The sequence below is a fragment of the Euprymna scolopes genome, chromosome 27 (assembly GCF_053919585.1).
Source record: "Euprymna scolopes isolate OS-2025 chromosome 27, ASM5391958v1, whole genome shotgun sequence".
Lineage (NCBI taxonomy): Eukaryota > Metazoa > Mollusca > Cephalopoda > Sepiida > Sepiolidae > Euprymna > Euprymna scolopes.
In genome coordinates this window covers 63,314,351-63,458,529 of record NC_136508.1, presented here as the reverse complement: position 1 = coordinate 63,458,529, position 144,179 = coordinate 63,314,351, and the positions used below count along the sequence as shown (strand labels likewise).

Sequence of the window (144,179 nt, the reverse complement as noted above, 5' to 3'; positions counted from 1 at the left end):
TTATTTTAATATACTTTCATAGAAATGTTTCTGTTATGTCACAAAAAACTTTTCTTTAAATCACAAGTGCCATGCTCATACATTAATTCCATAGCTAATATAACATACTGACCCAACGGGTCATGGGTAGTCTAGTATATGTGTGTGTATGTATGTATGTATATATATATATATATATATATATATATATATAATTTTATTTATACAAACATTAATGGCTACATATGTGCATACATGTTTCTGTAATCACCTCACCGTTTTTATGACTCCCAGGTTGCATTCTAACGAAATAGGAAAATGTATTTGGTGGAAATATCACTTTCGACGGTAATTCTTGGCCTGAAGACGTAATCCCCCAACGTGGGTGATTACAGAAACATGTATGCACATATGTAGCCATTAATGTTTGTATAAATAAAATTAATATACCTGCTCTGTTCACTCATTGAGCACTATTTTGGTAGACACATGTTGTTTCATTGGATGTACTTCTAGGAAACTAAACTCTACTGGCTATATATATATATATATATATATATATATATATATATATATATATATATATAAGTTCGATAACATTTGACTTATAATATACCACAGCTCAACTTTTGTTTCTTTGATCCAGTATTTCCCAAGAGTATTCAATATTTAACAATAGTTTTCCCATTTATTTAGAACTTACATTTTTATTTGTGTAACTGATTTTCATTTGTTCTCAATATTATATATTAGCACCAAAATTTCCTAAATGGCAGCGTGTAACAGCATTTTATCATTGGAATTAACAATTCAAATGACACTGCTTTTACACGCTGGCCTCTATGTTCGAACTGACTATTTGGAAAAAAAATATTTCCACATTTTTTTTATTTTTTATTTTTTATTTTTATTTTATTTTTTTTTTTTTTAAATAAAAATTTTGATTCTTGGCCAGAATTCCTCTTATATTAAAAAAAAAAAACAAAGAAAAAAAATTTTTTTTAAATATTTCCACATTTTTTTAATTTTTTTTTTTTTTTTTTTTTTTTTAAATAAAAATTTTGATTCTTGGCCAGAATTCCTCTTATATTAAAAAAAGATTTTTTAAAATATTTCCACATTTTTTTTAATTTTTTTTTTTTTTCTTTTTTTTTAAATAAAAATTTTGATTCTTGGCCAGAATTCCTCTTATATTAAAAAAAACAAAAAAAAATCTGTATGTACATACCCATGACAAAACAAAAATATCATAAATTCAAAAATATCATAAATTGATCAAGTAGTTGTAGATTTATAAAGAATATCATTTTTAAATGCACAATGGAAATTCATAGGCATAGTTTTAATTATCTCCCTTTGTTTCAAAATGGTGCATGAGATAGTCACTCCTGTTATTCATAAAATTTGATATTTTTATTTAAAAATAAAATTACTGGCTAACTATATATGATTTTTGGAATATATTGTTTATGCAAGGATAGTTAGATCAGACCTTTTTTTTTTTTTTTTTTTTTTTCATATAGGCGGAAATTCTGGGCAAGAACCAAAATATTTATTTTATGTTTGTTCATTTATTTACATTTTCTTTTTGACAGATTCACTTTTTGCAACGATGGCTGCGTGTGATACTAATATTTGTTATGGAAGAAGGCAAATATAAAATGGTTGCTGATTTGAAGAAAATCTCTTTGAGATAAAAGAATCCAATGCCAAAAAGATTACCTGAAACACTCAAACTTTTTTTTTTTTTTTTTTTTTTTTTTTATAATTTTATTTAAAGGCCTGTTCTAAGATTTGATTTCCACCTCATAATGTCGATTTCTTGCAAAGTTTGTGGAGAAGAATTTAAAACCAATGTTTTGTTGATCCGACATCGTAGGTACCAAAGCCGAAGATGTGAAGAATTTAAAATCCAGAATAATTGCCTGTCAGGAAGTTTGATCGCTTACTTGAGTAAGAATTCAGTCTTCACAGACATAAAATGCTCCAGGTGTGCAAAAACGTTTTTCAATCGCAAACACCTGTTAGTTCATATGCGTATGCACACGAAACTAACGCCTTACAAATGCAGCTTTTGTTTGAAAACCTTCATCTTGATGCTCCATCTTTATTACCATTTAGATTCGCATCGCGGAGAGGAAAGCAACGGAATTAAATGCATGAAATGTCGGAGTAAATTACAAGAATTATTAAAAAAGTTAAATCTCAATGGTTCAACCATTAGCACGTTCCGTTGCTGGTTCTGCAACAAGAGACGGTTTTCTAACGTTGTGCAGTTGATGCTTCATCTGCGGACGACCCACCGTCTGCAGATGTCCATGTGCTCTGATTGTGGCAGTAGGTCTATCACTTTTCAAGATATCATTTCGTATTTGAAGAGCCATTCTGCTTTAACACAGCCAAAAGATAAGCAGTATTATCCGGCTGTCACAAATGGTGCCAGGAAACATCAGTGCGAAAGTTGTGGACGGTCCTTCGAGAAAATTCACCTCCTAGAAATCCATCTTTTGTCACACATCTCCGATCCATTGTTTTGCTGTCGGAACTGCCAGGAAGTCTTTCGAAACGGCCAACTGTACGTGATACATATTAAGAAATGTCTTCAAAAGAAGACGCTTCCGTCATCTGCAAAGTTTTTTGCCAATCACTTCACAGCGACGGGCGACGAGGCTTTTGATTGTCCTTACTGTACGCTTTGTTTCGCATCATCTTCTCAGCTTCAATCTCATTTACCGTTCCATGTAAGCGTTAAAGATTCCAGATCGGACACCGAATCTGCTGACGAGGATTTCATTGTGGAGGATCAAAGTGAAACCGAAATGAATCCCGACCACGTGCGAACTTTTATTTGTTCAAACTGCAAACAAGCATTCAAGAAAAATGAAGATCTTACAGTTCATGTTAAGACTGGCTGTGCCCATATTTATAGCTGCCGGCTTTGCTGTAAAATTTTCGGCTGTCTATCTGATCTTGAAAATCATACAAGAAATTATCACTGCTTAGCTTTTGGCCAAGAATTACATGAACGAGCCCCACCTTCCTCAAAGCTGTTTAATCGGAATGGTCAATGTTATGAATCTTTTGTGAACAATGTTAGCAGCAGTGCTAGTACAAAACTTCCTGTTTCTGATGGAGGTTTATCTTCTGGAATTGGTAAAAACAGAATCTCTAATAACAATTGTAGCCCTGGATATTTTGATTCTCTAAGGGATCCCGAATGTTGTGAAAACGGTAATGATTTCAAGAGCCAGTCGGAAGAACACTTTCTTTGTGATATTTGTGGTGAAGTGCTTTCTGATTTGGTTGATTTTGAAGATCACCTGAATCAGCACAATCCTCAAGAATTTTGTGACCAAATCTACACAATGAATTCTTCAAGACAACCGGATATCAACCAGAGTCAGCCGTCCTGGATGATGTTTCATTCACCTGAGAACCTGTCGTCTCCTTACTTTATGCCTAATAATACCAGGATAGACAATAACTTTTCTTCTGGACCGGATATGAATCCATACTTTGCCAGAACGGAAAATATGAATTCAATGTCACACCATATCGGTTTCCCTTTCTCTCAACACATCAATAATGTCACGGTTCCAACGTTTTCTACTGCTAATGGCGTTCCTTTCATTCCAACTGTTAATGAGTTAAAAAGCTGTCCGTATCCTGAATCTGTACCGCCTGGGTTCGCCTTCCCTTTGCAGAATGGTAGAGGTAACTTCTTTCCGGCTCCAAATTTGGCTAACCGATGTTCCACACCTAATTTGTCTTACGAGGATTGTAGAGATAATAACTTGATGTCCGACAACAACAGATTAAATGCATTTTATTCTATACCACCACAGGGAAATTTCTCGCTGGCTAACATGAAAGATAGAAATAACAATCTTGAGAGAAATGTTCCCATCTCACCTATTATTAGCGAAAAAACGAATGCTTTTTTTCCTAGATTTACTCCACCTCAGAATAATGAGAATCTTGGAATGGTTTCTCAAAAAACAAATACCAATATTTCTCATTCTACATCGGACTATGAACTTCAAACTTCTTTTACCCTCGAAAGAGAGAATTTTGTCTCTGACCCCTCCACAAGAAACGGGACCGGTTTGGATAATGACATAACCTCTTTTCCAGTTTCGTTTTCAGAGTCAAAAGGCTCAGTCTTAACAAGTACAAAGCAAAATGATTTGACGGAATGTAATCCGCTTGTTTCATTGCAAAGAAATTCTAACCCGACTGAAACTCAAGGTGTTGGATATCCATCTATGAATGAACTCGTCAATTTGCCAAATTTACAAGGTCAACATTTACCAGAAATGAAACCTTTGAACCTGTGTCAAACTAATCTAGAAACTGGAAAATTTTACAACTATTCCAGTGATCAGGATTTGAAAGGTTTCAATTACCGGCAATCGCCATTAACCAATATTCCCATGACTATACAAACACCATACCCTGCTCCAAACTTCTGGGAAGAAGCTAAGTTTTCTTTTGACTTTAATTTTGAGGAAAATCCATGTCTGTCCAGCGAGAACGAAAGTGTAACCAAGTGCAAGTCAGATGCTCAAATGGAAAGTGTGCAATCTCCGTTATGGGTTGAACCGAATTATAATATAAATTTGAAACGGTTCCAAGATTCATCCTCTGGTCAGGTAGATGACAAAATTGTTAATGTTAAAACTAATTCAACATCTTATCTAGAGGATCAGTATGGCAAAGCAGATTCCTTGTATGACAGTAAAAATAATACTAGAAATTGAATTTTTTTTTTTTTTTTTTAAATTGAAAAAATACTTTTCTAATTCTGTTAACAATTGTTACAATAGAATTGATGACATGTGATAGTGTTGACAATTTTAAGAATTCTCAGGATTCTATAGAAGTAAACATTTTTTTTTTTTCAACCAAATTGGAGAAATCATTAAATTATTTTTTACACCAAATTGGAGAAATCATTAAATTATTTTTTCAACCAAATTGGAGAAATGACTAAATTATTTTTTCAACCAAATTGGAGAAATCACTAAATTATTTTTTCAACCAAATTGGAGAAATGACTAAATTATTTTTTCAACCAAATTGGAGAAATCACTAAATTATTTTTTCAACCAAATTGGAGAAATCACTAAATTATTTTTTCAACCAAATTGGAGAAATGACTAAATTATTTTTTCAACCAAATTGGAGAAATGACTAAATTATTTTTTCAACCAAATTGGAGAAATGACTAAATTATTTTTTCAACCAAATTGGAGAAATGACTAAATTATTTTTTCAACCAAATTGGAGAAATGACTAAATTATTTTTTCAACCAAATTGGAGAAATGACTAAATTATTTTTTCAACCAAATTGGAGAAATGACTAAATTATTTTTTCAACCAAATTGGAGAAATGACTAAATTATTTTTTCAACCAAATTGGAGAAATGACTAAATTATTTTTTCAACCAAATTGGAGAAATGACTAAATTATTTTTTCAACCAAATTGGAGAAATGACTAAATTATTTTTTCAACCAAATTGGAGAAATGACTAAATTATTTTTTCAACCAAATTGGAGAAATCATTAAATTATTTTTTCAACCAAATTGGAGAAATCATTAAAAAATTGGTGTTTGTGCGATTCCTTTTTTATATTTTTACCAAAACCACATTTTTGAAATTGTGTTGACAATGGTAATGCTAGCGATGACAACATCTGTGATTAGAGTTAACAATCCTAAGAATACTCAAGATCTTACAGAAACTGTGAACATCTTGATATAAAATCAAAAATTTTTTTCACTCAATTTGAAGAAATTGTGATAGTTCTTGATGTTGAACTTAGTTTAAAGTCAGGTGGGTTACAAAATCATTAAAAATTAGAATTCCAGAGGATCATGGTGGCAATATAGATTCTTGATATGACAGTCGAAATAACACCAGAAATTGGATTTTCGTGTTTTTTTTTTTAATACTGAAACTATATTTTTCTAATTCTGTTAACAATCACTATGGTAGCAAAGACAGTGTTAACGATTCAAAGAATTGCCAGGATCCTATAGAACCTGGTGCTATCAGGATATAAAATATTTTTTTTTTCTCAACCAAACTGAAGAAATCATTAAAATTCTTGGTATGTATATGATTTATCAAACATACATTTTTGAAGAAATTATTCTGTGATACAAAATGGGCTTAATCTATGACAGTTTTTGGACTAAAGTCTTGAAAAATTCCAACAGAAGAATTTACAAGAATATTTTTTGAACTTTCAAGTTTTTTTTTGTTTTTTTTTTTTCAATCTTGATGCTTGCTCAAATCTATTGTCTTTATAAAATTTAAAAAGTGCATATTTTGGCAGCAATGTTTTTGTGATAAAAACTTAATTTATGATAAAGATATTTTTTTCAAACTTATTTTCTTTTTTCTTTAATACTGCTTTTTATATTTATTATGGAACCAATTCTCTATTGATTATATTGTACCCAAGTAGTGATTTCAAAAGTTCTTAAAAAAAAAAAAAAAAAAAAAAAAAAAGACTTGGGTGCCATCAGCTAGAATCGAAACCAAAACATTTAAATTGACTTACGCCTTCCAATTTTTCAATTTTGACTCCTTAGCAATTATTTTTACCAATCAAATTAAAGATCAAACTAATTCTTTTTACTTTAATAATCTATACTAGCAGGGACACCCAACATAGCTCGGTTATAAAATACACATAAATATATTTTAATTCATGCAGATTTTTTATATTGTTATAGTCAATTTTCTATCGATTCCTGTATATCAAAGTTGTGATTCCAAAAGTAAAGATATATCCATATGACTTGGGTGTATCAGCTTTAACTGAAACCAAAACTTATGAAGAATTCTTTAACATTATTCATTAAAAGAAATGGAAGGGTATAACAATTAAACGACACTCATTTGGAAGAAAAAAAGATAAGCGTGACACACAAAATAACACATGCTATCTTATTAATATATATACATATCTATAAAAGTGAGAATGTGTGTTAGTGATGGGACGATTTCAATATTTTTCCCCGATTCCGATACAATTACCAATTCCGCATTAAATTCCTGATTCCAATGCCATTACCAATTCTGATTTTTCAGATATCTCTAAATATTTAACTATAAAGTTGCTGTTTGTCCCAATTACCGTAAAAAACACGTATTAAATATGCACATATTTTCTCAAATGTAAAAATACACTTGTGAGGGGTTTATAGATTTTAGCGTTACTGGTAGTTTAAAATCAAATATTTCTCTCATTATTACTACAAGCAGTGGGAGGTTTTGTTTTAAACATAATCAAATAGACACTTAAAAGAATCGTTTGGCATCGAAAAATATGCCCAATTTTCCAATTCTAATACCCTAAAAAGTTCTGATATCGATTAATAGTCCCAACACTAGTATGTGTGTGAGGACAACTCTCAACCTATATACTCAACAAATTTTTTGATCTACAGACTTGAAATTTGGTGTATAGAATATTCAGACATGTGGAGAACATTTTAATTGGTTTTCATCTGGAATTAAGGGCTACTAAGGGGTCAAAATTGTGGGTCATTGGATTTTTATGTTTGCCAACTGTTTCATAAGTGCGCATGTGTAAATTGCTCACATGACAAATTCCTTATATTAAAAATAAGTAGGTTTGACAACACATTTTAAAGATTGTGTCAAGCTGGCCTAATGGCTATTGTACTTGACTCACTGTCTTTAGGTTTTGGTTTCGATCTTAGCTCAAGTATTGTTTTTTCTCACAAGAAGTGAACTGGTAATTGTCTGTATTTTTGAGATGAGGTGTTTTCATTGATTGAGATTGTCGGACTGACCTCCTCATCTTGGTTGTTACAGTCACAACGCTTCGGCCGTGACTGTAACAACCAAGATGAGGAGGTCAGTCCGACAATCTCAATCAAAGAAGTGAACTGTTTAAAAAAATATAATACTTGCATGCGTGTTTCTGTTTCTGTATGAATTGAATTATAATTATGCATATTTTATGACTGGGCAACGTGAGGCAGTCTGCTAGTAAACCAATAAAATAAAAAAATAAAAAAAAAGCTCAAATTAGACGTAACGTATACGACGATTTCTAACCAACTTGAGATTGAAAAGACAAAAAAAAAAAAACTTGATAAATGGGTGCCTCACAAATTGAACGACAACCAAAAGAAACGCCATTATGAAGCATCACCTTCCCTTCTTTTACGCAATAACAGCGACCCGTTTCTCAACCACGAACAAACACAATTTGATAATAGGGCAAAAATTTTGTTAAAAGTTTTCAAGTTGTATTTTTTTATAAAACCAACTTAAAAGCCCATCTAATCGACATGAGCAACTAATATTTGTAGAATATGTCTGAGTTTGTGTTTTTCCTTTTTATTTTTTTTATACTTGCCTCTTCCCCCCCCCCCTCAGGAGCTGCCAATGTGAGAGATGACAACACAGCTAGAAGAGGCGGCCATGGAAAACAATGTTGGGGTTGGTGATGTTGCACATAGTCTTGCATCACAACTTGAAAGTCAGATTATCTTGGATCTTGTAGGTCTTGAATTGAAAGCCATGTTTAATTTCACAGGAGTTTACGATGGGTAGCTATTCTGGACAATTCCAAAATAGCTACCCATCGTAAACTCTTCTGAAATTAAACAGATGAAGAATTCTTGTTGGGTAGCTGTTCTGTATAACTCGGACTTCATAATTTTGCAGACAAAAAGCAAAAGATCTTTCTCTATTTGACACGAAAAAATCCTGTGCTAAAAGATTCAATATTTTTATGGAGCAATTCTGGTTTCTGATTGGTTGCTAGCACAATGTGGCTGAATTTTATTGGTCAATTCCTATCGCCAGTGTCTACAAGTAGAACCTTCCAACGTTCAGTGATCATATGCTTTTAATATATCAAAGCTATTGGAGCAGTAGGTGTGGCTAAAGCCAATACTTCAACTAAACCGTAGGATTGTGGATTATAAATATGGAAACTAGTTTAGAAGCTGTAGACAAACTGTGATACTATCAATATCCTCCCACAAAGTGTTAGCATTGCATATGGAGGGGAACAAATTAGAGAAACAAAGTAAATAAGGAAAAGGCAAGAATCGGACCCAGTAATCAGAAATTAAAAAAAAAATTACAATCCTAAGAATGTGGAGCAATTGTCCATTGTGTTTAGAAATAAATAAATAAATATATTATGTCAAAGTTTAGAGAATGAACAATTCAATTTAGGAATTTTCTTTGTGTTGCCGAAAGGTGTGTTGGAGACATATGTACTATGTAAATCCATGTGAGGAGAGCACATGTTTGAGCACGTTTCTGGTGTCACAAAGAAAGATTTACAATATATTCAGAAGTCGAGTAATGGTTAGAGAGTAGCGAGAGATTAAGTCTGAGAGAAGTCAGTTGAGTTGACAGTTAGCCGAACCCTTTTGGAAGCGACCAGAAAGGGAAGAAAGACAAGGCATTCGAATCCCTGATTATCTCGCCCAGCTGGCATGAACAAAGATCATGTTATTGGTAAGTTTTTGTTTGTTATCATTCAACCTGAAAGGTAATGTGATTTTGTGATTCGTCTTTACATATCCCCGACAAACCTGCTTAGCAACAAAATCTCACCCTTTCACTGTTGACGTCCCTAAATGCCAGAAAGCTTTCTATTCTGATAGTTTCTTCCTTTGAACAGCTAGACTTTGGAATTCCCTTCCTGCTTCCCTGGCTGTACTGATATGCAGGAATTTAAATGTAACATAAACAAATATCTTAATCTTTGAAAGTACAATTTGGCAGTAAATCTGTTGAATAAATTTATATTCTTTCTACAAATTGAACGAGACAATTTTTATTTATATAATCATTTTTATTTTTAAGGGATTGCTATTTATCATGCTCCAAATGCGGTCAGTTGAGAGATGAAGAGAATTGATGGGATGCGCAAAATCTGAATAATTGTAAGGACAATTCATGTTTACATTAGATATGCAAAAGATCATGTTGTAATCTGAAAAGCAGTCCTGTGATAATGTGTTCCACAAACAGGAAGATGTATTCCTTAAATGCTATTGCTGTTGGACATTTTCCCATTTTGATAGAACAAAGTGGTGGGCTGCTGTTCACAATGGTGTCCATGAATATAAAATATATATATATATATATTTGTGGACTGTTGTCCTCGTCTTCTACAGTTGTTTCATGACAATCTGTGAATACGTAAGTAAAGGTGGAATGACAAGTAAGCTGATGAATTTTTTTTTTTTTGTGATAGCAATTTATCGTAGCAAGCCGCATGGTAAAACAAACACACTGACACAGAAACACGCAAGAGAAATTATAATCAGAAGGAGAGTTGGGAAGAATATAAACAGGAGGGAGAGGAAATAAAAATTCTTGTAAAATGTTTTTTTCGGCATAAGGAGAAAGGTAAAGAGAAGAAATAAATTGTTGTAGGTAGTGTTTATGCCGTAAAATGTTTTTTTTTTTTTTTGCATAAAGAGAAATGTAAAATGCGAGCAAGAGAGGAAATGAAAACTGTAGATAGTGTTGGCGCCATGAAATGATTTTTTTCTTTGGCATAAAAAGAAATACACCTTGCTCCTTCAGGCTGCAATCTCGCATACACCTTGCTCCTTTGGTCTGCAACCTCATCTGCACCTGGTCCCCTACCGACCGTCTGTTCCTTAACCCCTATGCTCTGAGTGTCATCTGAACCTTAACACTGATCCTATGTTCTCAGTGTCATCCGTACTTTAACACTGACCTCACGTTCTCAGTGTCCATCGACCATTCCAGATCACCCTGACTGCCAGACCCAGCGAGCAACCCTAAACCACGCTATGTCTAGAGTACCTGTTCCAGACCTCTAGACCTTAGCCTCCAGTGACGTGCAACCTTCCGGATAACCAGCATCCAGATCATACAATTTTTCGCTTCCTTTGCAAATAAAAAGACGAAACCAAACAACCTGTGTCTGTCATTCTTCTTTGCCGTTTTGCTGTTTACTTTTTGCCCGTGCCTACCTTTGGTTCAGAGGAATTTCTGCAATCAAAATATTATATATGGAGATAATTTTAAGTGTAATCAAAAGTTCAATTTTTAAATATATATATATATACTAGCACGGGTGCCCGGCATTGCTCGGGTGTTTGGAGGTGTATGCTGTGCAAAAAAAGCAAAAAAACAAAAAAAAATGGTTAATTTTTTAAAACTTTGACCCCTATTATGACCCCTTAAAATTTATAGTTTCGGGCTCAAATCACTTTATTAGATCCAGGTTCAAGGAACCTATATCTAAAATTTCAAGTGTCTAGACCCAAAATTGTCGGAGGAGTTTGGTAGAGTTCTTAAAGGTCAAATCGTTGAAATTTGACCCCTTAACAGCCAAATTTCTGGCTGACACCCATCACATCGATTTTCCTAAATCTCAATACCCGGTATTTCAAATTTCGAGTCTATAGACTAAAAATTGACAGTTATTGCGTAGGGAAATGTACACAGACAGACAGACAGACACGTTCACTTTTATAGATATATAGATATGTTTTGTTTTTTTTTCATAAAAAACAAGTTTAATAAATAAATATACAGAGAAATACAATTTTGTTCAGGATTCAATGAAATATCTACATTCGTTAATTTTTTTTTTTTTTTACTTACATTTACAGAGATGCAACATTGTGGCGATGGGACAGGGGTGGAACTTAATTGACAAAGTGGGACCTATTAGATTGGAGACTTTTTTGTTGTCTTTTGTAAGGCAACCATTTTATCGTTCCACTTTGTAAACATATGGATAGTTCACATTTTCACGATCCTGATTGTCTTTCAACTTTAGCATCAACTATAGATATAATGACTCATTTGAATCATTTAAATTTATTACTTCAGTGTAAAACTCATCTTATGAATGAGATGTTATAATCATATTCTTGGCTTTGAAAAAAAAATTCTAGTAGCAATATCAATTTGGAGACCCTCTCAATTAATAAAAATTACCAAATTTTCCATAACACCACTGCCTATGCATTTATATACAAATTATTCCAACAATGTTTCCAATTGAATATTTTTGACTACTATATTCATCTGTTGTTTATATAAATTATCTTTATGCATATTAAACATTTGCGATTAAATGTGACTATGCATTAGATCATTTGTAGACATTTATGCTGACAACCATCTTTGGCAGTACATCAAAGACCATAAACGACCAAGTTCTCTCTCATTCTCTCTCCTCTGATCTTGAGCATGTGGTACAATGGGGACAGAGGTGGCTGGTTAATTTTAATGCATCTAAAACCAAGTTTCTATCTTTACACTATCTACGCTCTGATCCCCATCTGGCATCAACTAAAATGAATGGCTCTCGTCTTGGGGAGGCTTCATGTTTTGACAAGCTTTTGGGCTTGACCTTGGCTCCTGATCTGAAATGAATATGTACATCAAATCCGTTGCCAAGGTTACTGGAAAAAAGTGGGATCCTTCTATTGATCCAGTAGATATCTCACTGCTGATGCAATTCTCTATCTATATAAGAGCCAGGTACGTCCAAGGATGACGTATTGTTGCTACATCTGGGCCAGAAAGATCTTATCCTGCCTTGACAAAGTTCAAAATAGACTTTGTAGTCTTTTTTTTTTTTTTTTTTTTATTATTACATTTTCACCCCAAACAAGGCAAATTGCCACTTTGGTGTAGGGGGCTACTATCAGGGGAAACAACTACTGGGGTACTATGTAGGGATTTGGGCAGCAAGGTGTCAGTTCACGTTACACTTGAACTTCTGCACGTCAGTACTGTTGGGGAAGCAGGGACCTGGAATGGAATTCCAGAGTCTTGCGGTTCTGGGGAAGAAACTATTGGAGTAAAAAGATCTTTTACATCTAGGGATCTCTACAGTGTGGGGGTGGGATCTAGTAGCCTGTCGGGTTTGTCGAGGGTGCTCGCGTCGTGGGGGCACAAGTGATTGCAGTTCGTCAGAGCATTCACCACTAAAATACTTGTAGAAAAGGCAGAGGGATGCAACATTTCGTCGATGGGACAGAGGCTGAAGCTTAGATGCCAGTTCAGGGCCTATCAGGTTTGCGACTCTCTTTTGAACCTTGTCAAGGAGCGAGAGACTAGTAGCAGATGCACCAGCCCAGATGTGGCAGCAATACTCCATACATGGGCGAATGGTGGCCTTATAGAGGTACAGGATACTTTCGGGTGTTAGTAGTTTTCTAGCACGGTAGAGAGAGCCTACCTTTCTTGCAGCGGCCCTGGCAATGCCTTCAATGTAATTGTTCCAACTCATGTTTCCTGTGAACGTTAGGCCAAGGAGTTTGAAAGATGGACTCTCAGATAAAGAGTTGTTGGCCATTGCTATGGGTGGTAGAGAGGGTTTCTTGTAATTATTGAATGAAACTAGTTTAGTCTTGGCAGCATTGAACGCGACCAACCACTTTTGTCCCCATTCCACTACAGATTTGAGGTCTTCCTCTAGTGTTTCTGCCATTTCTTTAGAAATGTGTTCATTCGTCTTCCTGTCGTGTCTGCCATAGAGTGTAGTGTCATCAGCATATATACCCATCTCAGAGGCAATGTTGTCGGGGAGGTCATTTATGAATATCAGGAACAATAGAGGTCCAAGGATAGAACCCTGGGGCACTCCCGCATTTATATCATATTGTTTAGATGTGCGACCGTCGAGGACTACCTGGATTTTTCTCTTATCTAAGAAGGATTTAATTATGTTAAGTATTCTACCAGTGATACCGTATGATCTGATTTTACTGAGGAGACCCTCATGCCATACCCTGTCAAAAGCCTTAGATATATCTAGAGCTACCGCTCTGCCTTCCCCCGCTTTGTCCAGTGAATGGTATATACGTTCAGAGATCACAGTGAGGATGTCTGCTGTGGAACGGGCTTGTCTAAATCCATATTGTTTGTCAGTCAGTAGTTTAGCATCTGTAAGATGATGGACTAGAGCATGGTTAATTATGGTCTCAAATATTTTGGCAAAAAGTGGGAGGAGGCTAATGGGGCGATAATTTGATGGGTCTGTCCTTTCGCCAGAATTCTTGAATACTGGTACAACAGAAGCAGTTTTCCAACAGCCCGGAAAGCAAGCTTCATTAAGACATTTGTTGTAAAGTTTGGAGAGAACTGGAGCTACTTCGGCTGAGCACTTTTTTAATAGCACAGCTGGGATAAGATCGGGTCCACATGCTTTTGAGGTGTCAAGGTTTTTTATGATAGCATGCACCTGAGTAGGGGTGGTTTTCAGATCGTCTAGTGTGGCGTCTGTCCGCATAGGAAAGTCAGGTAGGGGGTGGTTGGAAGGGTCCAGTGTGGAGTTTGAGGCAAACCGACTGGCAAGCATGTTAGCCTTGTCGGTTGCTGAGGAGACAACCTCGTGATTGTTGGTTAGTGGGGGAATTGTTGATTGTCCATTATTTACTACACTGTTGTAGATTTTCCAGAAGTCTCGAGTTCCTAGTTTTTGTGCTTCGATGCGCTTTTTAGTGGTTTCCGTAAATTCTCTCTTAGCTGTCGCTATTTCTTAACGTTATTTCTAGCTTCTATATACTTCAGTCTGTTTGAACTGGACTTATGTCGGTTAAACCTACGGTATGCATGCTGCTTTTGAGTAATGGCAGTTGCACAAGTCGACGTAAACCATTGGGGAGAGTGGGGCTTACTATAAAATTTCCGCATGGGAACATGCGCTTCGATTGCAGTTTTGAACCAGTCAGTGGTCTCGTTTGCACATTGTTCAGCAGGGAGAGAGAAAATATTTTTCCATGGAGCATCTCTAATTAGTTCCCTGATGGCTTCCCAGTCAGCCTTATTATAATATCTCGTTGTTTTGAGCACTGGCTCTTCAGTTTTGGGTCTAGAGTTTAGGGCGATTTCAACCATTATCACTGCATGATCAGCGTTCCCGAGTGGGCTGTGGGCCTTCGTTATGCAGTCATCGGGAACTGTGGTCAAAAACAGATCTAGAAGTGATGCGTGTTGTTCTTCCTGGTCAGGGAAACGGGTTGGAAACGTAACAATTTGTGATAGGGAGTGAGATATAGCGAAGCTATGGGTTGTGCTGCCCGCTGCATCTGTGTGAGTAGAGAATCCAAGCCAGTTTTTGTGGTGGACATTAAAGTCACCAAACACATGTATTTGTGCGCTAGTGTCGAGGGACAGTGCCGTGTCTATGCTGTCAGATACTTTGTTTATTATGGAGCAGTCCTGAGTCGAGGGAGAGCGGTAGAGAAAATAATAGTAGCTAATACTGTGTTGCACGTTTAGTCTAAAGCACATAAAGGCTTGATCATCTGTTTCTAGGTTTGTTTCTCTAGTCAAGGGAAGGGTATTACGAATGTAAACTCCAAGTCCGTGCATATGTCTGTCAGAGTCCTTACGGCAGAGTGGGAGATATCCAGGCATGTTAAAGTGGTTAGAGGGAATGGAGGAGTGTAGGTTAGTCTCACTTAGTGCTAAGATATCCGGGGTATTTGTTAAGAGAAATGCTTCAACATCAGCTAAGTTAGTTCTAAGCCCATATATATATATTTGTGAATGAGAGCCTCAAGGGAGGAGGCAAGTTGAATTTGTTTGTCCCTAATCCTGGTTTAAGCTTATTTTTAGATTGCACTGTCGTCATATTTTTTTTTAAGAGTTTCGGTAAGGGGGAGCTAAACAAGAGGTTATGCGGAGCTTCAGACATGCATCACAAGTAGACCATCAGCTGACCTTTCTCCAATTAGGATTGTGGCCTCAGGAAAGCCCACCGGGGATGAGTGCAGGGTCCCTTTCCATGCGCGTCATGGCACTGCAAACAACCCGATATTATTCAACTGTTGATGGAGCAGCCGCTCTAAGCGCTACCAAAGAGTTAGGTCTTCTGTACTACCAGTCGGGAACAGCAGCCAGGAACTGTCAATCCGGTACCCTCAACCCTTTAGAAGAAGGTCAACCCAATCTAATCGCTCAGGCATATCTTATACTCAAGCACTCCCAAATGTTCAGTTTTAGGGGTGGGGCATGCTGGGAATGGGGAAGAACGGCGTTCATTGCCCTAGCCAGGAAACAAGATCTACCGCTGGGTATGCCCTTTTCTCTTCTCTGCAACCTCTTTCTCACAGAAGAGACATTGTAAGCCTGTCTCTGCTTTATTGTTATTTTATGGCAAGTGCTCGTCTGAGCTCCAATCTATGGTCCTACCTCTCTAAAGATTCACAAGAAACACTCGTTTTGCTGTAAACACTATCAATAATTTCCCCCACTCTTTATCTGTGCCTAAACCTAAATGCAGATTCCATGAACAAAGCTTCTTTCTTGGAACTGCACACCTGCTTTCCAGCTGAGTACAATATGGCCGTCTTCAAGTCCAATGTAAACAAGTTCTTGATGAGCCGTTCCCCTTAATCAAATTTACTGACTTTACACTTCTAACGATTACTATATCACCCTTTTGACCAATGTACACTCTTTAACCCTTATCCTCGAGTGGCCTCTGGGCCTTGATAAGTGGTGATTCCTTTGTAAAAAAACAAAACATTTTGCTACATTAAAAGATAAGAGAAGTGAAAGGAACAATATACCAAAGAGGTTAGGGAGAAACTAACATGCAAGATAGTAGAAATCTAAAGACAGGTAATTATGCATACATACCTCATTAATGTGTGGATGATACTGCATGTGTACGTATGTAAGTGTATATGTTTGCAACTATTTCTACTCATATGTATATGTGATTCGTTTTTGTTTGTGTTTGATTCATTTGTGGTACAATAACAATTTCAAACATACACATCATAATTTCATCCATTTCATTTGGGCTGATTTTTTTTTCACTTTGAAGTATTTTGACATTGGAGGAAAGCACATTTTTGTTTTTAAATTTTAGATTTTCTTTTATTTTGTGATCTTTTAATGTTTATTTTCGCTACAGTTTTAAATATTTAGGTTAGCAGGGATCTACATATGTAATTTTTCCTAATTTTTCATTCATGGCCTTATCCGGCCCACAATTTGTCATTATAACATGATCTGGCCTGCAGGGTCGAATGAATTGTCGATCCCTGATTTAGACTAAAGAGCACTTCACCTTGAATAGTAATGCTACAGAGGAATGAAAGGTGTAAAGGTGCCAATCGACCATCTATAATATGAATTTCACCTGTTTTTGTTTAAATGTGTGTATGTTTGTATATCTGCCTAAAACTTTCGACAGAGGCGACGAATTTTCATGAGATTGGTATCGTTTTGAAGCTTGGCCCTTTGGACAACAAATATCGAAAAATTGGTTAAAAACATTAATTCCTTCATCCTCAGCTAAGCAATTTTCTACAGGGAGGGGTCGCCTTTGTCGCCAATATTTTTGAAAGTCATCCCCTCTTTTCGATTGACTAGCATTAATTTAAATATTTGTCACTTCCAGTTTGGTGATGGGCACAACAGCAAAGATGTCACATTTTTTTTTTTCTTTCAAATTCTTTTCCTCCTTCATAGTACAGGATCCAACCTGCCTGCCTACTACTACAAAACCCTTCTCAGATATTAAATATCATGTGAAACTGTACACTATTGTTTTCAGAAATTTTCTAAACAGAATATGATGTATGAAAGGTAAGTTAGCATACATCTGTCAGTAATCAATATAAAGAAAACTCAAATCCTCCATCAATCATCACCAAACAGTACTCCAGTCTCACCCCCAAACATCTCCATCGACAACGCTAGACTGGAAAATGTGGACCACTTCCCATACCTAGGCAGCATCCTATCATCAAAAGCCAACATAGATGATGAAATGCAACACCGTCTCAGCTGTGCCAGTGGGACTTTCTCAAGGCTAAGGAAGAGAGTATTTGAGAACCGTGACCTTCTGGCAAAATCATGGTATACAAAGCTGTCTTGCTGCCCACTCTTTTCTATGGATCGGAGACCTGGACCACATACGGGAGGCACGTAAAAACCCTGGAGACGTACCACGAAAGATGCCTCCAAAAAATCCTCAGAATCAGTTGGAAGGACCGACGCACCAACACCAGCGTCCTGAGTGAGGCTGACATTCCTACTATCACTGCTACTGTTGCTCAATGCCAGCTCAGATGGACTGGTCATGTTGTCCGAATGCCGGATCTCCGCCTCCCAAAACAGATTTTCTACTCTCAGCTTGTTGAGGGAAAGTGTGCCCAGGATGTCCAAAAGATGAGGTATAAGGACAACATCAAAGTAAATCTAAAGCGGTTTCACATGGCCCTTGAGACATGGGAGGACGTGGCTGGGAGCAGGTTGGCATGGAGGAGCGCTGTCCACGAAGGTGCTGCGCTTTATAGCAGTGACCTAAATCAAGCTGCTGAGGATAAACGCAAGCACAGAAAGGACAGATTATCAACCAGACACACCCAACCCCACCCCACCACCACCTTTATCTGCCCAAATTGCACAAGAAAAATTGGGTCTAGGATTGGGCTCTATGCTCACCTGAGGACCCACAGAAGCCACAACGGAGGGCAGTCTTACTCGGACACGAGTGACTGCCGATGATGATGATGATGATGTCAGTAATAGAATTTCTACGAAAAAGAAAAGAAAAATGAACATCATCCAACACAGCACGGATCAGTTCCTGGTTGTTCCAGTTGAAACAAATAAAAATCAAGAGACCATCGACATAAAGTTTGAAACCTTTAAACAGATTAAATAAACAATCCACTCATAATATTTTTTTAATTCTATCTACTTTCCCAGGCATCGTCGGTACACACATCAGCTAGTATTTCATAGTTCCATGTGTATAGGGATATAACAATCAAAATACCATTGAGTAGAAGGGTATCTGTTTTTATAAATTACCATAAATTGATCTTGTTCGGAGTTTGTTGAGTCCTAGAAAAGTAATTTAATTTTTGTTATTCAAATTGTGCATACTTACTGTCTGTAATTTTTTGTACACACTAATATTTTCAGCTGATAAGTACGTCAGGTAAATAAATAAGCATCCAATTTTATTCAAAATAGCTTTACCTACGTTGCTCAGGATTATAGTTCATGACCAGTTCCTTTACTAACAAAGCTGTTTAAATGCTGCCTTAAGGAAAAATGCTTTATTTAAAAATGGGATGGAACAACTTTCTGCATCTCAGTGCATACAAATTGCTATTCTGTGCGTTATGAGTAAGTTGTCTGAGTCTGTCATAAATAGTGAAGTTATCAACCACCTCAGCAGAAACAACCTATTTAGCAACAAGCAATATGGTGTAGAGACGTGTTGTTGAACTGCTAGGAAGCCTAGTTCGCATATAGTGCACACATGAATACAATGCACAACACTCTCAGTTTGAGACATATATGGTTATTGCTCCCTTATTTCCAGCAGTTGCATGTTTCAACCCATAGGTGACGATATCGACTTTCTTTTTTCTCTCTCTTATTCTTTTACATCTGAGATGCTAAGCTGAATGGACATATTAAAAAACTCTCCTCCTGACTTTCCTGTAAACATGTCTTGTACTTGTTGCGCATAATAAATTCACACGGTTTGTAAGTTACACAGTGAGTGCTGTTTTTTTGTTTATTGTTTCTCTATAAACGTTACTTTTTCGATGTAATAGACAACATTCAACAACATCCACTACAATGGCTCCCATTCTGAAAGCTCAACAACTGTTGGTAATATCACACAGGATCAATGAATCTATTGACGATGGTCTCATTTCTAGAGCAATAGCTCTTGACATATCTAAGGCATTTGATAGGGTTTGGCATAATGTCTGCTTCACAAGATCTCCAGCTACAAAATAGCTGGAAATGTCCTCTCAACCATCAAATCCTTTTTCTCTGATAAGTTTTATTAAAGTAGTTGTTGATGGGTAGAATTCCAAAGCTCCTAGTATTAACGCTGGCGTGCCTCAGGGATCTATTCTTGACCCCTGATCATCATCAACAATCTTACAAATCATGTTCTATGATCATTCGTTGACATCTACGCAGACAATATTACCATCCATGCAATATTTGAAAGGTCGGTAATGACAGAGATCTTTTTATTTCTCTCTCCTCCCACCTGGAGTGTGTGGTACGATGGGGTCAAAAAAAAAAAAAAAAAAAAAGGCTCATTACTTTTAATGCATCTAAAACCAAACTTTTATCTTTTCACAACTAGCGTTCAAATCCCAATTTGACCTCAGTTAAAATGAACGGCTCTCATCTTAAAGATAAGAAGCACTGTTTCGACAAACTTTTAGGTCTGATCTTCACTCCTGACCTGAAATAGAAGACTTAAATCAGATCCGTTATCAAAATCACTGGAAAATGTTTGGATCATTCTACCGCTCCATAAGGTATTGTAGGTTTTGTGAATATTTTCAAGAGATTAGATACGCCTACAAAACTTAATACACTTGGTTTTTATCTGTTCAGGTACTCCCTTATGCTAGAAGGATGATTAAAGTTGATCAGATTCTTTCTTCAAGTTCACCAGGACCAGGAAAGGACCTTAACACGCTTCGGCACTTATGCAGAACACAAACCGCGCTGGAACAACGGTGTTATGTAGAAATCCATTCTTTACTGTTCTGTATCTTCATCGTTAATAAACTAACGCACTGCAAAAATGTGATCCCACTTGAAAAATTAAATCTCCCCCCCCCCCCAAAAAAAAATGTAGGATATAACGGCCCAACTTACCAGAGTATAGCTGCCCGGGAAGGGGGGGGGAGATGACGATGCTCTTCTAATTTCCAAAACGAACGAATGCTTTCTCTAGCTATGCTAAAAGATGGCAGTTTTTTTTTTTATTTCTTTTTTATGGCAGCTTCAAATAACAGAAATAAATAAGTTTTAGACCAACCAAAAAATAGGTTAATTATTCTTCTTTTTTTTTTTTATCCTTTAAAGTTTATTATCATTTATATATAGATACATTTTTATTTTTAGTTTATATTTAATAAAAATGTCAGAAATACGACACCACAGTATCTCACTCCTGTGGGAGCCTTTTCTAGTCTCACACAAAAACACGTGTTCACATCTCAAGCCATATTTCTTGTCATATACACAAACATACGCGCACATGTACACACAAGCAGATATATTCACGTTCGCGTACATACACTCACATTCATGTGTATACACACACACGCTAACGTACGCACACAAGGATAACATCACTTCCCCTTTCAAAAGAAATCCACACATGCGCAAAAGACCACCGGAAACAAGTATAAAAGCAAGAGACAAGCTGTTTCTAGTCTTTTTTCGGACCAGCTCTCGAGCTGAGAGGTTCAGCTAACCAGCCGCCTCCCTTTCGGGAGGCGCGTGCCTCACGTCCCCTGCTATGTATGGGGCACGAGCTAACAGACAGAAAACATATAAAGTGTACATACTATCTCCATGGCCTGGATTGACTTTTTCTCATTCTTTCTCTATACTACAATACACTTTCCTCCTCACCAGTTAACAACGAGAGACGCACACCAAACTGGATTGACTTTCTTTCTTTCTCTCTCTACAACAATAGACTTTCTCCTTCTCACCAGTAAACAGCGAGAGACGAACGCAGACATGAACACGTGTTGTACCCTTTTCTTTCACTTGTTTCTTCACGAAATGAATCCTAGTTCGTTTAATTCAAGTAAAGGCGTTGTTCGTTCCTTCCTCAAAGCAATTCATTTTTCCTTTCCCAATTCAAATCATTTTTCCTATTTTGTACGACTGGTGGATGTATAATATATCCACCAGTCCACAACACTCCTGACACAATCCTTTACCTACACAAGAGTCAAATACGTCCTAAAAGGGGGTGTTGTTGTCGCATCTGAGGAGGAGCTCCGAGGATGACCCATTCCTGCCTTGACAAATTTACTGGGTGAGAACATTTTCACCTTCCTACTTCCCTTTTTTCACAAACTAGCGGGGGGGGGGGGGGGAGGGACCCCGGCGTTACTCGGATGTGGAGAGATAAAGGTATTGAGCAATGGGACCCTAAAATAAAAATGATTTAAAACCCTCTGAAAAAAATGAAAATAACAGTGAGTAACCATGCGAGGGGGTGGGGAAGTAGCAAGGCAGGCTCAAACCTGTAACGCTAAAAGGAAAAGGAAGTGAAAAAAAAGCGAACGGTTTAGTTGTCATGCCCACCGTGACATAGAACGTCGACACTGTTTGAAATAAGCTTAGTCATTGCAAAGCGTATGATGCTTTTGCAAAAATGTTGACGAAAAAACTGACCCCCCTCCCTTGTAAAAAACGCTGCAGTTAACAGTCAAAGAATTTTTTTTTGGTTTTTTTAGATTGACATTGTACAATGCGAAGTCATGAAAATATTTTATATGGGCGATAAAAAGTTTTATCTTTTATTTTTATGTCATTTAAAAAAACAACAACAGCAAAACAGCATAAACCCCATTTTTATCATTTATTAAACGACAAAGGTTTTTGGGTAAAAATCAATGCATCATTAGGTCGTTAACAAAAAGAAAAAAAAAGATGTTTTGGTCAATGTGCACTAGAGTACCAACTAAAGATTTTTTTAAAAGTTGATTTTTTAGAGGTATTCGGGCCTGCTTTAAACGAATATCATATTTAAAATTGTCATTGACAGGTAGTTTTTATTTTCGGATATTTGTCATCTGAGAAACAGAGCTTTCAAACGATACCAATTTTGTGAGTGTTGGTTGCGTATGCCAAAAGTTTTTGGCAAACATACAAACGCACACACATTTTGCCCTTTATATATATATATATATATATATATATATATATATATATATATATATATATATATATATATAGAGAGAGAGAGAGAGAGAGAGAGAGAGATAAGACGTTGTGAGTCTACTTTGGCTCTATCGCTACTTTTATGGTAAGTGTTTGACTGAGCTTCAATCTATAGTTCCTCCCTGTAAAATTTTTGCGGCAAATACTTATCTAGTTACAACAACCGTCAACAATTTCTCTCACACACTACCTGTGCCTAAAACTTAACGAAAATTCTATTAGCAAAGTGTCTTTCTTTGAATTGGCCGTCTGTGGAACACAATACTGTGGAGCTGCTTCCCAGCTGACTATAACATGGTCATTTTAAAATCTAATGTAAATAAGTTCCTATTGAGGCGTCTTAAATAATTAAGCTCTACCCCACTTCCGCCATTACTGATCATGATGTCTCGCCATCTATCTAACACTTATTAACCGTTATCCTAGAGTGAACTCCGGGCTGTGATAAGTGATGATACCCAAGTTTAAAAAAAATAAGAAAAAAAAAAAAAATCCACCTAATTTAAAAAAAAAAAAAAAAATACAAAAACTGATTATAACATACGTACACATCACAGAACGAAAATATCATATTCCAAAAATCACGTAAATTGATAAAGTAGTTTATTTTGTTACTTAAAAAATTTTTTTAATTTTATGCGGAAACGAGTATGGCCTGCCTTGATCCACCATCTTTGATAAATAAAGGGAGACAACTCAATTTGAACTACCGAGTTCAAAATCAGCCTTGTAATGGCTACGATCTACTATTAAAACTATTTTACTATTAAAATCGATGAAAATTGTAAAAAGTGATTTAAGAATAAATTTACGCCATTTTTGGAATATGAAATTTTTGTTCTGCGACGTGTTCATACATTATAAAATTTTTGCGTACGCGCAAAAAATTTATGATATACGCGCAAAAAATTGAATGTGCGCGCACGAAAATAAAGGTCGCGAACAGTGAAAACAATATGGAATACATTGAATAAAAAGACTACTTGTCGGCGACATTTTTAAATGTGATATTCGTTCAAAGCAGACCCGAATACCTCTAAAAATAATCATCTTTTTAAAGATGTCTTTAGTTGGTACTCTAGCGCACATTGACCAAAACGTCTTTATTTATTTATTTTTTACGACGTAATGATGCAATAGGTGTGTCAGAAATTTCGTGAAAATAGTGAATAATTCCACCCCATCTTTCCCAGCTTATAACTCCTCGAAAAATGTAATTCAAGCCCTAATTCTTTTTTTCAATTAAAGGAGCAAGGACCACCAAGGTTTCATTAAAAAAACAAAAAAACAAAAACAAAAAAAAACAACGTGTTTAAAAAAAAAAAAAAAAGGTTTTAAACTTCGGACTTTATAGGTAAATTTCTAAAAAACAGTACTTTTTTTTTTTGTTTAAAATTTGAATATATTATTTATTGACCTTTTCTCTTCAATTTGTGATATATAACACTTGGTGAGTAAATTAATTATTTACTTTTTAATAGACATTTCAAAATGGGAGGCGTGAATTATTCGACCCCCCTGTCTTTCCAAGCTTATAACTCCTCGAAAAATGTAATTCAAGCCCTAATTTTTTTTTCAATTAAAGGAGCAAGGACGAAGGTTCCATTTTTAAAAAAAAAAAAAAGAAAGAAAAAAACAAATAACGTGGTTTAAAAAAGGTTTTAAACTTCAAACTTTACAGGTAAAATTCTAAAAAAACACTACGTTTTTTTTTGTTTTAAATTTGAATATATTATTTATTGACCTTTTCTCATCAATTTGTGAGTAAATTAATTATTTACTTTTCGGTGAGTAAATTAATTATTTACTTTTTAATAGACACTTGAAAATGGGGGGGCGTGAATTAAAAAAAAACGTTTGTCTAAAATATTATATTCGGTTTATTGGAAAGAACATAAAATTTCACATTGACCCTGAAAATATCGTAAAAATAGAATTAATAGAAAAATTTTGATAGATTTTTAAAGTTTGAAAATTGAAAAATATTGAGTTCGGAAAATTCATTAGTTTAAAAAAAAAATATTTCTATTACTTTTAAACCAACTTTAATAGTTTATTTTGGAAGTATAATCCATACAGAAAATAAACAACCCACTTTTTTTTAATATTTTATTCGCACAAAAATTCTGATACACCTAAATGCAATGCATTGATTTTGTGGGGGTCGCCTGGCCTTTTTTTGGGAACTGACTTCCTCCACAAATAATAAAAATAAAAATAAGAAATCTTATATGCAACACAAACGGAGGTTTATTTCCGGAATAGAAATAACAAATAATAACAAGTTAAAACATAGTTCTCAATATTTCAGAGTTCTTTTTTTTGAGTTCATATGAAAGATGGAGAGTCTCTTTTTTTTGTGTTCTTTGAATGTTCAAATTTGTAACAGAGACAATATTAATGTTCGTCTGTTAAAAGAGAGTATTAATGCGCGGAGCAGTGGAAATGAAATAATTGATGTTTGCACGCGTGGTAAGTCCATATGAGAAAGCGTTGAATAAGTCGGAAGAGTTTAAAGAGACGAAAGAATGCTCGAAAGGCTAAGAGACTAAAGAGGTAGATTTTGTGTTTGTGCATGTTTATATTCGATTTGATCGGCTCCAAACGAGCTCTAGAAAATCAGTTTTAAAATGTGTCCTAGGAGGAATTCCATTGGATGGAAGACATCACATGGGGTGCTTTCAACTAAGTCCGCACCTTTGGTATATAAAGGTCACGCCGGAATTTGCGTGGGTGTCATTTTTCATTTTTTTAACGCGCCGAAACAATCAATTGCACTGCGCGCCTAAATTGTATTTAACGATTTTAAATTTGAATATTAAACTGTGCCAACTGGCACAAATACTCCCCCCAGATTGGAAAATTTTTTTTTTTTTTTAATATGTAATGTATTCCTTGAAATGTTTCGGCCAGTGGACTTTCCTACCCGTTTTTGTCGTGGGTTTGGTGTCCTCGTCATTTTCTGCTGGACTCCCATGTTCTAAGGGAATTTGTTCTGGTGGGGAAATTGTCTGAGGGTATTTATTCCTCAATGTATGCTGGTTTAATTCGGTCGATCGCGATGTTGTCTTTCCTGTCTTTCCGTTGGACAGTAAAATATTTTTCACTTCTGTCCAAAACTTGGTATGGTCCAGTGTAATTTGGACAAAATGGCTTTTTGACCGTATCATTCCTGATAAACACAAATTTGCATGTGTGAAGGTCGTTCGGTATATATGATTGTTTGTCAGCCCTCCTGGTGGGGGTAAATTTGAGAGAAGACATTTTGTTCTTTAATTCCGTCACAAATGTAGCCGTGGGTGAAATATCTGTGTATGCATTAAAATACTGTCCAGGTAGTGTGACTACGGATCCAAAAACTAGCTCTGCTGGTGTGCTTTGTAAGTCTTCTTTATATTGTTTCGGATCATTAATAGGATTAATGGTAAATTATCTGACCAGTCTGCATTGTTAAGACTCGTGGCCAAAGAAGTTTTTAGCTGTCTGTGAAAGCGTTCGACGAGGCCGTTTGAGCAAGGGTGATAAGCAGTAGTCTTTATGTGGGTTGTTCCCAACAATTGGTTGAACTCTGCGAAGAGTTTCGATTGAAATTGCGAACCTCTGTCCATTGTGAGTATTGACGGTACTCCAAAAATTGCTATCCAGTCTTTTAGTATTGTTCCAGCTACTGTCGCTGCCGATGTGTCTTTCACGGGTATGGCTGTTGGCCATCTGCTGAACCTGTCGACTATGGTGAGAATGTGGGTGTGTCCTTTTGAGGGCGGTAATGGCCCCACCAAGTCAACATGGATATTGGTGAACCTGGCATCAGGCGCACTGAAAGTGCCCAGCGGTGACTTCGTGTGCCTGTGTATTTTATTTTTCTGACAGGATACACACGTCTTGGTCCAATTTCGAATATCTGCATTCATATTCGGCCAAACAAAGCGGTCTGTTATTATTTTTATGGTGGCTCGTTTGCCTGGATGCGACATATTGTGAAAATGTAGAAAAACATGTCGTCTGATGCTTGGCGGTATGTATGGACGCGGTTGTTCTTTCGCTGTATCACAATAAAGTGTTGTTACACTAAAAGGTACGGCCATTTCCTTCAGTTGCAAAGACGTTTTCTGTTGTACGTCAGTGAGTGTCTTGTCCGTCTTTTGTTCTTGTGCAATTAATTCCATAGTTAACGAACTGGAATTTAGTGAAGTTATTGCAGCTCGTGATAATGCGTCCGCCACGATGTTTTCTTGCCCCTTGACGTATCTGATGTCTGTGGAATATTGGGCAATATAATCAAGGTGTCTGATTTCTCTTGGACCATATTTATCTACATGCGTATGCAGTGCATATGTTAACGGTTTATGGTCAGTGTAAATACAGAAGTTTCTTCCTTCTAACAGATGTCTAAAATGTTTAATTGACAAATAAATTGCTAATAGCTCCCTTGAAAAGGTACTGTACTTTGTCTGTGTCTTGCTCAGTTTGGCTGAGAAAAACGATATAGGGGTCATTGTATCCCCTGTCAGTTGATGTATAACTGCTCCAACAGCTATGTCTGACGCGTCTGTTGTAAGTGTAAGCTTCGATTCTTCGCTGTCCTTAATATAATTCAATTTTGTGAAATTGACTAAGGCAGTTTTAGCTTGATGGAAAGCTTTTAAAGCTGATCCGTCCAGTTTTAATTGTTGGTTTTTCGTTTTGTTCTTCAATAATGACGTTAACGGTGCAAGGATTGTGGAACAGTTGGGTAAAAATCGTCTGTAGTAATTAATTATACCTATGAAGCGACGAACTTGTCTAACAGACGTAGGTTGTGGAAAATCCGTAATGGCGCTTACTTTCTCGGGTAATGGTGATATACCCATCCTTATCAATTGAATGTCCAAGTTTATTTTTAAACCGTAATGGGACAGTTTTTGAAAAACTTGTTCCAAGTGTTGTTTATGTTCATCAAGGTTTCTACTAGCAATTAGGACATCGTCCACGTAAGCGAATACGAATGGAAGGTCCCTAAAAACCTTGTCTATTAACCTTTGGAAGGTTTGACAAGCGTTCCTAAGTCCGAATGGCATTCTGACGAATTCGTAAAGTCCAAATGGTGTGGTCAGTGCTGTTTTGTGGATATCTTCATCCGCCACCGGTATTTGGTAATACGCTTTTACTAAATCCAGTTTGGAAAATACTGTGGCATTTTGCAGTCCGATTGCAAAATCGTGAATGTGTGGGATAGGGTATCTATCCGGTACAGTTTGTGCATTTAATCTCCTGAAATCGCCGCATGGACGCCATGTTGTCGCGTCTGCTTTCTGTACCATGTGTAGAGGAGATGACCACGCACTTTTGGAAAGTCGGATAATTCCTTGTTGCAACATGCGTAGAAATTCGTCTTTTGCGATCTTGTACTTATCCGGCTTCAGACGTCTGGGGGTGGCGTAGACTGGTTGTCTATTCGTTTTAATATAATGCTTTGCATTATGTTTAATATTATCCGTGACTTTGAATGGCTGAGTAAGTTGTGGGTATTTTTGAAACAGCCGACGAATGTACGTCTCTTCAGGTAAGGCAGAACTAATCCCAGTAGACTGGTATCTTGTGGTGATACCTTTAATTACGATTTTTGTTTGGTTATCAGTCAGTGTGCGACTAGTCATGTCTACCGATAGATTAAACCGTGCTAGGAAATCTGCTCCTAATATTGGTGTCGTCACGTTGGCTATGGTAAAAATCCACGGAAATGTGCGGCGCAGGCCGAGATTGATGTCTAAATATTTTTCACCGTATGTCGGTATTTGTGTGCCATTAGCTGCTTGGAGGTGGTAAGGCTGTGGAATAGCTTTTTGTTTACGTAGAGGTGGTATCACGCTGATTTCAACTCCAGTGTCTATTAAGAAATTATATCCATGATTATTATCACAAATAAAAAATAGACGACCTTTAGTGGAAAATCCAGCGACAGTCGTCGTCTCTACTGGCCGGAATATTCGTTTCCCTGATTCTTGTTTTTAAAAGAACAAGGATAAGTGCAACGCCGAACTTGTGTGCCAAATTTTTTGTGGTAAAAACAGATTTCGTTCGCTCGTTCCCGTGTGTTGCTTCGACCTCTACTAAGACTTCGTTTTCGGTAGTCCGATCGTTTATTAAATCAGTAACGATGGTTTATTTGTATTAATTCCTGCACTTGTCGAGTGAGATTTTCGACCGCCATTTTTAGTCCCGATATATTGTCGTCGCACGTCTGTTTCTGCTGTGCTTGTGCTGAGTTTACTTTGCGGTGCCTCAGATTTTCATGGATTCGATCTGCCATATCGGCGAGTTTTTCAATATTTGTCTCTTCCATTGTGGGTGCTAGGATTTGTACTGTTGTGTCTGGAAGTTTATCCAGCCACAGACTTCTCATTATATTTTCGGACATTTTGTTGTCCCCTAGCAATGTACGCATGTATCGCAAAAGTTGTGACGGAGTGCGATCTCCCCATTCTACTTGGGTGAAAAGATTGCGTAACCTTGTTTCGTTTGAAAAGCCGGTCCGCCGTAAGATGGCCTCCTTAAGTTCGTTATATGGGTTGTCTTCTGGCACATTCTCCAATAAATCCGCCACCTCTTCGACGACGTCTGCCGGGAGTTTTTCCACCAAGTAACAGTATTTGGTTCGTTGAGACGTTATCCGCTTTGCGTCGAAAAGGGCCTGGATTTGGATAAACCAGGTCTTTATGTTGGTAGGATTAAATGCTGGTATATTTACCGTTAACGTTGCCAGAGGTTTTTCAACACAGGAAGGTTCCATGTTTGTTTTCTTCGCTCGAAAGTGATTTCAAAGCCTTTAAACTGTCAACTGATTTTTTCCGATGACGCGGAGCTTGAAATTGTGGTCGAAAAAAAATTGTCGCTTTTTCCGCTGAGTTATGGTTGTTTAATAGTTTATAAGATTCCGTTGTACATATGATTTCTGCGTCGGGTCACCAACTTGTGGGGGTCGCCTGGCCTTTTTTTTTGGGAACTGACTTCCTCCACAAATAATAAAAATAAAAATAAGAAATCTTATATGCAACACAAACGGAGGTTTATTTCCGGAATAGAAATAACAAATAATAACAAGTTAAAACATAGTTCTCAATATTTCAGAGTTCTTTTTTTTGAGTTCATATGAAAGATGGAGAGTCTCTTTTTTTGTGTTCTTTGAATGTTCAAATTTGTAACAGAGACAATATTAATGTTCGTCTGTTAAAAGAGAGTATTAATGCGCGGAGCAGTGGAAATGAAATAATTGATGTTTGCACGCGTGGTAAGTCCATATGAGAAAGCGTTGAATGAGTCGGAAGAGTTTAAAGAGACGAAAGAATGCTCGAAAGGCTAAGAGACTAAAGAGGTAGATTTTGTGTTTGTGCATGTTTATATTCGATTTGATCGGCTCCAAACGAGCTCTAGAAAATCAGTTTTAAAATGTGTCCTAGGAGGAATTCCATTGGATGGAAGACATCACATGGGGTGCTTTCAACTAAGTCCGCACCTTTGGTATATAAAGGTCACGCCGGAATTTGCGTGGGTGTCATTTTTCATTTTTTTAACGCGCCGAAACAATCAATTGCACTGCGCGCCTAAATTGTATTTAACGATTTTAAATTTGAATATTAAACTGTGCCAACTGGCACAATTTTAACCCGAAAACCTTCCTCGTTTAATAAATGATAAAAATGGCTTATGCTGTGTTTTATTTATTTATTTTTTTTTTTTTTTTAATGACACAAAAAACATAAAACTATTTTTATCGCTTATATAAAATATTTTTATTACTTCGCATTGTGCGACGTCAATATATATATATATGATATAATTACCCCAAAATCAGACCATCGCCAGGCCAAGTGTTGAGGATGCCTTGTTCTTTGTCAAGGTCTTGTGCATTTCTAAGAGACCGATTCTCCCAGGCTTTACCTTCTCGTCCTTTTAGAAAGGGTTAGTTTATTCGCGTTAATCGCCTGAGTCGCCCCTACCGAGAAATGCCGATGAGACTGTCCAGGCTTCTTTGTTTGTTTGCCAACGTGAACGTGCGCTAATTTAGTTCACTGGTTTTTTAAATAATACTTTTCCTGACCTTATTTCTAATTATGCCACCTTGTGAGGTAGATGAATAAAAACTCATCACATTTTATCGAGGAAAAATCGCCAGCCATGGCTAAAAAGAGTTTTTTTTTTAATTTGTTTTAGCGCGAACAAAAATGGAGTAGTATTTTTTAATTTATTTCCCTTTGTGATTTATTTCCCCTTAGACACCGGTTTGTGTTAAAAATGTACAAAACTGAAAGGTCAGGCCTTTTTTTTTTTTTTTTTTGCGAACGTAAGGATTATTACGTTTTGTGATTGCGTGTAGAAATAAGGATGTCTCCAGGTTTCCTGGGGTGTTGTGCAATTTTAAATTGAGCGCAAAAGAAGAATGGGTCACGTGGTGATTTTGTCCCACGTGGGTCGTCGAATTCTCTCCACACCGATTAGAAGGTCCGATTTGATTACACGTTATCTGGTCTCGTCAACAGTTTCTTTGACACACAAATTCAAAACCTTCCAGTTTACTCCTACTCATCACAGCTTCAGTACAATGCCAGCTGCCATACTTAGTGGTAAAGAGGTTTCGGCGTAAGTATAAAGTATTAAAAAGAAAAAATATACATGATTTTCTAATATTTTATCTTTTTTTTTTTTGTTTTTTTGTTGTTGTTGTTGTTTATGTATAAAGAAGCGATAAGGAATATTTCTCCAGGGCCTCTGGCTTGGATTAGAATGAGATGTAATATATCATGTTCTCTTTGAGGAGGGCGGATTAGCTGATTGTCGGTCGCTAATCCTAGGCGACCGACATCAAGGGTTACCGATCCCCCCCCCCCACTGTCACAGCAACTTTTGCAACTATCCGGCCCTTTTTGGGGGAGAAGCTGCATTTCTTAAATTAGATTTCATCTCGGTACATCCTACATCCATCTCCGTCGGAGGAGGAAATAAAATGTTAATAATTCCTAGGCATTATCACTTTTCGTATGGAGGTGGGTTCTAGGGTTTAACGTTTTGTTTTTTTTTTCACCTGGAGTGTCCCTTACTCGTGAGAGAGTGCCAATGGATATTTTTATTTCCAGATACTTCCCTTTTTAGTTTATCTCGATCCCTCAAAAAAAAAAAAAAAAAAATGGGGGGTGCTTTTTGATACCGTACTATTTTTTTAAAATCGTATTTTCAAGTTTTGGTATTATTATACAAACACCGTGACAGCGAATTAACCCTAACCCTAACCCTAACGCTGTCACGGTGTTTGTATAATAATACCCAAGTTTTACGATAAATTTTTATTATTAAATTGTTGGAAGTACAGAGTAATTACAAAACTCCGTCCCCTCCCCATATTAAGAATGGCTTTCTAAATGTTATTTTAGCACGGTAACAAAGTGTATAAGTACCAAAAAATGTGTTTGCCTCCCAAATGTTAGGATTTTCTCTCGGAATAAAAAAGCACTCTCAATCAGGACAAATATAAAAATATTACCTCGGTCTATAAGGATTTCTGGCACTTTTACAGGAGTCGGACAAGATTTTCGGAAATCGTAAAACTGAATTTCACATGAAAACAATGGTATCTACGTATTCCTCGTATTTTTAAGATGGTTTTTTTATCCAAAAATTACGAAAATCGATAAGATAGAAAATTTTGGTAAAGTTTAAGGACTTACCCCAACCTCTCCATGTTAAGAACGGCTTTCGGAATAAACACCTCCCAACCTCGAAAGCTGTTCGTTCTTAACTTGGGGGGTGTTTATTCCGAAAGCCATTCTTAATATGGAGAGGTTGTTGGGGGGTGTTTCTGGGGCAGGTCGTAAAAAAAATAGCAAAATTTTTTATTAAAGAAAATAAAATAGAATTTGATGAAAAAAACAAAACAAAAAAACGATCGTAAAACAGAGTTCAATAGAGAGGTAATTTTCCGTCCGGATGAAACAATGTAGAAGCAAGCACTGCCACTGCCCCGGATTTCTTTTCCCTCTGACCGAGCATAAAACTCTATACTTTGATTCGAATATCGAATGTGACATTCGGCGAACGTCCATAACATGGAAGAAATCCAATTCCTTGGCTGACAGGAACACTAACAGAAATACCTGTATGATCCCATCGACGCTCCCTCCTGAATAAAAGTGCCTTGGGATATGAACTTGTTGATAAATTACACATTAAATAAGTTTAAAAGAAAAAATATGGTGCTTATGCACTTTTGTTACCAGACTACGCTATTTTTAAATATATTTTTATTTTTAGGTTAAATTCAAGTTTCACGGTATTTTATTATTATTATTAAATTGTTAGGTTGAAACACAGAATAGTTACAAAACACTCTCCTCATGTTAAGAATGACTTTCAAAATAATGTTATTATTTCAGCACGGTAACAAAAGTGCATAAGTACCAAAAACATAATTTTGTCTCCAAACTTTTTTTTTTGTGCGCCCGCCTAAAAAAAAAAAAAAAAAAAAAAAAAATCGGACAAATCTTTGCGGCATTTCTGCAGTATTGAGGCGAGCGTCATTGTTAAGGGCGATAACTCTGGTTTCTTCTTGATCAAATAAATAATAGACAAGGTTTTTTTTTGTTTTTTTTCGAACACAAAAATATTTGAAAACCAAAACATTAATTGTATAAAAATGTATCGGCGCTTCTACAGAATTGGGACGAGATTTTCGGAACTTGTAAAACTGAATTTCACATGAAAACAATGGTATTATAGAGATGAAGAGACAAAATGTAATGGAGTTTCCTGCTATATTAATAAGCAAACTTTATTTGTCATTTTCGTTAGAAGTGTACAAGAGAGAAACGGGTTAGTAGGTTGAAGTGTTCTTGTGTAAAGATTGAATTAATATCATGCCGGCTGGTTGAAGGAGAGAACAATTCAGTTCCGTTTACACGTGTTTATAGGTAGTAGTCATCGGTACGAAGGAAGCCAGTTAAAAGAGAAAGTGTTACATGATAAGGGCTGTCCCCTTTTCATGTAAGTATAAAAATAGAGAGATTTAGTTAAAATGAAAATAAAATAAGAGAAAGCTGAAATCGAACCTTGGATATAAGTTTCAAAGAACAATAGGTTTAAATGGAATGTCCAGTAAATTGTTAATTTGGCTGAAATAAATAATAAATAAACTATTCAATTGTTAAAAGAATTTGGATAATAAAATATTGGTTAAATAAATTAGATATGTAGGTTGAATTCTTTTGTGAAAACAACAAAAGAAAAATAGGTTATTGGGATATCATAATATTGGAAACGTGCAAGTCCACGCATGTTGAGGGCACGTGGATTTTAGTCACGTGGCCAGACATGCATGGATTTCTCAATATAGGAAGCGTTAGTAAGAGACAAGTCAGTGAAAAAACTCTGAGAGAGACAGTCAGTCGTCTAGGAAGCGAGACGTCACTTTGAAACTAAAATGTGAAGCTTTGAATTCTTAATGATGGAAATCACGGCCGGTCGTGTGACAAAATAAACCATCATGTGTTTTGTAAAGCTCGTCTTGTGTTTTGATTCTTACAAAAAGGTAAAGTGAAAATTGTATTATATATTTGTGTTATAAAATGTCTTTTCATACACATCTCGACTTCTCATATCCACAATGAGAATCTACATCATGTCTACACAATGTCTGAACAGTGAACACTGTCTCATCATTCTAAGAGCTTTCTTCTTCTTCTGCACAATTAAGAAATGAACATTTAATATATAGGAATCGTTATAAACGAACAATCTCTCTAAGTCTCTTACAACAACATCTCTCTCACTAAGATACAACAAGACTCTCATCTCACTTAAGACTCATATCCTTTATAACATGAAAACAAAAGAACATACATTATCCTTACTAATAAGAACACATTGAAATGTATAACTATATAACAAAAGAAAGAGCAAAGACTTCAGTGTGTTTGCGTGTTGTCGAGCGTGAGTGTATTTTCTTTAGCATGACAAAGAATGTTCGTTTGGGTAGTCCTGTAGAATGATAAAAGTTTGTGTTTGCTACGGCACGTGAAAATAAATGGTGATTAGAAGAGAGCCATAGCTAGCTCATAGTACTCACGTTCTGCCGGGGGGGGGCAGAACGAGGAGTCATGGTTTCGGATTTCGCCTTTTATATACTCTGTCACATGATAGAGAGCTGGCTTGTGATTGGACAAGCCAGGGAGTAAATAGATTTCAAATCTTGTCGAGAGAAGTAGCTCCTGCCTGTGATGTAGGGGGTGTCGGCTGCTACGGTATCTACATATTCCTCATAGTTTTAAGATGATTACATCCAAAAATTACGAAAATTGATAAGGTAAAAAATTTGGCGCTTCTACACTTATTTAGGGACAGAATTTTGTAGTCGATAATGTAAAAATCTAGATAAATTTTTAGTTTACCAACCCCTCGGCATTCACCTTTAATTTGTCGACTTGTATAGGTTATAGGTTTTCAGGTATGCTGAGAACGAATATCGTATTTATTTTTTGCGCAAACACACAGTTATCCATATTTGAAGACATTCAGTATCCAACGTAATCCCTATCATTATTAATGGCGGCCATCTTGTTTTCCAATAATGAAAAAAACGTAAAAAAAAAATAAATATGCCACATGTAACTGGAACCACCCCCTCCCCATCATCAGCGTTGACGCAAAAAAAAAGTAAGGTTTATTGGAGGGGGAAGGGGTAAATTCCAAGAAATCTTGAGCGAAAGGAAAGAACATAAAAACAAGACCACAAATTAAAAACAGTATTTAGAGTAATATTTATTAAAATAAATTAAAAGGTAAATATTACCTTTTTGTTACAACAGAACACCGATCACTAATTTGTTTTTTTAGGGATATTTGATGTTGCTGGCCACAAATCTGATGATCAAATCCTTCGCAAATTTACGGTTTTCATGGTATTAACCCCATTTAATTGATCTAAAAAAAATTAAGTTTTCAAAAACATATTTTATGTTTTTCGTTCTTTTTTGAGTGAAGGGGGGGTATTCAATTATAGAACTTGTGTAGTTTAACAGGTGCTTCTGCAGTTTAATTAACCGTTTTTCCATAAACGCGCCAACATTTACAGAATAGAATACCGTTTAACATTTCACAGAAATTCTGTCTACATTTGGGGTAGGCGGGGCGAGTGTGCTGTGGCGGCTGCAGTCATGAAGCAGTTGAAAACAGATAAAACTCCAGTGGCTTTCCATGTACCAATTTTTCGATTTTAACCCCTTAACCCTCTTTTTTTTTTTTTTTCCTTTTTTTTCTTTTTTCCTTTTCTTTTTTTCCTTTTTTTTTCTTTTTTTTCCTTTTTTTCTTTTTTTTCCTTTTTTTCTTTTTTTTCCTTTTTTTCCTTTGTTTTCTTTTTCTTTTTTTCCTTTTTCTTTCTTTTTTTTCCTTTTTCTTTTTTCTTTCTTTTTTTTCCTTTTTCTTTTTTCTTTCTTTTTTTTCCTTTTTCTTTTTTCTTTTTTTTCCTTTTTTTCTCCTTTTTTTTCTTTTTTTTTTCTTTTTTTTTTTTTTTTTTCCTGGATAAAAATTGATTAAAAACTTTCCCACATGTCTGAGTAATCAATATCAAGACAAGTAGATAGCATTGTTGAAATTCACATAAAAACTAAGTAGATAACATTGGTTTTGGTCCCCCGACAAAAGGAGGGTGGACCTGTAAATTCACCCTTGTCCGTTCGTCTGTCTGCACTTTTCTCAATAACTATGAAATTTTGCACAAACATTAAACATGATATGAGTAAAAATGTAACAGAATGGATTTTCTGGGAAAACTCCAGTTGCCCCCCTCAGGGTGCCTTTTGTGTTAAAATGGTTAAAATTGACACTTTTGTGCTCATTAAAAAAATTGATGACTTGGATTTTTATAAAACTTTCTAAAAAGTTGTAACTAACTGATTTCTATATAATTTTGTTTTTCTGTACTTTGCAATAACTCTGGGGTGTGCCCCAGGGGCGTTTTTAGGGCTAATGAAAGCACTCTATTGTTGGGACTATTTTACCATATTTGTCAAATTTTCTGTATGTCTATTTAGCAGTTTTGCATGGTGCTGAACTCAAATTTAAATACGTTAAGGCCTTGGGGATATTTGGGCTAAATGGGGGGGGGCAATCTGTTTTTTTTTTTTTTTTTTCATGGGGCAGAACTCAAAACTGCACCATTTGTTCATTTTCACCAAGATTTGACGTCCTCCTGGGACTTTTGGGGCTAAATAGGGTGGGGGGGCAAATGCTGAACATTTTTGTCTATGCCTTGTTCACTGTGCACTCACGGGGGACCATGCATGCTTCACTTTTTTAATGAAAATTCATTTTTTTCGACTTTTGTATTTTTGCTCTAATAATGGAGAAGCGCCAGATTCTCTGCAAAATTATCGAAACTGTCTATTTTGCAAAAGAACAAAAAAAAACCCCAAAAACTACCTAATTCAACAAAAAGGTCAGAAATGGATTTTCCATACTATTGTGCATATAGAAATGTCCACGGATGTCCTGTACATTTTTTTAGTGTTGCACATTTATTGAATTAAAATATAATACGGAAAAATGTTTCTCAAAAAAGAAAAAAAAAAGCCACATGCATTCCAATAATGACTTTTCAAAAACTATAAAATTTTAAGTCATACATTTTCATAGAATGAAAACCTGGGTAAATATGCCCTTCAGATGTGTAAATTAGTTGGCCTACATAAAACCATAAGCTATTTTGAAAGTAGTTCAAATAAGAAAAACAAAACATGGTCGCCATTGTCATTTCTTAACTTATTTATTACCCTCAACGAATTTTTAATCTAGACTTGAAATTTGATTATTGAGTTTAATAAAAAAAAAAATAATAATAAAAATGAATTTTTTCTGGTTTTATTTAAGTCTCCAAGTTTAATGTTTTATCCAATAAAATAAAAAAAATCTAGGTCAAATAATTTACACACCTGAAGTGCATTTTTACAGAAAATGTTTCATTTAAGAATTTTCTTAATTTTATTTTAACTCAATAAATGTTCAGGTAATTAATGTTTTATTTTAAAGTAAAAGTTACGCAAAACTTTGACTTTTTTTTTTTTTTTTTTCAAGTGTCATCACCTATCACTTATTAAGAGCCGAAGGCCACTCAAGGATAAGGGTTAATGAATGTGTAGTAATTGTTAATGATGTAAGTTGGGTAAAATTTGATTATTTAAGGGGATGGTGCAACAAGAACTTGTTTACGTTAGACTTGAAGGCTATCATACTGTGGTCGTCCAGGAAGCAGGTTTGCGGATCAGTGTTCCACAGGCGTTTTACTTTGCAGATATTTATTTAACTATAAATTACTCTTTTTAACCTAATATAAAAAAATTTTTGCTAAAGCATTATTTCATGTAACAATAATTTTGTGAATAGTGCCGAAATCCATTTCACTCTAAATAATTTTTCACTATAATAGAAATTTGCAAACGAGTTTAGCATTTCAAATAAAATGCAATATATGGATTTCTTTTCATAAAAAAGACTAACAGGTCTACCCAGTGTTGCCGTGTCCATTAAAAAAAAAAAACTAGGTAAGTGTTAAATAGTGTCAAGTTTTTCATACTCCCCTGCCCCCAAGAAAAATTCCAGGTTTGTTTTACAATCCACATTGATTCGAAAAAGTGGTCAGGAAACAAATATATAACAAATAAATGTAACCAAAGGCAAGATTAGTTACTCTTCTAACTAGCTGGATAAGTTTTTAGTGTTTTTATTTAATGTAAAATGTTTATTTAGCTTGAAAAAACAAGTAACATTGAGCGATACACAAGCAAAAGAAAAATGTCTGCTATGTATTTGTTACACAGCTATTTCTTTCTTGTGCTTGTGTACCGCTTGGCATCACTTGTTTTTTAAGCCGCTTAGTTAATTATTTTAGTTAATGACTTTTCTTTTTTTTTAAATCAGAACTAAAAACATCTCTGCAGCTGTTATTCTGATTTTCTAAATAAATAATCGTTTTTTAGTATTTAAAATATTTAGTTACTGTTTATGCACACACACACACACACACACACGCCAGAGATGTCCTAATTTAGCTGGAACGCAATATGTACTTTTGTTTTTGCTTTTTTTTTTTTTTAATGTCTCATTGTACAAGTTTGCCACAAGATCTGTTTAAGTTTGGCTTCCCAGAATTAAACAAACAAAAACTGTAAATTCAAGGTTGATTTTTTTTTTTCCTCTTTTTATTTTGATTAGGAAAATATAAAAAAATTCAATGAAAAAAAAGACATAAGAAAAACAAAAAAACATCCCAAGCAGAAAGTAGTGCTGTTTTTTTTTTGTTTGTTTTTTTTTCCTACTTAATGACCAAAAGATTTGTATTTATCTTTTAAACAATTTTTATGTATTATTTAGGGAGGGTGGTGTGGGGAGGTGAGTCAGCCACTCTGCACGATTTTTTCATGTATTTGTAATTGAAGTAAATATGTAGTTTAACAAAATTTCTTGAACAAAAATAATTTAACTTCATTATATCTCTGAGACTTATACTTATCCGACTTTGTGAGAGAGAGAGTGACGGTTGTACTTAACCTGAATATTTCTCTGCTCTTTTTCATTCCAGTCACCAGAAAAATTGTCACCATTTTATGAGAAGAGCTAAAAAAAAAGTGTGTGAGTACGTTTGCTAAATGTTGCCTGTGACCTTTTCAACCTAAAAAAGGTCAAAGTTAGATTACACCTCTTTTTCACTCTCTGATAAATCAAGTTTTAACTTTCTGTATTTGAATTATTCAGACTACTGTTCTCATCTCAGATGTTATTCTGTGAATCGGAAAAGTTTTAGTTGCACAACGATGTTCACTCTACACGGGTCTGAACGCTTCCTTCTTAGAACTGCCCACCTATGGAACACTGTTCTGCTGGCTTGCTTCTTGACTGACTACAATATCGTTGCCTTCAAGTCCAATGTAAACAAGTTCGGAAAAGTCTGACGAGTCGCATGGCGATATTCATACTACACAGGTCTTAACACTTCTGCCCATTCCCCTCAGCAACCTGCTTTTATGGTGCCCGGGCGCACCTCAAGATCACGTGAGACATGATTTTTTTTCAAGAACTATGTGAGACAGTGGCATTAAAAGTCCACTGTCGCCATCTTGAGTCTTTTCGTTTTTGCGGTAAGCCTTCGCTATTTTCCCCACATTCTCACAATGTTTCAACTGATATAACCTTTGACCTTCTTTAGGTCTGTTTTGCCAAACATAAGAATCTGCAGGATCCTTTATTTGATATGGATGTAATAAATACAAGTAGGTCTGAGTTCGTCTTAGAAGAATATGATTAAGCTATGAATACCGACTGGTGGAACCACCTAGGAGAGATATCGAAAGGCACGCCAAAGCCTCACACAAAGGATATACCAGTTCCAACCACCAACACTCATTCAGTAAGACGACTTAGCAGATAATTATGCGAATATTGTAGCCAAAACCACTCGGTATTTGAAATTAATATATCCCTTTCATGGGACAAATCAGATCCACAGAGGCAGGATTGTGCCATGGATAAAGTGCTAAGTCATAATCGGTTCTAAGTGACAGTCTTCTGGAGGTTGATGGTTCAAGCCTCAGTACAGGTGATGTATAAGAGACTAGCGGGGGGTACCCGGCGTTGCCTGGGTGTTTGGAGGTGTGTGTGGTCACCCGAGTGTTTGTGTCGGGGGGGGGGGGGAATAAAATAAAAAAAATTTTTTGGTAGGTAAGTATGAAGGATCGAACCCGAACCCTTGAGGCAAAGTTGGAAATTAAAGCGTGAAAAATATGTGCAACGTTAAGCACTGGGCCACCACGAAATACTAACGGAAACACGTTTGAATTTATTTAACTATTTAGAATTGGCAGGTGCCCGTTTTAATGACTTAATGAGGTCAACTTTGACTGCAGGGCAGTTTTTATTTATTGCAAGAACACTTTCTTTTATGTTTTTTTTTTTTTGTTTCCCCAAGATGTTGAAGGGAAACCAGCTCCCCATAAAAAGAGGATTGTCCGAATTGAATAGCAATTGTCTGATATAAGGAGAAACTCCACATTGATCAAAGCTGATTGCTTTTGGACGTTCCAGGCGATCGCACCGGCAACGATGACTTAAGCTCCGTTTCGCTTTTATTATTATACGAAAAAGTAATCAAAAATTGTTGAATATTTATCTTTTCAAAGTCGGGCAAATTAAATAGACAGGTGACCCCGGATGTTAACTCGTAGATATTATTATTTAGGCATGATATAAAAAGTTTTAAGAAGTTGTGAGGCAACCGATCGGTTCTCGGAAAGAAGCCTTTCTTGGACATACACGAAAACACACACACACACACACACAAACACTTTCACTTTTGTATTTATAGATAACTAGCGGGGGGTACCCGGCAATGCCCGGGTGTCTTGAGGTAAATCAAAACTCTGCGAGGGGGGGGGGGTAATTAATAATAAAAAAATGTTTTGGTAGGTGAGTATGAGAATCGAACCCGTACCCTTGAGTTGGAAATTAATGTGTGAAAAAAAAAAAAGTGCGATGTTACCATTGGGCCACCGCGACATACAGCGTAGACGTGTTTGAATTTATTTATCTAACTATAACTATAAAAACAGGCGTGCGTAATAAAAGTTAACTTTGCTGCTTCCATTTGACCTAATTAAGAAGGTCAAATAGAAGTCACGCAGCGTCAGCGTCTGAGTTTGTTTATCAAAATTTGACTGTCTGATATACAAGATTGATCGAAGCTGATTGCTTCTGGGCGTTTTTCCTGGCGCAATGCAGCGAACACGTCCGTTTGAGTTTAGTTTCACTTTATTTATACTAAAAAGCCCGATCAACACGCGAGAAGCTAATATAGCAATAATTTTGTAAAAATCGTCGTAAATAAATCTATACGCTACGCGGTTTCCTAATTCCTAGATATTATTATATAGGACCTATATACACAGTTGTAAGCGATAGTAACGACCCCGGGAACGTGTGCGAGAAAAGCCTTTTGAAGACATACACGAAATGGTCACACACATTTTGCCTTTTATATATATAGATTAAGAATTAGCTAAAACTTCTATTTGGTCATGACTGACAGAACAAGAGCAATCATGCCCAGCCCTCTTCTCATGGATTATACAAAGGATAGATTCCAGAGGTCAACAAAATTCACCTGAAGCAGGTTGAAGATTATATCAGCCAAAACGTTGTGAGGATAATACCTAAGACAAGAATAGTACTTTGAACAGTACAAATTGTTTATCTTGATCTGAAAAAATATTTTAATAACTTTATTTAAACCTTTTTTTTTTTTTTTCAAGAGATAATAAAATTTTAACACAATTTATGCCCTCAAATTTCCCTGCTTTTCTAGCTACCATGCTGTAGTATTAATCTAATATATAAAAGGCAAAATGTGTGTGTGTGTTTGCATGTCTGCCAAAAACTTCCGACACACGGTGGATCCTGATAAGATCGGTATCGTTTTGGAGCTCAACATCTCTAACGACAATATTGAAAATTTGGCCAAAAGCATTAATTCTTTCACCCTCAATGGATTGCTTTTTTTCATTGACATTTTCGCAAGTCATCGTCTCCGTTGGATTGACTACCCATAATTTCACGGCTCGCGACTTCCGGTTTCGCTATGGACACATTAGCTAAGGCGTTAGTTTTTTTTTTTTTTTTTTTTTTTTTTACCATCTTCTCCTCCTTCGCGTTACAGGTTTGAGCCTGCCTGCCTACTACCAATTTTTTTTTTTTTTTTTTTTTTTTTTTTTTAACACCTCTCTCCACTCGGGCTGCCTACTGTTGTTTTGATTTCCCTCATTCTTGTCCCAATCCCACTACTACCACTTTTTTTTTTTCTTAACACCTCTCTCCACCCGGAGTCCCTTACTACACCACCTTGACACACCTGGGCAATGCCAGGTACATCCGCTATTAATGAATAAAAATAAACTTTTTCTGGTTTCGTAACCTGATCATTTACCAAGGAGAGTAACGTGACTTGTTCATCCTCTGGGAACATGTCTGGAACTGCATTTATGTCCTGGGCATTGCAACCAGTTCCCTGTTAAATAGAACACTTATAACAATTCTCTTGCTAGAAACATTAACTAAGATACTAAGATACCGCTATTTAATAAAATCGATTTTTCTTAATGTAATATGCAAATGAGATGATCTCTTTATTGTATCTAGTTTGCAAGAATCATACTATATATATATATATATATATATATATATATATATATATATATATAAATGAGTAAAGTAAGGAACCTTTTGTATATATTAATCAAATTGTGAGCAAACAAACAAACAAACAGACAGACAGAAATACGAATTTATATATGTTAAGAGTGAGAGTTCAATAGAAACGTTGTTTTCATTTGAATAAAATAAAATATGCATCAAGTGCACTTGAAACCAAATCACAACGTAATATTAGGAAAATAAATAAATATTTTACTTGTTTGAAATTTATCACAAATATATTTCAGATGTATACTCCATCTTCAGTGGGTTTTTTTTTTTTCCCCCTTTTCTTCTTCCTTGCCATGTTGTAAATTTGGAGAAAAAAGTCTGTAGAGAGCCGCACGTTGTATCTGGCGGTTGTATTTTGAAATGTTTGAACTGTGCGTTCGTAACACGAGAATAACGTCAAGAATGAGAGTTCAATAGAATTTATAATATATATATATATATATATATATATATATATATATATATAATTTTTATTTTTATATAACGTTTCTGTCGATGTAATCTCTGACCTTCTTCATGTGTATCTTGTTAAACTTGGAATGTTTCTGTCAAATTCAGGAATTTAGATGGAATTTTGAACAGAACCCTTTGTTTGCTTCACATGGGTAGCATGCTGTTGTTCCATCAGTCATGACTGGATAGAGTTTCTAAGTAATTCGCAATCATATTTTTCGGCTGCCCACGCTCAAAATTGAACCTTCAACCTTCAGGAAAATATCACTTTTATAATTGACTTTTACAAGTACTCTAACCACTGCGCCACGGATCCTTACCATGGCTGATGGAATGAGAGCATTCTACTCCTGTGAAGTAAATAAAGGGTTCTGTTGTAAATCCCATCCAAATTCATGAGTTCGACAGAAACATTCCCAAGTTTGATTTGACAAGATACATCTGAAGAAGGTCAGAGGTTACATAGACCAAAACGTGAAAATAACACTCGAGATGAGAACAGTTGTCCGAAGAATCCAACTAATACATTTTTTTTTCTTTTTTTTTTTTTTTTTTTTTGCATTATTCATAAAAAACTAAAGACCCCAAAATATTGCTATTGTTTAACAAGTCTTGGCGTTGGCCAAGTAAATCTGACCTTTTGCTCCCTATTAACACCCTGATTGCTTTGATGTGGCTGAAAGTTTAATAAACAGCTATCCATCTGAGTTGAGCTTGATATTATGGACTTTTTCAACTATACTTGTCTCCATTCGCGTACAAGGAAAGTCTGGTATAGACTTTAAAATGTGGAAAGCTGTGGATCTCCTAAAGGGGCTCTTTATCATGATACCAAAGTTGAGATGTCTTAATAAATGTCAAGTCTTATATATGTGAAAGATGATTCGCCATAAATTCAATATCATTCTATGCTAGTATTGATTAAAATTTGATGCTTCTCACAATTTTAGAAAGTCATAAAAAAGGGGGAAAATATGAGTTTGGTTTTGCTTTAAATTCCTCATCCACTAAAACCAAAAATATATCCTGTGCCCCACCTCCAACCCCCCCCCCCTGTAACTGTTGTGTATTTATGTATTTTCCATAAGATTTGGATCAAAACCAAACTTAAAACCTCGGTGCTACCAGATTAGGTTGTCTGAAGGTACTGACTTCCTGACCTAAAATGTATCAATTAACATTTAATGATTCAAATAATTTGACAAGTCATAAAAGGGGAAATATGATTTTTTTTTAATTCTTCCATCTATTAAAACAATTTTTTTTAATGTGCGGGAGTATATCCTGTGTTTCCCAAAAATAACTTGTGTATTTTTGTATTTCTAGTGAGATCCGGAACAAATTGAAAAATGAGATTCAAGAGATTCAAGAAACCGATCCAAAGTTTTTGCCAGGACTTGCAATCGTTCAGGTAAAGTTTTTAAAAAAAACAATAAAAACATAAAAGAATTGTTTCTTTCTATCCAAAATTACCCCTATATTAATTATATATATATATATATATATATATATATATATATGATGTACATACGCATGATGAAACGAAAATCTATTTGAAAAGCCATGTAAATTCATCAAGTAATTTTATTTTTGAATAAAAAAATCAAATTTTGTGACTAGCCTGTCATTTTGAGAAAAAAAAATCTGAAACAAAGGGAGATAACTGATTTTTGGAATATGGATAAGAATCAAAGAAGTTAATGACTAACCAGAGATTGAATAAAAATTTTATAAAGGAATATGAAATGGACAAAAAAAAACCCCAGAAATGTAGAAAAGTTACTATTTACTTGTTAGTCTCCCTCCGCTTCATGTTTAAAGAATGAGTGGTTTAATGGATCATGATGATCCAAATATTTAAACTTGAATCAATTACTTTCCCTTATAATAACATTGTAAAGTCTAAACAAACTTTTCTCCAGTTATGGGTAAAATAACAATTTCCTAGTTTTTTATTCCGCTGCACCTTCTAACAAATATCCATACAAAATTTCTGTCAGATTGTCCCAGTAGTTTCTAAGAAAAAATGCAAGTAAATATGGTATTGCTGTGACTAATCCCTATCAATCCCAAACTATGCATAAAAAAATATACCATAATACTTATACAAAGATTCATACAAAATTTCAGCCAGATCAGCCCAGTATTTCCTGAGAAAAACTAGAACAGACAAAGATTTTTTTTTTTTTTTTTAGACTTGGAATATTTAAGAAAAAAAAAAAGTAAGGGTTGAACATAAAAAGAAATAAATGTTCCCTTATGTTAAGACAATTAAATGTTTACTTTTAAAAATCGTAAATGTTTATTTTTGTTTAATTTTTTTTCTAGTGTTTTTTAAAAATAATTTTTATTTTTGTTTTTCTATAGTTTTTTTTATAGTGTTTTTTTTTTTTTTAGTGTTTATACTACTTGTTTTTTATTAGTTTTTTTTTAGTGCTTGTTTTTGTTTGAGTTTTTATACTGTTTTTTTTTATAGTTTTTGTTTGTTTTTTATAATGTTTGTTTTTTGTTTTGTTTTTTAGTAGCAAATGTTAAAAATAAAAAGTAAATATATCAATAAATTATTTAATTCTCCCAAACATTAGCCAATCAGTCTGAAAAGATATTGTACGTAAAAAAAAAAGCCTGTCTAAATTAAAATCTGTTGCTTCTTGTTACTAGAATGACATACAACTAGAGAATCAGCAGGAGCAGATTTTGTCATACATAAATAAGAAAATTCTCCTTTACGAACATCTGACCTTAAGCATGAGACGAGAAAATGATGATGATGATAATAATAATAATAATAAATAATGCAAAATAATATTTAGATTTAACTGGTAGGATATAACAATCAGTTCTATGATGGGTCTTCTGGAGGTTGAAGGTTCAATCCTTACTACAAGTAATAGTAAAAATAGGATAATGAAAAATAATTAAGAGTAAATAATGAGATAACGTGGAAATAAGTCAGTTTTTTTTTTCTTTTACGAAGGAGTCACCACTTATCAAGGCCCAAACACCACTTGAGGATAAGGGTTAATGAGTGTAAGGTGGCGACTGAGACAAGAGCATAGTGATTGTTAGTAGTGGAAATTAGGTAGGATTTGATTATTTAAGGTGATCTTTCAACAAAAACTTGTTGACATTCGACTTGAAGATGACCATGTTGTAGTCAATTGGAAAGCAGGTCAGCAGAACAGAGCTCCACTGGCTGGCAATTGTAGGAAAGTTTTGTTCCTAGAATTTGCATTTAGATTTAGGCATGGATAGACAGTGGGTGAAATTGTTGATAATGGTTGTGGCTAGACGAGTGTTTTTTTGTTTTTTTTTGTGGAGCATAGATTGAAGCTTAGGCGAGCACCTGACATGAAAATAGAGTATAAATGGGCTGATACAACTCGCAACGTCTCTTTTGTGAGAAAGAGGGTGTTGCGAGGAGAAAAGGGCATCATCTACCAGGTTTTTAAGCCGATTTTGAACTCTGTCAAGGCAGAATAGGATATCCTGAGTGGCTCCTCCCCAGATGTGGCAAAAGTACTCCATTTTAAGACATATTTGGGTCTTATACAGATAGAGGATTTTGTCAGGAGTGAGATACCTTCTTGAACAGTAGAATAATGCGACCATCTTCCCAGCAACATTGGCAACAGATTTGATGTAAGTCTTCCACTTCCATTAAGGAGTGAAGGTCTTGGGAGGAAATTCAGGAGATAGGTGTCCTTAATCGCATAAGATTAAGTTTGATGATGGTCTGGATAGAGGATACGTATCTGTTCGGGGCCTTGTTTGTTATTCGCCAAAACTCCTTGAATCCAGGTCCTGGATACGACCTTAAACTATATCCAGTGGTGAGGCCCCAGCTTGTGGGCTTTGGGGAGTGTGGAGCCACCCTTTAATTACCATTACTCCCAGGTCCACTCTGACCCGGAGTGGTAGTACCTGTTAGGGTCCCAACTATGGGTTAAATAAAAACCAACGTGAAAACAATAAATATATTTTATTAAAAAAAATTTTCTTCAAAATCTTTGGATTCGGCATTAAATAACCCGAAAAGGGTTGATATGCTGTAAAACAATCAACCAACCTTGAATCCAAGCTTATGTTGTTCTACTTTAGACTTGATGGATTGAGCATATGACTTTCTCACATTTTCTATAATCCTTTTGCAGTGATTAGTGATAGTCCTAAAGGTGACTTTCGTTTTAGAACCTCCACTAGCGAGGGGTACCCGGCGTTGCCCGGGTGTTTGGAGGTGTGTGGGGGGTTTTAAAAAAAAAAGTAAGTATGAGGATCGAACCCGTACCGTTGAGGGAAAGTTGTAAATTAAAATGTGAAAAAAAAACGTGCGACGTTAACCATTGCCCCACCGCGACATGCTAACGGAAACGCGTTTGAATTTATTTAATTATTTGGATTTAGGAGGTGCTCGTTTTAATGAGTTAATGAGGTCAAGTTTGACTGCGGGATGGTATTTACTGCTGAACGCTTTTTTTCCTCGCAGCCAAGATGTTATAGGAAAAAGACTAACCCACATGCGGCGAGCGACAAATGTTGAATATTTATCTTCCCGAAATCGAGCAAATTAAATAGACAGGCGAGCTTCGTTGTTAACTGTAAGATATTACGATTTATGTGATATAAAAAGTTTTAAAAAGTTGTGAAGCGACCGACCGCTTTTCTGAAAAAAGCCTTTTGTAGACATACAGAAAAAGCGAACACACATGCACACATTTTCGCTTTTATATTTATAGATTATATTTAAAGCAATCAAAGTAGTGATTGCTTTAAATATAATTGTTTTAGAACATCCATTATATTTAAAGCAATCAAAGTGGCGATTGCTATGAACAATAGCGGCAGCACAGTCAGGGGTGTAACAAGGCTGGCTGTTCAGTTTTTGTTGGAATTTTTTTTTTTGGAAGGTTCGTAGTTGTTTATGCTGATGGTTAACCAATCAGTTTAATCTGATGCAGTCTTTTTTTTTTAAAACGTGAAACATAAACCAAGTAATAATGAATGGCGGATTGGTAAAACATGAAAACTGATTTTCATCTTTAATCAAAATTATACTTGATAATTTTCTTTTTTCTAATTTTTGTTGAAGATGCTTATTTTTGCCTGATACATGTAGTATAGTGAAGAATTGTGCATCTTCTGTAAGTGATGTTGTATATTGTAACAACACAAAGCTGGACACTCCACCAGACTAGGTCTTGTCCTGAAATCCAATAGGACCAAAAGATTAAAAAGCGAGTGGAAAATTGATATTCTTAACTTCTTTACTAACTCAACATTTGAGAAATAAAAAAATTTAACGTAATATTTGAATATCTATGTATCTCATGTAGAGATCAAGTGTTAGTCTTAGGGAGGGGCTCCTTGATTTTTGAGACCTTTGACTGAAGTGCAATGAAACGAGAGAGAAAACTAGAATTAATATAAGGGAAATAACTCTGAAAAAAAAGTTAATTACTTCCCTTTAATTAATGGCTTAAAATCAGATTATATGATTACATTCAAAAGAGGCTTGCCTTTTTTCTGTCGTTTTTGGCCGTCGGGCCGGGATCAAAGTGTAGTATCTGTTCTGCAGATGCTGCACTTAAAATAATTTGTACCAGTCAATGGAGGGGAAACTCTCTATACTGGGACAATTATTATTTTTGGTAACCAGAGTGCCCCCTTTTTGCCTACTTTTAGGGGAGCTGGTTTTTACCCCACATTAAAAACGGCCTTGTGCCTAATTTGCTTTGATGGGAAAGCAAATAAATACATCAAAGATGTATGTTTTTATAACATTAATCGGCTCTTCTTTGTTATTGTAGCAAAATCTGAAAATTGAAACATTGCATTTCTACTGTCAAAGTAATGAAAATATCCAAAATTTATGAAAAACCATAGTTAAAAAATGGATTATTAAAGGAAATAGTTAGCAATGTTATATTATGAATAAGCATATTGTGGTGGGGAAGAACCAGACAAACGATATAAGTTTAATTTTAAGCGATTGATTATACAATCGTTTATTTTAAAAACAAACTAGAGAAAAACAAAATAAAATGTTCATTTTTTTTTTTTTTACAACAGTTTAAACCTGTTGTTAAGGTTATTCATTTAGCATAGTCCTTTTTTATTTTATTTAAAAATTTTTTTTTTTTTTTTTTTTTTTTTTTTTTACATGGAGGTCACTACTTATAAAGGCCCGGAAGCCACTCAGGGATAAGGTTTATTGCATGTACGGTAATCAATGGGATAGTATCGTAGTAATTATTAGTATTGGAGATTTGATAGTGTCTTACTTAAGGGAGCGGTTCATCAGGAATTTGTTTATGTTGGACTTGAAGACATCCAGGTTGTAGTCAGGTGGGAAACAGGCAAGCGGAAGAGAGTTCCACAGGCGTGCACTTCTAAGAAAGAAGCTTTGTTCATGGAATGTACATTTTCATTTAGGCACAGATAAAGAGTGGGCAAAATTATTCAGCTAGACGGGTGTTTATCATGAAAGATTGGCGAGGGGGGAGACCAGAGATTGGAGCTCAGACTAGCACTTGCCATAGAAATAATGATAAAACAAAGGCAGGCTCGCAACGTCTCTTCTGTGGGAGAGAGGTTGCAGGGAAGAGAAAAGGGCATCCCCCACTAAGCCACAAAATCTATTTTGTCAAGGCAGGATAGGCTGTTTTTAGCAGCTCCTGCCCAGATGTGGCAGCAGTTCTCCATCCTTGGACATACTTGGCTTTTATATAGAGAATTGCATCAGGAGTGAGATATCTTCTGGAGCAATAGAAGGATCCCACCATTTTCCCAGCGACCTTGGCAACAGACTTGATGTATGTGTTCATTTCAGATCAGGAATAAAGGGCAAACGTAGAAGCTTGTCAAAACATGGAGCCCCCCCCCCCTAGATGAGAGCCATCCATTTCAATTGATGCCAGATGGGGATCAGAGCGATTCGCGTCTTTCTTTGTTGGTAAAAAGCCAATATTCGTTATTCCTTGTGGTGTTGTTTTCAATAACAATATCGAAAGATAAGAACTTTTTCTTTTTTTCCTTTTTTCTTTTTCTTTTCTTTTTCTCTTTTTTTTTCTTTTTCTCTTTTTTTTTCTTTTTCTCTTTTTTTTTCTTTTTCTTTTTTTTTCCTTTTTCTTTTTTTTTCCCTTTTCTTTTTTTTCCTTTTCTTTTTTTTCCTTTTTTTCTTTTTTTTTCTTAAGAAAAGTCTAAGGTGAGCAACACAACAGATTTGTCGTCTACTGTTAATGAAATATGACAATATGTATTATTCTTTGCGCTGGGTAGCTTTGATAATAATCTCGGAAAATAAGAATTTGTTTTTCAATGGGAAACGTTAAAGGAAGCAACTTAGCAAATTTGTCGTCCACTTGTTTTTTGAAATGTTGTTCCTCTTACGTTATGTGGGATGTTTATTCAGCTGTGCTTTACGGCATTGTAGATCCTAACAGGGTACAGATTTGTCGTCTGCCAGTTAGCGATGTCTGGAGCCATCTCATCTCCGTAGCAGCATCTAGCAGTAGCGCCTTCGATGGATTTGTTGATCCTTAGTCTGGGGATTTGACCAGTGGTCTGGTGTGGAAGTCAGTACTAGCCAGTGGTAGACCGGTGAAGTTGTAGTACTTCTCATGTCTTAATTTTAGTCGAGACCCGTGGCCAAACTGGTCAGGGTTAAAGTTGGTTGCTCTCCTTGTGTATGAACTTGGCTTCTCAACTGACAGGGATTCGTGTGGCAGGCGCTGGGCTCTAATGAGCCAATCTCCTTGGATCAGCTGGGCTCCTTTCTATTTAAGCATAAACATAGCAGGTGCCCGGCTCCCACGGCAAGTCATTTCTGACTGGTCAAAGTTGGATTTTGACAGCCAATCAAATTGTTGGAAATTAACCAATCAGAGTTGAGTATTTTGGTATTTTGCAAAGATTTGTAAATATTGTTTTTAGCTGCTGCTGCTATTATTTGTCATGGTTGGGACTGTCCCTTCTAATTCCATAATGTATTTGCTGCTCCTGCTAATTTGTTGTTTTCTTTACAAGAAAGCTTCATAAATCGAAATGAGATCTCGCACTTAACTTTGTAACAGCAATTTAACTTTTTTTTAGCAAGCTCTTAACTGCATATTAGCAGGGGAGGTAATTCATTTTTGAAAACTGTCAAAAACTTGGGCCAGTTACACATGACAAAACAAACATTAAATCTTAAAAATATGCGTTTTATGTAATATTCCTGAAATTTCTAACTAATTGTGACATGACAGTTAGGTAGATAACATTGCTTATTGTTGAAATTGATGAAAACAGTAAATAGTTATTGTTTATTTCATGAAAACTCATTTTGTTTCGGCTGTCGGATTTCGCTACAATAATGAACTACATATAAATCATGAATCTCTTTTTTCTTTTTCTTTTTTTTCTTTTTTTTTTCTTTTTTCTTTTTTTTCTTTTTCTTTTTTCTTTTTTTTCTTTTTATTTTTTCTTTTTATTTATTTATTTTTTTCTTTTTTTCCTTTTTTCTTTTTTTTCCTTTTTTATTTTTCCTTTTTTTTTTCTTTTTCTTTTCTTTTTCTTTCTTTTTTTTCTTTTTCTTTTTCTTTAGATATGATACCTCAGAGTTATACCAAATAATTATTTTTTAACTAACTTTATGGATGTTTCAAGTTTTTGCTTGACATGCAGACATATAACGTTCTTTTTATAAATTTCATATGAAAATTAATTTTTGTTTATTATTTTTACTTTTACTTGTTTATGTTACAGGTTGGTGACAGAGAAGACTCCAATGTTTACATTAGAATGAAAGTAAAAAACTCTGGTGAGATTGGTATGAATGCCCAACATATCAAATTGCCGCGATCTACAACACAAAATGAGGTGAGTTTGACAACTGCTTACTCGTTAGGCCATTTCAGTAGCTCACACATTTTGAAGAGATAATTTGTTTTCTTCGCTATCAGATCATAAAATTGTAAAATATCAACCCGATACAAATTAATTATAGTTTTTTAACAGGTTTAAAACTTAACTGATTAGTGACCAATAATTCATTAACAGAAAATATTTTGTAAAATTCATTATCAAAAATATATTGTCAATGCATTTGTTAATTTTTATTTTTAGATAACAAAATCAAATTTTATGACTAGCCTATCATTTTGGGGAAAAAAAATCTGAAACAAAGTGATTTTTGGAATAAGAACAAGAATCAAAGAAGTTAGTAATGGTGAATAAAAGAAGACAGGAAGTTTTAAACACAACGGAATTTGGCAAATGGGTCTCTCAATTTAGCTATGGAAGCACAGAATCGATACAATTTTCAATTATATTTTATGTCTATTTTTTTTTTTTTTTCAACTCCTTATAATAAAAATATATAAAAATATGTAAATTTTTTTATATAAATTATTTTTTTTTTTCTTTAATCGCATAAAAAAAACACAGAATTATATTTGTTTATTTTTTGAAACTTAATTAAACATAATTATTTAAAAAAATATGCAATGACGTTTTTTTTTTTGTTTTTTTTTTTTAATCGCATATCTTTTTATCAATTTTTTTCTTTTCCAACGTTTTCATTGCGTCTCTTGTTCCTAATACAAGGTGCTTTAAAGAATGATCCAGAAAACACACGTCACTTATGGGTAAAATTACCTCAACAGTTTCATCCTTTATGTGTTTTTGCAAGTGTTGCAGATAGAAGTACTTGGCAGCAAAGATCGTAATAGATTACACAGGTTTAAATAATGAAACTAAAGAGGACAAAACTCGAGTCTTGAACTTCCGATTTGTTGACTTTCACGACTCTTGTGAGCTGCAACATTGTTTGGCTGTGGAAATGATTATATATTCTCTCTCACATTCTAAAAATTATATTGCTTATTACTCGTTATGTAAGCTTGGTAGACTGCAGCAGTCAAATTATTTTTTCTTTGAATTTGACCCCAATTTTGACCCCCTTAACATTTATATTTTTGGGCTCACAGCAAATATAAAAGTTTGATCCATATCCAAGTAACCTACCTTTAAAATTTCAAGTGTTTAGATCCAAAATTGGCAGAGGAGTTTGGTAGAGATTTTAAAGGTCAAATCGTTGAATTTTGACTCCTTGACAGCCAAATTTCTGGCCGAAAACGGATTAATAAGATTTTCCCAAATCTCAATACTCCTTATGTCAAATCTAGAGTTTGTAGACCAAAAATTGACAGTTATTTGGTAGGGAAATGTACACACACACTTTTATATATATACTAGACTACCTGTGACCCGTTGGGTCAGTATGTTATATTAGCTATGGAATTCATGTATGAGCGTGACACTTTTTTTTTTTACATAACAGAAACGTTTCTATGAAAGTATATTAAAATGAAAAATCACGGACGGATCACTCAAACATGAAAAAAAAAAATCCTCCCTATTCGTGTAAAGTTACCTATTTTTCCGAATAATCACTAAAAAATTAAACATGATTTTCCGACGAATCGAACGCAGCAAAAGTGCACATGAACCTACCGATGAGAAATATAAGAATGAAAAACCCATATTGGAATCCTTCAACCAAGTTATAGAAACTTAGAATCTAAAAAAAAATAATTAATAAAACCTGAAGCAAAAAAATAAAACCTAAATAAATAAAATAAAATAAAATAAAACTAATATTGAAACAGATTAGTAAATGTGTCAACAAATTCACCGTTCTTACACAACTATTTTGTGTCTAGAAATGTAAACAAAAAATAAAAGAAAGAAGGAAAAGGGACGGATAGAGAGTAGTACTAGTATTCTTGGCTTTACTACAATTGTTCTTATGTTTGTCAACGGGTTAAAGTTGTTTAGTTGTAAGAAAATAGCGACAGTATAGTTGTAATAAACAATAGTTGCAAAACACCCCCACTCTTCCCATATTAAATAATAATTTCGAAATAATAACGTTAATATTTCAGTGCGCAGGTCAAAATCTGCAAAAGAAGCTATTTGTGTTTATTTGTTTACGTTGTTATGGGTTAATGTTTATGCGCGCATGCGCAACCCAATGTCATAAACCAGAAAGTGGGTTACATCGCTCATTACAAAGGCATTTGAGTTTTATAATTATATATATATATATATATATATATATATATATATATATATATATATATATATATATTAGTGGTTAGTGTAAAGAGTATATTTAAAATTTGTTCTGTTATTTATTTTACTAGTATAGAGATAAATTGAGTCGTGGCCAAAAGCATCAAAATGTTTTTTTTTTTTTTTTTTTTTTTTTTTTTAATTGAAAACCTGTAAAAAAAAAAAAAATTGCAAATGAGAATGTTTTCCAAATGGTTATACAATTTCTGTAAATCAAAGTGTATAAATAAATGTAATTTTAAAAGCACCTATTAAAAAAAAATATATATTTCAATGGAAATCACTCAGGACAAGGGATCAAGCCACTTGATGTAAGAGCTAAAAAAATACTACTTCAAGATACAAAAACTTTCCAACGATGGAATAGATTCTGACCTAGAAATCAGCAATTCTTCTGCCTTTGTTATGCAATTTACCTTCATAATCGGTTTAAGCTATATACACTGATGTAAAATGTACCCATGTCGACCTAAATAGGTCATCTTATATATATTATTTGAATTAACTACAAAAAAAAAAATCTTTATTGGTTATTATTTTTATATTTTTTAGGTTGTTGATACAGTAAACAAATTGAACAACGATCCGACGGTGCATGGGATCATTGTGCAGGTAAATCAAGTTTTCTCTTAATCTGTAAGCATGCACTTGGCTGCATGTTTAGTGGTTCACACTTGCAAAGTTAGATTTTTTTATTCTAGATAACTAAAAAAAAAAAAAGAAAAAAAGTCAAAGACCAACCAGACACAACCGACACTATTTCCGAAGACCATTGAAAACTAACTGCCTCCTTATACGGCACAAACCTGTTGATACACCAGTTCTCATTAGATCACAAAGTTAAGCAACTTTGAACTTGGTCAGTACAACATGGGTGACCATTTGGAAAATCTGTTAGAGGACATTGATATTTCCTTATAAGAAATGCAAAAACCTTACGTCGTCGTCTCTCCTAACCGGGATATCTATGCAACTGGGTACCGCTTGTGAATTTAATATTCCCTTGACACTTCCTCCGTTGGAGAAGCTGGTTCACTCTGCCTACAGTGAATGCTGCTGGCAAAAAAAAAAAAAAAATTAAAAATAAAATAAAAATCTAACGCCTTGAATGTTTAACTGCAACTCTCATCCTGGAAGTCTCTCCTTCCCATTTTTTGGGATCTTTTCACTCCTGGTTGGAAATCATATATTTTTGCCTTTGTTAATGGTCACCATTTGATCACCCAAAAACTGACTACTCAAGATATTCACTTCATTCTCATTTCTATGTAAAAAAAAAAAATAGAAATTTTTTTTGTTTTTTATTAGACTACTTTGGGTTTTTTCTCAACTTTTCAAAAAAGAATAATTGCACAGACATATACAATAGAACCACAGGATATGGCATTAGTCCGTTCTAGGGTTGGGATCGTAAGGTATGGCAGAGTCTAAGCAAAATTTTATACAGTACATATAAAAAATTAGTAACAAAATACAGTACAGTATAAAATAAACATGTATATTCCACATTGTAACTTGAAAAGAAAACGTGTCAATTCATCTCATCTGGTGGAGTGTCTAGTCAAGTGCTATTACTTTAAGTTATATCACTAGGAGAAAGCATGTAGGAGTCAAAACATAGCCATGACAAGGGGATCTTATTTGGACTTTAAAAATCATATTATTTTGAATATTTGTATTGTAGCCAAAATATCCTCATGCCAAAGCATTCTGAAAAATCCCTTTATAAAGAGACTGAAGACACTCGAGGATGTAGGTAAATGCTATTAAATATTTTGGTGCTTGTTTGGAAAAGAAAGCTTAGTACTTGTACAGTTTAGTGAAGACATTAACAGATGAAAATATCAAAAAAAAAGGTTATATTGTACGTATCCGTTATGAAACGAAGTTCTCCAAAAAAAAATTTCACCATATTTCATCAAGTAGTTTTTTTTTTTTTTTAAGGAAGAAAAGCTAGAATTAAACATGGGGAGGGAGTATTGGTGCTTTACATGGAGTTATCTCCCCGTGGCGTGTTCAGCAAATTTCACAATGGCTGACTTCAATGCGCTCTCATAAGAATGTGTTTTCTTGCTGTAAAAAAAAAACTACTCGATCAAATTAAATAACAAATTTTTTGGAGATCTTCAGTCCAAAACATACGTACAACTTAACTTTTTTTTCGATATTTTCATTTTTTAATGTCTTGACTAAACTGTACAACTGCCGAAAGCTCATATGCTAAAAGTAGAAAAATTATAAAGCAGACCAAGCATAGATTTTAATAACATTTGGGAGCCTTTAGTCTTACAAAAAAAAACAAATATTTACACCCTTAAAATTTTGCCAATGAAAGGAAGATAATCTTCCATAGATCTTTATTAGAGTCCACCAATTTACAAATTTGAAACTAAAACTATAAAATAGATACTAACTCACAGAACACGAAAATATCTACGGAGCGAGTAACTTTTTCTCTTTTCTTTTCCAAACAACAATGCCTGAAGATGGACGAAGGACAATCCAACTGAAACGTTGCAATTTTTTTTTTTTTTTTTGTGTAGCCCATTATTACAGTGCTTGCCAAGATACTCTCAAGCTAACTGATTAGAAGTGATTGAAATCGGTTCATTTGACATAATACAGGGTGCCTTCAATAAGTTTCTAGACTTTTTTTTCATATGGGCACTTTTATTGATAATACATACATGAAACTCTAGTCCCCATCGATGTACTTACACGATTTGTTAATAAAAACAAAACTAGAATGACAAAAAAAGAAAAAAAAAGAAATAACCCAATTCATATTCACAATTTTTAGGGAAAATAGATAACAAATAAAATAAAAATATTTAAAAAATTTTGATAGTTTTCCTTATAATAGCCTTCAAGTCCAATGTAAACAAGTTCTTGTTGAACCGTCCCCTTAAATAATTAAATTCTACCCAATCTACACCATTAACAATTACTACACTACCACCTTACATTCATTAACCCTTATCCTCGAGTGGCTATTGGATCTTGATAAGTGATTACTCCCAGGTAAAAAAAAGAAAAAAAAAATTATTCTATACGTTCTTTTGTTGTCTTCAAATCTTAATATTATATTTTGACTGCCATGTCTAGATGCTGGAGCCATCTTTTAGCTGCCTAGAAATTCCAGGGTATATGTCTAGATGCTCAAAGTCAGGTTTGTGTGCAATAACTATCTGAGGTTATCATATCATCAAGTACACTTAACTCATTGAAATAGATGGACCCCTTTTCTTGTTATTTTGCTGGGATTGGCAACCTACCCCTCTCTCCAAGTTATATTAATTGTATAACTGATTATTAGGGCTATGACAACAGCATATTCTTTTCATTGTTTTGATTCTCTAGTATATATCCGACACAATTAGACACAGTTAATCAACCGAGAACCACTCTATATAAAAGCATATAAGATATCAATGGATACATACCTGAATAAAAAGAATATGCTGTTGTTCCAGCCCTAATGATCATTAAATCATACTGTTGAAGGTTGTAAAAAAAAAATTTAGTCAAACATATGCCAGCATATAAAACGTACTTTAAACAGAATATGATGATGACCCATCTTTGTTTCTAGTTGCCAATGGATTCCGAACACGAGATAGACGCCCATCTTGTGACTGATACCATTTCTCCCACAAAAGATGTTGATGGGTAAGTTTTTTTTGTTTTTTTTTAAATTAATATTTTTATATTTCGTAAAATTTATATTTTTATATTCTTTTAATAACAATTAAGCGCAGGAACTGCTAATCAATATGGGAAACTGTAAAAATAATTAACTAAGAAAAAAATTGAGAAGAAAAAAGAGGGAAGGCAAATAATTAAATAACCCTTCCCTGAAACCAAATGCCATTATCAGGAAGTTCACGTGTTCTGGTAGGCTTATTTTAATTGAACTTTTAATTGGTTTTGGTTGGTTTGGTTGTTTTTTGTTTTACGCCATATCAACCCTTTTCAGGTCATTTAATGCCGAATCCAGTGATATTGAAGAACAATTTTTTTAATAGAATATATTTGTTGTTTTCATGTCAGTTTCTATTCAACCCATAGTTGGGACCCTAACAGGTACTACCACTCCGGGTCAGAGTGGGCCTGGGAGCAATGGCAATTAAAGGGTGGCTCCACACTCCCCAAAGCCCGCAAGCTGGGGCCTTACCATCGGATATAGTTTAAGGTCATATCCAGGACCCCCATTGAGGGACTTTTACCCTCTGCAGGGAGGCAGTCGGCGTAATCTAATGCCCCACTGACAGGGCCGTAATTGGTTTTAATTGAACTTTTAATTTATATAAGATACAGAAACATCAGAATTTTTTTTTTTTTTTTTTTTTTTTTTTGTAAAACCTTTTCTTTTTCCTTCAGTCTTCATGTTGCAAATGCCGGAAAATTGGCTCTTGGAGAGTTGCAAGGTTGTATTGTTTCATGTACGCCTCGTGGTTGTTTGGAATTAATAAAGAAATCCGGTAAGATTTTATTTTTAATTATAATTTGAAAAATTATTTCTTGCATCTCCTTTTAGAATTTGCCCTACCCAAGATGTGTGTTATCATTTTTTTTTTTTTTTTTTTTTTTTTAATTTCTTCCCCTCTCTCCTTCATTTTTCTTTTCCGTTTTTTTTTTTTTCTAACCCACTTCCTTTCTCTGTCTCAATTTTGATTTTGCCTTCCTTGCTCCTTTTATGACAGTTCTCTCTGAAAACTGAAAATGTCAATTTTGTTGTGAAAGGAAGGATTTAAAATAATTCATGATAGGGGTAAAAGAGTTAAATGATTTTTAATTCATCAAAGAATGACTTCCTGTCTCTTTCCATTAAATCACTTGTTTAGGCATACCCTGAAAAAAAATTGATTTGGTTATAAATTATTTAAAATGTGTTCATACTAGTAGCACATAAACAAGTTTTTTTTTCTAAGTATACACACATGAATGCTTACTAGACGTCATTCTCAAGTGTTTTCAGCCTCTTTTTACAGGTTATTCAGGATACTTTGACGCAAGGATATTTTGCCCCGCAAGTAAATCCTGATTATGTAGTAAAAAAATAACATAGTACTCAAAGCCCACATAAAGTCCCATCAGTATGGCAACACACACGAAAACTAACCCCCTTCTCAAAGAGGATGGACTTCCCTAAATTGCACATTGACCGCAGCCAATAAGGACCAGGTCGTTAGTAACGGCCTCATGTCTGTTGATTTTGAGACCCATTTTTTATCTTCTTTTAATGGTGCTTCATCAAATAACGGCATGAAGCTGGATCCTCCACCAGATGGGATGAATTCTGGAATCTGGCAAAACCAAGAAAAGGCCACAAGAAAGATCAAATATAATGTAAATGTAAAGTGATCAATTGTAATGTTATTGTAGATGTTCTAGTTTCGTTCTTCCTCTCATCTGTGGCCCTGTCGGTGGGGCATTAGAATACGCCGACTGCCTCCCTGCAGAGGGTAAAAGTCCCTCAATGGGGGTCCTGGATATGACCTTAAACTATGTCCAGTGGTGAGGTCCCAGCTTGTGAGCTTTGGGGAGTGTGGAGCCACCCTTTAATTACCATTGCTCCCAGGTCCACTCTGACCCGGAGTGGTAGTACCTGTTAGGGTCCCAACTATGGGTTAAATAGAAACCGACATGAAAACAACAAATATATTCTATTAAAAAAATTGTTCTTCAAAATCTTTGGATTCGGCATTAAATAACCCGAAAAGGGTTGATATGCCGTAAAACAAAACCAACCAACCAACCAATCCTCTCATCTGCCGACCCCATCGAATTGCCAAACAAATAAAAGAAATGCTTTGAACTCACTTTTTTTGAGAGACACTTTTATTTCCTGTCTAGGCTTTCCATTATATATAATAAGTTTGGACAGAGCGGGAATTCATTGTTGTTTACTCTCATCTGTCTGCTGCTGTTCATGTCGTCACGTCTCCCCCACTCCACTATCTATTTCTCCACGTGATCTTACCAGTCCTGCTACCTCCTACTGCTCCTCTCTATTTCACTGCAGCGACTGCTGTCTACGCAACATCACAGCACATTATGGTACACAATTAATGAAAGGGAAATTAATATTTTTACTCCCTTATTAAGTAAACATTTCTCATTTCACATTGTCTGGTTAGATGTTTACATTTTAAATTATCTTTGTCATTATCTGTTGTGTTGGCAACTAACTTCCTGCCATTTTTTTTCTCGAGATTTTATAAAAATAAACTAGTAAGGCTACCTGGAGCAAAAGTATGACAAATTTTATCCCTATCACTTTCCCCCCTCTTTCTTCTTTGTTCAACCCATTCTGATCAAAACAACCAAACCAAACACCATGAATAATTATTTGAAGATATAAAGAACTTTAAGCATGAAAATTTTTTCTCAAATTACTGGATTTTACCATAAATAATTCAAAAACGGTTGATATACCGTGATGTAAAAACAACCAACCATCGTCGATAGAAAAAAAAAAAAAAAAGATAACTAAAAGCCAAAAAAAGATGATGCCGAATTTTTCTTGACATTCCATTTTAATGATCTTTGTGAGGGGGTTATGAAATTATTCCAAAATAGAATTCTAAAAATAAAATTTGTTTTTAATTCCAAAATTTGAAGAAGAAAAAAAAAATTGGCAGGAACTTAGTTGCCAACCCAATATATTAAAAATTAAATGTCAATAGTTAGGAATTTCAAATAATATTGATCCTATTTTATTTATTGTGTATGATTTAGATTAAAAGAAATTAATGTTGTTTTTTTTTCTGTTTTTTTTTTCTACTGCAGGCATATCAATTCCTGGGAAAACGGCCGTTGTTTTAGGTCGAAGTAAAATTGTGGGTGCGCCAATGTCCAACCTTTTACTGTGGAACCACGCCACTGTCACTGTCTGCCATTCTAAGACTGTTGATCTGCCCTCTGTGGTAAGTTTAACAATTTTATACGTTGAATTACTGAAATATGCTCACAATCACAGAAAAAAAAGTATGCCTATGAATACAGGGTGTTCCAAAAGTCTCGGGCACATTTTGAAATATTCAGTCAAAATGTGCCCAAGACTTTTGGAACACCCTGTATTATAGATTTTTGAATGTGAGGTGATACATAATTATTTCTACAATCAGAGAATACCACAACTCACAGAAACCACGAAAGGCGCAACTGGAAGTCCTAGACTAAAGTTTTGTCCTCATCATTAGAACATATCCGAATTATAGATTTGATAGCCTAGTCACTTACTTGTATGCATAGTAAGTACTCTACCACATGAACCGCCACATCACATACAAGAAAATTTATAAACTAATACAGATCAGACAATGTTGAAGTCTTAAGTTTGGAATGTACCTACTTCTTCTCAGAAGAGTCGGGGGCGAATGTCACACAAGGCTTTACACTCCCAAGGTCAATATCATCCAACAAGCTAACCTAGCAAGCAAATTATTAATATTAGATTTTTGGAATGTGACATGATCTATATATTAATAGGATGGCGTGTGTGTTATTTTGTGTGTCATGCTTACATCTGAGTGACTGTCGTTTATGGACTTCCATTTCTTGTAATAATTTTACCAAGTTTTGGTTTCGGTTTTGATTATAGCTGAAGGAACTCAAGTTATATATATATATATATATATATATATATATATATATATATATTTTTTTTTTTTTCATAAGTTTTGGTTTCGATTCCAGCTGATGAATACAAGTCATATGGATATGTTTTTTTTATTTTTGAAATCGCGACTTTATCATGTATAAAAATCGATAGAACATTAACTCTATAATCATATATACAAAATCTGCAAGAATTAAAATGTCATATTTAAACATACTTTACGCCAGGCGTCCCTGTGTAATAAATACTTTTGCAGTTTTAAGAAAAGAGCTACGATAATATCAGAGCGTCTCCATTTATGCTGAACATCTACAGAATGCCAACATTAGTATATTACGTATGAAAGAGTCCCCTGTGGAATTTCCACAGGTTCTGCTAATACATAATTATTTCTACAATTAAATAATGCCACAGCTCACACAAACCATGAAAACTTCAGACCAGAAATCCAAAATCTTATTCTAGTATTTGATTTTTATAATTTACTAACACATGGTTTTGTATTAGGGTTAACTAGAAATGACAATGCCAGTTTAAATTACTGTTTTTTTTTTGTTTTGTTTTTTTTTCCAAGTTGTGAGATATATATAATTTATTTGCAAGTTTTCTGGAGAATCTGGGAACCAGTTTATTTCTTGCTGCATTAAAAATCGGAATGAAATAAACAGATTATGACTGTCTTGTTCAATTCTTTATTTTTCTAACTCAAGTTTTCATTTTATCTAATTCTATTTGTCACTAAATATTGTAATTTCTATTCAAGTTATAATATTCTAAAATTTCTTCCTCAATTTTTCATCTACCATCTGTCTCCTTTTTTTATTTTTTATTCTGAACTTTTAAGATTAAAAAAAACGTAAATAATTTCATAACAAAAATAAATTCATGCATCGTAACAAATAAAACTTGAAACACCTTTGAGTTTTAGGAATCAACTGGGATCGCGACTTGTATATTCCACGCTTGCCTACAAAGACTGAAGCTTTCCTCACTTGAGCAGGATGCAGTAAGATCTAATTTGATGCAAATTTACCTTCAGGATATTTACACTCGTGGGTGTGTGTGTGTGTGTGAAATAACACTAACCCTATTTGGGTTTAACCAGCTTCCTCCAAAGGAGGAAGTTCCATGGGAGTATGACATTCACAGATGGTCCCCAGTTGCATGTATATTACTGTTAGGGGAGATGACGACATTAGGTTTTTGCAACTTTTGCACGGAGATGGCGCCGTTTTCCTACATACAGCGTTTGGAATTCCCAAATTGGTCACCCATTTAGCATTGACCAGGCTCAACGCTTTAACTTCAGTGATTTGATGGAAACTGGTGTGTCAATATGATTATGCCGTATGTAAAATACCTAATACCTAGTTGTAATCTCCATGATCATCTGGAGAATGTGTACCATTGTCATTTTCATCTCATCAGAAGAAAGGCAGCATTCTCTGTTCTGCGTTTCAGCTCTCTGGAAAAGAACAGCTTGCCAGACGAGGTTGTGATGCATACCATATCCAGTTTTAAAATCATCTTGCAAAAACATTCAAAGAGTATAGTGATCTAATTTTTTTTTTTTTTTTTGCATAGCTTGTTGCACTTTGCTCTATTTTTGCCAATACAATTAATCGATATCAATCTTAAGAATTCAATATGCTTTGCTTGGATGTTTATCTCCCTCCCACGATGGAAAGATGTGATGTAATGTTGGAAAATTAGAATTTGAAAAACCAGCGCCCGAGAGGAAGCATACTCTGGCCGGTTATAGTCAGCTAACGTACTTCCCAACTTCCACCGGTAGCGCTACTGGAAGCGGTGACAAGGCAAATAAGTTCCTTCGCTTTTTTTCTCTCACTCCTATATTTCTATGTAATGTACTTTTTTTTTTTTTTTTTTTTTTTTTTTTTTACATTTTTCCCATCAAATAATTATTGGAAAGTTTTTTTTTTGGTCTTTAAGAATTATTGAAATTAGTTTGGGTTTTTTAAGTTTTTTTTATACTTTTATAAACATTTATTATATAAATTCAAATAAAATACTTTTATTTTTAAAATTAAAAAAAAATTATTTTTATAATTTCATAAACATATTTTTATAAAATGTCCAATTAAAATATAAATTTGTTTATTTAATCTTGTTATATTGTGTTCAAATTTGTTTATTTAATTTTATATTGTGTTCAAATTTGTTTATTTAATCTTGTTATATTGTGTTCAATTTTTATTGTATATTTTTCGATGTAATTTTTTATATTTTATTTCAATAAATCGCTTCACGATAGAAATACTGAAGAACAATAAGAGTGAAGGAACTGATTTACCTTGTCACCATTTCCGTTAGTGTTGTACTGGAAGGTTAAGAAGTACATTAGATGACTATAAATAACCTTATGCTTCTGACCTGCAAAAAAATCCCTGAACAGCCCTGTCAGCCTTCCTCCCAGTAAAGACAGTTGAGTAGCAATAAACTAATCTCTTCTCAAAAGCAACTTTGGTAGATTCGCGACCAAATATACAATCTACTGAATTTATAACTTGTATGTTTGTAGTTTTATTCACCATAGAGCGCTAATACCAATAAAATCTTTTGATCATATTGTCCCTGTTTATGATATGGTTTCTTTTTATTTTAATTCAAAATATTTTTAGGTGAAATCAGCTGATATTTTGGTGGTAGCCATTGGAAAACCAGAATTTGTGAAAGGTGACTGGATAAAACCAGGTGCTGTTGTTATTGATTGTGGCATTAATTCCATACCAGGTAAGGTTAAAAAAAATGTTACATAATAGTGCTTTCTAAAACCACTTTCTTTGTTGGAAAAGGTGTGTATAGCGCAAGTGTGAATAAATAAATGGATGAAAACGATTCTGTAGAGATCAACAATATTAAGGATTAATTTAATTTTATAACCGAAGGAATTATGATGAATGAGGAAGAATTAATGTCACTAAGTCGATTTCCAATTATGATTGGCTAGGCTATTGAGCCAGGATTATCTGCCCTTGCAATCTTTCACCCAGTGCAAATCAATCATGCTGCAAAATGTCTCTTGGGAATTTTAGGGCACCAAGAGTTGTGCACTGTTGAACGGATTTTCTAGGTGGATTTAATTCAGTATTTTTCCTTTAATGTTTTTTACCAAAAATTCATCATGGTTCATACAGATTAGCAATGTCCATTTTTCATTTTTTTTTTCAAAGCCTCCTTCAGACAAATGTCAAATTTTAAAAACAAAATTTGATATATAAAGAATGATATAAGGAACCAACAAAATAATATTTTAATTAATATTTAAAAATATTTTAATAGTAATTTCAATTTTTAATTTCATTTTGGCTACATCTGTAAAGTATATGGCTAACATCAGGTAGTTTTGTGATAAAAGGGTGTATCGACGGTACCGGAATTATGATGGAATTTTAGAATATTTATTTCAAGTTTATTTTTAACATTTTGTTTTTAATATATCGATACAAATTTTTATTTTTGATATATCGATACAAATTTTTGTTTTTGATATATCGATACAAATTTTTGTTTTTGATATATCGATACAAATTTTTGTTTTTGATATATCGATACAAATTTTTGTTTTTAATATATCGATACAAATTTTTATTTTTGATATATCGATACAAATTTTTATTTTTGATATATCGATACAAATTTTTATTTTTGATATATCGATACAAATTTTTATTTTTGATATATCGATACAAATTTTTATTTTTGATATATCGATACAAATTTTTATTTTTGATATATCGATACAAATTTTTATTTTAAATATATCAATACAAATTTTTATTTTTAATATATCGATACAAATTTTTATTTTTGATATATCGATACAAATTTTTATTTTTGATATATCGATACAAATTTTTATTTTTGATATATCGATACAAATTTTTGTTTTTGATATATCGATACAAATTTTTATTTTTAATATATCGATACAAATTTTTGTTTTTAATATATCGATACAAATTTTTGTTTTTAATTTAGCGATACAAATTTTTGTTTTTAATATAGCGATACAAATTTTTGTTTTTAATATAGCGATACAAATTTTTGTTTTTAATATAGCGATACAAATTTTTGTTTTTAATATAGCGATACAAATTTTTGTTTTTAATATAGCGATACATATTTTTGTTTTTAATATAGCGATACATATTTTTGTTTTTAATATAGCGATACATAGTTTTGTTTTTAATATAGCGATACATATTTTTGTTTTTAATATAGCGATACATATTTTTGTTTTTAATATAGCGATACATATTTTTGTTTTTAATATAGCGATACAAATTTTTGTTTTTAATATAGCGATACAAATTTTTGTTTTTAATATAGCGATACAAATTTTTTTTAATATAGCGATACAAATTTTTGTTTTTAATATAACGATACAAATTTTTGTTTTTAATATAACGATACAAATTTTTGTTTTTAATATAGCGATACAAATTAGTATTTTTTTAAATATCAATACAATTTTTTAAAGAATGTGATTTTTAAGGCATTTTCTATATTGTCAAGGCTGTAATAATAGAAATAAGGCCTTCTCAAAATAGCTAAAAATTCAGGGCCTTTTTAAGCCAATGTGAAAACCCTGGCATATTTTATATCAAATAATACTGTATTTTCAAAGATTTACACAACTTTATAAGATAGAGTACTCATTTATACTATATATATCTATAAAAGTGACAATGTGTGTGAGAACACTTCTCAACCTATATATTCATCGAATTTTTAATCTACAGATTTGAAATTTGATATATAAGGTATTCAGACATGGGTAAAAATTTTTGTTTTCATTTACAAAAAAGGGCTGCTAAGGGGTAAAAATTGAAAAATTGGTACATGGGAGGTCATCGGATTTTTATCTAAAGGTTATCAAACTTGACTCACTGACTATAAATTTTAGCTCAAGTATTTAACTTATAAGAACTGAACTGTTTAGAAAAAAAAATACTCGCATGAACATGTTTTCTTTTTAAATATTTTTTATTATCTTAAAGGAATTTAACTAATACTGAGCAACATCGGGTACATCTTTTACTGTATATATATATATATATATATATATATATATATATATATATATATATATATATATAAAGAGCTGGTTATAAGGACTATTTACAAAAATATTTTGCTAAAATAATAGATTAAACCGATTGCATCATAGTATACTACAAACTGAGACATTCGTGTTGTCTATATATGTATCCGATAGTAGGTGTAATATTTGAAAGATATTCCAAGCTTTGTGACTATGAAAAATATAGGTGTTACTAGGTCTAGTGGTTAATGGCACAGATTGACAACCTGGGTGTCCCAAGTTTGAATCCAGTTTGCTCCACAAAAATCAGTTGGGATGTGGGCAACCGTCACATGGTCCCTCCCATAACTATTTAGTGTCTTTCTAGAAAGAATTCTGACTCAAAAAATATCGGGAGCCAATGCCAACAATAGAATCATTTAATAGTCATACGATATGGTGATAGATATTGCTGAAATATGGGACCATGGGCACTAAGGTAATTGTGCATAAAACCAGACCCTAACTTTCAAACACATGGGCAGGTGGCCCCCGTGTTTGCCAATTGAGGTATGAAAGCACAAAATGGATACAATTTTCAAATATATTTTATATTTATTTTTTTTCACCTCCTTATAATAAAAATATGTAAACATTTTTTATTCGCATATCTTTTCAAATAACTGGTACTAGTGCACTTATTGATCCTTGCTGAAATAATGTTATTATTTAAAAAGCCATTCTTAACATGGGGAGGGTGTTTTGTACCTATTCTGTACTTTAACCTTACAATTGAATATAAAAAAACCCATAAAACTTTAATCAAACTTGGAAATACGATTAAAAAAAAAAATAGTGCGGATCAGTAAGTGCTTTAGCACCAAATAACTATATTTAAGTTAATGTTATATATATTTTGTCAAACTATTTAGATATTTTTAAAATATATTTATTTATGGAAACAAAAAAAAACAATGAATCTGTCAGATTTTTACAGTTTTAGCAGTTTCAAGAAGGTGAATGTGCAACATAAAATAAGTTTTAAAATGTGAATATTACACATATATTAAAAAAAAAAACATTAAATTCAAACTAGTACGAATCCAGTAAATGATATTGTTGAAACATTTATTTTTAAATTGGCAATAATCGTAATAGATTGCACAGGTTTAAATAAAGTATATTTTAAAAAAAAAACATAACTATATTTGAAAAATAAAAAACATAACTATATTTGAAAAATAAAAAACAAAGCATAAATATGTTTGAAAAAATATATTAACAAAATATCTTAATATTTTGCCCAAATATATACGTAAGCAGTTTTGGAAACTAGCAGAAGTATTGTATCCATTTTGTGCTTCCATACTTCAATTGACAGACGCGGATGCCACTTGCCGGCGTCTTTGTAAGTTAATGTCTGGTTTTATGCACAATTACCAGGTCAAGCAAATTGACAAAAGAAATTTTTTTTTTTTTTTTTTTTTTTTTTTTACAAAATATTCAAGGGTGGTCGACATGTTATTTGGAAATACCAACTAGGATGATTGATAGTTTGCTTTTTGAAAAGTGTGCTTCATACGAATTCAATTTAAAAAAATTTTTTTTTAAAGATACTCATGTAGTGTATGGCATTGGAACAAGGGAAATAATTCGTTGACTAAGATATTTTTTTTTTTGTATCAAGTGAGCAACACAACTTAGAGTAAATTGTATTTAATAAAATGCTGAAAAATTTGATGATACAAATTGTATTTAATAAAATGCTGAAAATTTGATGATACAAACGTTTATAACATTAAAAAAAATATTAATGTCTTTAACATTTTATAAACTTTACATGAAAAAGTTGTCACAGTTTTCTTGAACATTTCCGATTCCTCTGCAACTTCTCAAAGTTGCATTAGTCTTAGTGCCCCAAATTATCTTTAAAAAAAAAAATAAATAAACCTGAAACAATCTTGTGTCATATATATATAGATTTTATACCACCAGTTTCTAGCTTAGTAATAAGGATGATAAAACAAGGTGGAGATAAAAATAAAATATTTAAACAGTTAAATAAAGCATTTGTTCGTTATCCTGATGCTTTTGAATCGTTTAAGATAAACCAGACTATATTGATAAAGGAAATCCAAAACTATATTAGCAATGTATAAATGTATTTATAATTACATATAATAAATTTATATAGTTTAAAAAAAAAAAAAAAAAAAAATGTATATATGTAAAAATAAAATATTTTTAACCTTTATATATCTAATTTTAAATAAATAAGAATGTAAATATACAAACTACTAACTATAGTGGGGGTGATAAGTAGTTAAATGGATTAATCCAAATCTTATAAATACAAGACTGATAAATTAAAAAATTAAAAAAATGTATCCATTTTAAATGTGGAAATTGATGAATCGCACAGGTAAGAAATTCATTTTTATACTATGAAAAGGTTAGTAATTACAATTAAGAATAGGAAATTGGGGAAAAAAATTTTTGTAACTTGTCTTCTTCCTAAGATTAAGGGTGGTGGTGTTTGATCAACACTGCTGGGGAGCCATGATGTAATACACTGTTTTGTTTTTAAATCCCCGAAACCGTGTTTCATGGTAAACAACTGATGATCCCTTGAAAAATATATATAAAAAAAAAAAAAAAAAATTGGTATTATAGTAAATTTGAGAGTTGATGCAGTGATTGCAGGTGATTAAATGACTTACTGACTAGATGTTTTTTTAATGAGTGATAAAAAATAATTTTTTGTGTGGTTTCAAATGTTAAAAACTTCAAAGACTATATATATATATATATATATATATATATATTACAGATTTTAACCTTATTTCAAATTAAAGTTTACTATTTTATATCTGATTTCTCACAAGTCGATGGGTTATTCTTAAGTTTCACTTTGTGAATATTCTCAAGTTAGTCCAATTGTTTTCCTCTATATTGAAACGTGAGACATTAATAAATCTAAAAAAACGACTCATGCATGTTATTTCTTTTTCATCCTTAGATGAGACCAAGAAGAGCGGAAAGAGATTGGTCGGCGACGTTGAATATGAAGCAGCAAAAGAAGTGGCTGGTTGGATAACCCCAGTGCCTGGCGGTGTGGGACCAATGACCGTAGCCATGTTGTTACAGAATACAGTTGAGAGTGCCAAAAATAGCTTGAAACAAACATCTTAAGCGAAGAGTGTACCAATTCTTATTGAGATTAAATTCTTATTCTTTCTTAATCTGCTTTGAATTTTTTCTTTCCCAGCTCAATATTTTATTTAAGTCTCTTCCTTGAGGTGAGAAACGTTTGAAATGTCAGTGTTTGAGTTATATTTTTTTTTTTTTTTATAATTAAAATTCTGACCATTTCTATGCCAACAAATCAACGGTTTTTATATTCTCAAATCTCATTGTTTCACTTTTTAGTCACGTGCAAGCGACTCTATAAGTCGCTCCGTCAGTAACACTTCTGTGCTTGGCCTTTTTGGTTAAGATCAAAGGTCTGTTGTTAATAGATGCTGTTCTTAGCTTTTTAAGTTTGATCTTGGCCAAAAGGCCAAGAAAAAGTGTAGTATCTGTTCTTACTACATGCTGTACTTATGTTTGTAACTTTGATATAAAGTGGGGGATCACTTTTCTGTATTAATTTAATGTAAAATGATCACCCACTTTACTACCAGTCAGTCTCAAAGCTATTCAAGTCATTTTCCAGATCATTCAAGTTGTTTTTGAAAGATTCCAGTTATTTAAACATTCAAGTCATTCTAAGTTATTTACTTTTTATTTAAGTCATTTCAGCCCATTTTTCGGTCATTTTAGTTTATCTTTAAGAATTTCATGTCAATCCTACATTCATTCATTACATGAGATCATGCAACGAATGGCTATCGGCCTTGTTTTTTCTTATAATCCTTTTAATATCTAGTGTTGATTCCAAGTGGGGGGGGGGTCCTTTTTGCATTACAGGTGACTGATACAATTAGTCTTGAATAAATGAAACCTTGAGTGTATTACATTTTGTTGGTTTTAAACTCTTATCAATATTAATGTTTCATTAAATTGTATTGAACTGTGTTTGTTACAGTTCAAAGCTCTTGGATCCCCATGACATCCGGTTACCATTGTAAAGGATCAAACAAATAAATCACTTTTTTTTTTTTTTTTAAAGTAAAAGGCATTTATTACCATTACTTTCCAAACAATGTCTTTTTTCTGTTCATTTCGTATTTCTTGAAATTAACAAAACCCTGCTGTCTTGACACCAGCTTAAAAGTTTCTCACCACGGCCTCACACCCATCTTGTCCGGTACACACTTCTTGTCTTTAACTTAACGTCCATCTTTCCCAGTACGCACTTTGCTTCTATTGACCAGATGCTGTCCTTTTGACGCAAGTGCCCACTTTCTAATTTGCATATGTGCTTTTTTTTTTTTGCTACTGCTGCTAATACTTTTGCAAGTCAGCTATCCTACCTACAGCTCCTGGATTTTTTTTTTTTTTTTGTGAAGAATGTCTTAATCTAGATTACCTGTTTTTCCTTCATGCTGAAAATATCAACTGACATTTCATTTATCTGTGCTTTAAAATTTCTGTTTTTTGTAATGAAAAAGCAGGACCTACATACTGGTGCTAATATTGCCCAAAGCCAGAACAGCTATGGTGAAGCCTCTTCCCACGAAAACAAAAAAAATACCTTTGATTATCTAGTGCATTATTGTAAGTCAGATAAATTACTAACTATGGATGAACAGGTATAAAATATATTAACAGATAGCAGCGGTTGCTAGTTGTAGCCACTGCCGGCTCAAGAAAATAAAAGCATCTGTTGCTTTAGGGCAGTTACTTTGCTTTTACAACTGTCATTGTTAGTGCATGGCAGTCACTACCATTCACTGGTGGACATGACTGTTCCAAAAGTGAAGTTGCCGGACTTTAACTGTCGAGAACTGTAATCCAGTGGCAGTTTTGACTTATTGGCAGTAACTGAGATGGCGATTGTGTTAGGTGTTACTGTCACTGGCAGATATTGTCGTTAAGCAATCTGTAAACCGTGCCTGTAATACTTAGCCAAGTACATCACTTGTATTGATCCAGCTTTAAATGTTAAGAGAGCAAATTGACAGGAATATGGAAGCATTGAATCAAAATTATATTTCTGGAAAATGTATCTGATAATACTGGCAAAGCTGGTTTCCAGGTTTTAAAATAGCATTCCCTTATTCAAAAAAGTACTCGTTCTAACGGTAAGATGTTTGCCCAGGTAGTAGTCTGTTGGTAGGCCAACATAATGTGTTATGAAACTAATGCATTAAGTAAGTGAGATAATGAACCGGTGTCTTGTAGCTAATTGTTACTAAAACCAGACCCTAACTTTCAAACTCACAGGCAGGTGGAATTTTGAACGGAACTCTTTATTTTAAAAGAACCGGTGATTTAGATTTTTCGTGAAGGACTAAAAATAAAGAGTAAAAATGTTTACCACTACTACTATGGTGAGAGTCAGTCAAGGAGAAAATAACTTTTGTGGAGAAAGGTGTGTATTCTTGCATGGAAACCCGCTGCAGTATGAATTTTGAATGGTGTTGGTTTCCAATCGTGTTGGAAGTTTGGAGAGAAAAATAGTTATCGAATTATTAATATAGAAGAAAGAATGTTTTTAAGTTATTTGTGCATAATAAAATTTGAAAACATCTTTAATGTTTTGTCGAAGAAAAAAAAAAAAAAAAATGGTTACTGATAAGATAAAGTAAATCATTTCAATAAATATTAACTGAACCCTTATCCTCCAACTGGAGAATTTCTAAAATTACTTGGCAAATATATCAGGCGAACAAAGTGCAAGAGAAATACAAACAATTGCACTCAAAAGGAATGCTTAGAATCTCAGATTTCTCGATTGGATTGATCTGGTAGTATGCCCCATCCCATGAAAAACAATAAAATCAAATTAACGGAAGATGGCAAAAAAAAAAAAAAAAAAACCCCTGCCTTTCTAAGAATTTTTTCAAATAATTTGTTAAAAATTATTTCGTGCAATGTACAACCGATTTGTAGTTTGTCAAATTCTGACAGTAATGTTTCTAAATTTTGGACATGAGGATTGATAATATCTATTTGGAAAAGCTGTTTTATTCAGGTTTATCTATTTCATGTCAAACTGGAATTCTTTATTTTAATCTGAGAAGGAACAAGTTTTCATTCCATCAGCCTTGAGTGGGTAGAACTGTACTTTGAGTGCTGCCTGCACTGAGGATTGACTCAACATTTAGAAGAGTACTAGCTTGGATCCAGTCCAAATGAGAGAGGTTAGTGGTTGGTGCACTATCCTGTCCTGTGTGACAGAATTAATGTAACCAGGTTGTTGCCAGTGCATAAACATGGAATTAAGTCCCAGTGGTTCTGTATAGTGATAGACCCTTTAAAATTTAACCAGACACTCAATGAAAACTACCTACTGCTCAGATGCTCTCAGTGTGCACGATCCCTAGTCTACGTGACAATACCTTTTATCATGCTGGCCGTTTGTTGTCCGTCATCAGGGTTGAGCTCTTCTTTTACAGGCGCACGATATCAGCACCAGTTTCATTTGTAATTTTTCCAGATAAGCAATTACTTAAGAGTAGAATCTTTTCGATGTACCTGGCTCTTATATAGATAGAGAATTGCATCAGTAATGAGATATCTACTGGATCGATAGAAGGATCCCATCATTTTTCCAGCGGCCTTGGCAACAGATTTGATGTACGTATTCCATTTAAGATCAGGAGTAAAGGTCAAGCCCAGAAGCTTGTCAAAACATGAGGCCTCTCCAAGATGAGAGCCATTCATTTCAATTGATGCCAGATGGGGATCAGAACGTTGGTGAGTTAAAGATAAAAGCTTGGTTTTAGATGCATTAAAAGTAACCAGCCACTCCTTTCCCCATTGTACCATGTGTTCAAGATCAGAGGAGAGAACTTGGTCGTTTAAGATCTTAGATGTACTACCATAGATGGTAGTGTAATCACCAGAAATGTCTATGAATGATGTAAGGATGTGATTTGGAAGATCATTAATGTAGATCAGGAAGAGTTGGACCTAGGATTGATCCCAGCATTAATACTGTGAGCTTCTGATTTCTACCCATCAACTACTACTCTTATGAACCTATCAGAGAGAACCGATTTAATAACTGAGAAGACATTCCCAGCTATACCATAGCTGGAGATCTTGTGAAGTTAAACCCTTATGCTAATTTATGTAATTTTCAAAATTTATAAGTTAAAAACCATATAAATTTCAAATTTTTCCAGAAAAAGCTGTATAGAAAATAATTACTGATGGTTAGCAAAATAGTCAAGTTCAGGCTAATGTAACCAGAACAGGGAATCCGAAGATATCACAATTATTAAAATCGGATCAATAGCTTTCTAACAAGCCCTCAAAACAAACCCAAGGGTCTGGTTAAGAAAAAAAGTTTTTTCTGCTGTAAGTTTCAACTTTTTGGCAGGGATGCATGGGGTATACAGAATGCTGCTGCCCCTTTTTTTTTTTTTAAATCAATTTATACCAAGTGGTATACTGATGAATTGATTATCTAAAAAATTTTTTTTTTCATGAAACAGAAAATTTTTAATATTTCATAATTTTGTAAGCATACTCAAATTTTAGAAAACTTTTCCTAAATTAACAAGTCATGGATAACTTTATGAGCAAATTAATGTTTTCTTATACAGGACTGCCATAGAGATACACCCCAATTGATCAGAAAATTTAATTTTGATATTTTCAAGGTTTGCAAATTTTATTCTTTAATTTGACTACGGTTTTTAGTTGAACACAGCAACACAAGAGTTGTCACAAAAGACATCAAGATGAAAATAGTGTTCTAAGGTTTATAGTGAAAAGCCCAACTTGCATCGTGTCAAGTTTCACAATTCTGGCGAGTTATAAAAACAAAACTGAACATATTTTTCATATTCTTCTCCCTGCCGTATCACATTTGAAACAAAAGCTCTCAAGGCATAGCAACAGACAAGTCATTTCTTTCTTGTAAATGCGTTTTAGTCACAATGATTTTCCACGGTCGAAGTCGCATTCTTAGGACGATAGGGTCATTATTTTGCTATGGTTTTAGCTGTCATGAGAAACCTGCAGATCCATCTTCTCAGGGAATCAATGGCAGGTCTTTTCTTATCTGCTCTCTGACTACATCTGAATCAAACTTGCATGAATCTTTTTCCCCAAATAGTGTTCCACGACATTATATTATGTCTGACTGCTCTGCTTGATCGATCTACCGATAATAATTTCTAGACCTAAAAATGACATCTGATTCCTAATTATACTGGCCACAGCCGTCAGTTGGGGCCTATTACACAACAAAACAAGCAGTAAACATGCAAGAGATGATATTGTCTTACCAATAATAAATAAACAAGTGTAAATTCAGTTTAAAATATTTATTCAAACATTTTATGCTTCATCTTTTGTAGTTCTGGTGTAAATGATCTGGGCATGATGTTGTGACACAAGCTTTATAAGATCTGGGGGTAAAAGAAAAAAGAAAAATTATGTTTAGCTAAAAATATTTACAAATCCTTTTTTCCAAGTTAAAAAAAATAATCTGTGGGTTGGCAAAAATGCCAATTTTTTTTTTTTAAGATTTCTGAAAACAAATCAGTTATAGTCAGCTAACGTATCAGTTCCTCTTGCACACATCTCTCCTGTGCATGTACCTTTTTTTTTTTAAATCTAAATCATGAAAAAGTTTTCTAGCTTTATTTTAATCTATATATTAATACGCTTGTAACTATCTATCTATCTATGTGTGTCACACTCTCCGGCAAATTTGATTGGTTGAGAAGATTTTATTCTGGAATAGCGGATTACACATTAAACGAACGCTCAAGGCAGAGATCAAATATTAAAAAAAATAAAATATTTTAAAATCTGTTTTTTCTCTCTCTGCCTTGAGGGTTCCATGTTAGTTCAACATCTCCTTCATGTCCAGGATGATCTCCAACTGGTTCAGGCAGACCAAACATGTTGCAATTCATGCCATTTTCCATGGATAAGGTATTCAGAAAGTGGAGAGCAACATTTTCAGCAGTTATGTTATCATATCTAAGCAGCAGATCTTCGATCATAAAATGCTTATTCTCATTCCAAAAATGCAGAGCATTCACGGGCTGGTTGAAGACGCACATCATTTTTAATTTTTAATTAACGAAAACTGCGTTTCCCTCTCTCTCTCTCTCTCACACTGTGTGTCTATCTATCTATCGGTCCCTCTCTCTCAAACAAATGTAAAGAAAAATAAATAAGCTAAATGTAAAGAAAAATAAATAAGCTAAATGTAAAGAAAAATAAATAAGCTAAATGTAAAGAAAAATAAATAAGCTAAATGTAAAGAAAAATAAATAAGCTAAATGTAAAGAAAAATAAATAAGCTAAATGTAAAGAAAAATAAATAAGCTAAATGTAAAGAAAAATAAATAAGCTAAATGTAAAGAAAAATAAATAAGCTAAATGTAAAGAAAAATAAATAAGCTAAATGTAAAGAAAAATAAATAAGCTAAATGTAAAGAAAAATAAATAAGCTAAATGTAAAGAAAAATAAATAAGCTAAATGTAAAGAAAAATAAATAAGCTAAATGTAAAGAAAAATAAATAAGCTAAATGTAAAGAAAAATAAATAAGCTAAATGTAAAGAAAAATAAATAAGCTAAATGTAAAGAAAAATAAATAAGCTAAAAATTAAATAAAACTTTTGAAAATATTTTTAAATAAACATATTTATAAAACATAAATGAAGATGTATTTATTGAGAATATTTGGAGCACTAATATCGTGATTTTGGTATATACATATTTACATACATTTTACCTAACGTACTCTTCATTTACTATTTAAAAAAAATAGTACACAGGGTGAATTCGTCGGCCAGGGCAGTAAAGGGTTAATGTAAATGTTTCAAGGTACGGATATATATATATATATATATATTCCAATAAATCGCTTCACAATAGAAATACTGAAAAACAACAAAAGTGAAGGAACGGATATGCCTTGTCACTATTTCTGGTAACAATAAGCCGGAAATTAGGAACTATGTTAACTGACTATAATCCAACAAATCATTAAAAAAATGTTTAGGGGTAGCATCTCAGATCCTGGAAAGTAAGGAAACAAATATGTGCCATAAATTGACACTAAAACTTTCCTTTAAAGCAATGCACAAATGATATTTTTTTATTTTTCTTTTTGAGTAGAAATAATATGGAATATAATCTTGTTTTAATTGGGGAGACATTTCTATTTTCCAAAATATTAATGTACTTCAATTAAAATTCCCTAAAAAGGCAGAAAGATACAACTAATAGAAACTGTAATAATATCAGTACACTCAAGGAAGAAAACTGACCAGATTTGTTGTTCTAGAGCGGCAAATTGTAAACACGCCTTTTTTGTAATAATGATAGTTTCTAATTATAATGCAAACACAGGAAAAAATAAGTAAATAATGCTTACTTTTTGAATGTAATTCTCTTAAAGCCAATTTAGCTAAGGAACCCCGAATCTTCAACCTTTCACTGACAACAGATGGAGTGATCAGTTTGTAGCTGGGAACTTCTTTTATGAGTTTATCATAAGTAGCTTTGTCAAAGAAGACCAAGTTGTTCAACTTGTCCCTCACTTTGCCTTTTGACCACTTCTGCAAAACAAAGAAAGCATAATACATCTTGAAAAAGAATTTTAAAATTGCATCCTAACTTGCATTTTTACAGAATAACAAAACTAGATTTGCCCTCTTAGATTATAACTAGTAACTGAAAATGTGATCAGTTAATTGTATGAAGTGTCTCTTGTCAGGTTTTCCAACATTAAATTGGAGAGGTGGTTGTTCATGAGCACACACATACTGTAGCAGAGGCAGCATAAAAAGTGACTAAGATGTGCGCACTACATTTGACAAAGAAACAAATAAATTAACTAAAACTAGAGGTAGTAGGTCTCACTGCGATTGGATCTTGAATTATTCGCCCGGTAACAAAACATTTCGAGCTAGACTGGCTAGGCTACAAAAATGCCTTATTTTTAAAATTTAATTTAGCTTGTAGAGCTACATTGTCAGAAATTTCGCCTTTGCAAACTTGCCACATTAACCACCAAATGTTTCAGCGGAATCCCATAAAATGGTTAATAATATCGTGTTGACATAACACTCATAGGCATTATCTCCTCTTTAGGCAGAGAGGTAGTACACATTTATTCTTCGTAACTATCTTCGACGATTACTGCCCCCCCCTCCCGTAGAGTAGTGTACCATCTATACCGTTTATGATACCAGCTTAACAAAAAGTATGCAATCAGAGGATGCATATTTTTGCTATCTATATGACTTGAATAAATAAAACAGCATGCAACTCATGTAAAGACAAATGATGACAATATTTCATTAGAGATTGTGAAGGAAATCCAGACGTGAAAGACACTTGAAGACACAAAATTCACAAAGCTAGAACACCTTAATGCCCCTCTGTGAGCTTCAGAGCTGATAGTAGCTTTTTAAGTAGTCCATCCTTCTTGATTGAGGCAAGTCAATAATTTAGAAGATCAGTGATTATACATATTGGCGTATGATTGAAAACATTTTATATAGTCCATGGGAGAATTCGAGCAGAAACTATTTTCTTCTACCAGTTCCTAGCTGGGAATTAAGCCTGATCAATATTAAAGTGGGCGACCATTTGAGAATTCCATATGCTCTGTTTATTTCAGCATTGTTTCTTGGGTCTCTCCTAGTCACTGGATCCAAGCAGTGCCGACACACAACTAGACTTACAAGGATGTCCATTATCTCCTGAGATGAAATGAAGGCATTGTATGTATCTAAAAATAAAGGATTTCCATTCCAAAGTGGAAGTGCTCTACTCAAATGCAAATTTCAATAACATTAGTGCCACCAAATGGAGAGAAAAAAAAAAAAAAAAAAAAAAAAAAAAAAAAATGGTTACCTTCTTTTTAGCTTTACCACCTGATCCTCCTTCCTTCTTTTTCTTTTCGGGCTGTTTGCCCCCTTTACCTCCTTTACTATCAGTCTTTTTGGGCGGCTGTCAAAAGAAAAAAAAAAAAAAAAAAAAAAAAAAAAAAATTAGGATTATTATACAAAAACATGATTCGAAAGAAAAAACATGCACAGTTATGCCAATAATGAGGTTCATTTCCGGGACTGAAGAAAAGCATTTTTATTTTTAAGGAAGGGAGAAAGTTAAACCCCAACAATAGAGCAATTGTATGTTCAGTACTTCTTAGAGGATTCACAATCATTGAAAATCTTGTGAAGAAATGATCATCCTTACAAACAATTGTCAAAATTGGGAGGTTAAAATTTTGCATGATTTAAGAGAAATCACTTTTAAATTTAATTTACTAGAGTAGTTCCTTTTTGCTAATTCTACGCAAATTTTAAATAGATTTGGTTTTGTTTACACAATTGATGTCTGTTTTAAGCTTAAAGATTCATTGATTACATTTTTTTTTAATAAATCGAAACGAATGGAGATAACTTAACTCACAAGATTTCTTGTAATGTCTACGAATTCCTATTAGTAGCAGCTTAAGGATTTTAATTCATATAAAAATAACTACTTGAATTTACATGATTTTTATTTTATTTTTAAGGGCATCAGATAGACTTATTTTAGCACCACTTTTTAGGTTTAAAATGATCTATTGCCTTCACCCAAATCATATTTCGATGTAAAATTTTCAAATGTTAAATATATTTATTGAATAGTTTCTTGGTTTGTACTATTATACAGATTCAAAAAAGTTGTAAAACAAATATATAACACAAATAAATGCTATCAAAAGCAAGACAAGTTATTTTTCTACCTAACTGGATAATGTTTTAGTGTTTTTATTTGATGTAAAATGTTTAACGATGTATTGGAAAATAAAAAGCGACAGATTGTTGAACACGGTAAGTTTGGGAAAAATGAGTTACAAAAGCTATACAAAATACTGTTAGAAACTTGCTCAATATATGTTACTGTGACAGACTGACATATTCGGTGGGTTTTAACAGTATTTTGTATAGTTTATTTTTGACCCATTTTCCCCAAACTTACAATGTTCAGAGAGTCCAGTGCCATTTTTAATTTTCAAATACATTGGTAAACCCTGTTTTTAGAGCTGTATAAACATGTTACATCAAATAAAAACACTAAAAAATTATTCAGTTAGGTAGAAAAATAACCTATCTTGCCTTTGATAAGATTTGTTATATACTTGTTTTGACAACTTTTTCGAATCTATGTGTATAGTAATACAAACTCAGTTCTTTAATTACACAATACTTTCACGTTTATTTTTGGTAAAACAATGCAAAAAAAAAAAAAAAAAAAAAAAAAAAAAAAAAAAAATTACAAAGTTACTTTAAGTGTGTTTTAATTTATTTACATACTTTTATTCTTAAACAAAAAAGGATATTAAAATGGATTTGTTTGCTATTCTGGAAGATATTTTTTAGTATTTCATTGCTTTAAGAGAAAGGAAGATGAAATTCAATTTTTACGGTTTATGAAATATATGTAACTACACTGCTGTTAGGAGAAAAAAAAAAAGAAAAGGTTTAGTTTTTTTTCATTGTTTTGTTAATTATGCAGAGAAACGACGACTTTTACGGTATGTTTTGTTTATTAAAATGTTATGTGAAACTACAGTAAAAAAAAAAATCCTAGTTACTAGTTATCAGCAGTATTTTTTTTTCTTGCTAGGCTGTTGACTCATTTCGTTTCGCTAAAATTTGCGTTCCCTTCCACTTTTTCCGTCCGTTCGCAAACGCCATCTTGCCGACTAATAAAGTCAACATTGCCGATTACTAAATACATTTTAACTTTCAAATTGTTCATTTACTAATATTTAGTAAAAAGACAAAACAATTATGTTCAGGTCACTAAACTGTATTTAAAAAAGTTTCCTATCAGCAACTGAATACAATTCGAAGAGTTTGCTTTACCATATAGACCCTAAGATCAAAGTGTAGTATCTGTTGCTGCACTAGCAGTATCAGAATTTTTGACACCCCTAACACGAAACTGCGAATACAATATAAAAATCTCGGAATTTCTGTTAAAAGTGGGTTATTTATTTTCTTTATGGATTATACTTCCAAAATAAACTATTACAGTTGTTTTAAAAGTAATAGAAATATTTTATTTTTTTTTTAAAACAGTAATGAATTTTCCGAACTCAATATTTTTCAATTTCTAAATTTTAAAAATCTATCAAAATTTTTCTATTGATTCTATTTTTACGATATTTTCAGGGTCAATGTGAAATTTTATGTTCTTTCCAATAAATCGAATATAATATTTTAGACAAACGTTTTTTTTTTTAAATTCACTTTTTAAATCCCAATTTTTAAGTGTCTATTAAAAAGTAAATACTTAATTTAGTAACCCGATGAGTACATAATTATTTACTCACAAATTGAAGAGAAAAGGTCAATACATAATATATTCAAATTTAAAAAAAAAACAAAAAAAAAACAGTGTTCTTATAGAATTTTACCTGTAAAGTCCGAAGTTTAAAACCTAAAAAAAAAAAAAAAAAAAAAAAAAACACTTTTTTTTTTAAATGAAATCTTGGTCCTTGCTCCTTTAATTGAAAAAGAAAAATTAGGGCTTGAATTGCATTTTTCGAGGAGTTATAAGCTTGGAAAGATGGGGTGGAATTATTCGCTATTTTCACGAAATTTCTGACACTGCTATTGCTGCAGTGTGCTGCACTTCCATGTCTTGTTCTCTTTCGGTGGAGGATCAGTCCTTCACGACTGAGACAATTTTTTTATTTTTTATACTTTTTCTCCACGTTAAAAAACGACCCTAGTGTCTAACTGTGTCCCGTGGGGAGGCACAGTAAATAGGTACCATAGAGACCCTAATCTAAAGTTTTCGGTCATGGAAATTGTTTTGGAACTACCCCCCCCCCAAAAAAAAAAACTAAATACACCAACTCATAATAGCATCGCACACGTGAAACAGGAAAACTAGTTCAAATTCTGTAATTAAAAATAAATTGTTAAAAAATCAACTATCTGTTCAGTACTTCTTAGAGGATAAGCAATCATGGTTTGATCTTGCGGTTAAAAAAAGTCATCCTCACAGATAATCGATTCTTATCAGGTAAAATTAAATCAAAAACGCTTTACAGAAGTCGCCAAATGTGCAAGACATGTAGATACAAAAAGTGATTCAATATCGATCAGTGATCGATTTTTAATTGGTTAGGTTTTAAAAATGGAGAAAAATTGTGAGTGCTTATTTATAATCACAGTAGTCGCACCGGAATGAATTATATTCCAAAAATCCCGTAAATTGACTATTTTTTAATTAGTAAAAAAAAAAAAAAAATTACGATTAAGTTATTTTGAAAACAATTTGTAGTCGAATTGAATTGATGCCCTTGAGTTTTGGCAAAATGATCGCTTCCAGCCTCATAAAATTTGAGGGGGGGGAGGGGGAGAGACACGTGGATTTTAGAATATGACATGTTAGTTCCGTGACGAGAACATGATATTTTTGCACATAAATAAGCATCAAATCCTTCTTTTCAAAAAGGATCACTAGACGTAGAACAAAAATAATCGGAAATGAATTAGCTGTAGTTAAGGGGGGGGGGTACTTATGTATTTATTGCTTCGTTCTAATGTTATTTAGAAAGAAAGTTCTGTAACTAATCTGCTGGTTGTTCCATTAAAAACCTGCGGTAAATTTTTTAGATTAGGTCCACCTCCACAATTTTCTTATAAATGACGACTTTAATGGTTTTCGACTTTCCTGAATACGGAAATCGCATTGAAATTTTGCAGAAATAAGTAGTTAGCGAGATATAAAAAGTTGGGGTTTGTATTACTGTACACAGATTCGAAAAAGTTGTCAAAAAACAAATGTTATCAAAGACAAGATAAATTACTTTTCTACCAAACTGTATATAATTTGTGTTTTTATTCAATTTAACATGTTTATTCAGCTCGGAAAGCATACAGTGTTTACCGATGTATTGGAAAATTCAAAATGGCGGCCGACTCTCTCTTTAACACGGTAAGTTCGGGAAAGGGTGTTATAATAATAAACTAGACAAAATACTATGAAAAAAAACCACCGAATATGTCAAGTTATGTCACGGTAACATATTGAGCGAATTTCTAACAGTATTTTGTCTAGTTTATTATTTATTATACCTTTTTCCGAACTTACCGTGTTAAAGAGAGAGTCGGCCGCCATTTTGAATTTTCCAATACATCGGTAAACACTGTATGCTTTTCAAGCTGAATAAACATGTTAAATTGAATAAAAATACGAAAATTATATCCAGTTTGGTAGAAAAGTAATTTATCTTGCCTTTGATAACATTTATTTGTTATATATTTGTTTTTTGACAACTTTTTCGAATCTATGTGTACAGTAATACAAACCCAAGAGTTGTATTATGCATTGTATTCTTTGGCGGCCATCTTTGTTACGCGCACCATAAACAAATCTACGCGCGTAACAAAGATGGCCGCCAAAGAATACAATGCATAATACATCTCGATAACTATTTCTGCTAAATTTCAATGCGATTTCCGTATTCAGCATAGTCGAAAACCTTCGTCGTCATTTAAAAGAATTTTGGAGGTGGACCTAATCTAAAAAACACCTCGTTCTGTTTGTTTTTTTTTTGTTTAAATATATACTTGTTTATTAAATTGTTAGGTGAAAAGCACAAGATAGTTTATAAAGCCTTTACGTCTTATGTAAAGAATGGATTTAACTTTTTTTTTTTTTTTTTCTTCTATCACGGTTCGTATTATAAATACGGAGAAAATAAAAAAGTCACATTTACAGAGTATTTTACTAACAAAGATTTTCAGTAATATTCATTCAAATAAGAATTATCTTAAGAGATAACATTTATAAGTACGAGTTATACAATTATGCAAAACTACAAAATCTATTTTACGATTACATTGATGGTATTAGAAGTAATTTTAAATTACGGTACTAGTGCACTTATTGATCCGTGCTAAAATAACGCTATTATTTAAAGCCATTCTTAACATGGGGACGGGAGGCGTTTTGTACCTATTCTATACTTTAACCTTACAATTTGAATAAATTTTTTTAATCAAACTTGGAAATACGATTTAAAAAAAAACAGCCTGGATCATTAAGTGCACTAGCACCTAAATTACATTAGAAATTAAATGTTCTGGAACTACTTTTTTTTTCAGTTCATGAAACCACGTGTTTATTATGGAAATAAACGTGAACGCACTCAAATTGAACCGGATATTAAAAATATTCCAAGATATTTATTACAAAAACAGGTAATGCTTATATTATACACATAAAAAAAACTAATTAGGAATAAAAATAAAAAAAAGTGAAAGAAAAATCGTTTCTTTAAATAGAAAATTTTCACTGTCATCATTACCGATGTCCGCCATCTTGTCTCGCAGAAAAAATAGGCGATCTTAAGATTTTAAAACGTTATCGTCCATTAATATTCGATTTTAAAATAAAAATCATAAGTATTTCAGTCATATAAGTTGCGTAATGCATGAAGATTAAAAACAACCCTTTAAACTTAACATATTATAAATATAAAACAATCAATTTATAAAAATAATAACGGAGCTAAACTCACCATGTTGCCTTGTACACGAGGTGGCCGTGAAAGAGGGAGGCTTTTGCGTCTGCGCGTAAAACCCGGAAATCAGCAATCGAAAACTAGATTCGCACTGAATGGAAATAATTAAATATTTACAAAAAAAATTATAAATTTAATTATTTATTAAATATTTGCGTAAAATTATTAACAAAATATAAATAATATTTGGAAATTTATGTAATATTCAAAACAAAATTATTGAGCAATATTTTTCATGTTTTCCAAATTGTAAAATCAAGATACCATTTATTATCTGCCCTTCATTTTCAGTTTAATTTAATTTTCGGTGCAATTCCAGGTTTAGTTAATTATTTGAAAATATGAATAAAGTAGTCGCTTCTTACGATACAGTCGACAGATTGATTTTTTTAATACGCCGTTTTAAGCAAAAACAATATTACGTACTTACTTGTGATGCCGAAAATGGTAATATATCAAAAATTACGAAAAACCAACGAGTAAAAAGTTATTTAGGTACCTCCAACGCGTGCCACAGTTTTACCCCCCCCTTTATGTAACACAATATAATTGTAATTTATTTAATATTATCATCCTAACTTTTTTACCATTTAAAAGAAAAAGCTTCAAATAAACTGTTAATATTTTTTAAAAAATTTTACAACATACAAAAATAATGAAAATGCGAGACAAAAATCGTGTTTACATTATCGACGCTTTAAAACAACGTTCCTATGTAGCGACGTTTTTTAAGCCGTTCCCCGTTCACACAAACCCATGTTTCAAAAATCTAATAAAAATCAAATAATAATCATATTTTTCTGGAAATTTTCGATATTTATTCGTTATTAAATAAACATGCATATTAAAAGTAGGTTTCGTTAAATATATTAGAGGAAATATATTTTTTAGGTGTTCTATCCCCCCCCCCATATTTCATGGCCCCAAAATTATCCAATGAATAAAAAATCAGTATGGCTGCCCAGTTGCCATTTCAGAGACTAATGAGCAGCCTTGAACCTTGCAATCAAAAACTAAGATTGAGTCAAATGGAATGAATTGACAGGACTTCCAAAATTATTTTTAATTTTCAATTAAAACTCATTTTTACTTAAAAATAAAAGTTGTTTAAAAGTTGCTTGAATTATTTACCATTCTAAAGTATAGAAGGAAAATGTTTAATTTAAAATAAAAATTGTTTAAAATTCTTACATAAGTAAAAAAAAAAAAGTTAAGATGCGAACTAAACAGATTTATTGAAGTCCCGTTTGACTCAATCTTAGATTTTGATCGCATATTTTATTGAGCTCTTGAGAGCAACTGCACAAACACTCAGACATACGAATACATTCATATTTACTTAGTGATGGGACGATTACAACATTTTCTTCAATTCCGATACAATTACCGATTCCGATACAATTACCGATTCCGATTCTGATTCTTTATAAACCTCTAATTATTTAACGATAAGACTGTTATTTCCCTCGATTTTTGTAAAAACACATGTTAAATATGCAGATATTTTCCAAAATGTCAAAATATATTTGTGGAGAATGATTTTTAGCTTTACTGGTAATTCAAAATCAATAAAAATTTATTATTTTACCATTATTAACAGCAATCGAAGATTTTGGTTTAAATAAAATCAAATAAAAAAAAAGACAATTAAAAGAATTGTTTCGGCATCAGAAAATTGGCATCAATTTTTCTGATTTTGATACCCTCAATTCTTCCAATTTTTTCGATTCCGATACCCTCAATTCTTCCAATTTTTTCGATTCCGATACCCTCAATTCTTCCAATTTTTTTGATTCCGATACCCTCAATTCTTTCAATTTCTCTGATTCCGATACCCTCAATTCTTCCAATTTTTCGATTCCGATACCCTCAATTCTTCCAATTTTTTCGATTCCGATATCCTCAATTCTTCCAATTTTTTCGATTCCGATACCCTCAATTCTTCCAATTTTTTCGATTCCGATACCCTCAATTCTTCCAATTTTTTCGATTCCGATACCCTCAATTCTTCTAATTTTTTCGATTCCGATACCTCAATTCTTCCAATTTTTTTGATTCCGATACCCTCAATTCTTCCAATTTTTTCGATTCCGATACCCTCTATTCTTCCAATTTTTTCGATTCCGATACCCTCAATTCTTCCAATTTTTTCGATTCCGATACCCTCAATTCTTCTAATTTTTTTCGATTCCGATACCCTCAATTCTTCCAATTTTTTCGATTTCGATACCCTCAATTCTTATAATTTCTTCGATTCCGATACCCTCAATTCTTCCAATTTTTTCGATTTCGATACCCTCAATTCTTCTAATTTTTTTGATTCCGATACTCTCAATTCTTCCAATTTTTTCGATTCCGATACCCTCAATTCTTCCAATTTTTTCGATTCCGATACCCTCAATTCTTCCAATTTTTTTGATTTCGATACCCTCAATTCTTCCAATTTTTTCGATTTCGATACCCTCAATTCTTCCAATTTTTCTGATTCTGATACCCTCAATTCTTTCAATTTTTTCGATTCCCGATTCCGATTCTGATTAATCATCCCAACACTATATACAAAGATTATTTATTTACACAGAAGTATTGAATGATACAAAGTGTGTTTGTGTACACGTGTATGCAGGTGTACATCATGCATGAAGATAATACATACGAGCTCATTGTACACATGTGTATGCGTTAAAAAGTTTGTTACATATTTATCCTTGTGCATACGTGTGTCTGGGTATTCATGTGGTTGCTCGCAAGAGTTCAATAAAATTTGTATTGCATATTCATCAAGTATGCGTACGTGGGTATATATGAGAGTTCATCCTTACCTTGTAAGGATAACACGGCTGTAGAGGCGTGTGTTAAAAGTGTGTCCCTCACAGTCAAAGAACGTGTTGTCATGTCAACGCCAAGCAAGAAGAGATAGATCGTAGGAGAGAACAGAACAGGAAGTAGGACTCCGTCTATCGGCTAAAAACGGGAATCACGATAAGGGCAGGCAACCGGCACCATCTGTGTAAACGCATATTAGTTAAAAAAAAGTATGTGCCCGTAAGTGAGAAATAAAGTGAATTCTAATTAAACGGAAAAAGAAAGAGTGTAGCAATTGTAACCATTTGCTTTTTAACGTTCATAAAATATAAGTTATTTTCATCTTAGTAAATGTTCATAGAATAAACGTGTGCTTGGATAAAGAAAATTGAGTCAATATGTACATAGAGTGAATAATATGAGTGTGTAAGTAAAATATGTATGTGAGTGCTTGGTAGTTTAGGGTTTTTATTCTTTTGGGGCACAACCTAATAAAATAAATAATTCAATACAAACTTCTGAAATGACGAACGCAACAACTTCATAAAAGATAACACAGAAAAGGTTTATTAAGGAGAATTTGATATGTTCCTTGTCAAAAGCTGGACTCCGGCCACCTGGTGCTATCACGATAGTTATTCCAGTGGAATCGTCGATACTGTTAGAAATAACACCGAGGTGGAGAGAGAGAAGAAAAGGGAGGTCCGTTCTGTTTAGTGTATCTCTTAGTAAGGACGAATTCTTATTCCTCAAACCGGATGCTGGCCGATTTCCTTAGGGGATAGGAAGGATCAATGCACCGTACCCCTGATTGGTCAGTATGTGGCCAAATAGCACAGGGGAGAGGCATTGATTCGTTAAAAGAAAAGTTCCATTTGTTTCTGCTACAGTAGCGTGGCATTGTGTATGTATGTGTGTAGGTTTACCTTGTTATTGTTAACGTGCGTATAGTCAAAAGTCATTCGTTAAGTGAGTATGTGTATGTAAGTATCTGGCAATGTAGTTTTGCATATGTGCATTTGTTTACCTTGGTCTCGATAGTGCATGTATAGATATACATGAATTGATGAAGCTGGTATGTGAGTCATTGAGTTCTTTCTTTTTGCAACTGGTTTCCTTTCACAACCCCTGGACCCAAAAAGGGTGGTTTGCAGGGAATATATTCTTGTGTTCCATTCATTCCGCCAGCTAGTGAAGTTTGTTCAAAACTAATTTTCTTGATGAGGTCATAGCAATTTCTAAACTGGCACTGACTTATTACTTTTACATGTATGTGTTACTTTCTGAAGCTTAGAAAGATTTCCATTGGTTGAAAATACTTTGAGTTAACACGTTCATGTTAAAACTTATTAGCTTTAGTAAATGATGAAGAGAATGCATTGAAACAAACCAGAGAACGAAAGAAAGTAATACATTTTTGAATTTTTGAGATGAGGATTGGTTATTCATATTATTTGGATTCTTTGGACTACTGTTTTCATTTTACATTTCACATTTTCACAATGTTTCGGTCGATGTATCCTCTGACCTCCTTCAATATATTCGTATGTAAGGATTTGAAGCTGTGGCGCAGTGGTTAGAATACTTAGAAAAATCAAGTGTTAAAAGTGATATTCTCCTGAAGATTGAAGGTTCAATTCTCAGTGTGGGCGACCGAAAAATACAATTGTGAATTATTTAGGACCGCTATCCAGTCATGGCTGAGGAAACAAGAGTATGTTACCCCTGTGAAGTAAATAAGGGGTTCCGCTCAAAATCCTATCCAAATTCCTGACTTTGACAGAAACATTCCTGAGTTCGACAAGATACGCCTAAAGAAGGTCGGAGGTTACATCGACTGTAATGTTGTGAAAATAAAATGCAAGATGAGAATAGTAGTTCGAAGAATCCAAATGATACGAAAGGGGGTAAGCAATTAGAACCATTTGCGTTTTAGCATTCATTTGAATTGTATCTCGATGTCAAATCTACCATATCATCACCTTACACACATGCATTAATCAGAACAAGCTAAACTCGCGCATAATGACACAGTGCCACATTGTCTTTCACTTACACACTAGCGGGGGTACCCGGCGTTGCCCGGGTGTTTAGAGGTGTGCATGTTGGGGGGGGGGGGGAAATCAAAACAAAAGAATAAGCGAAGTAACAACCCTGTTTAAATATTATATATAAAAAGAAAACAATGTTAAAACTTCTTTAAAAAAATCGTTGCCCGGGTGTTTGTGTTGGGGGGGGGGGCACTTAAAAAAAATACAGATTTAGTAAGTAGTTAGGATCGAACCCGAAGCCTTGAGGCGAAGGTGGAAAATAAAGTGTGCAAAAAACCTGACTCGTTACTCGCTCGGCCAGCAAGAAAGAGTAACTGAAACGCGTTTGAATTTATTTAAGTATTAAAAACAGAATTGACACGTGCCCGCAATAAAAATTAACTCCGCTCCTTCTATTTGACCTCATTAATGAGGTCAAATAGAAGAAGCAGAGTTAATTTTTACTGCGGGGGCAGCTTTTGGGTTTGTTTACCCAACTTTGGCTGGTTGTTTCCCCAAGATGTTGGGGGGGGGACCAGCTCCCCATAAAAAGGGGATTGTCCAAATTGAATAGCAATTGTCTGACATAAGAAGTTTGACCCCACATTGATCAAAGCTGATTGCTTCTGGACGTTCCCTGGCCGGGAACAGTGCCAGTATTTATTTGCTTCCCCACTGAGCAAATTAGGCACAAGGCCGTTTTTTAATGTGGAGAATGAAGGGGAAAATGGAGACCAGCTTCCCGGGGAGTAGGGGAGCTGGATAGTGACAATTGGTATGAAGGGTTGCCCCTACATCGACCAAGGTCTTATATGTGGGGCTGCCCCACATATGGTCTTTGCTTGCAGTATCTGCCGGAACAGATACTAGATATTTATTTGCTTCCCAACTGAGCAAATTAGGCAGGAGGCCGTTTTTTAATGTGGAGATAGGGGGACGGGGAGGGAAAGGGGGATCCAGCTCCCGAGAGGTGGGAAATGGGAGCTGGATTAGAAACTGTTGGTATGAAGGGTTGCCCCTTCAGTGACCAAGGTCAGATATGTGGGGTTACCCCCACATATGGTCTTTGCTAGTCATAGCTGGTCTTTGCTAGTCATAGCTTGCAGCATCTGTCGGAACAGATACTACACTTTGATCTTGATGCCCGGGCCACATATTTATTTTCTTCCCCACTGAGCAAATGAGGCACAAGGCCGTTTTTTAATGTGGAGAGTGAAGAGGAAATGGGGACAAATAAGCGAAGTAAATATTTTAAAACTTTAGAAAATCGAAAAAAACACAAAAAAAAACTAACATAAGGCAAACGAACGATGTTAAATGTAAAAATCGGAAAAGCAAAAAAGAAAACAGAAAAACAAACGTTAAAACTTCTTTAAAAAATCTGAAAAATAACCCCCCCCCAAAAAAAAACATGTGAAAAATGGCTTAAATAACCCCAGGGGTACCCGGCGTTGCCTGGGTGTTTGGAAGTGTGTGTGCTCAGGTGGGGTGGGTGGGCGTTAATCAAAACATAAGAATAAGCGAAGTAAATATTTTTAAAAAAACACAAAAAAACTAACGTAAGGCAAACAAATGATGTTAAATGTAAAAATGGGAAAAACAAAAAAAGAAAACAGAAAAACGAACGTTAAAACTTCTTTAAAAAATCTTAAAAAAAAAAAAAAATGGCTTAAATAACCCTGTTTCAATATTAAAATTTAAAAAATCGAAAAAAAAAAAAACATCTCACATCACGATTCGAACCCAAAACTTTTAGATGATGAGGCTGCGCTCTAAGCAACTGAGCTAAGACAACGTCCACGAAATTGTGTCGCTTTTTCAAATATTTAAAGTAAATCAGGTTCCGACGTTGTATGACGCATGCGTAGAACTGAACTCGTCATGAGAGGACGGTTTTTGCTGACCCCCCCCTTGTAGAAAACTGCTGATTTTAGGGTGAAGGAATTAACATTTTTGGCAAATTTTTCGATATTTGTCGGCGAAGGTTACATACATACATACATACATACATACATACATACATTTTCGCTTTTATATATAGAGAAGATGTACCGGACCTGAAGAATCTTGCCCTCCACTCTCTATTTTTATTATTTACATCTTTTTCCAATTGTTTCAGCGGATTATTATCAAATGGACAACAGTCTACCAGATTATCAAAACAAAAAATGGAAAAGAAATCAATATTTAAATATTTGTAGTGGATGCTCAATTTCTTATGCAACTTTCTAGTAAATTGATCATCCATTTTAAAAGAACTCGACATTTTCAGGTCAAATTTCGCAGATTTACCCTTTTTTAAGATTATTTCAAGAAGCAAAATTGAAAAAAAGGCTAAACTAATTAAAAAAGGCTAAATTCGCTAAATTTGCCCTAAAAATATTGACTGGTTCTAAAATGAGTGATCAATTTACTAGAATATTGTATTAAAAACTGCGCACCCATGACAAATATTTAAATATTGATTTTTTTCATGTTTTTTTCTTTGATAATCTAGGAGACTAGTGTCCATTCGATAATAATCTGCTGAAATAAATTGAAAAAAAAAAGATGAAAATAACAAAAATAGAAGGAGGCAAGATTCTTCAGGTCTGGCACACATGCATAGTCACATTAACAAATATACAGGGTGACCAAAAAAAAAAAAAAACGGGCCCCAACTCTAATTAGTGTTTTGTCTGAATGAAATGAAACTTTGGTCATAACTAGTTTATTATGTTCAATACATCACATCAAAACACTTCTTTTGGTTTTCAATAATTTTATTTTAGAATGCTTTTGTCATTTATTATTTTATTTATTTATTTGTTTTTTTTTTGGGGGGGGGGTGTCACCCTGTATAGATATACTCATCCTTAGCCTTCATGTCTGATATTCACAAAAGATTTTCCTACCAAAACATGAATTTGCGTAAACTTTCACAAATGAACATTTCTGCTTAAAAATACTTTTTTTTTTGTTGTTGTAAACTTACAACTTATATAAATGTTTTGTTATTTAATCATGTTTTCCTTCATGTTAAGTTAGCACTTGCTATATGGCGACCCTAATATCTAATAATGTTTTATTTACTCCCATTTAAATATGCTTCATTTTCTTTCTTTGCTATAAGATAACATTTATAAAGAACTAGCAGGGAGATGTGACGTTGCCTGGGATTAAATGGGGATCAACGAATGTTCCACACTTCCAATACTTATATTGTCATGTAAATCGGTGAAAATCGACCATTTTTTAATCAAATCACTTGACTGCCTGCTCTAGTCGAGGACCCTGCATGGTGCACTGGGAGAAAGCTTCACTTACAGGGTGTTTCAAAAGTCTTGGGAACATTACAAGTTATTAAAAATCGTTATGTTCCCAAGACTTTTGAAACACCCTGTACCTTTCTGCAGTGATGTAGTCTACATTGCCCTGTAGAGAACCTACAGTTCATTTTATAAAATTATTTGTTATATAATGGCTTGAATTAAAACTTAAAAGCCAAAAGTTAAGTATCATGGTTCACTTGTGCTCTAAACAGAAACATTCATTTCGAGTATGCCCCGGTCATATCAAGAATTTACTTTTGATTTTATATGCCGGACCTTCCTACTTGTGCAGTGATATAAAACTTCTAAAATGCACATGTGATGTTAGACTGTACAAGGGTGTTAACTTTGATCCAAATTGGACTGTTCCTTCTTTAATCAGATTTTTCGGATTATCGATTTTTGATACTTATTGGAGGCATTCTGATACAAAACCTAAGAACACTGCCAGAACAATAACGTATATTCTTATGAAATTTCAAAAAATCAGCCCAGCCGTTTTGGAAACCATAAGGAACAAACGCACATACATACACACGTGTAATAGAGCCCCTGACGCTGACAGCAGCCACATAAAGATATGCAAATAACCAAGCCGGTTGTACAAAGTGACATCACAGCTGAGATAAAATAACATGGTATTTGAGACACGAGGAAAAAAGCACATGTTCGAGGCGTGGCCAGTGTTCGAGAAGTGTTCACAAAGCAGGTGTTCAGAATGTGGGGTTTGGCAAAAGAAGGAGGTTTGAGACATGATGAGAGAAGCACATGTTGGAGTCATGGCCTGTGTTCAGAAAAGCATGTGTTCGAGATACGTGTGTGATGTTGCATCCGAGATGAAAGTCACCCTTGGCTGGAAAAGGAAAAATGAATTGTTTAAGTGTTTAGAAAAAAATGCATTGTTGGAAATACCAGATATAAAGGCTTTTGTAAAAAAGAAAAAAAGAAAGTCAGTTGAATTTTTTCTTTTCTTTTGTCTCTTTGTGATGGAGTCTACAACGTGTTGGATCCATTAAAATGTAATGACACGGTTGAAAAAAGGTATATAATCACACACACACACACACACACACACACACACACACACACACACACACACACACACTAAGTGCCTTTTATATATAAATAGAGATTTATATTAATTGGCAGCATAGTTCTTGGCAATCCCCAAAGGCGCTATAAACATCCAAAATGGCTGTACCAAGTCCAGGGACCACATCAAAAGATAATAAAATTAAAACCTAAACTTTTTTAATTTATCATGGAATGTCCACAGATTATGTCAGTTTCTTATCAGTTTGTTCAAGCGGAGATGGGGCATCCTACTGGATACCAAACATTCATCCGCAAACTCAGATGTTCCAACAGAAAGATATTTTTAAGACTCTGACTGTCCCTTTAAGTGCAATTGTTTGAATCAAATTAAAAACCGGTTTTGTCTTATTTTACTCTATTTTTTTTCTAATTTTCTTATCAGTTTATTCAAGCTAAGGATGGAGCATCCTACCAGATGCCAAGTATTCCAACCGAGAGATCTTTTTAAGATTCTGGCCGTCCCTTTGGGTGCGATTGTCTGAATCTCTCTTGCACTTTGTTCACCGGGTATATTTGCCAGGTAGTTTTTCACACTGTTTTTCATGAACCCAGTTGCCTCTATAATAATTGGAATGGTAGAGATCCTGAGATTCCGTTTTATTGTCACACATAAGACCTTGGTATTTCGTTATCTTTTCCTTTTCAGCATCACTGGGAGACACTAACTTCTACTAAGGTTGCTTCTTTCTCCTTCTTGTTCCATATCAGTATGTCAGCTTTTATGGCTCTGCTTTCTAACTGCGTAACTGTAGGAATTGGATAGTCGTAGTAGATGCTGTAGGTCTTCCTTCTAATTGTTCTTTCTGGGTTGACAATAAGGGTCTTGTGAAATTTTTTAATTTCGATTTCAAATGACGTATTTTCAAATAAGTTTTCGTTATAATACCTTTACTTCATTATATCATTTTTAAGGGTATTTTTCACTCTATCTAATCGTTTCGGTAAATTTCCAGATTAGGTCCACTATTGCTTTTTACGCACGTGCGGTTTCAGTCATAGATGAGTAAATTTGTTTATGGCACATAAAAAAGATGGCCGCCAAAGAATACAATGCATAATACAACTTTTTATATCTCGATAACTACTTATTTCTGCAGAATTTCAATGCGATTTTCGTATTCAGCATAGTCGAAAACTTTTAAAAGTTGTCATTTAAAAGAAAACTGTGAAGGTGGACCTAATCTAAAAAAATACCATTGTTTCAGTTACACTCGTTTTAAAATAATTATGTTGTACAGTAGCATTACTTCCAGATGATGATGCTGGTTTCAAACATAGTTTCAAGGCCAAACCATCATTACCATCAGCCGAGAGTGCCCCAGAAGTATCCTACGATACTAGCAGACTTTGTTGGATTGTCATCACTTGGTGAGATTGCCATATCAACGCTGATGCAGACAAAGCCTTGTTGTATTTTTTTTATGCGTTTCCTCTTATCTGATGGAGAAAAATTATTCAAGAATGCAGAGACTGAGTTGGCAAAAGAACTCCGCACCCAACTCTTCATAAATTCCCTCACTGAGAGATGATGGACACCAAGTTGGGGTTCGTCATCATCCCGGGTTTCGTCATCATGGATTTGTGATTTTGAATCAGATCACCCTCCTCCACCCCCATTCCTTTAATCAATTAAACAAATGTTAACCATTGTAGTGCTTTGACCTTGAACTTGAAAAATGGTGTGCACCATCCCTAGGTCGGAGTCCATCATCATGTCAGGTTTGGGCATGATTGGTCTAGTGGTGTGGGCTGTAGGAGAGTATATATACATAGGCTATGACCTTGACTTTTGGCCTTAACCTTGAAAAATGATATGTACCATCCCTAGATGAGGGTCCATCATCATTCCAGGTTTGGTCATGATCAGTCGAGCAGTGTGAGCTGTAGGAGAATTGCACACACACACACGAGCGAACGCTACTACTTTATATGCATAAATATTCAAATTTAAAACTTACTGTACCTATTTACAATGCCTCCCCACGGGACGGAGTTAGACACCAGGGTCGTTTTTTAACTGTAAATGAGAATAATTATATTCATAATTATATTCAAAGGGAAAATACTGCTGAATTCAATTGTACGAATTATCTCCCTTTAAAATTTCATTTTTTATTCCCTCTCCCACCAAAACGCATAATTTTTGTTACATGCGGATTTATGTGCATATTTGAAATTGAAACTGAAATTGAATTTACTTCAATAAATTTTGTTGCTAGTAAAGATAATAACACGACTAATTTTTGTCTGGACAAATCTAAGGGAGATAACTTTCAACATAGTACCTTTCTTTGGGTAATTCTTTTTTGGCACACCAGGACGCCAGCTCATATACGGTATACACACAAACCCATCCTACAGTACTGTCTCTAATCTATTGTGACGCACGCTTCTACTACTAACATTTAGGAGACAAATAATCTATCATGGCTACGAACCATAACTTCAACATGCACACACATGAACACTTCGCTCTTTCAACAGGCCAGTATAATCATCAACGTCTCCACACGGATTTCCATTACTTATGATTACTGTATTGTCCTTTTGACTACTATACACGCTTTAACCCTTATCCTCGAGTGGCATCTGGGCCTTGATAAGTGGTGATGCCCATGTAAAAGAAAAAACAATATTTGTGGTGTTTGGTTTGATTTTTTTTTTTTTTTTTTTTTGTGGAGGAAAATTGTTTTTGGCTTTGGCTTTGCTGAACACCGAGTATCAGGATGTGTTTTTTTAGAGGAGGCAAACTACATAAATCACAGAAAAACATTCTTGTTATACAAATATGTCGTTTATTCTAAAGATTAATTTTTGCATTTGTAATTTAAATAGCTTGGGTGCCCGGCATTGCCCGGGTGTTTGGAAGTCTGCGTTGAGCAAAAAAAAAAAAAAAAAGGAAAAAGGCTATAAAAAGGAGAGGGAACACATTTGAGACCACATTCGAGAGCATGTTCGAGAGCATGTTCGAGAGCATGTTCGAAGCGACGTTTGAGAAGACAAGCATCAGAGAAGATAAGCACATTATAAACGTGGCTGACATCACAGCCATAATGAGAAGTCACGCGTGACGAGAGAATGAGGAATAAATGTTGTTGTTACAAAAAAGAAGGAGTTGAGTTATTACTTGCTCTATGTTCTTTGTGACGTACTCTGCTACAATGTGTTGGGTCTATGTGTGTAAATGCGTACAACCTTACACTTGTATTGCTGCATCATTGGCACCGGTGCATTTATTATATCTCATAGGAGTATAATGTATAAAAGCCAAGTACGTCCAAGGATTGAGTACTGTTGCCACATCTGGGCAGGAACTGCTAGAAGCACCTTATCCTGCCTTGACAAAGTTCAAAATAGACTTCATATCTTAGTAGGAGACGCCCTTTTCTCTTCTCTGCAACGTCTTTCCTACAGAAGAGACATTGCGAGCATGTCTCTGCTCTATCGTTACTTCCATGGCAAGTGCTTGTCGGAGCTCCAATCTTACCAAACTTTCATGAAAAACACTCGTCTAGCTGAAACCACTATCAATACTTTTCTCCACTCTTTATCTAAATGTAGATTCCATGAACAAAGCTTCGGTCCTAGAACTGCACGCTTGCGGAACTTTCTTCTGTTTGCCTGATTTTCAGCTTACTACAATATGATCATCTTCAAGACCAACGTAAACAAGTTCTTGATGAGCTGGCCACTTAAGCTATTCAATTTACAAAATTTCCACTACTAAGTATTGCTATTAATTGTCTCATTAACTACTGTACACTCAGTAACTCTTATCCCTTAGTGGCATCCAGGCCTTGATAAGTAATGACTGATATGTAAAAAAAAAAAAACCCAGTCTATTTAAAGGTCCAGGGGTCCTGATTGAGAAAGTGGTCCCCCTCCAGTTCAATCAAAATTGGCACAGTGAAACAGTTTCTGGTTATAACCATGCAAACCTCTTTTTGCATAAATAATAGGTCAGCTTTTTAATTGTTCTAATAAATGGAGTCAAAGCTGGCTTTGTAACTAGGTACGAGTCCATTGATCAGCAGTAATTATCACTCCCTACACTGATGGTTGCAAAAGCATGAAACACTGTAAGCATAAAAATAATTATTAATATTTATAATCATAAGCACCCTTTAAGATTATTAACGTTGAGCCTTGTCTGGGAAATAAAACAAAAACATAATCGACTAACGATATATGCGCTATTTATGACTTCTGATCGTTAAAACACTCTCTGACTGCTTTACTGTTATGCCCATATTTGGCATTTATAGATGCTTAATTTCCCTTAGTCCTCATGTTAATTGATGCTGGTCTAGGGGTAACATCTTAGCAAATGGAGCCAAAGGTGACTGTGTAACTGGGTTCGAATCCATTGACCAGCAATAATTATCATTTCTTGCACTGATGATTGCGAAAACATGACAAACTAGTGTCTGTAGGTATGAAAATAATTATTGATACTTATAAATATATATAATTGTTTCTTTCTAAGTTATATCTTACTGTTTTTTTTATTCTTGTATTTAATATATCATAATATATATTTTCTTCATTTCTAATGTAAATGTTCTCCAGCCATCTTGTATATTTTCTCCAGCTATCTTGTATATTTTGTATAATAGTTCTCCAGCTATCTTGTATATTTTGTATAATACTAGCTTTTCTCCTCTTTTGATGAGAAGCATTTAGCTTCGTAATGCCATGGCCCAAAGAGGTTTTCCTCTCTTTTTCTTTCCTTATTGATCTAATGACACAATAAAGTTATTCCCCATCTTTTATTTAATATACACATGCCGAATCATAAAAATTTCCAGGTTGGTATTTTGGAACCGTGTTTAATTCACTGGGGGAGATGCACCTCCAAATAAACTCTCCTGGCGAGTAGGCGACAAAGTGGTACTCTACATAATGGTGTACAAACAACCTGCTGCAAGATGCCTTCCTGAACCTGCATGTCAAGTACATGTGTTGCCGCTGCGAATGGCGAAATCTGAAGTGTGTGACACAAAGTTGTGCCTCATGGATCACCTAAAAACACTTTGTAGCTTAGGCTGGCTCAATCCTAATCAGCAAAATGTATACTCGTATCTAAGTTCTGCCAACGAACAAATGAATATATATACGGCATAATCGCGTTAACACACCGGTTCTCGTCAGATCACCGAAGTTAAGCAACATTGAGCCTAGTTAGTACCAGATGGGTGACCATTTGGGAATTCTAGGCGCTGTATGTGCTCTCCGCTTATCTCGGTATATTTTTACAGTCATCATGTACATACACTTCACTTGCCACTGGTATTTAACAATGTCGACTCAGGAGAGGTGTGGTTGGAGATTGCACACCTACTGCCACAAAATTAATTTTCATAGGTATCCATAGTCTGTCAAAGACTGAAGGAGCCCCTATATATATATATATATATATATATTACCCACTGGATTGGAAATTTTTAATCCGTTCGTTTTGGATTTTACCATTCTTGGATTTTTACCCTTCACCGGACTATCCATTCATGTGAAATCTTTTGATCATTTTTCTTTTACCTCCTATTCCTCTTACCTCACCCTTTTTTTTTAACCAAGTAAGACCTGTGACTTACTTGTAGTTTCATTAAATACTTTTACATGCAAAATCCGATCCCGCATTTTGCTAATTCCTACCCTCTGATGAGAAGGAGAGTATTTCTTCGAAACTCCGCGGATTAAGGACTATCCATTTATCTTGTGCTTCCTTTTTAAAATTAAATGTTTTCAACTCTTTTTCAAGATGTCTTTTAACATGTTTTATTAATCATTTGTTCATATTATAAGCTCTATTTCCTTTTCGGTTTTATTGAGCTTTTACATCTGGTTGAGATTACTTTACTTGTAAATATTAACTCTTTAATATTTATAATATATTCTAAGTTTACCATTTTGCTTACCTTGGTAAACTTATTGTAATTTATATTTCTTTATAAGCTCCCGTCTGGTTGAGCTTTTTATTCTCTCCAGATATGTTTGCAAAGGAACACATTCCCCTGTCTGCCAAGAATATCCCTATCCCTACCCAACAAGAATATATCCACAAATTTGTTCTAGCTTTGAACACTTTCCTAAAAAATATAAGGTGGAAAGCTTATCGCCATGACTTAAACATTAATAATAAGCTTAAAGCGCCTTTTTCGTCTAATGACATTCTTCACCCAGAAACTTTAACAAATGGACTCCCTATAAACTCCCAAAGAGAACAAAAGAAAATTGAAAGATTGACTACCAAATTTTACGGACTAAAAACCACTGCCCACCCTAAATATAATCCTTACCCTAAGGAGTTCGAAAATTCCATGTTAGACTTAGTCTAAAAAATTAGATTTAAGAAACAAAAACACTACTACAACCCGGTTACCCGAAAAATAAATAATTTTGCCAAGAAAGTCAAAAAGAATAAGCATATATTTGTCCCTGCAGACAAGACTAAAAATTACTATAAACTTGACTATCCTACATATAAAAGACTTATATATAAAGAGCTTAATAAATCTTATAAAATAGTTCCCCGCAACATTTTGGATTCTATTAATTCTGAAGCTAAATCTTTACTGACATCTATGAACATTCATAACTCCACTGAAATACTTTCTCTGGGTACCCCTAGATTCACCCTCAAAGACCATAAACCTAAATTTTATGATAAACCCCCTCCATTAGATTGATCTGCCCATCTAGCTTTGACTTGGGTGCGGTAAGCAAAAACATCTTAGATAGAATTATCCCCTCTATTAAAGAAAAAGTTAGCTTCCCCCTTTGGCAAAATTCGAATTATGTAATTAATTGGTTTGTTTCCCTTAAAAATAAACACCTCCTTAACTTCATAACCTTTGACATCAGCAATTATTATCAATTATTATCAATCAATTTCACCGATCCTCTTAAATAAGGCTCTTATCTTTGCCAAAAGAAATTCTGACTCAACTCATTTGGAAATTGAATTAATTCTCCTAGCCAGAAAATCCCTTATACAATTTAACAATAAGTTTTGGACTAGAAAAGATACCCCCCAATAATTTTGACATCTTAATTGGTGCTTCTGACTCTGCTGAAGTTACAGATTTAGTGGGACTCTTCTTACTGAAAGAACTTAAATACCACTTTAAACATATCCAAGGGGGCCTTTATAGAGATGATGCTCTATTTACAACAACAGCCAGGCCAAGAGAGTACAATAATACAATTAAAAGATAACATAACTTTTTTAATAATTTTGGCCTTTCTATAATTATTGACCCAAATAAAAAAAACTTCAGATTTTCTAGACATTTCACTTAATCTTAATACTGAAACTTACAGCCCCTATCATAAACCCAACCTTACGCTTTTATACGTCCATAAATCTTCTAACCACCCCAATTCAATTATAAAATCTATAGTACCATCCGTCTCTAGAAGAATTTCTATGCTCTCAGCCGATAAAAAAACCTTTAATCAAAATGCTACTGTCTTCAATAATGCCTTAAGAAATTCAGGATACAATGAAAAGATTCAATATAACCATTATGCCCCACCTGTATGCCATCTTAAATCTGTAATCACACACAATATGACTCGCAAGAAACCAGTTCAAATAACAAGATCTGCTGCTATCAATAGCAATGGTCCACTCCACAAATATAATCCGAACCAACATGCAAATCGTAATACTTCTAACCCACCCTGTCGCACTAGGAGAAAGAAAAATATTTGGTTTAATCCTCCATTTAGCGTAAAGAATTCTTCAATATTGTAGAAAACTCTTTCAAATATCCACACAGATATAGTTCAATTTTTAATAAAAACTCAATAAGAATTTCTTATTCTACTAAGCCTAATTTAGCACAAAGAATCTTAGCATCTAATAACAAAAAATTAAATCAGCCCAAAAAATCCCTTTCCCAATCCAACCAAAAAGCAACTGCAACTGTATTAACAAACATCTTTGCCCACTCAATAATGATTGCATCCATAAAGATGTAATATATTCATGCACAATTACAGAGCTCCCATGCAATTCTCCCATAATAGACAATAACATTTTGCCACCAAATTATCCTTCCTCCGACCCGCCCTCTGATATAATTATTAATCCAATAAACGAATCAACTAGCCCCTCTATTTTCAATCATACAACCAGCTATAATAATAATAATAATAATAATAATATTTTTCATAGCAGCTATCCTAACACTGACAACACTAATTATCCCCTCCAAACCAATCTTGTTGTTCTTGTTGTCCTACCCTCTGTTCATCAAAATGAACAAAATTTAAATTCTCTTCCCAGTATAAATCAACAAATTAATATTAATTCTCGACCCCGAGCTATTAATAAAACATATACATATATTGGTGCTACTTCAACTTTAATAGAGAAAAGAATTTCAAACCACACTTCTTCTTTCAATAACCAAAATTCAAATAATAACCAGGGAACTTCTCTAACTACACTGGTTAAAAAGCTTAATTCTGCCAATACCCACTTTTCAATTAAATGGACCATCCTAAAAAAAGTTAAGTCTTATACTCCAGGATCTAATTCTTGTCACCTCTGTGCATCTGAAGCTATAACTATTATAACCTCCCCTCAAAGTAGTAATATAATAAACTCTAAAAACGAACTGATCTCCTATTGCAAACATATGTCCAAGTTTAAATATGGTAAATTTGAAATTACATAGCTATTAAGTTAACCCTTCAAATATATATCTTTTCCCATAATTTTTTTTATTTTTTTATTTTTTTTATTCTTTTTTATCTTACTTTCTAAGCTTTTTATATTTTCAATTTTATTTGTTTTTCTTTATTTCTTTGGCCGGTTTTCCATCTGCTGTCTCCGTTTTATGATATAAGTATACCTATTAATTAAATATATACATCAACCTACTCATTTTTATTCTATGTATTTGTTTACTTATATTTTACTATATGCATTTACATACACATTTATTTGCCTTATTCCGGAGTTTGTAGATAGCGGCCAATCCCTCCCCTTAAATTGTATGTAAGTATGTATGTATGTTTTTGTTTAAGTTGTATATGTTTTTGGATATGTGTATATATGTGTATATATTTATGCATGCGTGTGTGTATGTTTGTATATGTGCGTATGTGTGTGTATGTGTGTGTTATTGTATATGTATACATATATGTATATATATGTATATACGTGTGTGTATGTATGTACATGTATGTGTGCATTTGTGTGTCTGTATGTATATGTGTGTATGTGTGTATGTATGTGTGTGTATGTGTGTATGTATAGTTTTATTTTAACTTTTTAATTTTTTAATTTTCAATTTTTAATTTATTTACTTTCATTTTTTTTTTTTTAATATAATAGACGCTCTATTTCATAAACTTAGCCATTTATTTGTTCTTCTGACTCGTGTTTCTTAATTTAATTCTGGGACTTTCACGTGCATATCTAAGTTGACCTAATTATTAACGCTAACTTTTGCGCTTTTTGTCTGGGTCAGTTTGACCTTGCTTTTAAAATTTAAACTTTCACCGCTTTTCCGTTTTTTTTTTTGTTTTTTTTTTACCTTAATTTACTTGATTCCTCCATCCTTGACAGACGTGTTTTAAATATTCTCTTCAGTGCTTTTTCTTTTAATGATTTGGAATTCATTCCATTTGCGATTTTTTCCAAGAAACTCTGCCTTTTGGATAATTTTGGACCATTTGGAATTTACCCATTGGATTGGAAATTTTTAATCCGTTCGTTTTGGATTTTACCATTCTTGGATTTTTACCCTTCACCGGACTATCCATTCATGTGAAATCTTTTTATCATTTTACTTTTACCTCCTATTCCCCTTACCTCACCCTTTTTTTTTTAACCAAGTAAGATCTGTGACTTACTTGTAGTTTCATTAAATACTTTTACATGCAAATCCGATCCCGCATTTTACTAATTCCTACCCTCTGATGAGAAGGAGAGTATTTCTTTGAAACTCCACGGATTAAGGACTATCCACTTATCTTGTGCTTCCTTTTTAAAATTAAATATGTTTTTAACTCTTTTTCAAGATGTCTTTTAACATGTTTTATTAATCATTTGTTCATATATATATATATATATATATATATATATATATATATATATATATATAATCATCCACATACAGTACTGTTTCGCTGTTTCACAGCTCATCAGTGTGGCTAGACAAGCAACTATCCCAAACCAGGATCAAAACCCGGCCACCCAAATGACAGTTGGAGCTTCTAACCGTTGCGCTATTTAGCAGTGAATTAACAATGTTTTGACATTGTCCAAATACCTAAGCTCAATTTGTTTACATAAAGAGCATCACTTCATACACTAATGGTAATTTGTATATCACTTTATATATATATATATATATATATATATATATATATATATATATATATATATATATATATATATATATATATATGTCCTATTTGAACAAACATCTTTATAGTGAATTTCAAAAAATCCTTATTAAAATGAATTCTGAAGAATGTATATATATATATATATATATATATATATATATATATATATGTCCCCATATATCCAATTTTTCTTCTATCGCTATTATCACCATTATTCTTGCTTCTACATATTTATACTTTATCTCCTATTTCATTTCAACGCGAATGGCCGTATGCCCGCTTTTTTTTTATATATATAATCCTGACCTTTTTCTACTCTTCTGAAGAGTAGCATTAGGCTTTGAAATGCTATCGCCTAAATAGGGTTTTGTTCTTCTTTTATTTATTGATCTGATGATGTAATAAAAGATTTTGCAATAAAGAAAATGAAAACAAAACAAACACACAAAAAAAAAACAACTGGAATGAAATTATTGAAATGAAGTCGAAAAGAGAAAATTTATTTTTTATCTGTTCGTTTTTTTATCAGCGTTTAATGATGTTCAATGAGTCACTAAAATCGTTAGTCAATTTTTTAAAAATAATAATGATAATAAAAATAATAATAATAACAATAATAATAATAATAATAAAAATAATAATAATATAATAATAATAACAATAATAATAAAAATAATAATAATAATAATAATAATAATGATGATGATAATAATAATAATAATAATAATGATAATAATAATGATAATAAAAATAATAATAATAAAATAATAATAATAATAATAATGATAATAATAATAATAATAATAATGATAATAATAATAATAATATATAAAAAAATAAATAAATAATAATAATGATAATAATAATAATAATAATAATAATAATAATAATATTAAAAAATAAATAAATAATAATAAAATAAATAATAATAATAAAATAAAATAATAATAAAATAATAATAATAAATAATAATAATAAATTATTATTATTATTATTATAATAATAATAGTAATAATAATAATAATAATAATAATAATATTTAAAAAAAATAAATAATAATAATAATAATAATATTTAAAAAAAATAAATAATAATAATAATAATAATAATAATATAAAAAATGCATACAAATATTAAAGTTGGTATGGAAAAGGAATGACTTTCTAGAAATGTTTTTTTTCCAAGAAATGAAACAGAATATATTTAGCAGTCAGCCAAATCATATATATGTACATATACAGACATGCTATATATATATATATATATATATATATATATATATATATATATATATATATATATATATATATATAATTTGGAAAAATTTAGTGACCAAACATTTTTTCCCATACGTTTTTTTTTATTTTTGTAAGAGGTGGAGGAAAGGGAATCGTAAAATAAAACAAAAAAGAAAAAGAGGTCATTTTTTTTTCATATATTTTTCCTGGCTGTTTTATTCATCCGTTTCTCATTTATGACATATTCATTTACAGACATTATTAATTGTGTCGTTTTTATTTTTGTATTTTCTTTATTTGGAACATGATTTGAAAATGTTTTAAAATGTCAAAATTAAATCTTATTCCATTGAATATTGAGTTGCTGCTATTTGAAAGTTGTTGAACTCAGCAACTCATGGAGTACTGATCTAATCTTCTGAGCACATATAAAGTTAAGTTTTTTGTCGAATTATTTATTAAAAGCCTACTTTCTCTATTTAAAAAAATTACTGAAACGAACTTCTTAATATACTCAGTCAGGAACATGCAAGCAACTTCATATTGGTTAACTAATTTGCATATTTCTTTGAAAAACGAACTTTCATTACTTAATTATTAATTTTTTATGACTTATTTCATTAAATGGTTGGTTTTGCTCAATTCTATTTATACACATTTTCTATATTGTACATAACTGCCTAGAATTTAAGATCCAAACTTTCTAGCACACGAATTCCAGGTTAATATTTTCCAAAAGTAAAATAACAAATGAAGTTTAAACAAGGTTAATACAAGAGTGCTCAATACCAAAGTGGGGCAGGGTATACTTTTTATTTGTTTGACATAAGCATTAATTTATCATTCAATGAGACGGTAAATTTGTTAATAGAACTTTTCTCGCTGAAAAGGTCTCTTTTCCATAAGCGTTGGAGATGTTTGAATGTGGTAAAAGACGATAATGACGATTTTGCCACCTACGCAGCTGTAGTGAACAAACACTGTGATGACTTTAAGTTGTATGAACTAACAGCAGACAATTTTAAATGTCTTGTGTTTGCGCAAGGGTTAACCTCGGGAAAAGATGCGGAAATCAGGTGCAGAGTCCTTACAAAATTAGAAAATGAACCGAAGTTGACACTTCAAAAATTGACTGAGGATTGTCAAAAAATAGAAATTATAAAAAAAGATGCAAGAAATATTGAAGCAAGCATCGTGAATATAAAAAAAGTAACTAAGAAAAAACCGTCAAAATGGCACACAGACACTAACCACCATCCTGGGCCCAACTCTTTTCCTGATCTACATTAATGATCTTCCAAATCGCATTTTTACATCATTTGTAGACATTTATGTTGATGACACTACCATTTATGGTAGCACATCTAAGAGAGTAAACGACCAAGTTCTCTCCGATTCTCTCTCCTCTGATCTTGAGCACGTGGTATAATAGGGAAAGGAGTGACTAGTTACTTTTAATGCATCTAAAACCAAGCTTCTCTCTTTACATCATCAACATTCTGATCCACATCTGGCATCAATTGAAATGAATGGCTCTCGTCTTCAGGAGGCCTCAAGTTTTGACAAGCTTCTGGGCTTGACCTTTATTCCTGATCTTAAAATGAACTTGTACATCAAATCTGTTGCCAAGGCCACTGGAAAAATGGTGGGACCTTCTATCGATCCAGTAGATACCTCATTGCTGATGCAATTCTCTATCTATATAAGAGCCAGGTATGTCCAAGGATGGAGTACTGTTGCCATATCTGGGCAGGAGCTGCTGGAAAGGACTTGTTCTGCCTTGATAGAGTTCAAAATAGACTTCGTAGCCTCGTAGGAGATGTCCTTTTCTCTTCCCTGCAACCTTTATCTCACAGAAGAGATGTTGCGAGTTTGTCTCTGCTGTATCGTTATTTTCATGGAAAGTGTTCGACTGAGCTCCAATCTATGGTCTCCTCTCGCCAAACTTTCACAAGAAATACTCGTTTAGCTGAAAACACTATTAATAATTCTCCCCACTCTTTATCTGTACCTAAACCTAAACACAGATTCCATGATCAAAGCTTCTTTCTTAGAACTGCACGCCTGTGGAATTGTCTTCCGTTTTCCTGCTTTCCAGCTGACTACAATATGGTTGTCTTCAAGTCTAACATAAACAAGTTCTTGATAAGCCGTTCCACTTGTTAACAAATTTACCGAATTTCCATTTACTAGCGATTACTATATTGTCCAATTTCTGCTGTACACTCTTTAACCCTTATCCTTGAGTGGCCTATGTAAAAAAAAAAACAAAACAAAAAAAAAACCTCAGAAAAACTAAAAGCACTGAGAGCTTGTTTCAGATGTGGTGGAATACATTGGGTAAGGGATTGTCCATTTTTAACAAAAAGATGCCATTTATGCAATAAGATCGGTCATAAAAGTTCACACTGTAGGAAAACTCAGAATAGAAGCCGTGTACATCAAACCAGAACTAAGGACGTCGTAGATGAAAATCTATGAAAATATGTAACGGTTATCATTTTCGGCAAGGCTATTAAATTCCAATTAGACAGTGGATCGGATCTTTCAATAATAAATCTCAAAACGTGGAAAATATTACAAAAGCCGACTATGTTAAAAACTAGCAGAATGGCGACAGCCGTTAATGGTAAAAAAATTCATTTTGAAGGTGAATTAATTACAAACGTCACTTTACGGGTGAAAACAAAAAAACTTTTTTTTTTTTTTTTTTTTTTACACAGTGATCACCACTTATCAAGGCCCGGAAGCCACTCAGGGATAAGGGTTATTGCAAGTACATTACGTTAGTGTGGAGATTTGATGAAGTGTTTACTTAAGGGGGCGGTTCATTAGGAATTTGTTAACATTGGACTTGAAGACATCCAAGTTGTAGTCCGGTGGGAAGCAGGCAGACGGAACTAAGATTGTATGTGCTAAAAGATAGTGAGAACCTGTTCGGTTCTGACAGCATGGAGGAGTTTCGTCTCTGGGATCTTCCTATATCCACATTCTGCAAGAAAATAGATATCTGCTCAGCAGAAACGGAGAAACTTCTAACTTTTTTTAAAAAAGAATTCACAAACGTATTTACTCCTGGACTGGGGAGATGTACAAAAATGGCCACAGATTTTAAGTTGAAACCTGGCACACAACTGGTGTTTAAAAAGAAACGTAATGTCCCGTTCGCTTCCCTGAACAAAATAAATCAGAAACTAGATAGATTAGAAAGCATCGGTATACTGGCTAAAATTGAATATAGTGAGTGGGCTGCTTTGGTAGTTTACGTAAAGAAAAGGTCCGGGGAAATTTGCGTTTGTGCCGACTTCGCGACCAGACTCAACGGGTCCTTAGAAGATTTTCACTATCCATTACTTAGTCCTGAAGAAGTGTTCACGAAATTAAATGGCGGCAAGTTTTTTTCTAAGATCGACCTAAGTGACGCTTACCTACATATTCCGGTAAATGACAAAAACGCAAACCTCGTCTGTATTAACACTGATTGAGGTATACTGTACAGATATGAAAGACTCGCGTTTGGTGTCAAGGTGGCACCCGCAATATTCCAGCAAGTAATGGATATTATGCTGTCCGGCTTGGACACCGCAATCGCATATCTTGATGACATTATCATAGCGAGCAAAAGCAGGGAGGAACATGAAAAACATATCAGACAAGTATTCAGTCGAATACAAGATTATGGATTTAAGATCAAAGCAGATAAATGCGAGTTCTTTTTAGAAACAAATAATCGATAAAGATGGCAGACACCCAGACCCAGATAGGGCGACCGCTATTAAAGAAATGCCGGCACCAGTAAACATAACTCAATTGCAGAGTTTTTTAGGTTTGGCAAATTATTACCAGGGGTTCATCCTAAATATGTACAAATTGCGCGCACCACTTAATAAATTGCTGAAAAAGGATAAGGCTTGGGAGTGGACAGAAGATTGCCAGACATCATTCCAAGAAATAAAAAGAATCCTGACTTCCAAACAATTCCTAGCGCATTTCAACCCGCAGTTGGACATAATAGTAGCTAGCGATGCTAGTCAATATGGCGTCGGGGCATGCATGCTACATCGAATGCCGGATGCTCAAAACAGCCTATTGCTTTCGCATCACGGACTCTCTTGCCAGCGGAAAAGAATTATTCTCAGATCGAGAAAGAGGCCCTAGGAATTATATTTGCAGTTTCAAAATTCCACCGGTTCTTGTATGGAAGACATTTTTTTCTACAAACCGACCATAATCCGTTGATATCCATTTTTGGATCAAAAAAGGACTTCCAACATTCACTGCAAACCGACTATTAAGATTCTGCTGAACTATAATTTTACAATTCAATTTCTCCCTTCAAAACAACTAGCCCATGTATTAATAGTGATGTAAAAACCATGATAAACAATATTATCCGTGAACTGCTTCAGGAAATTAAGTCAGAATCCCTAAATGACAATTTCATTCAAACCACGAAGCAGAAATTAGCACTGGGTGACACCAGTTCAGGCATTTTTTTCTGGTTGTGATGACATACTGTTATATGATGAAAGGGTTGTCATCCCCCAAACCCTTCAAAAAAGAATTCTAAGGGATTTTCACATGGGGCATCCAGGAATAAACAGAATGAAAAGCCTAATGAGAAGTTTTGTTTATTGGCCAGCTATGGACCAAGATATTACCGACATGATGAACAGATACAAAGGCTGTGCTTTGGCTGCAAAAGCACCACCGATAACATATAAACCTTGGCCTAAGGCTGAACAATCATAGTCGAGGATCCACATCGATCATGTGGGACCTGAGGAGGATTTTTACTACCTGATAGTAGTTGACTCTTACTCTAAATGGCCAGAGGTACTAAGATGCAAAAAACAGACCACAGCAATAACGACAAATTTTTATTGGAATTGTTTGCTCGGTTTGGGGCTGTAGACTGTCTGGTTAGCGACAACGCTACACAGTCCACCTTGACAGAGTTCAGAGAATTCTGCAAGACGTATCGAGTCAAGCATATTACAGCACCCCAGTACCATGCCAGAAGCAACGGCCAGGCTGACCCCTTCATCAATACACTTAAAAGGGCATTAAAAAAGACGTCCGGTACACAGACAGAAAAGGCCCTTCAGCAATTTCTGCAGATTTACAGAATCATGAGAAACCCAAACAAACCAGATGCAGGATCCCCAGCAGAAATCATGTTTAGACGGAAAATAAAATCCGTATTTGATAAACTGCTACCCAAACACATAGTACACAACAGAACCTCTACAATGCCAATGAAGCAGAGATATTTTAGACATTTTAGAAATAACGTTTCTTTTTGAGAACAGGGCACGATCTTACGAAGAATTGGCCATGTTACATATATCATTCAGGGCCAGCATAAGAGGCACTTGAACCAAATCAAGAAACGCTTCTACGAGGATCATGAAGAACCACCGCAGGACGGCAGTGAGGCGATTGAAACTGTGTATGAATGTTTTGACATAGACCCTCCAAAAGGGATGTCAGAACCGAGACGCTCCAGCAGAAAGAGGAAGCGCACAGACCCCTTGGTGGTCTGCCCCAAAAGGAAGAAATACTGATTTTCACAATCACGGAAATCAGCTGGGGAGGGGGTGTTGTGGGGTAATCACCCTCCAAATGGACTGTTCTATCCATTATATAAACCATAGACCTTTTGATCCCAGGTGTGGATTAAACACCAGAGCGACCCTCGCCTGCTCGCTGACGTTTACTACTCTTTTCAGTTGTAACCTTTTTACATTGTTGTTCCAGTAATACATTGTTTAAACTCTATTCCGTTGTTCTGTTTTCTTTTTTCAAACGACATAAGGATTTGTCCAAATAGTCTTGAAACAATTATGACTAACGAGGAAATACACTATTTGTTGCTATCAATCTATTCCTTGATGTCTTGATTTTGTTAAAACAATATATGAATGCTCAATTATGAAATATGGTAATTTTGTAGCTTATAATTTAAGTCATCTCATTTTGACTTAAAACTTATTAGTATATGACCGATTACCGAATTTTCAATTATATAAACCCAGTAAAATTTGGAATAATATAAATAAGACTATATATATATATATATATATATATATATATATATATATATATATATATATATATATATATATATGTATATATATATATGTATATATATATATATATATATATGGTAGAAATGGTAATTAATAAAAACTGAAGAAAGTGCTCAATACTGTTGTAGAGCAAATATGCGTTTTATTTTTTAGATAAAAAATAAAATGCATATACATATATATACATGTGTATATATATGTATATATATATATATGTACATATATATACATGTATATATATATATATATATACATGTATATATATTTTTTTTACATAGGCGTCACCACTTATCAAGGCCGATAGGCCACTCAAGGATAAGGGTTAAAGAGTGTAGAGTAGTCAAAAGGACAATATAGTAATCGATAGTGATGGAAGTTTGGTAAATTTGTTAACTTAAGTGGAACGGCTCATCAGAAACTTGTTCACGTTGGACTTGAAGACAACCATATTATAGATAGCTGGAAAGCAGGAAAACGGAAGACAATTCCACAGGCGTGCAGTTCTAAGAAAGAAGCTTTGATCATGGAATCTATGTTTAGGTTTAGGTACAGATGAAGAGTGGGGAAAATTATTGATAATGTTTTCAGCTAGTATATACATATATATATACATATATATATATATATATATATATATATATATATATATATATATTTCAGCTAGTATATATATATATACATGTATATATGTACATAGTATATATATATATATATATATATATATATATATATATATATATATATTTCAGCTAGTATATATATATATATATATATATATATATATTTCAGCTAGTATATATATATATATATATATATATATATATATATATATTTCAGCTAGTATATATATATATATATATATATATATATATTTCAGCTAGTATATATATATATATATATATATATATATATATATATATATATATATATATTTCAGCTAGTATATATATATATATATATATATATATATTTCAGCTAGTATATATATATATATATATATATATATTTCAGCTAGTATATATATATATATATATATATATATATATATATATATATATATATATTTCAGCTAGTATATATATATATATATATATATATATATATATATGACTGTTTTTCATTTACTTTTATTGTACACTTTTAAATGCATTCATTATTTTATCATTTATTTATTTTATTTTTTTTAAGACTGTTCAATTTATTATGCATTAAATGTCAACTAATAACTCCAAGAAATGCCAACTCCCTCATGTACATGCCCAGTGAATGCTCAACTCACAAATTTATAAATATGTGTAGGCGTTCTCTCAAGCGTGTGCGCACACACACACACACACTAACACACACACACACACACGCACACACACACAATAAATTTATGCCCTCACTGAAAGATTTGGCCGATAAAGTTAAGAACGGATCAGTTTAAGGCATTATGGAGTTTATTTATTGTCAGTTTTACTTAATCTTCCCACTACATACATATGATACATACCTATGTATATTTGAAGAGTGCACACATTTTTTTTCTTTCTTCTTCCTTGAGATGAGGTATCTCGACAATTTGAGGGCTTTACACCAAACTACCATCCTGGTGTGACACATTATGTTGGTAAATAAATATTGAAACATTGAAAATTATTGTCAATATTGTCAATATTGTCATTATTCCTTTTACTTCTTTGTTTCCTATCCAACAGTGTTCTTGTACAAGACTACATTGTCATAGTGTCCTAACACAACTTGTTTAATATGCATATTTGTTATGATGTACATATAGGATCATTGATACCTTGACTATTCTTTGTCACAAGTGCTGTTGCTACCTTATACCTAAACACATATTGTTGCTGCTATATTATGTTTAAACATATACTATTGCTATTATCCTATGCCTAAATACATACTGTTGCTATTATCTCATGCCTAAACACATGCTGTTGTTGCTGTCTCATGCCTAAACACATGCTGTTGTTGCTGTCTCATGCCTAAACACATGCTGTTGTTACTGTCTCATGCCTAAACACATGCTGTTGTTGCTGTCTCATGCCTAAACACATGCTGTTATTGCTATCTCATGCCTAAACACATGCTGGTCTTGCTATCTCATGCCTAAACACATGCTGTTGTTGCTGTCTCATGCCTAAACACATGCTGTTGTTTTTGTCTCATGCCTAAACGCATGCTGTTGCTGCTATTTTATTCTTAAACACATACTGGTGCTATCTTATACCTAAACACACTCAGTTTAATAAATTCTTAAGAACAAATGGTTCTTTTGTTTCTTTTCCAAGTCTTTTTACTTATCTCGTTATGAGGGCATGATTACACAAAAGATCAGTTTTTAATTGGGAGAATATCTATCTCCCTAAAAGAGGGTACTCTTGATTTGGACAAAGACAAAATAATGCCAAATAATGCCAAATAATGCCAAATAATGCCAAATAATACAAAATAATGCCAAATAATGCCTTGGTCTGGATGAATATCCTCATCTTGATTGTTTTTATCATGTAAACTAAAAAAAGATTAAAAAAAAAAACAGTGGTGCTCATATAATATCAATGTATATCTTTTATTATCTTTTCAGTTTATTATTTTATTTTTTTTCTTAATCCAGTGTGATAAACCTTACGCAAGTTGAAGCACCTTCCCCCGATGGAGGAAGCGTCTACGGAGTGTCAAATTCACAAGCAGGCCACAGTCGCATGCATATTTTCATTAGGGGAAATGTCAATGTGATGCTTTTTGCAGTTCTTGCAGGGAGGTCTCAACGTCTTCCTATATACAGCGCCTAGTATTCCCAAATTGTCACCCATCTGGTATTGATCAGCCTCAACGTTGCTTAACTTCGGTGATCTAAGGAAAATCTATGTGTTAATGTGATTATTTAGTCATTAGCTTCTACTAATTTGTATTGAAAAAATATTTGTAAAATTTGGTGGGGGAAAAAAGTGCTAATATTTAATTGCATAAGAAAGTAATTGCATAAGAAAGTAATTGCAATGAATATATTCATGTATTGCTTCAGTGGCAAAAAAAAAAAAGCTTTAAAAAAAAAAAAATGTACCCGGTAAAAAAAAAAAAAAAAAAAATACTTTAGACTCATGTAAAATTCATCTACTGATTTTGACTTTGTAAAAACTACTTATGTGTACTCCGACTATCCCTCTTTTTATTCAACCAATCAAATGTTTCTATTTGCATGCAAAAAGACAAGCTCCTATAGACGGCATAACTTTTAATGGTATATAGATAGATTATAAGCATTGTAAATAAATGTTTTGGCTTAATCATAAAATCATACTTGAGCAGCAAAGTTTTACTCATTATAAACTTAAAAAAAAAAGAATTTAAAAAAAATTTACAAAGAAACAAAAATACAAGTATCTATTCTGCTTAATATCTCAATAATTGATCAAAAATTATTTACAGTGAAATGATTTTCGGTAGTGTTTAAGTGCTCCCAAACAACCTATTTCTATTTTATTATATTATTGAGAACCAAATAAAATAATAATAAAAAAATAACATTGAGTATTAAGACAAAATAGGACAATCGTACAAAGAAAGCTAAAAGGGTGAGAACAGTAAATTTTACTTGACAAAACATCATTACCGAGGAAAAGAAACTAAAAAGAAAGATGGGTGTAAATTAATGTGCAGGGGAGACAACTCAAAATCAATCCGTAAGGGAGGTAACAAGGCAGATAACTGTAAAACAAACGAAATGGTAGATAACTGTAAATATACCAAAAAAGGGATTCCAAATAAACGAAGGGAGATAATTTCAGATCTTACTATGCATTTTTTTTTTCTTTTAAGTAAAAGAACTTCTTCTTTTACTTAAGGGAGTAAAAAAGGTTTATCCATCCATGTGCATGCATACTCTGGAGAACTTTACCACATGCTTGAGAACAAAACTTTCCTTAGCGTTTTTTATTTATTTTTTTTTTTTTTGTTGCGATTTGCTAAAGAGGGATGAGAGTTCTCTGCTTTTTAGCAGAAATCCATTTTTTTTTTGTTTTAATCCAACACGAGTGTATTTCCACTATCTGGCTGCATTTTATTTCTCTTGCTCCTTCCTCTCATTTTGACCTTCTTTTTCTTTTCCTACTTATTTTTTCTATTCATCTTCCTGTCTTGACTTCCTTTTCCCCTCTCATGACAGTTCTCTGTTCTGAAATTTTAAATAAGCTGCGAAGGCTAAAACTTCAAACCATACATGATGAAGGTAGAGGAAGTTGGGGAAGTTGATCACTTTTCTTTCATTAAAGAATGACTTCCTGTCTCTTTCCCCTATGCACTGTGTACCTTTCTCTTGAGTTGGTTTTACTCATTTTTTTGTTTGTGCTGTTATCTCAATTCTCTCTCCACACACACACACACACACACACACACACACACACACACACACACACACACACACAGAGGCGTTCATGCACACACATATGCGTGCACACATACACATGCACATATAAACATGTACAAGCACATACACATATACACACATGCAAGCATATATGTACACACATGCACACACAGATATACAAACATACAAATACATATGCACACACATGTGCGCATGCACACACATATGTGTGCACACATACACACATACAAGCACACACACATTTACACACATATCAGCACATGCACATCTACACACACACACGTGCGCGCGTGCAGGGGAACTGTGGCCTTGCAAGTTGGGAAATTTTTCCCGATTTCAACTTCTTTTAGCCATTGGCTATTCACATTCCTAAATTATATGCAGATATTCAAAACTAAAAGAAAATATTGTGTTTCCGTCTTATTAAGCAAAAGTAGGGGTTACCTCCCTTACTGAATGATCTCTATATTCCTTTTTTTATTTTTTTAATCCCAAACAAGGCATATTGTAAGGGACTATTATTTAGGATTGCGTCGTACAGGGGACTGTGGGAAGTTTAGCAGCAAGACGTTCGTTCACATGAAATTTAAACTTCTGCAGGTTAGTACAGTCAGAGAAGCAGGAAACTGGGAGAGAATTCCAAAATCTAGCAGTTCAAGAAAGGAAATTATTAGAGTAGAAAGCTTTTCAGGCATCTAGAGACCTCAACAGTGAAGGGGTAGGATTTTGCTGCTTTTCAGGTTAGTCAGATATGTATTGAGGAAGGTGTACAAGTGTTATGAGTTCATCAGAACACATTCCACCAAAGTACTTGTATAGCAGGCACAAGAATGCAACATTGTGATGATGAGACAGAGGTTGAAGCTTGGCCAATAGTGTGGGACCTATTAAACTTGAAACTCTTGTTTTGGACCTTGTCTAATAGTGAGAGACTAGTGGTAGATGCACTGGCCTAGATGTATAGGCTTATTGTATCCTTTTTTTTTTTTTTTTTTTTACACAGTGATCACCACTTATCAAGGCCTGGAAGCCACTCAGGGATAAGGGTTATTGCAAGTACATTACGTTAGTGTGGACATTTGATGAAGTGTTTACTTAAGGGGACGGTTCATTAGGAATTTGTTAACATTGGACTTGAAGACATCCAAGTTGTAGTCCGGTGGGAAGCAGGCAGACGGAACAGAGTTCCACAGGCGTGCAGTTCTAAGAAAGAAGCTTTGTTCATGGAATCCGTGTTTTGATTTAGGCACAGATATAGAGTGGGGGAAATTTTTCACAGTGGATTCAACTAGACGGGTGTTTTTCGTGAAAGATTGGCGAGGGGGGACCAGAGATTGGAGTTCAGACGAGCACCTGCCATGGAAATAACGATAAAACAAGGATAGGCTTGCAACGTCTCTTCTGTGGGAGAGAGGTTGCAGGGTAGAGAAAAGGGCATCCCCCACTAAGCCATGAAGTCTATTTTGTACTCTGTCAAGGCAGGATAGGCTGTTTTTAGCAGCTCCTGCCCAGATATGGCAACAGTATTCCATCCTTGGACGTACTTGGCTTTTATATAGATAGAAGATATCCTTGTAAAGGGATGGAATGTGAGTAATTTTCTAGCATGGTAAAAGGAGCCCACTGTCTTTACAGCAGCCTTGGCAATGTCCTCAATGTATTTGGTTTAATTTATGTTGCCTGTGTATGTTAAGACGAGAATTTGAAGAAGGTATGTGAACAGGGGAAGTAACTCCAAATAGCCAATCGAGGCCATGGCAATCAGTAGTTCAGAAGGCATTTTTGTACTTGCAGCATTGTATTGTTTTGTTCGTGCTTCACACAGAATATAAAACTTGCTGAAACTTACTGGTAAATGAAGCTTGGCCGATATTCTTCAGTGATTTATTTATTCACTAAAACATGATTTTGTGTAAAAATGAGTTATTTTGTGACACTTAAACCATATTGAAATCCATTTCACTGTAAATAATTCTTTGCAAAAAATACTATTACTATATTATGTGGAAGAAATATCGGCACTTATTTAGAATTTCACTTGATTAAAAAAAAAAACAGAAAATTTTTTATGATGCATGTACTCATCACGGAATGAAGATGTCATATTCCAGAAATTACGTAAATATATCAAATATTTATTTTTTAAAACCAGGATCAAATTTTATGATTTTTAGCGATCAAATAAAATCTCTGTAGTTGAATTGTATTATCGCCCTTGAATTTGGGCAAAATTTTAAATAATATGGCCGCTTCTGACCTCTTCCTTGCTTTCTCATAAAATTTGATTTTCTTAATTTAAAAAAAAAAATACTTGATTAATTTATGTGATTTTTGGGATATGTTATCTTCGTTCTATGACAAGTATTTACACAATAAAGATTTTTTCTGTATTTTTTTTTTTTTTAGCTAAATGTAATTCTAAATTAGCACCGAAATATTTATAATCAGCAGTCAAAATCGTGTAGCAAATTACAATGCCCATTGGGTAAATTTTTACTTGGTTTCCACCTTAACATTTTCCTTTAAAATTACAACTTTTAAAGGTTTTCGGGTATGCTGAAAACGAATATCGCATATAAATTTTCCGCAAATTAGTAGTCTTCCAGATATCAAGTAATGTAATTCTTTCTGTTATAAGTGGTGGTCATTGTTGTACGTGCAAGCACACATATTTCTGGCCATATTTGATTAACTGACATTTTGCACCTAACTGAATAGTCTCAAATGACAACACCATATTGGATGTGTTTTGAATGCATTTATTTTATATACGGCATAATCGTGTTGACACACCGGTTCATGTCAGATCACCAAAGTTAAGCAACGTTGAGCATGGTTGGTACCAGACGGGTGACCATTTGGGAATTCTAGGCGCTTATCTCGGCATTTGTTTCCAGTTGTCCTGTACATACACTTCACTTACCACTGGTATTTAACAATTGTCGACTCAGGAGAGGTGTGGTTGGAGATTGCGCACCTTCTGCCACAAAAATTTCACGCTTAGGCACCCCTTTGTGGGTATCCATAGTCTGCCAAAGGCTGAAGGAGCCCTATTTTTGTTTTATATGTATTTTGCGTTATTTCTTTTTTGGGGTGCAGCATCATTATTATGTGTCAGTTTTGGCAGATTATCATTTGAAAATGAAATGTAAAATGTTATACTTTGTCACTAATGTCAAAATAAAAATAAAAATTTAATAAAAAAAAAAGATTTGTGCAATTACGCATCAGCACACTGGAATACTTGGCAAATTTAAAAAATAAATATTAATTAAAAAATTTTTTTAAAGAGGTTCATTTTACTACATGAATCATCACTTAGTTTTTTTGTTTTTTTTTACACATAGCTTAGCATAGAATGAGTAACGTTTTTTTTTATATATTTCTATAGTTGGCAGCCATTTTGGAAATGAAAATATGGTTTCTCATTTGGTTCTAAGCTACATGGTCAAAAGCTGAGAAATCATTTTATGACAAATATGCATATAGAAAACTAATATGTAACAAATAGTGAACCCCAAATGTAGAGTGTAACATTTTAAAATTCCCATATATTTTCAGGTTATTGATGTGTGATCGGTCAAAACTTATAAAAAAAAAAAAAAATTTCTTATTGACAGGAAGCAAACGGAAAAAATTTATTGAGTGGAAAGTATTATTAATAAAGGTTATTGTAGCAAAATAAGGGTCTCAAGCTTGCGTAGTCCTAAACTATAGTTTGTTTAAAAACCATGATCACAGGGGTCTCTTTATGATCACTGGAGTGTTTTTTTCAACAATGGCAACTGACTTTTTTTTTTGCCGACAATGGCCGCTTAGCAATGATCTCCCTGTTTACACATATTTGTACACACAACACGCGCACGCACGCATGCACACACAAAACAGCAGGAAAAAAACTAATTTTCTTTTCCAAAAATGTTTTTTTTTTTTTTTTTACTGTTAAATGTGCCCCCCCCCACCAAGTCTTTAACTTTGAGAAATCTGTAATTTATACTTTTTGTTTTAAAAGTGTTTTTGTTATCCCCCCAAAATATTAGTTGGATGGAACTGACTTACTTTCATAATGTCTGTAACCAAAAACTTAGAAATAAGAAAAAAAAAAAAAAAAAAAAAAATCCAGCAAAGTTGAATGAGGGGATGATTTTAGTTTTGAAAATTCCTTTTCCAAGACAGATGTGAAAATTTCTCATAGTTTTTTTTTCTTTCTTTCTTTTTCCCTTCTTATCACATGACTGCTTTTATAATCTTGGCATATTACATGAAAATGGTTTTACTCAAACAGTTATAAGATTTCCTGACCGGACAAAAGCTCACCAAAAAAAGTTGAAAAATGGACAAAAACGTATCACAATCAAAATAAATCAAATCAAATAAAAAAAATGGATATTTTTGCATGCATTTTTGTTATCATCCATTTTTGTCAGTTGCTTTTCTTGATAAAAAATTATTAATTTCATTTAATGTATAATTCACCATTTAAAAATGTGAGATATATATATATATATATATATATATATATATATATATATATATATATATATATATATATATATATATATATATGTTGCAAAATATGTTTAACCTTTGTTCAGGAAAAACTCATGTGCAGGGAAGACAACTCCAAATAAATGAATAAGGGAGGTAACTCCATATAGCCAAAACAAGGGAGGTAACTAATATTTTATTTAAATGAATTATAAATTTAAATGTAAAAATATAATTTCCTTTGAAAAATATAACCGTTTAGAGACCAATAAAAATGCGGATTTTTCACAAATAAGCATATTTATTCAAATTCTTATTTTCGACCCATATAAGTGTCTTCACCAGGAAAATACAGGCAATATTTTTTTCCTTTTACGCAGCATTAGGTGTATCAGAATTTTTGTAGGAATTTTTGACACCCCTAACGCAGTCGCAGCGCAGCATGTTGTCACTTAGTGGAAATATTTTCATTCAGTATTCACACATATACACTCAATCTTTGGTAAGAGCAGAAAACTACAGCTAAGTGACAACGTGCTGTATAAAAAAATATTGTCTGTATTTTCCTGGTAAAGACTCGTACATGCATTGAAAATTAGAATTTTAAACAAATAAATAAATATGGAAACTTTGAATAAACAGATAAAACTGTTTTTAGAACACGTTAAAAATGCAAAATATTCAATTAAAGAAGGAAGAAAAATATGATTCAATTTCTTTGTTTCGTTTTTTAAAGTTGAAATATTTCTGATATATTTCAGACTGTAACAAAGAGAGTTAAAGAATTGTATTGCCTGTTTATTTATCTTGCAAGTCAAAGATTTTTGTTGTATTTTTTAAGGTGAAAGAAAGACTAATTAAAAAGCTTACCATAAATTCTTAATTAAAAAAAAAGAAAAGTAATCGTAAAAACTGTAGGAAAAACGTGTCACAGCTTCTTTTTTTTTAACGTTTTCATCTAATGAAAATATCGTTGGTTTTAGCTTTGTAAATTATATGAAAACAGAAATGATTCTTTAAATATTGCCTGTTTATTTTTCTTGAGAGTCAAAGTTTTTGTTGTATCTTTAAGGTTAAAGACTAATATTTTTAAAAAACCTTACCATAATATTTACTTTTGAATTAAAAAAAAGTAGTCGTAAAATCTGTATAAAAAAGTTGCCACAGCTTCTTTTTTAAATGTTTTTTTTTTCATCGTTGGAAAATATTGTTTCATTGGTTTTAGCATTGTAAATTATGGTATGTAAACAGAAACGATTCTTTTAATACATACTACATTTTGTATTATTAATGGTTTCAGCTTCGTCACATTAAAAAAAATTATTTGCAGTTTTCTTTTGTTGATGTTTTGATTTAATAAAAAAAGTATCGGTGGTTTGAGCGTCCCAAATTATGAGATGACAAAATGAGTGAATCTCTTAGTAAAAAAGAGTTGTCGCCCTCAGAACAATGACAAATTGTAAAACAGTGTCGACATTACATTTTTTTAAAAACATTTGCAAAACTTTTTTTTTTTTTTTTTTACAAGACCGAAATTAGATTATTTGTGCCAATTATAATTTGAAAAAGTTTTGCTCATCTTCTAATAAATAATAATAGAGAATCTATTTAATAACTTTTAATCTGTATGATATTCTGATCGTTCTTTTCTCAGTCCATAGAGCATTGGGAACGGCGAAATACTATTTTGGAAGGCTAAACAAGGTTCTGATTTTTGTCCAATTCCTGATTCGAATTAATCATTCTAGCGCACACACACACACACACACACACACACACACACACTTCTGTAGAAATATATTTTCTTATAATATAAATTAATCGTTATTTAAGAAGCTCAATGTAATTACAGAGCAATATATATATATATATGTTTATTGTTATATAAACATGTTTACATCCCGCTGCTACAAACAGCCACTTGTTTCAATCAAACAACAGATATCATCAGGCAGCGACTTGACTATTCAAATGTTCAATGAATAATTTATTCATTGTTCAATGAATAGTCAAGTCGCTGCCTGATGATATCTGTTGCTTGATTGAAACAAATTGGCTGTTTGTAGCAGTGGGATGTAAAAATGTTTATATAACAATAAACAAGTATATATATATATATATATTTTAAATGCAATGGAGACACTTTGCTTTATGATTCTTTTTTTTAATTTTTCGATTTTCTGTATAATCTTTTTTTTTTATCAAAATCAAAAATATTAATAAAAGTTTCATAATTGTTGCTATCACGAGCACTTTCGATTCGTTCACGAATCATCATCAGGTGTTGAAGTAAAAGTGCAAGGAGCGAAAATGAGAATCAAAAGTGAAAACTAAAATATGCAGTAAACGGCGTTAAGTCAAAATATATAGAGTCGATGAAAAGTCGATTAAAAATATAGGTCGATTAAAAATATAGGCTGATTAAAAATTTGTGTATTAAAATCAGCAAGTTCATGGACATCGTTAACAAAGTCCGTCAAATACGAATTACGGAAGACATTTTAGAACGTTACTGCTTTTCTCGAATGCAATATCCTTGATAGTGGGTTTAAGGGTTCTAATATATGACGCTTCAAGAATTTTTAATTTTTTATATTATTCTCACGTTGTATAATTTTTATGCTGTCAACGAGGACCTTTCTAAGATTGGAGGGGGGGTAGTTATGTTCTTTTATCAAATTTTTATATATAGCACTAGTATTATTTAGATGCATGGTTATTCCCCAATGTATGTATTATTTTCGGAGTCACATTCTCCCATAGAGCATTTGAATTTGTACACTATATTTTGTTGTTCCAACGTTTTTATAGCCGGTGAGGAGTTGTTTCTAACCATAAGGTTTTGTGTTCTAAACTTCTTGTAGTAGATAATAAATTTAATTTTAGAATTACTGTCAAAAGGCGTCAAGTATCTACGTATGATATTTTTAATTTTGCTCCTTCACACTTTTACTTCAGCACCTGATGATGATTCGTGGACAAATCGAAAGCGCTCGTGACAGCAACAACTATGGAACTTTTATTAATATTTTTGATTTTGATCGAAAAATTAAAAAAAGAATCGTAAAGCAAAGTGTCTCCATTGCATTTAATAATATTTGCTTGAATATATATATATATATATATATATATATATATATATATATATATATATATATATATTAGAATTTAAAGAAATGTTTATTTGAACTTTTTAAAAAATCTGCATTTTGATTGGTCTTTAAACCGTCATATTTTCAAATTTCAAATGGTGGAAATACCACTGGAACCGGACATATAAACCCAATCTTCAATAAGATGTGATAATATGCCACGCACATAAAAAGAAAAAGATATTGTCTGAATTTTAATGCTGAAGACTTTGGATTAAAAAAACTTTGGATCAAAAAGACTTTGGATTAAAAATACCCTGGATTTTGATTGGTCTCTAAACTATTATATTTTTCAAATTCATTCAAACAGAGGAAATACTTTCGTTCATAATTTCTTTTAATTTAATAAATTTTTTATTGTGGTAAACTTACATGTTTTCCAAACTTTTGTCTGGTGAGCTTTAGTCCTGCAGCCACCAGATTGAGAGGTCGACTATAAAATCCAGAGATATATTTTTAATGTTTTCACCAAACTGATTTTTAATCTTGACACACAGATTATATCTTGTATCTTATATTTTCATTTGAAAGGAGTTTGGAAGTGACACTTTCTTTGTTTTCTGTATTGTTGAAAAAAAAAAGTCTTGGAGCAGATTGTTTTAACAGATGGTGGATGACGGGGCATGGATAGGCAGAGATTATATAATTACTGTTCAGGATTTTAACTTTTAATTTGATTATATTATTTTTTTTTCTATTTAAATGATTAAAGAATTCTATTAATAAGGAAATGAAAACAACAACAAAGTAAAAAAGAAAATCAACAACAACAACAATAATAATAATAATAATAATAATAATAATAATAATAATAATAATAATAATCATAAAAAAAAAATGAACCCTCCACTCCTTTCATTTTAAAAAGTTTAAAATAAATTAAAAAAAAGGAAGAAACCCATCTTGATGAAAAAATAATGGACAGCAAATATCATTGTGTTTAGACGAGTTTAAAAATGTTTTTTTTTTATATCATGATGTTGTTGTTTCTTTTTTTTCTTTTTTTTTTCAATTTTTTAAATTTACAGATGTTTTGTTTTGATTTTCTCGCTAAATTCATTTAGTTGCAGGTCTGTTCAGACATTTTTTTAAAACAAATTATTGTAGAAGCAAAAACAAAAACAACAAAAAAAAAAGTACAATATATTTTTGATGACTGATAACCAATGTTGATTCTTTATTCCATCAGTTAAATATGTTTAAGATTTTGTAAACATAAAAAGTGGGGACTTCTTTTTGCAGAAAAAAAATCCTAAAAAAAAAAAAATAAAAAAAATAAAAGAAAACGCCTGATAATTTCTAAAATCTCCATTTTTACATGTTTTTTTTTCATTTTTTTATATATATGTTTTTCAAAGAAGCTTTTCTGTTTGAAGCTGACAAGATCAATTAGCATTTTTATAATTTTTTTAATGTCATTCTTGTATGTCGATTTTTCTTCGACAAATTGAAATAATCCCTTTGAAAAAATTGAATGGATAGGGGGGGGGTTAAGCATATTTATATGCCAATATTTTCTTTTTTCGTCATTTCTTCCTCGACAAAAAAAAATAATAAACCATTAATTATTGTTTTATAGTAACAAGTCAGTCAACCTGGTTATATATATATATATATATATATATATATATATATATATATATATATATATATATATATATATATATATATTCGTTTTTGTGTTGATATATTTATTTTTTGATACCAAAATTGTATGTTAATCATGTTAATTTATTCGTTTTTGAATGCATTATTTTTTCCATTAAAAAAAAAAAAAGCAGGTATCAATTATATATCGTCTCTGCACAGTAAGTTCTCGATATTTTGAATTCTTTTTCAAGGGGGAGATAATCAAAATAGCAGGAACCTTCAGCAAAAAAAATTGCAAGGGGAGATAATCAGAATATCAGAGACTCCCAGCAAAAGATGTTGCATAGTAAAAGTTCTCCTTTCCTTACCATTTAAAAACAATAATGATAATAATAATGATAATAATAGTAAAAACATTTCTGTCTTTGAAAACTTGCAAAGTCGTAGTTAATGTTCCGAGACCAAGAAATCACGCAACAAGGAGGACTTTATTTCTTTTTTTCTTTTACAACACAAGTTCAATTTCCGTTGATTCCTAAAAATCATTGCTTAAAACTTTTATTTAAAAGAAACTCAATTTTCCGTCTTTTTTTTTTCTTCTTTTTTTTTGTGTTTTCGTTTGCTTTTAAGCCAGACACGTTCACGTCCTTGGGAAGAGAGCAGTGTTGTTAAACATACTGATAAAGGATTTTCCAAAAATGAAATATTTTTGATGACAAGATCTGGAGAGAGAATCACTCATGTCCTGATACTATACTTTTTGGTTCTGCAAATAGAAAATAAAATTACGAATTTAATAACCATGTGAAAAAAAAAAAAAAAAATAAAATAAATAAATAAAAAAAAAACAAGAAAAATAATCGTAAGTAGAACAACAAATATTTATATTTGTAATCAAAATATATATATATCTGCTATAGTGAAGTGAGTTTATCAGTAGGACGGACAACATAAATGTGAAGAAAAAAAATGGATGAAAACGATTCTATGAAGATCAGCAGTAATAAATTATTTATTAAGAAATTTACAACTGAAAAAAAAAAAATCAATTTTGAAAATGAAAATGTTTGCTGCGAGGCCTATGTCGGTAAGCAATTTCATTAAATTTTCTTTGTTTTTTGTCGACCGGTTAAATCTAGGAGCAGAAAAAAACATGCTTTCAAACGTTTCTTAGCTAAGGAGAGATGAATTTAGAGTACAAGAGTTACTTCCCTTTAAACCTAAAAATATTCAATTTCACTATATATATATATATATATATATATATATATATATATATTCAATATATAATATAATATAATATAACATATATATTTTTTTTTTCAATATATAATATAATATAATATAACATATATATATATATATATTTTCAATATATAATATAATATAATATAATATAACATATATATATATATATTTTTTTTTTCAATATATAATATAATATAATATATATATATATATATATATATATATATATATATATATATATATATATGTATATAATATTTAAAAGTATTATTAGGTGGTGCACATTCCCCTAACATTAGCATCATTAGAAACGAGAGATTTTTCTTTTTTGAAACTTCAGGCAATCCTATGATTTTTATTCAGGCAATTTTTTTATTGCTGCAAATATTTATAGCTTTATGTTGCCTGTTAGCAAGCGGCCACGCCTAGACCTCAAATATATCCTATGTGGTACAGTGGGGGAAGAGGTGGCTGGTTACTTTTTATACATCTAAAACCAAGCTCCTATCTTTACATCATCAACGCTCTGATCCCCATCTGGCATCAATTGAAATGGATGGCTCTCGTCTTGGGGAGGCTCCATGTTTTGACAAGCTTCTGGGTTTGACCTTTATTCCTGATCTGAAAAGGAATACGTACATCAAATCTGTTGCCAAGGTCACTGGGAAAATGGTGTGATCCTTCTACTGCTGCAGAAGATATCTCACTGCTGATGCAATTCTCTATCTATATAAAAGCCAAGTACGTCCAAGGATGGAGTACTGCTGCTACATCTGGGCAGGAGCTGCTAAAAACAGCCTATCCTGCCTTGACAGAGTACAAAATAGACTTCTTGGCTTAGTGGAGGATGCCCTTTTCTCTTCCCTGCAACCTCTCTCTCACAGAAGAGACGTTGCGAGTCTGCTTTTGTTTTATCGTTATTTCTATGGCAAGTGCTCGTCTGAGCTCCAATCTCTGGTCTCCCCCCTCGCCTATCTTTCACGATAAACACCCGTTAAGCTGAAACCACTGATAATAATTTTCCCCACTCTTTATCTGTGCCTAAATCAAAACGTACATTCCATGAACAAAGCTTCTTTCTTAGAAGTGCACGCCTGTGGAACTCTCTTCCGCTTGCTTGTTTCCCTCCTGACTACAACCTGGATGTCTTCAAGTCCAACATAAACAAATTCCTGATGAACCGCGCCCTTAAGTAAGACCCTTTATCAAATCTCCAATACTAACAATTACTACGATACTATCCCATTGATTACTGTACATGCAATAACCCTTATCCCTGAGTGGCTTCCAGGCCTTGATAAGTGTAATATATATATATATATATATATATATATATATATATATATATATATATATACATCTGTTTATGGGTAAATATGTTTATTCAATTATATTTCACCTTTTATTTATACCCATCCTTTAATTCATAAAGCTCAACATAACTACAGAGCATATACAAATAAATGACACAAGTGTATATTCCACATTTCAAGACGTTTATTTCTTTAAGTACATTGAAACGCACAATTCTTGACAGTATTTTTATTCTGCCCTTAACTCATCCGAATTCAAAGATGGCATAAAAAATTGAAAAATAATTGCAACTTCTCTTCCAACTTTCGGATTTTGTAATCATGCCCATATTCCTTTATTTTCTTGTAAAGTTGGTAAGTTCCTTTTTTTTTTTTCTTCTGGTGGGTTGAGGGCCGAATAAATTTAAAAATTTACATAATAATTAAATGAATTACTTTGCGAAACAGGTGCTGTCAAGAAACATGCATTTCAACATACTTAAAGAAATAAATGTTAAGATGGTCAACATCTTGAAATTTGGAGTATAGACTTTTGTCATTTATATACAAAGTGAGTCATGGGAAACAGATGTGTTTTATGGAAAACAAAACTCTCTCTCTCTCTCTCTCTCTCTCTCTCTCTCTCTCTCCCTATATATATATATATATATATATATAGTAAGTTATAAAATATATACAGCGATTAAGCTACACTGAACATTCCACACTTCATCCACTCTAGGACTCTTTAGGCTTAGTCCTAGAGTGAATGAAGCATGGAATATTCAGTGTAGCTTAATCACCATATATATTTTATAAATTACTAACTAGCTCTACCTATGTATTGAGCACTTTTGAAGTAAATACTTAAAGTTTTTACGCATACATTTATACTTACGTATATTAATTTTATGTGAGTAAATGAAGTAGTTATATATATATATAAATATATATATATATAAGCAGTTCCGCCCGGCTTTGCTCAGGCCCTATGTACTGTTCATAACTTTATGTGCATATGTATAAATTAAAATGTAAGAATATGTATGGTAATACCTTTCTATATAAAAGGCTTCCTTTACTACCATAGAGAAAATTTGGTAGAGACAGCAAACGTCAAATTTTTTTAAACTTTGACCCCAATTTTGACCCCTTAACATTTACTGAAACCAAATTATAAAGTTAGATCAATGTCCAAGTAACCTATATCTGAAATTTCAACTGTTTATACCCAAAATTGGCGTAGGAGTTTGGTAGAGTTCTCAAAGGTCAAATCGTTGAACTTTGACAGCAAAATTTCTGGCCGAAACCTGATTACAAAGATTTTCCCAAATTTCAATACCTTTTATGTCAAATTTCGAGTCTGTAGACCGAAAATTGACAGAGTTATTTAGTAGAGAAATGTACACACACACACACACACACACACACACACACACACACACACACACACACACACACACACACATTTTCACTTTTATATATATATATATATATATATATATATATATATATATATATATATATATATATATATTTCTGTAGAAATATATTTTCTTATAATATATACCAATCCTTATTTAAGAAGCTCAATGTAGTTCACTATATATATATATATATATATATATATATATATATATATACTATTAATTATAAAGAAATATATACTTTTATTATTTATTTTCAATAAATTATTTTTCCAAATTGCCAATAAAAATGAATTCACACCTTCAGAGCATATATATATATATATATATATATATATATATATATATATATATATATATATATATATTGGAAATAAACATACCAAAGCAAATACACATTTACATCATGCTCATGTTATATTATTGTTAGTATAATCCGTCTTACACATGTTTCATTGAACTATTCAGTGAAACATGTGTAAACCATATTATACTAATAAGAAAATAAAATGAGTGCGAGGTAAAGGATTCTTTGGTTTGATATGTTTACTTTCGGTATATATATATATATATATATATATATATATATATATATATATATATATATATATATATATATATATATATTTTGGCTGCAAGTCGTTATTTAGGCACATCTGATTGAACACGATGGAGTTATTCCTTTTTCCGATCTTTCGGGATATCTTTTCTATTTGCCGAGTGGTCTTTTTAATTTCGGCAGGCATATTATATAGAAGAGATTAAAAAAAAAAATTATAAATACATTAAGGCTCAAAGGAAAAGAAAACAACAATTGCTCCAGATGATGATCGGATGCACTGAGAAAAATATGGCCGACCAACAACTTCTGGGCGCCATTCTATATAATATGCCTGCTGAAATTAAAAAGACTGCTCGGCAAATAGAAAAGATACCCCGAAAGATCTAAAAAAGTAATAACTCTATTGTGTTCAATCAGACGTGTCATATATATATATATATATATATATATATATATATATATATATATATATATATATATATATTGAATGAATGACAAAAATTTATATTCCAATTTCATGATGTTGACCATCTTATAATTTATTCCTTTAATTCAGTTGGCACTCAATTCTTGACAGTATCTGTTTCATAGCGCAAAATCAATCACTTAATTATTACAGTGAATTTATTTTGCCCTTAACTCATCAGGAGAAATAGCAACAATCAATCCATCAGGAGGAAATAAAGTGCGTTTTGACATGATTACACCCATGACAGGATTCAAAATATCGTAATCGAAACATATTATAAGGTATTTACAGCTTCTCTTCTAATTTTCGGATTTTTAATCATGTCAAAACGCACTTTATTTCTTTTTGATGGATTGATTGTTGCTATTTCGTCTGATGAGTTAAGGGCAAAATAGATTCACTGATTGATATGATAATTAAGTGAATGATTTTGCGCTATGAAACAGATACTGTCAAGAATTGTGAGTGTCAACTGAATTAAAGGAATAAATTATAAGATGGTCGACATCATGAACTTTGGAATATAAATTTTTGTCATTCATTCAATATATATATATATATATATATATATATATATATATATATATATATATATGCGCATAGTAATTTATAAAATATATATGGCAATTAAGCTACACTGAATATTCCGTGTTTCATCCACTCTAGGACTGTTCAGGCGCTAGAGTGGATGAAACGCAGAATATTCAGTGTAGCTTAATCGCAATATATATTTTATAAATTACTAACTAGCTCTACCTACGTATTGAGCACTTTTGAAGTAAATACTTAAACTTTACGCATAAATCTATACTTTCGTATATTAATTTAATGTGAGTAAATTAAGTAGTTATATATATATATATATATTTAGACACGTCTGACTGAACATGATGGAGTTATTCCTTTTTTTTAGATCTTTCGGGATATCTTTTCTATATGCCATCAGCTTTGAAAAGAAATCTTTATCATCAACTGCAGACAATAGGTTTATTCTCATATAAAAATCAACAAAATAAAGTGTAATATTTTTTCTGCATCGTTTTGCTATCAATCTCCATGTTTGATTTGAGTGAATAATAAAGAAAGTTCGTTTCAGAATATGAGGTCCAGAAAAAAAAAAATTTTAACAAAAAGATTTAAAAATAACATAAGCACAGACACTTTAACAAAGATTCATTTTTTTTTTTCTTAACCCATTGTACTCTGAGCGCTGACAGAATGAACCAATTAATTAGTTTTAACACCGAGATCAACTGAAACTATGGTTAAAATTGAATAAAGTTTCTAAGTTAATAATTTAAATCAATAGATATGGCTTTAATTATTTTTTTTTTACTGCTTTGATCTCATTTGATCAATTATTTCAGATAAGCTTGAGGACTTGGACGATTCGACTTTGGCAGCTTTGATCTTAATTTCACGTTTGATCAGTTTAAATTTCATAATTTAAAATGAATTCTACCGAAATGAACTTGGAAATATGTAAAAATGGATTTAAAAAATTACGCAAAAAAGGTGAATTTTGTAACTGTTTTGTTGTCGATGTGACGTTGTCCCAGAAACAATGGTTTAAGTACTTACAATTTGTTTGCATGTTTCGTGCTTTGGAATATCACAGTGTTCAAAATAAAACACAGAAAAATCACTTTATTGATTGAATTGCCTTTTTTGGTTGATTGCTAAGAAATTACTGTAAATTTTTTTTTTTTTTTTGTAAATTTCTTTTTCAAGTGATCTCGTGATACTCCTTGGTATTAGATAACATCCAAACAACTAATAATATACTATATTAAATGATGTACAGACCAGGAGTAAGTCAGTTCTCTCTGTACTCATTACTTTGATCAATTAGTTTAAGATAATTTGAGGACGTAGATGATTCAATTTTGTCAGCTCTGATCCAAGTTTGATCAAATTAAATTTCATAATTACAGACGAGTTCAAACCGAAATGAACTTGGAAATTTGTCACCGGCAGAATGTGAAAAATTGGATTCCAAAAACGTATGGTGAATTTTTTAGCTGTTTTATTGTTGAATATGACGTTGTCTCAGAAACAATGGTTTAAGTACTCACGGTTTGTTTGGATGTTTCGTACTTAGTGAACTTGGAATATCGCAGCGTTCAAAATAAAACAGAAGAATCACTTTATTGATTGAATTGTTTTCTTTTTTTTTTTTGCTGATCAGTTGAGCTAAGAAATTACTGAAAAAATTTGTATTTTTTTTTTTTTGTAATTTTCTTTTTTCAAGTGATCTTGTGATACTCCTTGGTACCTGATAACATCCAAACAACTAATAATATAGAATATTAAATGATGTACAGACCAGGAGTAAGTCAGTTCTCTTTGTACTCATTCAGAACAGCTGAGCTCTGTATTATAAGCTGACGATGATTGATTAGCTGAGTGAACCATTGTGAACTTCTAACTGAAACAAAGAATGTAGTCTGAATAAACAGTTTCAAATGTCACTTCCTGCAATTATGCTATTGCTTTTTTTTTTATGGAAATTACTTCAGACAAGGCATGAAGCCTCTTGATGTAACAAGCTAAAGAAAGAAATAAGACTTCAAGGTAAAAAAAACTTGTCAACGGTAAGTGTTAAATGGAATAGATTCTGATCCAAAAAACAGCAATTCTTCCCTCTTTGTCAGAAACATTGCTCCTGGAATGTAAGAACTAAAGGACAAAATAAGGGAAGCGAGAGTTACACAGCTGCCGAAAGTAAACTGCAGATCTACTTTCTACTCTCCTTATATCCAACTGTGCTGTTAAGATTTTCTACACGATTGCTATGCAGGTTATTGGTCTATGGTTGCTTAAAATCGTTCCTTTCTTTGAGTCTTTTAGAATTAACGTAGTTGTTAGCGTCATCCAATCTATATACGTCTTTTTAGGTTTTGTGTTAGTCTTTCATGTATGATCGTGATTAATGGAAATACTTAATGGAAATGTTTAATGGAAATGTTTAATGGAAATACTTAATGGAAATACTTAATAAAAATACTCAATTATCCATGATTAAGGGATTCTGTCATACACTTTTTTTTGTAGTCACTCCATGCCATGGATATGTTCTTTTTTTTCTGTTTTTACCTCTTTTAAGATATTTCGATCAATGTATAACAGGTCACGTGTTCCTGTTTTCCTTTCCGACATTCTTTTATGTTCTTTTCAAAGTAGTCTACGAATATTCAGGAGGCGGTTGATCTGTTCTCTCAATTGTCTTTTGTTTTTAATGAAAATCGCTCCAGACAACGCATGAAACCACTTGATTTAAGAAGCTAAAAAAATATTACTTCAACGTCAAAAACTTGCTAACGCTAAGTGTTAGATGGAATACAATACTGACCCAAATCACAGCAATTCTTCCCTCTTTGTCAGAAACATTGCTCCTGGAATGTGAGGACTAAAGGACAAAATAAGGGAAGCAAGAATTATACAGCTGCCAAAAGTAAACCCAAGATACACTTTCTGCTCTTCTTGAGAGATGGATTATATGGAATTCTATATTTCTCACTCATTTTAATCTTAATTATTATTTCATCTTTTTTGATTATTCAATTCTTATTTAATTATTAGTTAACTAGCGGGACCTGTGGAAATTCCACAGAGGACTCATATGTAATATATTGATCTTGGCATTCTGTAGATGTTCAGTGTAAATGGTGACGCTCTGATATTATTGTAGCTTTTTTGTTAAATAAAAAAGTATTTATTTAAGCTAGCACGAACGCCCGGCAAAGCCCGGTCGTAAAGTACGCTTAAATATGATATCTTAATTCTTGCAGATTTCGTATATATGTATATATTATCATAGAATTAATGTTCTATCGATTTGTATATATTATAAAGTTGCGATTAAAAAAAATATATGTCCATATGACTTGGGTGCATTAGCTTGAATCGAAACTGAAATAAAAACTTATGAAAAAAAAAATAAAAAAAAATATATATATATATATATATATATATATATATATATATATATATATATATATATATATATATATATATATAACTTGAGTTCCTTCAGCCATAATCAAAGCCAAAACCAAAACTTATGAAGAATTCTTGATAAAATTATTTATAAAAAAATAGATTACTGGAGTGCTATCAGCTATAATCGAAACCAAAATCAAAACTTATGAAGAATTCTTGGGAAAATTATTTATGACAAGAAATGGAAGTACATAATAATTAGACGACCCGGATGTAAGCAGAAAATAATATACACACTATCGTATTAATATATAGATTATATTATCATCATCATCATCATCATCATCATCATTATTATTATTATTATTATTATTATTATTATTATTATTATCATCATATTATTTATTTCTTTATTTCGTTGTTGTTATTATTTTTTCGTTTTCTTTTTTACTCACCAGAAGTCCTCACAAAAACCATCATCAGAGAGTACTCACTGACAACATCCAGTGGTATTCCCTGGAGTCTGAATGACAACAAGTCTCCCCAGATTTCCAGTACTCTCTATCTCTTTTGATAATATTTGCAAATGAATCTGCATCATCGCAGCAGCCGTTTGCCATTGATTTCTTGCTGGCAATGACCATTGGTCTTCAATGGAATTTGGGTGGCAAAAAGTCTCCTCAAGATTCCAGTTCCCAATGGAGGTCTGCGCAGTGCTTTCTCTCCCTGGTCTTTCCAATCTTCCTTGACACTTCTCAACTATTTGGTGTGGTGCTCATCAATGCCAACACTACACTTTTATTCATTTATTTTATTATTATTATTATTATTATTATTATTATTATTATTAGCAGGGAGACCTGACATTGCCCGGGATTGAATGAGGACTAACGAATGTTTCACCCTCACATATTTCATTGCTATCAAAGTCGGTGAAATCACTCATTTTTTAATCCTCCCCACAGTTACTTAATCTACAATGCATTTTAATCTACATTGCACTGTAGAGAACCTACTGTTGATTTTATAAAATTATTTTATATCATGGATTGAATTAAAGTTTAAAATGCAAATATCAAGTATCATGGTTCAACTGTGCTTTAAACAAAAGCATTCATTTCAAACGCGGCCCTGTCATAGAAAAGAACCTACTGTTGATTTTATATGCCGGGCCTTTCTGCTTATGCGATAATAAAACTTCTCAAATGCACTTGTGATGTTAGACTGTATACGGCGTTAACTTTAGTCAAAATCGCCTGTTCCTTCTTTCATTGGATCTTTTCGATTATAGATACTTATCGATTCCAATACAAAACCTATCTCACTTGTGTGGAAATGAGTTCATTTTAAGTAGAAATTATTATTAATAATAATTAATTGTAGATGATTTGCATCTTTTATGAAATTTTTTATTATTTCTTTTTTTATTTTCTGCTTTATACTATTATATCTAATATTTTATATTTTCATCAAATTTTCTTTCAATATATATATTTTTTTTTAAATCGGCCCAGCTGTTTAGGAGTCCATAGGAAACGAATTTTCACACACACACACACACACACACACACACACACACACACACACACACACACACACACACACACACACACACACAGAGTTCCTTTTAAGTAGAGATTATTATTATATTATTATTAATTTTATTTTATTGTAGATGACTTGCGTCTTTTATGAAATGTTTTATTATTTCTTTTTATTTTCTGCTTTAAACTATTATATCCTATATTTTTTTATATTTCCATCAAATTTTCTTTCAATAGTTTTCTTTTTAAATTACTTTATTTTTCTTTTAAATAATCTCTAACGGCAATTTGTCATCGTTTTTTCTACTTTGTATTCGGTACTTGAAATGTAGACAAATTATAAAAATCATTATAACCCTTTGTTTAAATAATATATCTACTTGAATAATATATCTACAAGAATTTCTCTCAATAAATTATTTTACTTTTTTTTTATATCTTCAGTTAGGTGTTAATATTATGCTTAAAATCAGGGATTCCCAAATGGGGTCCATACCGTCCACCAGGGTGGGGGAGGGGGCGTTACAAAACTTCAGGTGGGCGATAGACAAACTTATTGTATAGGGAGCCCATGAGATCCTTTAGGGGGGACGGGGAAAGACTGAGAGCTTCTAGTAACATTACTAGTTGCTTCTCAACCAATTTTCTTTGGGATTCACAATTCATGTGGAAATTAATTACATCATACTTATTTTTAATTGGAAAAATTAATTAAAGAATCACATTCCGTAATGTTGACAAAGCTGGTGCACTTTAGGTCAAGAGGCCAGTATCGTCAGACTGTCTAATCTAGTAACACCAGTAACTACACTGACACACATATATATATAACGAAAGTTATTATTTACCACCATGTTTTTTTTTTTTTTATTAAAGAATATTGGTTACAAAAGAGATATGGCTTAACCATTTTTAATAGGTAAAAAAAAAATGTTTTTAATGGTATACATAGATTTAGGGATTCCATTAAAAAGAATTTCCTTTTTAATGCGATGCATAACTTTAGACATAACTTTAGGAATCTCATTAAAAAGAGAATTAGATGAGGATTATAGTCTGCAATGAATAAATGAATAAATAATACTCATCTCAATAAGCATTCCAATTAATTAAATATATATAAATGTCGTATATAAAAAAAAAAATGAGTTGAAGTTATTTTCTATACTTTGTCTACTTTGCGACTGAGGCTACAACGTGTTGCTTTCTAGACAACGTTACAGTTCTTGGAAAGAAACTTTGCTGAACATGGAAGTTCCGTTTAGCTTCAGGAACACAGTGGGAGAAAGAAAACTTATTTAAAGTTTTTGCAGACAGACGAGTGCTTATGCTTCTAAATTTTTGAGATGAGGATTGATAATTTGTATTATTTGGAATTTTTTTACTTAGTACTTTATCCGTTACGCCACAGTATAACCGATAATTAAGGCTAGGACAACAGCATATTCTTTTCATTGTTTTTACTCTCGAGTGTGTATCCCTTAATATCTTACATGCTTACATATAGAGTGATGTGGTTCTCGATTGATTAACGGTGTCTAACTGTATCGGATATATACTATATACTCGAGAGTCAAAACAATGATAAGAATATGCTGTTGTCATAGCCCTACTGATAAAGTACTAAGTAAAATTCAGTTCCTCTTCTGGAGGTTGAAGGCTTAATTCTCAGTGCCGGTGATACTAAGAACACAATTCAAATAGATTAGGAAGTCTTCTCGCTCATGCGATAAAACAGAGACAAACTCACAACATCTCTTCTGTGAGAAAGAGGTTGCAGGGAAGAGAAAAGGACATCTCCTATGAGGCTACGAAGTCTATTTTGAACTCTATCAAGGTAGGATGAGTCCTTTTTAGCAGCTCCTGCCCAAATGTGGCAACAGTACTCCATCCTTGCTTGACGGAGTAAGAGCATGCTATCTCCTCCTGTGAAGCAAATAAAGGGTTCTGTTCGAAGTTCTGTGCGAATTCCCAAGTCTGACAGAAAGATTTCTAAGTTTGACAAGATATAACTGAAGAAGGAGGTTGCATCGGTCGAAACGTTGTGAGAATAACACAAGATGGGAAGAGTAGTCCGAATAATCTAAAGAATACAGACGAGTTCTTGCTGTAAATATTTTTACAGGGGTGCCATTTTCAGTTAGTTGGGTTAACAGAAGGAATCTGTTTATACAGGGTGTCCCAAAATGATCTGACACATTAACAAAAATAAAAAATAATTAATAAAATAAAATAAAAAATAAAAAAATAAATAATACTCAAATAAAGAAAAATATATTTGTACTTTTTAAAATGTACGTAGAATGCCATTTTATTTCACACAGATTTAAATATTAAATCGGCCAAATGTTTCCCATCATTGTTGACACACGATTGTAGACACCACGAAAGTTTTCAATAACTTAATGGATCATTTCGAATGGAATAGCAGCATTTTCAGAACGAATAGCTCATTTTGAATTCTTCAAGAGATCAAGGGCGGTGGCTGGATACTTTTGACTTCAAATATTCCCACAAGAAAAAACTGCAGGGGTTTAGAGCAGGCGATCTTGCGGGCCAACCAATATCACCACAACAGTCCAATTCATAAGGCTGTTCTAAAATTTAAAAAGATTGCATGAATACACATATAAATGAATAATTAACCCGTCTGACATCAATTGAAATGGATGGCTCTCGTCTTAGGGAGGCCTCATGTTTTGACAAGCTTCTGGGCTTGACCTTTACTCCTGATCTTAAATGGAACACATACATTAAATCTGTTGCCAAGGCCGCTGGAAAAATGGTAGGATCCTTCTATTGATCCAGTAGATATCTCACTGCTGATGCAATTCTCTATCTATATAAGAGCCAGATACGTCCAAGGATGGAGTACTGTCGCTACAAATGGGCAGGAGCTGCCAGAAAGGACTTATCCATCCTTGATAGAGTTCAAAATAGACTTCGTAGCCTCGTAGGGGATGTCCTTTTCTCTTCCCTGCAACCTCTGTCTCACAGAAGAGATGTTGCGAGTTTGTCTCTGCTTTATTGTTATTTTCATCGTAGGTGCTTGACTGAGCTCCAATCTATGGTCCCCCTCGCCAAACTTTCACAAGAAACACCCGTCTAGCAGAAAGCACTATCAATAATTCCCCCCACTCTTTATCTGTGCCAAACCTAAACGTAGATTCCATGAACAAAGCTTCTTTCTTAGAACTGCACGCCTATGGAATTGTCTTCCGTTTTCCTGCTTTCCAGCTGACTACAATATGGTTGTCTTCAAGTCTAATGTAAACAACTTTTTGATGAGCCGTTCCATATAAGTTTAAAAATTTACCTAATTTCCATTACTAATGATTACTATATTGTCCAATTTCTACTGTACACTCTTTAACCCTTATCCTCGAGTGGCCTCTGGGCCTTGATAAGTGGTGATGCCTATGTAAAAAAAATAAAAATAAAAATGAAAAGGTATTCTACGTACATTTACAAAATAAAAAAAAAAATTTTTTTCTTTATTTAATTGTTATTTAATTTAATTTAATTTTTTTTTACCTACAAATTTGTCAGATCATTTGGGGATACCTCGTACAAATATTTTAAGGATTTTTATAAGATATACAATATTGTTATTGATTGAACTTCAATTCTGAATTCAAAAGTTAGGTGGATGAAAATCTTAAACAAGGGGAGACAACTCTTTTTGAATACTTCTTTTTTTTTTTTTTAAATATTTTATTTTATAGAATATTCTAGATAGAAAATATAAAATGAGATCATTTATTACTGTTATTCGTCTGCATGACAGCTACATTGCATTTGTTATTCTTGTTCTATTTTTAAGGCATACTTTTGGTTTGTTTTCTTATTGAAAAAGAGAGGTTTTTCTCTCCAAATTATCAAAGACATTACATCATATTTAACAGCAATTCCAAATGTACTCATTTACAGGGTGGTCAAAAAGTCAGAAAAACGATATTAGCAATACATGTATATTTAAGTACTATACATTGAAATATAAAATGAAACAAACATGAAATATGTTTATTTTGTTAATTGTCGTCCATTTCTCTCTATCAATCGCTGGAAGCGATTAACCACTGATTGTGTAACACATGTAATCATGTCAGCTGATATCCGCGCAATCTCCTCTTCAATAAATAACTTTAAAGACGCTATTGTATCAGGCTTCTTGCCATAAACGCTATCCTTTACATAGCCCCAAAGCCAGAAATCAGGAGGGGTAGTTTAATATTACACTCAAATATTTAAACAAATAATATTAAACGAATAGAGATTATAATGGATCATATTGTTTTTTCTACCTTTAACATGTTACCTGACTTTTTGACCACCCTGTATATGCGAAATATATTTTGAAAAATATAAGAAGATTTGTAATTTAAATACTGCCTTTGGTTATCTATTTTTGTTCATATGTCATGTCACTTCACCATCCTGGTATACTACATGGCTATCAGCCTTCTTAAATATTCACATATTTATTACTTTTTTTCATGCTTTATTAATGTTTAAGGAATCATCGTGAATTGACTTGGCTTTTGTGGAAACGTCTTGAGCCCTATTCCCCTCCCCTCTAAATATAACATCTTATTTTTTTGCCCCCATAAATGATGATTGTTTGATAAGAATATGAAATATTAAAGTTTTTTCCGTAATCCATGGATTTTCAACAAATGGCTCATCTCATTGGCGGAAATGTTTTTAGCAAAATAAATAAATACGTAGTTATATATATATATTTTTTTATTTATTTCATTAGCACATAAACTGAAAATTAAATCCAAAATAACAATGTATGGCACTCGTCTGCTTTCAATAAAATCACCCAATTATCTCCCTTTCGTGCTTTCATTCTCTCTGTTTCACTTGTTACTTCTCTTTTCGCAAGAGTGGTGAATTGATAGCAACAGTAGTTGCTGAAGCGATGTGGTTGCTATGGAAACCAGTCATAGAAAATGTCGCTCACCTTCTTACATCTTTTTTTTACAATTTTGAACATCAGTAAATTCATCATAACTTTTGTTTTACTGAACAAAAATTGAAATTTTTTTTCACAAGTTTTGGAGAAAAAAAAAAGTACTCAATATCAGTCAAAAAACGCCATTCCAACAATAAAATTTGGAGGAGGATCCATTATGATCTGGGGTTGTTTTAGTGCAGGCGGTGTAGGAAAAGTGGAAAAGGAAGTGGGAAAGGAAAAATGAACGGAGCATTTTATAGGAGTATCTTGGAGAAAAACTTTAAGGAAAGTGTGAAGTTCCTATTTACAATGTCTCCCCACGGGACAGAGTTAGACACCAGGGTCTTTTTTTAATGTGGAGAAAAGGAACAAAAATAAAAATTATCTCAGTCGTGAAGGATATCTCCTCCACCGACAGAAAACAAGAAATTGAAGTGCAGAACAGATACTACACTTTGAGGTATTTATTTGCTCCCCCACTGAGCAAATTAGGCACAAGGCCGATTTTTGAAGTGAAGAGTGAAGGAGAAATGGGAACCAACTCCCCGGGGAGTAGGGGAGCTGGATAGTGACAATTGGTATGAAGGGTTGCCCCTACATTGACCAAGGTCTTATATGTGGGGTTTCCCCCACATATGGTCTTTGCTTGCAGTATCTGCCGGAACAGATACTACACTTTGATTTTGACCTGAAGGCCTAGATCTTTCAACAAGATAAGGATCCATAACACACTTTGAATCTCACACAAAATTGGTTTCATTCAAATAAAGGGAATGTATTAAAGTAGCCTAGTCAATCTCCTGATCTCAACCCTATAGAGAATGTATGGGGAGAATTGAAATTATGGGTCCATAGAAGAGAATCTTCAAATCTGTGAGAATCAGAGAGAATTTGTGTGGAAGAATGGAATAAAAAAACACAAGACACATGTAAGAAGTTCGTAGGAGATTACTCAAAACGTCTGCATGCTGTAATCAACAATAATGGTTATGCTATAAAATACTAGATATTATTTTGTAAATGTGTTGTAAACTTTTGCGGTGCTAATTATTGAGCTTTCTTTTCGCGTTGTGTTAAATTGTTTGTTTTTGTTTTTCCCACTGTTCGTATCTTAGTTTCTATGTTTATAAAAAGTTTCATTACCATTTGCAAACTAGAAATACAAAAACTGACAGTTTCAAATGCATATTGTAAACTTTTGTGGGGCACTGTATATAAAAATATGTATAAAATAAAAAATAAAATGATATATACATTTTTTAACATCATCCTATATGTATTGTTCAGATATATACATTTTTAGGTATGTTATACACTACTCGTTTCTATTAATCTACTTTGGTTAAATTGGTATGATTTAAAAGCATCAGAATGTCGAGTAAATGCTTTATTTAACTGTTCAAATATTTTGCTTTTTTTTTTACACCACCTTGTTTTATATATATATCTTCTATAATATAAAGCTGAACGTCTGTGTGTGTGTCTGGTCACGAATAGGCTCCTATATGGTTGACTATTTTAAAAAAACAGATTACATATAATGATAGAAGGTGTATCGAGACACAGGAATGGATATGTTTGATCTGGCATAATGATGATTCATTAAAATTGTGGGGTCTGCGTACGTGCCTGGTCCACAAAGTATGGAAATAAAAAAATCAAAAATCAAAAAAAAACGTTTACAAGTGTTTCTTATATAGATGTACATAATAATACTTTGATAAGTATGTTTTAACTTAAATAGAGTTCGCGCCTGGCCTCCATAGAATGGAAATAGGCACAAACTTTAATAAAGACTTTTCATATCTATCTGCGTAAGTATACTTTGATAATTATGTTTCAGTTTGAAGAAATATGGTATAATAAAATTATGGGGTGTTCGTTCGCACCTGACCTTCATAGAATGGAAATATGTCACAAAGTTTAATAAAGTTTTTTAATATAGATTCACAGAATATTGTGATAAGTGTTTCAATGTGAACAGGTATGGTACAATAAATTATGACGTTTATCCATTTTATTTTTACTTTCATCATATTTTGCTTTGGTTTTGATACCCCCAAATTCGCAGCTATCTCTTTACAACCCTTCCTTTTCATAACCTATCATACTTTCATAAATCAGAGTCCATTTTCTGTAGGCTGTTTTTGAACCCAATCAACGACGGGTACTTTTGCTAGTATATATATATATATGTATATATATATATATATAATGATTACTTCATTTAATCAATCACATAAATTAATATATGAAGATATAATTTTATGTGTAAATTTTTCAGTATTTACTTTAACAGTGCTCAATACATAGGTAGAGCTAGGTAGTAAGTTATGAAAATATATATGGCAATTAAGCTACACAGAATGTTCCGCGTTTCATTCTCGTGAGAATTCCTCAGCTTATGCTCAGGCATAAGCCTGACGAATTCTCACGAGAATAAAATGCGGAATATTCTGTGTAGCTTAATTATCATATACATTTTCATTACTATATATATATAATATATATATATCAAATCATATTATATATATATATATATATATATATATATATATATATATATATATATATATATATATATATAATTGTAAAACTGTAGACCGCCTGGGCGTCCTTGCTTGCTTGAATCTTGTCTTAGATGATTGGTCAATTCTATTTTTTAAAAAAGGCGAATTTATACATATATACACACGTGTGTGTGTGTGCGTGTGTGCGTGTGTGCGTGTGTGAAAATTTTAAAATTTATTGTTTCATAAGAATATGAAATATTAAAGTTTTTTCCGTAATCCATGGATTTTCAACGAATGGCTCATCTCATTGGAGGAAATGTTTTTAGCAAAATAAATAAATACGTAGTTATATATATATATTTTTTATTTATTTTAAAATTAAATCCAAAATAATTATATGAAAAGGATATTCCATGGTTGAATGAATGAAGATACAGAAACATCCAAAGCAATGAATACTGGTATATTCCAGGCTGAATTTTTTTTTTTTTTGAATGTATATTCCAGGCTGAATTTTTTTTTTTTTTTGAATGTATATTCCAGGCTGATTTTTTTTTTTTTTTTTGAATGTATATTCCAGGCTGAATTTTTTTTTATTTTGAATGTATATTCCAGGCTGAATTTTTTTTTTTTTGAATGTATATTCCAGGCTGAATTTTTTTTTTTATTATTTTGAATGTATATTCCAGGCTGAATTTTTTATTTTTATTTTGAA

At 33.0% G+C, this 144,179-nt stretch overlaps 3 protein-coding genes, 1 long non-coding RNA gene and 1 pseudogene across 30 annotated transcripts in view; 3 read left to right on the top strand and 2 right to left on the bottom strand.

Moving 5' to 3' along the window:
- Positions 1-30,513: 30,513 nt before the first annotated feature.
- On the top strand, positions 30,514-70,499 carry LOC145248862 (C-1-tetrahydrofolate synthase, cytoplasmic-like). Its single transcript, XM_080110587.1, has 9 exons — positions 30,514-31,366; positions 44,798-44,882; positions 52,217-52,330; positions 55,139-55,198; positions 58,179-58,255; positions 58,967-59,067; positions 61,379-61,515; positions 64,853-64,964; positions 70,277-70,499. The coding sequence occupies exons 1-9, from the start codon at positions 31,167-31,169 to the stop codon at positions 70,447-70,449; spliced, it is 1,059 nt and encodes a 352-aa protein (XP_079966713.1). The 5' UTR covers positions 30,514-31,166; the 3' UTR covers positions 70,450-70,499.
- A 5,187-nt stretch (positions 70,500-75,686) lies between these two features.
- LOC145248861 (small ribosomal subunit protein eS25-like) lies at positions 75,687-85,039 on the bottom strand. Its single transcript, XM_080110586.1, has 4 exons — positions 84,940-85,039; positions 79,260-79,355; positions 77,773-77,956; positions 75,687-75,785 (listed from the first exon to the last, which is right to left on the bottom strand). The coding sequence occupies exons 1-4, from the start codon at positions 84,940-84,942 to the stop codon at positions 75,715-75,717; spliced, it is 354 nt and encodes a 117-aa protein (XP_079966712.1). The 5' UTR covers positions 84,943-85,039; the 3' UTR covers positions 75,687-75,714.
- A 14,255-nt stretch (positions 85,040-99,294) lies between these two features.
- Positions 99,295-99,411, top strand: LOC145249090 (5S ribosomal RNA; annotated as a pseudogene).
- Positions 99,412-113,051: 13,640 nt separating this feature from the next.
- LOC145248860 (uncharacterized) lies at positions 113,052-117,956 on the top strand. The gene is made up of 3 exons (XR_013863419.1): positions 113,052-116,556; positions 117,036-117,245; positions 117,841-117,956. It is a non-coding gene; the product is annotated as an uncharacterized LOC145248860 (long non-coding RNA).
- Positions 117,957-125,973: 8,017 nt separating this feature from the next.
- LOC145248863 (roundabout homolog 2-like) overlaps positions 125,974-144,179 on the bottom strand; it is an 837,477-nt gene continuing 819,271 nt past the window's right edge. For 13 of the 27 annotated variants that reach the window (XM_080110589.1, XM_080110588.1, XM_080110609.1 and 10 more), the window contains 2 exons: positions 132,829-132,930; positions 126,091-126,270 (listed from right to left, as the gene is read on the bottom strand). In XM_080110589.1, coding sequence (XP_079966715.1) covers positions 132,901-132,930 — 30 coding nt within the window. In that variant the 3' untranslated portion in view covers positions 126,091-126,270; positions 132,829-132,900. Of the gene's footprint in view, positions 126,271-132,828; positions 132,931-144,179 lie in introns of all 27 variants that reach the window. The other 14 variants (XM_080110593.1, XM_080110602.1, XM_080110611.1 and 11 more) reach the window with 6 other exon arrangements.

Bases quoted from the DNA above. Each gene is read 5' to 3' on its own strand.
- LOC145248862 (XM_080110587.1), top strand. From the start codon at position 31,167: ATGGGTCACGTGGTGATTTTGTCCCACGTGGGTCGTCGAATTCTCTCC. The intron at 55,199-58,178 runs GTAAATCAAGTT...CTTTGTTTCTAG, and splicing joins TGCATGGGATCATTGTGCAG to TTGCCAATGGATTCCGAACA. The intron at 59,068-61,378 runs GTAAGATTTTAT...TTTCTACTGCAG, and splicing joins GGAATTAATAAAGAAATCCG to GCATATCAATTCCTGGGAAA.
- LOC145248861 (XM_080110586.1), bottom strand. The intron at 77,957-79,259 runs GTAACCATTTTT...TTTGTTTTGCAG, and splicing joins GTGGTAAAGCTAAAAAGAAG to AAGTGGTCAAAAGGCAAAGT. The intron at 75,786-77,772 runs GTAAGCATTATT...TTTTACCCCCAG, and splicing joins AAGAGAATTACATTCAAAAA to ATCTTATAAAGCTTGTGTCA.